General features: G+C 44.2%; 2 protein-coding genes across 5 annotated transcripts; one reads left to right on the top strand and one right to left on the bottom strand.

Annotated features, from left to right (window-relative positions):
* The first annotated feature begins 9,548 nt into the window (after positions 1 to 9,548).
* On the top strand, positions 9,549 to 38,322 carry GDI2 (GDP dissociation inhibitor 2). Its single transcript, XM_046011714.1, has 11 exons — positions 9,549 to 9,789; positions 17,964 to 18,071; positions 19,708 to 19,807; positions 23,113 to 23,247; positions 28,446 to 28,644; positions 28,881 to 29,012; positions 34,248 to 34,347; positions 35,653 to 35,824; positions 36,952 to 37,096; positions 37,254 to 37,308; positions 37,395 to 38,322. Exons 1-11 carry the CDS (start codon positions 9,745 to 9,747, stop codon positions 37,539 to 37,541), a joined length of 1,338 nt encoding a protein of 445 aa, XP_045867670.1. The 5' UTR covers positions 9,549 to 9,744; the 3' UTR covers positions 37,542 to 38,322.
* A 904-nt stretch (positions 38,323 to 39,226) lies between these two features.
* On the bottom strand, positions 39,227 to 116,459 carry TASOR2 (transcription activation suppressor family member 2). 4 transcript variants are annotated; one of them, XM_046011183.1, is made up of 23 exons: positions 116,270 to 116,459; positions 86,734 to 86,879; positions 86,353 to 86,448; positions 85,242 to 85,314; positions 81,789 to 81,880; positions 79,762 to 79,899; positions 79,490 to 79,614; positions 79,391 to 79,410; positions 79,201 to 79,300; positions 77,035 to 77,135; positions 76,259 to 76,362; positions 72,020 to 72,092; positions 71,863 to 71,925; positions 67,782 to 68,501; positions 63,446 to 63,688; positions 59,363 to 60,242; positions 57,148 to 57,577; positions 50,755 to 54,561; positions 44,838 to 44,963; positions 44,080 to 44,233; positions 43,221 to 43,326; positions 40,822 to 41,003; positions 39,227 to 40,404 (listed from the first exon to the last, which is right to left on the bottom strand). In XM_046011183.1, exons 1-23 carry the CDS (start codon positions 116,328 to 116,330, stop codon positions 40,286 to 40,288), a joined length of 7,959 nt encoding a protein of 2,652 aa, XP_045867139.1. In that variant the 5' UTR covers positions 116,331 to 116,459; the 3' UTR covers positions 39,227 to 40,285. The 4 variants fall into 4 exon arrangements, with proteins under 4 accessions (XP_045867139.1, XP_045867140.1, XP_045867142.1 ...); XM_046011184.1 differs by lacking the exon at positions 63,446 to 63,688; XM_046011186.1 differs by lacking the exon at positions 86,734 to 86,879 and having other exon boundaries at positions 116,270 to 116,300.
* Positions 116,460 to 135,050: the final 18,591 nt, after the last annotated feature.

Below are 135,050 nucleotides of genomic sequence, written 5' to 3' on the forward strand. Positions count from 1 at the left end.
AAGATCACATGCTGTACTGACGGAGCCAGCCAGGAGCCCCCCTTTTGGTTGTTTTTCTTTAAATTTACCCTATTTTTTCATTTTTTAAAAAAGATTTTAAAAATCTTTTAATCTGTTTTTTTATTTAGAGACAGAGCATGAGGGGGGAGGGGCGGAGGGCCAGAGAGGGAATCTGTAGCCGACTCTGCTGCGTGCGGAGCCCGATGCAGGGCTCGATCTCACGACCCCGAGACCATGACCTGAGCTGAATCCAAGAGTCACACGCTCAACCAACTGAGCCACCCAGGCGCCCCTAAAACATACTTTGTTTTTAAGAACAATTTTAGATTCACAGCGAAATCAAGTGAAGGTACAGAGATTTCCCTCTGCCCCCTGCTTCCCACACTGTCTGCTTGGGGACGGCGTGCTTTTTCTGCCCCGGCTCTTCTGACTCCACTGTCTGCAGTCAACCCCCGCCTTTCGCTGGGGACACGGGGGTGCCGGCAGGACGGGATCCAGGAACGCGCTGCTCCTTGTAGGCCCCTTCGACCGGCGCCGTCGTCACCGCACTTCCCCGCCTGGGCTCCAAGTCACCTGCCCCCTTAACTCCTGTGGTCTTTTCTGGAACCTTCTAGCTGGAGTACGTTTGCTTCTCAATGCCTTGCGTCTGCGACGGCTCAGCTTTCTCTGGGCTGTTAGGTCATGGACTCGACGGTCTGCTGTCCTCCAGCAGCCGACTCCCTTTCCGCTCTCTCTGAACGCAAAGCTTCAGACCCTTTTTCTTCCTTTTGTGCCATTTCAGCAGACCCTGGGACGGGAACCGTGGTACAGGCCGGTGCTCAGTCTGCACCATGCTGTCTCAAGTTCCGTCTTGTATTGTCGTCCCCAAGCCCCTACTCTCCGACCAATGCCGTGGCTGCCAGCCTCGCGCTCCGGCACGCGCACGAGTGTGCTTGAACGCCGTGTGACACTGTAGAAGTCTATACTCGTGGATGTGTTGGAAATCTCTCGTCTCAACTAGTTTCAACCTCCTCCCCTTGGCTACCTTGAGGCTGAATCCTTCTGATCGCTGCTGGAGCTTACCTCCCACTCTTGGCTCCCCTGTATTAGAATTTGATGAACATTTTAGCGCTGCTTTTTATATCCCAGAAAATGTCTTTTCCGTGCATCCCCAGGAATAGAGCTGGAACATGGGGTTTCGCAGATTTCTCTCCGTAATGACTATGGCAGTGGAAACGTCTCAGAAACCTTCCCGTCTCCACTGTGACTCTCCCAAAGGAGGACATAATGGGGAAAATCTCCCAAACTTACATGACCCTGGGACTCTTTCCTTGGAGAGAATCTGCAGGGAGATTTTGACAGACCACACAGAAACTGGGAGAGCAGCATGCAGGGTTGGGAACTGGGCGGAGAGCGAAAGCTGCAAACCTAGTTAATTTTTAACCTGACAGGGTCCTTCTAGATAACCTTCGTGCACAGTGAATTCTTATTTGCCAGCTAGCATAAGAACTTATTTTTCTGTTATCTGAGAAAAGACAAGATGTTCTTCCTAATACTTTGTTATTTATTTCTGGTACGAGTCAAGACTAACCTTGGAATTCTTTTTTTTGAGGGCCCTGGGCAACTGAGTTTCAGTGATCAAAACCGACTGTTCTAGTAACATATGGGCATGGGGTCATGAATAGCAAGACTAACAGTTCTGACAGGCAGATAACCCCACACTGAAGTAAAGAAGACAACTGATTTAAAAACTTTAAAATGAAAAATAATAATTAGATAGGGGTGCCTGCGTGGCTCAGTCAGTTAAGTGCCTGACTCTTGGTTTTAGCTCAGGTCACAATCCCAAGGTGACGGGATCGAGCCCCATGTGGGGGCTCCAGTTCAGCAGGGGGTCTGCTTAAAGATTCAGTCCTTCTGCCCTTCCCCCCTTCTCTCTCTAAAAATAAATAAAAAGGGGTGCCTGGGTGGCTCAGTGGGTTGGGCCTCTGCCTTTGGCTTAGGTCATGATCGCAGCGTCCTTGGATCGAGCCCCGCATTGGGCTCTCTGCTTGGGGGGAAGCCTGCTTCCCCCTCTCTTTCTGCCTGCCTCTCTGCCTACTTGTGATCTCTCTCTCTCTGTCTCTCTGTTAAATAAATAAATAAAATCTTAAAAAAAATAGTGATTAGATATCAAAGGTAAAAAGGCTTTGAAATGAAAAAGGGCTAACCCAAAGTGGGTTAGCCATCACAACCATTAAGTCACTCTGGAGGTAAAATGTGCAAACAGGACCCAATCTGCTTAGCTCACCACGGCCTAGCCCAGTTCCTGGCACAGGGGAGACACAGTAAATAATTGCTTAAGAAATAAATGAAACAAGCCAGGTATTTTTATTTCAAAAGCCTTATAGTGGAAGATCTGGAGTTAAAAATTTAAAGGTATGTACATACCACAAACCTCTCCCTGAGAAAGTGTCCCCCCCAAACCACGCATGAATAGAGTCCGTAGAGTCGGGCTAGAGTGCCTCACTTCTAGGGTGAAGGAAATGTCACGGACACCTACCAGAGCTCTTTTCCAGGACCCGGCCACCGCCCCAGTGGATGTGGACTCCTAGTAGCCATATTTCCACCACGCACTCTATGCCCCCCGCTTGAGTTAATCGGATCAAGTTGGACACAAGACCCCAAGCTCGCCCAACCCGACTCTCTGCCTGGACATCTGACATTGGTTATGGAAACCTGGGGAGTCCAGCCCAGGGGGTCTCAGCCCCTGCCTTGCCACTGAGATGCTGGTGATGTCTGGAGACATTTCGATGGTCACAGCTGGGGCCAGGAGAGGGTGGGTATTGGCATCTCATGGGAAGAGGTCCGGGGATGCTGCTACACACCCCACAGTGCCCGGGACTGGCCCCCCACCGAGGAGTGCTCTGGCCGGAAGTGTCGGTGTGAGGCTCAGGAACCCTATCGAGAGCATCTGGACAGACGGGGCGAAACTCAGTTGAAGTGGGCTGCCAGCCGTCACCACCCTCCACGTCTGAGGAAAGCAGTGTCAGGTCATAGAGAGAAAACAAAGAAGAAGCCGTACAGAGAGGAGCTGGGCTAAGAGACATTTTTCCAACTCCTGACTCCAGTTCCTTCCAGAAACCTGACTACACTTATGCCCCCTTCTCATAAATCCCCCTTTGTACGTGAGGTAGCCCCATATGGGTTTGGTTACTTGAAAGAGAAGTAACTTAAGCTAATACAAGAAACATTAAGGCTTGGGCAGCTTAGAGATCATTCTAGTCTAGGATGGAACGAATAAGCCATCATTTCAGCCAACTGTATTGCTTTTCCTTGACAGCCACGCTCTTTTCCCATCACTCCTCCACAGTTAGAGGTTAGATAGAGTAAGCTAAAGCTTTCTGAAAGGGGAAGGGATCCGGAACATGCTTGCCCTACACTTACGACGTTTTTGGAAATTGGCACGCCTGATTCATCCGCTTGGCCACCACATCTGAAACCCCACCCAGTTCGACTAACTCGTCGTTGTATTAAAAGCGTTCCACAGATCTCTTACTAATTGCCCTTGCAAATGGTTTATATTTTGCATATTATTTTGTATTTGTAGATACATCATCAGTCTTGCCACTGATTTTATTTCTCTGTATACGGAAATTCAATAAAAGTTGTAATGTAGGGTAAGCCACCGAAATGGTCTCTGATACTCCGTTTCTTCCTGGAAGTTGTATTTTTGTTTACCCAACTCTTGGGAATATTGTGAATTCATTCCTCATCCATACATAGAATTTCTTGATCATTTAGGAGTTGCAGAGCCCTTTGAGAATCTCATGGTGGGTCCTCTCTCTGGAAAAATATACATGTGCACTGCTTTCCATACAAATCTGAGGGTTCACAGACCATTTATAGGCCATCAAAATTATCGCTCAGGTTATGAACCCCTGCATTAAATATTTATTGAGTGATTTGTATGACCTAAGTGGTAAAGAAAAAAGGATGAAAAGGTAGAGTTCTGCCCTTGAAAGGAACACAACTCCATAGGACTAGCAAACACTAAGTGCCCAACCAGGTGCCATGTGCTAAGAGAAAGGTCGTAGAGAGTACACGCTAACCCAGAACAGAGGAATTTAATCCAGAGCGGGAAGTAAGGATAGATTTGTGGAAGAAAGTGACATCTTCCCTGAGAATTCTTACAAGCAGAAGAAAGCAGGTCCATAGAAGAACAGAGGAAGAATGCTCCCAACTGAGGGAAAGGATGTCTAGAAGGAAAAGAGCATGGCAAGTCCGTGGAACAGAAAATGTTTGGAGCAGCTCTGCTCCTCATCTGTCTGTCCGTCCTCAGCTCCATCCCTGCTTTCCTCTGGATTGCAGGGGCTGAGTCAGCAAACCACCCCTCCCAGAGCCCTCTGCCAACTGGCTTCTGGTGAGTTCTGCCAATGGAAAGTGCTAGGGGAAGACAGAAGGCAGGGGAAGCCACAGTCCCCTGCTGTTGGTTGTATCAGGAGCAGCCAGGAAGGGGACTCCTGGGCTCCAGCGGCCACAGAGACAGTCACGGCTCTAGGCCAGGCTGATGGGGATCAGGAAGGCCAGGTGGCACCATTTTCCCTCTTGCTCCAGAGTTTCAGGCAGTTCCTAACCTCTGGGGAACCTTCTCTGTTTCGCCTCTCCAGCCCTTTCAAGCTTTGAAACCAATTCCCTACATTATAGTGCCTCTACTTCAAATGCCTACAGTGGCTGGCATTCTTTCGGCTGGACACCGACTAATGTGGCGAGGAATGGGAAACTGGCGAGGCGTGGAGGAGGGCTGTGGTGCGGGTTATATTGACTGGGTCACTGAGGGCCAGATCACTGAAGCTCATCTTAGGAAATAATCTGTGTTTGGACTTGATCCTAAGAGTAGTGGAGGCCTAGGAAAGATTTTAAAGATGTGCTCAGCTCGGTCATTTTTGATTGTGATGAAGCTCACTTGGACTAGAATACAGAACAAGTTTGGAGGCTGAAGGCCAATTAAGAAAGCTTTTGCACTCATCTAGGAGAGAACTTGGCAGTGGTCTATACTAGTGTAGAGGTCATGAGGTTGGAGATTCTGGAGGGATTGGCAGGATTTTTTATGAGGTGGAACAGCCAGAATGTAATGGGGTATTGTGGCAAACGGAAGATGACTACACATTCATTGGCAAGTCTTTGCACTGATAGGTGGGCTTTACGGCTCCTCGTTTTGAGTCTGGGTGTGCTCTGTAACTGCTCTGACAAGTAGAAGATGATAGAAGAGACCCTGTGCCAGTCTGTGGGCCCAGGCCTTCAGAGCTCAGCAGCTTCCATTTCTTGTTTCTTGGAACTTATGCTCTTGGAACACATCTACCATATTTTGAGAAGCACAAGCCAAGTGGAGAGGACACACCCACATAGCTGCTCTTGTCGACAGCCCCAGCCAAGCTCCCAGCGGACAGCCAGCATCCGCTGTCAGTCATGGGGTGCGCCATGTTGGATGTCCAGTCTAGTCTGGTCTTCAGTCTTTCCACCCAACAGTTGACCCCAACTGCATTGTAGACCCAAGCAATTCCCACGCATCGGAGCCCATTCAACCCACAGAACTGTTAGAGATAAGTCACTACATTTGGGGGTGGTTGGTTATACAGCAAAGGAAAATAGGAATAGCTGTGGAAGAAGAGAAAGAAGACAGAATCAAGGATGATACCTAGAATTCTGGTTTGGACCCAGGGCGGAGCCAGTCTCTACTCAGATGGAGACTGTGAGCAGACGAGCACTTTGTGGGGCTGGGTGGGGGGTTAGGGGAGGGTGTTGTGTGGGTGGGTAAATGAATCTATCATAAACTAGGAAATATTTATTTTGGGGATATTTTAATATGTTTTCTCTTCAGCATTAGATTTCCATATGTTGAAAAGATTTATGTTTGATAGATCCCTATCTTTAAGACCCTCAAAAATAAATATCTTAGTATCTTCTGCAGTAAGAAAACTGCCTTCTCAAAAGTATCAAGAGGAACTGGTACCTGTTTCATCACATGTCGTCCTTGTTATCTAGGGATCAACTCCCAGGTCTCTTATTCATTCATCATATTTACTCATCACGTGCCAGGCTTTCAGCATTGTTCTAGAGCCATAATTCTGCACAAGACAGATACTGTCCCTGCCCTCATGGACTTTACATTTTGGTTGGCAGGCAGACAAAAAACAAGAATGTACCTGCCAATTTGATAAAAATCAATGAAAGAAATGAGCAGGGGGTGATCAGAGAATGAAAGTTGAGGGGAACCTACTTTAGATAATGTGGTCAGGGAAGGCTTTCTTTTCTTTTTCTTTCTCTCTCTCTAAGATTTTATTTGAGAGACAGAGTGAGCAAGAGAGAGAGCACATGAGCAAGGACAGGGGCAGAGGGAGAGGGAGAAACAAGCTCCCCACTGAGCGGGGAGCATGATGCAGGGCTCGATCCTAGGACCCTGGGATCATGACCTGAGCTGAGGGAGGACATTTAACGGACAGAGCCACCCAGGCGCCCCAAGGGAAGATTTTCACATGGAAACTTAGGGAAGTGGAAAGAGCCAGCTGTGAGAAGAGGTGTAGGAGGGGAAGTGAGGGTTAGTAGCTATGGAACCCACCAGGGTGCAGAGGCCCTTGGGTGGTTAAAAGCTTGACCAGATTCTAGGAACTGAAAGACTAGTGTGTTTGGGGTGCAGTGAGCCAGAAGTATACAAGATGAAGTTGGAGAGAGATGCAAAGGTTAGGGTCAGCAATACCTTTAGGCCATAGTAAGGGGTTTGAATTTTATTCTAAATGCAAAAGATAGGCAGAAGCATCTGATTCACATTTTAGGAAGATAACGGCCAGCTGAGACAGAAGGGTTGAAACTGGGTAAGAAACTATTGCAGTGGCTCCGGACTGAAGGACCGCCAGGACGAGGATTCATTCTGATTTTCTTTTCCTGGGACTCAGTGTCTCCCTCCATAAGGCGTGGGTGCGGGCTCGGTGCAAAGAGATCAGCAACGATTCCCAAGCACCCGCGTATACATAACACTCAAACTGGCCTCTTGCTTTGTACGCAGACTTGAAATATCTTTCAGAGGGATGGTATTTTCCATCCTTTCCACCGGTCACCCACTTCCCCCGAACCTCGGGTTTCACTCTGTTCGGAACTGAGGCCTCTACCGCACAGAACCGAGTGGCTTTCAAGCCGCTTTACCATAAACAGTATTTGTGCTGTCTGCCACGTTGAATAGATGATGAGGCTCCTAGAGCAGGTATAGAATTTTGGATGAAACCAGTTGGTTGTTTTCATTTTTTTGGTCCTTCCACAGGGCCACGGGACTTGTAAGGCCAGCAAAACTAAATTTCAGTGTAAGGGATCAGATTGAGGAGCCTCATTAGCCTTCAACTCAGATCCCTTTCCAATGCCTTAAAGTTTCTCATTAACTCCATCTGAATATTGACAAAATACCCTTCACTTTAAACATGGTAACAACTCAGCAGATATGCTTAAAAGCCTCAACATTCAGAGGTTGAAAAAAAAACATTCAGAGGTTGATGGCAATACATGAAAAAGGCTCTTTATTGTTACTGCCAGTTTTTAATTTAATTTTTTAAATTATTATTTTTAAAGTAGGCTCCACCCCCAATGTGGGGCTTAAACTCATGACCCTGAGATCAAGAGTCAAATATTCTACGGAGCCAGCCAGGCACCTGGAATATGTGTGTGTGTGTGTGTGTGTGTGTGTGTGTGTGTGTGTGTTTTAAAGTATTCTCAGTGACCAAGGTGGGGCTCAAACTCATAAACCCTAGATCAAGAGTCACATGGTCTATGACTGAGCCAGCCAGGCTCATTATTGTTAGTTTTAAAAAAATGGTCAATATTTCAAGTCAATTCAAGAATATAGGTAACATTGTAAAAGTAGCCCTGGAGATCCCTTTTCCCTTCAACTACTTGAGGACTAGTGAAGACAACTTGAACCAGGAAGCAGGTCCTCACCAGACACAACTTGATTTTGTACTTTGTAGCCCGCAGAACTGAGAGGTAAGTTTCTGTTGTTTACAGGTTTGTGCGTGTATGTATACGCGTACTTGGAGACAGACCTTCTTAAAGCATCATGTTTAGCCAACAGAAAAAGCAGTCACACCCACTGGTACGTAATGGGTTCAGTAGACAACTTGGCACTTGATTTTTGTCTACCCAGAAATTCATTTGGTCACTGATGTATACAAACCCAGTTAAGGTATGTAACCCCCACCCCCATCCCCCCAGGTTCAGGGTCCGATAGAACACACCTTCTTAAACTCTTTCTGGGGTGAAGAAACATTGTACAACACGGTAACATTATTTCCGGAATCTGAATGATTTAAATATGAAGGAAGTTCTGGCTACCGAGATTCACTTCGAATATTTCTTCTCCAGCTGTTTCAGAGTAACTCTAGAAGGAAACACCAACTCTGGTCTGAGCGCGGCGCACCTTGCAGGCGCCCAGGGCTTTGCGGGCACCCCTTGCCCAGACCGCCTCTACAGGGTCCCCTCGCTTTGGCTGAGAACACAAGCCTCTCCCTACATCCATCTCTTTTTACCCAAAGTGGAGATTCCAGTAGGAATCCTAAAAAGGTTGGGGGGGGAGGGTGGGAGCGGGCACGAGCAGGGGAGACGGAAGGCGCACGTTTCTTCCACCCGCGGGCCTGAGCGCACTCCTGCGGCCAGCTACGATCTCTAGAGCCGCCCGCGCTGCCGCTCTCAGAAGGCGCAGACCTGCTTCCAGATCAGATCTAGCCTTCCCCTCATTTGGGCTAAGGGTTAGTTTTTTAAAAGTTTTTTTTTTTTTTTTCTTCTTCTCATTAAATTCATTCGGGCCGCACAGGGGGCTAAGGCGACAAGAACGACCCAGGGCGGGAAATACGATAAAGCCTGCGACCTCCGGACGGCTTCGCGGGCGGCGGGGCTTCCTGCGTTCAGAAAAAGGAGGCCGGATGGGAGGAAACACAAAGCCAGCCGCCAACGGCAGGGACAGGCGCGGCCGCGCGGGCACGCCGGCCCCGGCCTGCACTGCGCTCGGGCCGCAGCCGGAGCCGGGCCATGAGAGGAGACCCGCGGTTGCGAGGCGCGGAGTGCGGGGCCCGAGACGGCCGCCCGCGTCCCCAGAGGACCCCGCGCCGGCGGCTCAGGCGCACGTGGCCGTCACGGGCTCAAAGTCCAAGGGCGGCGGGAGGTCTCGAGGTCCCGGGCGCGCTTCGGTCCCACACCAAGGCGGGAGGAACGAGGCTGACAGCCGTCCTCCGGCCACCCGCGCGCTCCCACCCCGAGGAAGGCCCTCGGGGGCCCGCGCCCGACCACCTCCTCCACCCCCAACCACGGTGGCAGCGAACCGGGCGGGGAACCGGAACCGCCAGAGGGACGGCCCGCCCTCCTCTCGCGAGAGGCGGGAGAGGATGCAGGTTGGTCGGGCGACGGTAGCGCAGCCAATGAGCGGGCGGAAAGGCTGTGATAGACGGCCCTCCGAGCGCCGTCTCTAAGCCCCGCCCCGGCTGCGGAGGCCCGGGTCGCCGCCCGCCTTTCCTAGCCCTCCCCGTCTTCCCTCCCCTCCCCTCCCCGCTCTTCTCTTCCCGTCTGAGGTGGCGGCCGGCCTCCCTCCTCTCCCGCTCCGTTCCAGCTCCAGCCCTGGCTCCCCGTTCCCGTCGGGCCCCGACACCCGCCTGAGCGCTTCCCCCGTGGCTCCAGGGCGGCCGTATCGCCGCTGGCCGCGCGAGTCCCCGCGCTTGTGCTCTCCCTGGGCCTCGGTCCTCGCCGTCCCCCGCCATGAATGAGGAGTACGACGTGATCGTGCTGGGCACCGGCCTGACGGTGAGTCCCCTCCCCCCGCAGCGCGCGCCGCGGGAGGCCTGGGCCGCCGCGCGGGGCCGCTCGGTGCCGGCCGGCGTCCCCGTGCGCGCGGGCGGGTGTCGTCGTGGGGGGGGGGTGCGCTGCGACTGGCGGGGGGCGCGACCCGGGGCGCCGGGGGCCTGCGGCGGAGCGGGGCCGGCGGCGCGGGCGGGGGCTGGGGGCCGCGGCTCGGCCCCGGACGTGCAAGGACAGACCCGGAGCCGGCGAGCCCGGTCCGGGGGGTGGCCTGATGCCGGGCGACGGGGAAGCAGAAGTGGGTGGGGAGCGAGGGCAGCAGCCCGCTGGGCGTGTGGGGCCCCTCCGCCGCCGCTGCGGGTTGACGGCCTCTCCCGGTTGGAAACGGAAAAGCACCCGGCGGGGTGGGGGAGGGCGGGAGCGCTCGCAGCTGCGTTTCCTACTTCGGCTGGAGCCGCGGCTCGTGGGTCTCGGCCTGCCGGAGCTGGGCGCGAGATTTTGTGACAAGTCATTGGAGAATCACCGTCCTGTAACTGCTGCAGTTCGGTGAACTTGGAGAAAATGAGCATTTACCCGCCCCCACCCAACTTCAGAGGAGCATTGCACATTCCTTGGAACACTCCCATCCCACTTCCTGAGCATCTGTAGAGAATTGGAAATGAGTGTTCTCAGAGCCTGCCGGTCCAGGCCTTCTCTGCTGACCATTGCCATCTTCTGTTCCCTGCGTCCATCGTCTCTCCTGGGGGCTTTCCCCTGAGAAGTGGACCGCTGATGGGTTGCTGGAGGCCGGGTGCCCTCCTACGGACCAGTCCGAAGCCGACCTGTGCCTGGCTAGGAAGTAGTACCGAAAGATGAGGTCACTTACCTAGAAAACTAGTCCTTTTGAGTGCGAGGGATTTGGTCGAATTTCTTTTTAGGTGGTGAGTTGGCATCCATTTAGGCTGGATGCCTAAATGAACAGGCCTACCAGCTGCGGGTCTGGTTTCCCTCAGTTAGTATTTTTAAGGTGTCTGATTGGGGTTCTGAGCTTAGTAGGCTGTGCAGAGTCGGGCAGGTTGAAATGGGCCCGGTTGCTGCCACGGTGTTGTAAGGGTCAGTTCTGTGTTTTCTACGGTTATTGCTGGTCTTTCAGATTTGCTCTTGCTTCGGTCAGTTGGACGTGGACAAAGGAGCACAGATCTGCCCTGCAGGTTTCTACATGGCTGGTACAGAAGCATCGCTTCGTGTGGAAGATAAGCCTGGTCTTGCTCTGTAACAACCAAGTGAAGATAATGCACTTTAAGTATTCGTTTGGGTTAATTGTGACCTTTTTGATGAGCCATAGGTACATAACTGGAAATCAGACCAATTTCTGCTCTCACTTTGCAGCTGTGATAACTTTAATCCCCATGAGCCTTCTCATAAAGGTGTTCTTTGAGAATTCTGTCCATGCAGAGCGTTCACATTCTTCCCATCATTGATAGGAGTAGTGATGGCAGGATTGGGTAGTGGTGAATGTGTACCCTCGTTTCTCGTGATGCAGACTGCTTACCGTTAAATAAGATCAGCAAAGTTAAAAACCCTCAAATCAGAATTGACGATTTCAAGTGAATATATTACTTCATTTTCTTAATTTTTGACTTACAAATACCTAGTGCCAGAGAGTCAAGAACCTAAAAACAGGCTCACTCCACCAGTTACGGGTGCAAACTCTTAGGCGGTGTCTGTGTGTCAGGTATTTTTAGTGCTGTTAACTTGTTACTCTCACAGAAGTGTAGTGTCAGAGTTGCTCTGTTGCTGACGTGGGCACTGTTCCGTACCAGTTGTTTCTTCTAAAATGAAGGTCATGGTGATCCACAAATGTTAATCTTAATTTTAATAAATAAGACATAAAACGTGTAACTTGGAACAAGATCATTCTCTATCCAGAAGAAATGGAATATTCTGTATAATTGAATTTTCTAAGGAATTGAGGATTATCACTTTAAAGAACCTCCAGTTTCTGGGGAAAAAAAAAAAACCCTTTCCTAATGACATCACAACTTCTTTAACAAACTAAGTAACATAATTTGCTTGATCAGTAAGATTACGCATCATAAGGAGTAGTTATTGTGTTGACGTTGTAACATAATGAACCCGCTGAGACACCTGGTAAGCCTTTGCTCCTTATTAAACACTCTCAGCCTGCGGCCTTTGAGTTCTTCCTTCTGCTCCTCATTTTCTCCTCCTCCTCTTGCTGTTAGGCTGGTGATTTTACTTTTCTTTGATTTCGGTGTAAACAGACAACATCTGACCACCTAATACGCTGCTTCTAATTGACCTGTAAAAAAAGGGTAACTAGTTCCACAGCTTATTTGTGGTTCCCAGGTATTTGTGTTGTTCTGTTCTACATAGTAATTCTGGTCTGGAATTACAAATAGAAACATGTACTTTAGTGAGAGTTAACCGGTATTCCCAGTATTAGATGTTTGGAAATTATTTTACATCCCAGACATAAAATTTTAGCCTTTTTCTGTATTAAAACTTTGTGATTTAAAAGAGTTTTCTATATCTGATTTAAACATCTTAAATTGCCTCTCAGATTTGCTCTTTGAAAATCCTGGCCATTGCTATGTTAGACTTTTGTAGATGAAGGACTTCCTATCCACCGCAGTAGTGATCATAGGGCCAATATGTACAGATGTCTTATTTTTGGAAGGTATAAATGTCTTGTAGGCAGTCTGTATTTTAAATCCATTTCAAGCATACTGGCCCCATAGGATAGAAGTAAAATCAGACACATTTTAGCATTTAGAAGTTGTAGTGAGATATTTGGTTTGAAAAACCACTAACTTAAATGTTTTGGCTCACATCCATGAAAATTAGCAATCCCCTCTATCTTCCTTCCCCTTATGCCTGATTAAAGGCTCTTCCTGGAGTACTGGCTTACCCAGTTTCAGTTATTTAAACCGTGACTGTTGTGATCAGTTACGGGCATTCCGTCTGCAAGGAGGATGGCGCTCGCGAGAGTTACCACGGGGAGGTACTAGGTGCCGGAGTAAGGCTGCCCGCATGAGAATTCAGACAGGCCAAGCAGGGAAACCTTCACAAAGAAGGTATGTAAGCTGGCTTTTAAAAATATTGGTAAGCTTTGAGCAGGAGGCATGATTTTCTAGGCAGAGTGAACAGGGTGGATTGGTATTGAGAACAGGATGTATATAATAGGGAGTTTGTGCCTGAAGCAGAAGGTATGAGGAGGCAGATTGGGAAATTGGGCTGGAGAGAGGGCTTTCACTAAGAATGTTGACTGTATTAGGCTAAGAAATTTGAACTTTATCTTTCAGGCAGTGGGAAAGGATTTTGAGCAGGAAAGATAGAATTAGACCCAATTTCAAGAAAAACGATCTTTTGACAGCATTTAATCACATGCACTCAAGGGACAGATACTTAAAGGAGGTTCTGCTGAAAACAGTTGTTTTTACTGTGTTGTTGCTGACATAGAAAACTGAGATTAACTGATTTAAAAATGTTCTAGTTAATGCATTTTCCCCATAGTTCTAGGTAAGTAGCTTTCAGAAGTCATTTTTCTTTAGTATTAGTGTTCAGGTACCTTGTTTTCTTTATCACATTTTTGTGGGCATTTATTTCCTGTTTGGGTTTTTTTGGTTGTTGTTGTCACTTATATTTTGTTTTTCCTTGTAACTTTGAAATTCAGTTGGATTTAGAGTTCTGGTGGGTGCTTAGTTTGGTCACTTGGAAGCTCTGTCAGAACATTGTACTCTGGCTCTGTTCTCTTCAATTCCTGCTCTCTAAGGAATCTCTGAGACCAGGGTAGTCTGTCGTACCACTGACCTGGGAAGTCCTGTGGAGGTTGATCACAGGTCACACACATACAGGAACACCATGCGGGCCACTTCGGGACATTAGAGGTCTCTTGCCTTAATGTATTTAGATGCTTTCCAAGTAAGCTTTGCTGATTATTGCAACTCTGGTGATACCTGCAGGGCGCTGAGGGAAGTGACCTTCACACCACTGATAGGGCCCTTCCCTCACTCCCACATGTCTATCCTTACTAGGACTTGGCGGCCACTGACCTTTAAACTGTGTGATCTGGTTACCTCTTTTTATGTTGGAGAACCTGAAAGGCCAGGTGAGTGGCAGATGCCATTAACAAAGAAGTTGGATTCTGAAGATGGTTTTATCAGTTATTCTGGGTTTGAGTTTGTGTGCTCTCCTGCTCAGGTCATTTGTGGGTGAGTTTGAATTCGATGTGGAGTACTCTCATCCGGTAGATTTAAAACTAAAATGTTGGTTAATATTCACTAATACATAGATTTTTTTTCTGGTAAAAGTTATCAGTATTGATATATGATGGGTGGACAGGGTTCTCTAGTGCAAAAAAAGGAAATTCATTTAGAGTATTTTTTTTCTGGCTTTAATGTGCTTTGCTAGTTATTCTTTATTCATCAGATAGGTAGCGGTACTGGATTTTAATTTTGAGTTAATTTTGTAAGATATTAAAATTTAAGGATCATTAATATGTACCCGATGCCCAGATATGATTGACAGATTTTATCAGCGAATTAGTCCATCCCATGCTTTAAAGCAAAATGGGAAGTATTACACTGTGCTACTATGTATTTTATTCTTTTGCAATGGAAAAGCAATCTTTTTTTTTTTTTAATATTTTATTTATTTGACAGAGAGAAATCACAACTAGGCAGAGAGGCAGGCAGAGAGAGAGGAGGAAGCAGGCTCCCTGCAGAGCAGAGAGCCCGATGCGGGGCTCGATCCCAGGACCCTGGGATCATGACCTGAGCCGAAGGCAGAGGCTTTAACCCACTGAGCCACCCAGGCCCCCCGGAAAAGCAATCTTTTATAGATGGCCTTAGGAGAATCCATGAACCTGCAGATTTCACTAGCTTTTCTCATCATTTGTTCTAAATGGTACCTCTAAAGGTGGTTTTGTTAGCAGCTCTTTGGACTTCAGTGAATCTTTAAATTTCTGAGCCTTTCTCTTTAGGCCTCCATCTTTATTAGCCTCCATCTTTATTACTTGCTTTAGAGCCGTGGTCCAGTGAGTGGATCGTGCTTATTTGCAGGGAAGCTTGGAAAGATATATATAGAAGATATGCAACACTCAGAGTTGCTTGCTGTGATTTTGCTTCCAAAAGTTGAGCTCTGGAGTCTGCCTTTGTTGGCTGGGCTGGACATAGGACTGTTTCATCTTTCTCTCTTTATGTCCTAATCTGTTTTTGTGAAGGCAGATTTTTTTTAAACCTTCGTGTAATATGTTGAACCATATATGTTGGTGCCTCTTTGGATTTTTTTTTTTTTTTTTTTTTTTTTTGGACAAGTGAATTGCTTTTGAAAAGGTTAGGGTTCATTTTTGTAATTATAAAATGCCTTCAGTTCTCTTCATCAAGACACCATTAAGAAAGTGACAGGCAAGCAAGCCACGGAATGGAAGAAATTTGCAGTGCACAGAACCAGTAAGGCACTTTTCTCCATCCAGAATATAAAAAGAACTTGAATATAGCTGTAAGCAAAAGAAACCCATTTTTTAAAAAGGGAAATAATTTGAATAGGCACTTATCAAAAGAAGATACCATAATTATCAGTAGACTATAAACTAAAAAAGTGCTCAGCCTCCTTAGTTGTCAGGAAATGCAAATTAAACCACATCCTAACTATAGAATGGCTAAAATTAAAAAGACAGAAGTGTTGGGCAAGGATTTGAAACAACAGGAACTTTCATACCCTTCTGTGACGAAAGTATAAATTAGTACAAGCCCTTTGGAAAGCAGTTTGGGAGTTACCTGCTGAAGTTGAACATAATGGTGCTTTCCTTGATATATATCCAACACATGCATGAGAAAAGCAGGTTGAGAATATTCATAGAGCATTGTTTATAAGAGTCAAAAACTGGCAACTGATCCAGATGTCCATTAATAGGAGGAGGAATAAATGATTGTGCGGTCATGTGGTATAGTCATTCAACTAAAGCCTCCACCACTTTGGTACACAAACTGTGGTTCTTGAATCAACTGCTTCGAAGCAACACCTGAGAACTTACTAGAACTGCAGAAAGTTAGGGCTCACGCTGAGTATACTGAATCAAAATCTGATCCCCAGTTTTTTGTTTTAAGTAGGCTCTGAGTTCAGCAGTGGGGCTTGAACTCGCATGATCCAGTGATCACGACTGCCATGCTCTACCGACTGAGCCAGCCATGCACCCCTAGCGTGACCCCCAGTTGATTCTTAGTAACGTTGGAGCAGCGCTGCTTTAGTAATGATTCTTGAAATTGGTCCTGGACCAGCCTCATTAACGTCACCTGGGAAGTGATGAGAAAAACAAATTCTCAGCCCCACCCCGGTTCTGTGGGTGGGAGTTCCACAGTCTGTTTTAAGGAGACCTCTGGGTGATGGCGATGTAGAGTGAAGTTTGAGAATCTGCTCAGAACTTACATTTCAGACACGCTCACAGGTGGTACTGAATTGGGAAGCACCATTTGAGATCCATCCACTGCTCACAGGGTTAGACAGACCTTCTGGAAAGGTCCATGTAAGAAATAGGTTATGCAGGTGGTACAGTCTCTGTCACAACTACCCTTCCACTGTAGTGCGGTGAAAACAAATGTAGACAATATATAAATGAATGGGGATGGGTGTTTACCAATAAAACTTTATTTGTGAAATTGCATGTCCACTGGACTTGGCTGGCCCCTGTGCTTTGGGGACCCCTGCTCTGTAGCAGTAAGATAAGTACATTTCAAGAATACACAAAACAATTTGGATGAGTCTTGTAAACATAATGTTGAATAAACGGTATATACAAAAAGGGTATAGTGCATGATGCCATTTATTCAGAGTTTAAAAACAGCAGATCTGCACTTTCAGAAATCATGAGGGGGGTGTGGGGGGGGGTGGCTAGAACTGGAACAGGGCATGAAGTGGCCTTCTGGCGCGCTCCTGGTGTTTGGTGTCTTGATCTAAATAAGAAATGACACATCTTCCTAGAGTAAAATTTGACGTTATACTCAAACGAATAGATACGTTTTGGAGTAAGATTTGAAATAATGAATTTTAAAAATAAAGGTATCGAAGTCAGACTTCTAGGGGAGTGAGATTGTTCTCTGCTACCTAGGGTCTTTGGGGTAAATTTGAAAACCCCTAAGGATTAATGAGGATACGTGGAATTTCCGTTTTCTTTTTAAAAACAATAAAGCCTTGATCACCAAAACCCTGGTTAAGGGTTTTGAATGAATGTGTATCCCATCTCTGTGATAATTCTCATTAATTCAATGCTCATATTCTTTTTTGATTTTCCTCCCTCTATCTTGATAGAATATATATTAGTATATTCATGTTTTATCTTTTTCCTGAGAGTGGGCATTTATAATCTATTTATGGTTGTCCTGGATGCTTCCTTTAGAGCTCTCGTTCTCAGACTCTTTGGCTTTGGGATATAGTCTTAAAAATTAAGGACCCTGAAGAGTTTTGTTTATAGGGTATATATATATATATCTATATATATATCTATATATATATCTATATATATCTCAATACTTATCATTAGATATCAACACTGAAAAATTTTTAAAAATTACTACTTCACTTAATGATGAATAAGCTTTACGAAGTGTAACTGTATTTTCCAAAACAAAAATATTGTGAGAAGAGTATCATTGTTTTATATTTTTAAAAAGATCTATTTATTTTTAAAGATTTTATTTAATTTAGAAAGTGGGCATGTGCAAGTGGGGGTGGGCAGAGGAGAAGGGAAGTCTTTTTTTTTTCCCCCTTAAAGATTTTATTTATTTGAGAGGGAGAGTGAAGGGGGGAGAGAGAGAGAACCCAAGCAGGAAGGAAGAGGGAGGAGCAGACTCCCCGCTGAGCAGGCAGCCTGACGTAGGGCTTGACCCCAGGATCATGAGATCCTGAGCCGAGCGGAAGGCAGATGCATAACCAACGGAGCCACCCAGGCGCCCCAAGGGAGAGTCTCAGTTAAGCAGACTCCTTGCTGAGCACGGACCACGCTGCAGAACTCTGCAGAACTCGATCTCACAGCCCTGAGATCACAACTTGAGCCAGAACCGAGAGTGTGATGCTGAAGGGACTGAGCCACCCAGGTGCCCTTAAGAGGGGCTTTAAAAGAGGATCTGTTTGAAACATGTGGTAACTCTTCACTTCTTTTGAAGATGCTTATGCTTTCCCTGTAGGAATGTATCCTGTCAGGTATAATGTCGGTGAACGGGAAGAAAGTTCTTCACATGGATAGAAACCCGTATTATGGAGGAGAAAGTGCATCTATAACACCTCTGGAGGATGTACGTATTCGAGCAACTTGGGGGCCTTTCATTCTTTGAAACTTTCACTTGTGAATCTCAACTCTGTTCCTTGTAGATAGGTTTAATTTTGTTTTATTAACTAGATTATCACTAGCATCCTATTTTTTCAGGGACTGTGGGTTTTAGGGCGTGTAGACATTTGAGTTGTGACGGGTACTGGGATCTGGAGCAATTACCTGCAATTACCTGTTATCTCTCGACGGGAAGGGTGTGGACTCGATGGAGCTCTAACACAGGCCGAGCACAGGGCCGGCGCTCTCCATCTGGTTTCGCTCAGTTACTCAGAGTTTTATCCCCATTTTTCAGATGATGAAATAATCTGTTATTAAAAACACAGGATTGTGAACCTAGGTTTGTAAGACTCTAGAGCTTTGGTTCTTTTTGCTCTGCTCCCTTGCTTCCTGCTTTTTTAGACTAGGCACACAAAGCATTTCCAGTATATCAATATTTATCATTTTGCTGTTTTGCTGAATATTTCTCTGAGGTTTGTTCAGCATCCAGGTGTGTGGCCACGAGCTATGCTGTTTTTTTTCGGAGATACAGGGGTATCGTCAATTGCTGTCCATCATGACTGATGAAATGGACTTCATCTTTTTTCCAAATTTTTTTTGTATTCAGGCCTATAGAAAAGCTGAAAGAATAATACCAGTGGGTCAACCTTCCATCTGGATTTAGCGGTTAACATTTTGCAATACTTGCTTTATGTCTTTTTTTGTTACTGGTTTGAATCCTTGAAAGTAACAGACATCATGATACTGGACCTAACTATTTCAGCATTCACTGGCTAAGAATAACATTCTCCTACGTGATCATAATATCATTTTTATCACATTTAAGGAAATTAACAGTAATATATCCAGACCACAGTCAAATTTCCCAGTGATGCCAAGAATGCCTTACATTGTCTGTGGTGGCAGTGTTTCTTTTCGTTTCTTTCCTTTTTTTTTTTTTTTAACTACTTTAAACATTGTCTTTGGTGTTTCTCTTTATTCTTTTAATCTACAGAAATCTCCCCACTTTTTTTTCTTTCGAAAAGTCCAAGTTAGCTTCTAGTAAGAAAGCATCGTTGTGTGGTTCATACTGCGTCACATCAGGAGGCATATTCCCAAATTTTAGACCATAAGCTGCTTTTGATCCAGACCTCCTACTCAATTCACATAAATTTTAAATTAGCTGGAGCTAACTTTGTTTTTTTTGATTTGAAGAATCCAGAATTTATTTTTGACTCCTTATATAATTACAGAAGCAAAAGTACTTGAGCTAGTAAAGTTAGCTTTTCACCCAGGAGAGAGTGAGTTTAAATGATTTCTACAAATGGTGTATCTGCAGAGTAGGGTATCAGTGACAAATTGTTAATATATTCTTGCTTATCTGTTAGCCAGAAATACTACCTCTGTAATACTTACTTTAGCATTCATTACTCTAGTAGTGTATTTAACTTAGCTGTATATTGGAATTTCTCTAAAAATTGTATCTAATAAAAAATGAAATGTCGCTTTACCTCATCTGCTGGCGGCCAGTTATTACACCGGCACCATGTCGTGGACGGATCGTTGCACAGCACAATGAAAAGTAGATTTTGTTACATTATGGGTAATTTTTGTTTTGGTTTTAGTTATACAAAAGATTTAAAATACCAGGAGCACCACCAGCATCGATGGGAAGAGGAAGAGACTGGAATGTGGACTTAATCCCCAAGTTCCTCATGGCCAACGGTAAAGCCTTCTCACGTTTATGGTGGTATACACTGAATCCGATTGAAAAGTAGACTCTAGCTCTTGACAGACTGTTATTCCAGGGATGTGAAAGTAGATTTTGTTGATGGCAACGGTTTGGTGAGTAGACAGTGGCCATTAGAGACGTCTGGAGTCAGTAGGAATGGAGGAGGGGTGCCTCCTTCCTCATTGGTTCTGGAGACACAAAGCTAGGACATGGCGCACAGTGCGGATGGAAACCAAAAACGTCTACAGCCCTCTTCTCTCGGGGCTTCCCTGACAGTCTCAGATATCTGGGTCTTTAGAAGCAGTGTTTTCCCTAGTTTGGAGGCTTTTAAATTTATTTTTTCACATTTTTCTCCTTTTTAATTAGGGGAGCTAAACTGCTGTGATATTAATGCCTTTTTCTGAAATTACATTAAAAATTAGGTTGTTGGTATGAAGTCTATTTATGTCCCATCGATTAAAGTATGAACTACCCTTTGCCGTTTGGGGGTTTTGTTTGTTTCTTGGTTTTGAGTTTATATTCTAGTTTCTTTTAGTGGAAAGATCTTATTTGCATTTTCTCTGAAATCCATTTATTTCAAAAGATTTTATTTATTTGAGAGAGAGAACACAAACGGGGAGCAGTAGGCCTAGGGAGAAGTGCACTCCATGCTGAGCAGGGAGCCTGATGTGGGACTGCATCCCAGGAACCTGGGATCATGACCTGAACCGAAGACAGATGCTTAACCGACTGAGCCACCCAGGCTAGGCTGTGTGTGTGTTGAATCTCACCATACACCCCTAGACATATTTTGAGGGGAGAGAGGCAATGATTTTTTAAGGCTTTATTTTCTGTTGCCTGATCTGACTCTTGCCAGTAGCCTGTGGGTCTGCCCCTTTCCCACTGCCTTTATTTACTAAATCTGAGTATTCTTCATTTTAATTAAAAAAAAAAAAATTATTTGAGAGAAAGAGGGTGCCTGCACACAAGTTGGGAGAGGGGCAGAGGAAGAGGAAGAGAGGATCTGAAGCAGACACCCCCCTCCCCTGCTGAGCCCAGAGCGGATTCAAGACTTGATCTCATGACTCTGGGATCATAACTTGAGCCAAAACCAAGAGTTGGATGCTTAACCTACTGAGGCACCCCGGCACCCCATCTTCATTTTAATTTTTGTCACTTTGCCATACCTGAAGCCAAATTAATGGATTGATTATTTTTAAGTCGGTTCCATGCTCAACATGGGGCTTGAACTCGTGACCCAAGATCAAGAGTTGCATGCTGCAAACGTTGAGCAAGCTAGGTGCCCCGTGGATTTCGTAAAAGTATCTATTTGTTAAAGAGAGAAATGATTGCTGGATGTTCATTGCCTTTCCTATTGGCCAGCCTTAGGCTTTGTACATTTTCCTTATCGATGTGAAAGAGTTCTTTATAAAGACCATGGAATAAATACTCTTAATGTATTTGAAGTCCTCTTTTCCAGTCTGCGATCGGCTTTATAAGTAGCTGTGCTGTATTTGTCTTCCCTGCATAAGCTTTTACTTTCCATGTAGCTATATAGATTGATTTTTCTTCTTTTTATTTTTGGTTTGGAAGGCTGTGCTTCATTTTCCTCTTACCTCAAGGTTATAAAAATACTAATATTTGCTGTTAATGGTTTTATAGTTTAATTTTTTCATTGTAAAAATAAATTCACCTGTTTTATTGTGTAAGTTGATTTATTTGTTATCCTGTCTGAGGCTAAATATCTTTAGTTTTTTTGTTTGTTTGTTTGTTTGTTGTTTTTTTAAAGATTTTATTTATTTAATAGAGATCACAAGTAGGCGGAGAGGCAGGCGGGGAGTGGGGGAGGTGGTGGTGGAGGGAAGTATACTTGGCTCTCACCTGAGCAGAGAGCCCAGTGCGGGGCTTGATCCCAGGACCCTGAGATCATGACCCGAGCCGAAGGCAGAGGCTTTAACCCACTGAGCCACCCAGGCGCCCCTGTTGCTGTTTTTAAAGTAATCTCTGCACCCAGCATGGGGCTCAAATTTAGGACCTGAGATCGAGAGTCACAAGCTCTTTCGACTGAGCCAGCCAGGTGCCCCCTTGTTAACCTGCTTGAGAAGTAGACATTGAGATTTAATTTTTCAGAATGGTTAATCAGTTGTCCCTCAACACCGTTTGTCTTTTCCCCACTTTGGTTTGAACTTTTATAATAAGTTCTTAGACATGGGTCTCTTTTTTTCCTACTAATTTAGTGATTAATCGGTATAACTGTACAATTTAGTACCTGGCTAGGTAAAGCGCTCTTCATTATTTATTTTTTGTTTTCAAAAAATTTTTTTAGAGGTGCCTGGGTGGCTCAGTCGATTAGATGTCTGACTTTAGCTGACGTCATGATCTCAGGGTCCTGGGACCAAGCCCCACATCTGAGTTTAGTGGGGAATCTGCTTGTCCTTCTCCCTCTGCCCCCCACCCACGTGCTTGTGTGTGCAGTTTCTCACTGTCAATAGATCAATCTTTAAAATATATATTTTTATTTTGCCCTAGTGTTTCTGTCCTTTCACATGAGCTTTAAAGTAATTTTGTTTAGTTTCTCAAAAAGTTTTCTATTTTAGTATACCAAATTTCTTTGGCTTATAGACAGGTAATATTTCTAATTATATGCCTGAAATTCATCTGAAATTAATGTTCATTTTATTATTTATTTATTTATTTGTTTGTTTGTTTGTTTGTTTTAGGGAGGGAGGGGGTGGAGGAGAGGGAAAGAGAGAATATCCTAAGCAGGCTCCATGCACAGCCTGGATCCCAGGGTGGGGCTTGATCTCATGACCCTGAGATCATGACCTGAGCTGAAATCAAGAAAGAGTCAGACGCTCAACTGAATGAGCCACCCAGGCGCCCATGAAATTAATATTCATTTTAATTAGTACAGATTGAATAATATAAACCGAATAGCACAAATTCTTTGAAAATTTTTGCCTATTGCTTCTCTTTACAATAGTAACTTAAACTCAAGCCCATTTTCAATAGTACTATAATTCTAAACTTCATACCTCTAATAATAATTAACATAGATTTTACAAAAGCAAGTTGATAAAGTTATTACTCTTGAAGTTGTAACTTTAAAAAAGTACTTCTAAAGCTGTTCCACAATAGGTGTGCATTCTGATTGTGCCATTTAGAACATGGCATTCAAGAGTTTTTGGAAGGGGTTGGACAATGTTAGAAAAAACTGGGAAGCAATTAGTACAAGCCAACAATGAAAGTACTTGTATTTCTGCTGGTTTTTGAAGATACTATGACTTAAGTTACAGTTTGGATTGTTGGACTTTTTTAGGTCAGCTTGTGAAGATGCTGCTTTATACAGAGGTCACTCGCTATCTGGATTTCAAAGTGACTGAAGGGAGCTTTGTTTATAAGGGTGGAAAGATCTACAAGGTTCCATCCACTGAAGCAGAAGCTCTGGCATCTAGTAAGTCATTTTCTTTTCTTTTCTTTTCTCAGAACCCTGAGATTTCATAATGGAAAGGAATCTTAGAGATCACATTTAATGTCGCTGTCCTGACAGCCGTCCGTCACTCAGCCAGTCAGCAGTATTTACTGAATGTCTGTTACTTGCCAGACACTGAGAGGACATCCGTGAAGAGAATGTTCAAAAACCCCTACCTCTGAAGCTCAGAGAGGCTTCAGGTGGCTTGTCTCCCCGCCATGGAACTTGGTGCTGGTGTGGGTCAGATAGTGCTCTTTTCGTACTAGGTAGTAAGAATTCGTGAGAGCTGTTGTTCGGCCGGGGGATGGGGGTTCCTGTGTGCTAGGCTCTGTGCAAAACACTTCACATTCATTGTCTTATTTGACTTTGCAAACAGCTTTACAGGGTAGGTTTCCATTTTATAGATGAGGGAGCTCAGACCTGAAGTCACGTAGGTAAGTGGCAGGATTGGAGTGGAAACTCTGGTATTACCACTGTAGCGCCTGTGGATGTAATCAGTGTGCTGAGCGGGCCACCGACCCAGCTTTGCCGTCCTGCCAAAGAAGAAACTCTGTTCTGGCAAAACCTTATCTTTTAATTGATGCTGTTGTCAGTGTCTGCGGTCTCTGATTGTAGGAATTTCTAGTGAGTATGGAGTGATTTTATTCTTTGCCCAAAAAGATTTCCTCTCTTGGCTCAACCTAAGGTTCCTGGTTAACGTTTTCTATTTCTACCTCTTTTTGAGAGCACACATCCCTGAAAAAGACCTTCTGTCCTTGAAGGTGTTTGAGTTATTGCGCAGAGCAGTTTGAGAAAGGGTGAATTCGGAGCGCTCACGGGTGGATGAGTTTTCTGCAGTTCGGCTCCAGGAGGAGCTTAGGAGAGGGAGCTGTTTGGATTGGGCGCAGAGAAGGGCCAGTAGAGTCTCAGGATTCTTTTGGCGGGAGAGTGGGAAAGTTCCCTCACCTTAAAACGTAATTCGAATTACTTTGGCAGCTTCTCTAACTGCATTTGTTTCCTTCTTGTTATGGGGAGAAAATGTTGAAGGCACTCTAGCCGGAAAGAAAGAAGTCAGCACAGAGATTGTGGCTAAGTTAGGATTAACAACCAGAAAGGGAATGGAATGGCTCATACTTAAATTGAGGGCATTAGAGGTATAATCGTGGGTTAGAAATGATTTTAAATGACAACATAAATTTTATTCCAAAGAAATAAGAGTTCAGCAGTTTGAAGACAATCTTTTACAACAGAGTTTGTGTTCTAAACTTTGGTTTACTCTCTGAGCTCTTAACCTATGTTAATAGCTTCACTTCCTGCCTCCATTAAACAAGAATTTAAGGATTTACCTCGTAGCAGTTTTATTTTCCCTTTCTGATTTAATTTTTTCCAAATATATGGAACATTTACATGACTGGAAAGTCAATCTCGTATCAAAAGATGCATTTATAGTCTTGTCCTCATTCTCCTTTCACGTGATTGTTTTTGTTTCTGGTTTATCCTTCTCATGGTCCCCCCACCCCCCAAATAAGCAAGTGTGTTTATGTATCTGTTTTTATGGTTAGGTTTATTGAGGTATAATTTAGATACAGTAGAATTTACCTGTTTTAGTACACAGTTGTATGAATCTTTACCAGATCCTTACCTTCTCAGCAACTGCCTTTCTGTTAATGAATAGGATCTTGAAGTCAGAACGGCAGGCGGAAAAGCCTCGGCAGAATGAACGGGATGAGGGAAAGTCGAGAAGTGGAGAAGTTCATGTGCAGCCTCAAGGTTCCAGAAAATATTTGTTGATTGGTCAAGTGTTACTTTAATCCAATCAGTGAGAAGTATCTTTGGCCTCTAAAGCCATGTTGAACATAGATATGTTCAGAAATGTTTCGAGAAGTTTTCATGAATAGCTTGGAAATGGGTCCAGCAAAATCTGTCTTAATTTAAATCTCTTGCTTGTGTATTTGTTCCGACTCTGAACTGCTGCGAGCCCCGTGTTCACATAGACCCCTTTGCCATCAGCGAGCGCATCCCCTTTCCTGGTACAGAGTGGCGTGACCTCCGGGCCGCAGCGGCCCAGAGCAGCCAGAGTGAGGTCGGTTGGGTGCACCGGCAGGCGGGGGTACCGCGTACTCTCCTTCAGGAGTGTCTTTGACATTGATCGCCACTCTCACTTTTTTTTTTTTTTTTTAAGATTTTATTTATTTGACAGACAGAGATCACAAGTAGGCAGAGAGAGAGAGGAGGAAGCAAGTTCCCTGCTGAGCAGAGCCTGATGCGGGGCTCGATCCCAGGACCCTGAGATCATGCCCTGTGCCAAAGGCAGAGGCTTAACCCACTGAACCACCCAGGCGCCTCGCACTTCTTCTTCTTTTTTTTTTTTTAATGCTGTGGTCAAAAGTTTGTTTTGTTTTGTTTTCCTTAATTGAAGCTTGGTTGACACACCCCGTTCCATTAGTTGTGGGTGTGTAACACGGTGATTCAGCAAGTCTCTGCCCTCCTCCCTGCCAAGTGGGGCTGCCGTCTGTCGCCTCCCAGCGCTGCTGCAGGCCTTCGACCATATCAGAGTCGTCCCTGTGGCGTAGTCGTGCCGTGACCGGAGGCCCGCACCTCCTGCTGCCCTTCACCCGTTTCCCCAGCCTCCATCCCTCCGCGCCGGCACCCGTCCGTTTGTGTTCTGTATCTGTGGGTCTGCTGCTGCTTTTACAGGTTTGTTCATCCGTTTATTCTGTTCTTATATTCTCCTCGTGAGTGAAATCCCATTTTCTTATTTCACGTAACATGATACCCTCTGGGTCCGTCCATGTCGTCTCAAATGGCAAGATCTCATTGCAGTTTTGATTTGTGCTTCCCTGGTAATGATGAGTGATTTGGGGCATCTTCCCTTGTGTCTGTCTGTCATCTGAAGCAGAAGTAGAAAAAGTTCTGTTGAGTTCCTCTGCCCATTTTTTTTTTTTTAAATTTTTTTTTTTTGTTTTTTTGTTTTTTTTTTCCTCTGCCCATTTTTGATCAGATTATTACTTTTGTGTGTGTGCCGAGTTGTGTAAGCTAAGTTCTTTATGTATTTTGTATTTTGGACTTAGCCCTTATCACATATATCATTGGCAAATATTTTCTCTCATTCCGTCGGCTGCCTTTTTGTTTCGTTAATGGTTTCCTTTCCTGGGCAGAAGCTGTCTGTGTTGGTGTGGTCCAACATGTAGAAGACTGTTGCTGTGGCCACTGTCCGAGAAATCCCTGCCTGTCTTTTCTTCTAGATGTTCTGTGGTTTCCTGTCTCCATTTAGATCTTTAGTCCATTGTGAGTTTATTTTTGTGTGTGGTGTGCATGTGGCCGTCCGGTGTTCCCAGAACCATTTGTGGAAGAGACTCTCTTTTCCCCACTGGATACCCTTGCCTCCTTTGTCACGGATTAATTGCTTGTACGGGTACGGCTTTATTTCAGGGCTCTCTGTGCGGATGTGCCGATCTGTGGGTGTCTTTGTGCCAGTCCCAGACTGTTTCAGTCATTACAGTTTTGTCATAAATCTTGAAATCTGGGATTGTGACAGTGTGAGCTTTCTTCTTTCTCAGGGTTGCTCTGGCTGTTCAGGGTCTTTGTGGTTCCATACCAGTTTTAGTATTTTATTCTAGCTCTGTGAAAAATGTGGTTGGTATTTTGATAGGGATCACATTGAACCTGTAGATTCTTTTGGGTAAGCATGGGCATTTTAACAATATTCTTCCCATTCTCTGTGGTCCGATCTTACACCTGTTGAAAGCTTTCATTTATTCTCTCCATGAAACTGCTCTGGATTTTGTCACTTTTAATGTTTTAAATGTCTTGACCTAAGGTTTTTGTTTGTAAATAAACCTCAGTGTGCAAGTGAAGGAAGGAAAGTAAAACATTTGAAATGATGTTAAGGTGCTACTCAGGAAACCAAGTAACTTGAAAAAAGATTTTTTTCTAACCCTTTGATGATATAGTTGAACATTTTTCTTTCCAAAGTGTATATCCAGTACATGAATAATTTACTTGCATCAGACAGTATGCGAGTTGAATACGGAGCACATGGTATGTGCCACGGACCCTTCTAGGTTTGGGGCAGGGCGGCTTCAACAGAAGGGGAAGGTAAACAACCAGCCTAAATCAGTGGGAGGCAGGCTATGAAAAAGGAAGAGTTCATCAGACGGTGATGATGCTGTGCGGACAGAGGGAGGAAGAGGGCACAGGTTCAAATAGGGTGATCAGGGAAGGCATCATCAGAGAGAAGCAGCTGACAATTGAGCTGTATGCTGTCGGCGATCTTATTTTTACCCTGACAACGAAATGTAAGTGGTGCTTGTGAGGTCATAGATTTTTCTTTTTTTTTTTTTTAGCCTTACACCATTACTGTGTATGCATTCTGTCCCATTTTTTTGTTTTTTTAATTTTTTAAAAATTATTTTTTCATCTAAAGTAAGCTCCATACCCAATGTGGGGCTTGAACTTAAGTCCCTGAGATCAAGAGTCCCAGGCTCTACCGACTGCACCCAGGGGCCCTGTCCCATTTTTAAAAACTAGGTTGTAAATACAGTTTAAACATGTTAAATGTAGTCAGCTGTCATTAATGGCCTCATGATCATTTTAATTTTCAGTTTCGTTGATTTCATCTGTCGTCTCGGGGGAAGTAATATCCAAAATAGCAGAACAGTACACCGTTCTGTGAGAGGGTTGTTTTTAAAGCCGTCATACGGTTTAGGGAAGGAGATCAAGCCAGAAGGTTTTTCCCTTTGGCCTTGTCTTCCTAGCAGCTGAACACTCCAGGAGGACTCCTGACTAGGAAGAGAACTGAGCGTTTATAAAGTAGTTTGTACCTGTCTCCTCAGCTTTTTTTAGCATAAAGAGCGGCTAACTGATCAACCAGAACTTTATTAAGTAAGCGGCTGGCAGCGTAACCCTTTCCTGCCATGCTGGAGTGAATGTTAGCATGCGGAGAAGGGAGCAGCGTTCAGAACTTAAGGTAGTTGGCGGGTTACAGATCAGGCCTGTCAGAAGAACGTCAGGTGGATGCCCTCGGGAATCAGCCTTCCAAGGTCACGTTCTCCTTGTGATCACGCGGTTGGTGTAGCAGCGCCCGCCCACGTGGCAGGGGAGGTGCCTTCGAGCCAGCCTGGCCTGTGGAACCCGGCCTCTCTCACTCTCTTTTCCTCAGTGTCCTAGTGTGAATGTTTGCTTTCTGACCAATTCTTTAGGCTTAATGGGACTGTTTGAAAAACGTCGCTTCAGAAAATTCCTAGTGTATGTTGCCAACTTTGATGAAAACGATCCCCGAACTTTTGAGGGCATCGATCCTAAGAAGACCGCCATGCGAGAGGTGTACAAGAAATTCGACTTGGGACAAGATGTCATAGACTTTACCGGCCACGCCCTGGCTCTCTACAGAACCGATGAGTAAGTCTTCTGCGGTGCAGACTTCTGTTTTTCTTGGGATTGTCGCTAAATTTCTTAGTTCTCTAAAATGGACGTTCTGGCAAAACGAGTAGATAACCATGTTATTATATTATGGAAGGTTCCAGCTGTAAATTAGCGTTAGAACCTTTTAGGTAAAATATGAAAGTAGTGAAATAAAATGATTTCAGAAAAACATTTAAGTATTTATTTTCTAATATTTATTTCCTTTATTTTAGCTATCTAGATCAGCCATGTTGTGAAACCATTAATAGGATTAAACTTTACAGTGAGTCTCTGGCAAGATATGGCAAAAGCCCGTACCTTTACCCGCTCTACGGCCTCGGAGAGCTGCCCCAGGGATTTGCAAGGTCAGTGCCCGTCGCTAATGTCCCTTCTTCTGCAGGAAGACAGGGCACGCGGTTGGGAGGGATGAGAGGTCTGTGAGCTGTGAGATGCTCTTTTTATTGGAATAAACTTTGTATATAACGAAAACACGGATGTACCGTAAAAAGTTCACTTTGAGTGTACAGACGTGTGTGACCGGCGCGACACTCGAGAAGAAAACGTTGAGTCTGGGAAGCTCCCTCATGTCCCCTCATGAGCCCCCCCCGGCAGCCGCTCCGTCTGTGACTTCTTTCTCCTCCGTCCCCACGTGTAGTTCTTCGGCACCATTGCTGAAAAGACTTCTCCAGTTGTGTTGGCGTCTCTGTGGCAAGTCAGTTGGCCGCAGATACGTACAGAGCTGTTTTGTCCCAGCAGTTTATTTTTCGTGTGCTGCTTCCATAGCATCCTGATTATTCCAGCTTTTCATTTTAGAAGACTCTTTAGAAGTTGTTGTTTTTTTTTTAAGGTTTTATTTAGCTGAGAGAGGGAGCACGAGCTCGGGGTGGGGGTGTAGGGTGTGGGGGGGCACTCGAGAGAGGGAGCTCACTGCTGAGCAGGGAGCCCGACACAGGGCTCGATCCCAGGACCTGAGCTGAATGATGGCAGATGCTTCACCCACCAAGCCACCCAGGTGCCCCTTGAAGACTTTATTCTTGAGTAGTCTCTACACCCAGCCTGGGGCTCAAACTCCAAACCCACAGATCAGGAGTCACCTGCTGCGCCGACGGAGCCAGTCAGGCTCCCCCTGATTATTCCGGTTTTACATTAAGTCGTGAAAGCAAGTAATCAAAGTCAGCTCCATTTTTTTCCCCCCAAAATTGTTTTGGCTCTTTTAGGTCCTTTGCATTTCCATATACATTTTAGGACAGCTTGTTAATTTCTAGGAAAACAATGCTGGGATTTTACTGGGATTGGATTTAAATGTACAGGCCAGCTGGGGCTGACGTAGCCCACTCCCGGTTTTCCAACCCCGGAAGGTGCCGCGCTCTCTGTGGACTTCGGTGTCATCTCAGCGGTGTTCTGAGGCTTTCGTTGTAGGGATCTAGCCCCTAGTTCACATTGGTTCACAAGTATTGTTATTTAGGTGCTGCTGTTAATGAAACTGTCTCAGTTTTATTGTAAAGTTGTTTGTTGTTGAGAGTGAACATTCTTGCTTTATTACTAAGTTTTGTTATAGGGTTTTTGTAGATGGCTTTGTCGGAATGAATTCCTTCTTGGCTGTTGGGTTTTCTTAGGAGTGGGTGTTGACATTAAGTTAATAATGCACATTTTCTTTATGCATTACTGTGGTGAACTGTAGATTGATTTTGGGATTTTAAACTGGCTTTGCATTCCCAGGGTAAATAACATTTACTCGTGATGTGTTTTCCTTTTATCGTTGGATGTGATTTGCATGTATGTGCGTACACACACATGAATTAGAAATCGGGCTACTCAGGTGTCCCATTTAGTTCATCTCTTGTGTTTTACAAGAAATTTGACCATTTCGGGGCACCAGGGTGTCTCAGTGGGTTAAGCCTCTGCCTTCAGCTCAGGGTCCTGGGATCAAGCCTCACATCGGATTCTCTGCTCAGCAGGGAGCTTGCTTCCCCCTCTCTCTCTGCCTGCCTCTTTGCCTACTTGTGATCTCTCTCTCTGTCAAATAAATAAAAAACCTTAAAAAAAAAAAAAAAAAGAAATTTGACTATTTCTCGTAAGTTCTTGAATTTTCTGTTGTCCATGATATATGTATATGTTTTAAAGATTTTATTTGAGAACAAGAGCACACAGGCAGGGGGAGCAGCAGAGACAGAGGGAGAAGAGCAGGCTTCCCACTTAGGAAGGAGCCTGACACCATGCCAGGCTCGATCCCACAACCCTGGAATCAGGACCTGAGCCGAAGACAGACATTTAACTGACGGAGCCACCCAGGCGCCCCAAAATATATTTTTTATTATCCTTTCAGTGTCTAGGATCTGTAGTGAAGTTCCCACCTTTCATTGTTGTGATTGGTCATTTGTATTTTTCTTTTTGGTAGGATTTTATCAGCTATTAATCCTTTCAAAGTACCAGATTCTTAGTTTTATTTATTTCCTCTGTAGCTTATTTTCTATTTTATTGTTGTTCTTTCTTAATTTCTTCTCCCTTCATGGGTTTAATTTTCTTCTAGCTTTCTGGAGTTGAAACGTCATTGATGCTTTGTCTCTAACGTGAGGATTTAAAAGGTTTAAAATTTCTCTCTAAATGTGTATCATTCATTATGGCACCCTGTTTCTTCTTTTTTTTTCTTTAATCCTTGGGTTTTTTGAAGGTGTGTTTAATTGCTAAACATTTGGAGATGTTTCTAAATATTGTATTGTTATGGACATCTAATTTAATTCCATGATGATCAGAGAAGAAACTTGTAAGATGTTAATTTTTGAAATTAAGGCATAATTTATGGTCAGATTTTTATTATTTTTTATTTTTTTAAAAGATTATTTTAGAGACTGTGTGCAGAGATGGGGGAAGGGCAGAGAGGGGATAGAGGGGATGCACGCAGACTCCCCGCTGAGTGTGGAGCCCACCGCAGGGCTCGCTCTTGCAACCCTCATAATCAGGGGCCCCAGAGTCGGCGGTCACATCAGCGACGTGTTTTGGGGAGTGAGTTAGCTGTTGCAGAGAACACGCAGCCCGCATGTGTTGCGCCACGCGCAGTAACGGGAGCCCGTGGAGCCGCTCCCGTGTGTCCGTGGTGATTGTGTGTCCGGCTGTTTCTGCGGGAGTGTCTCCCGCCGGAGTGTGGAGTTCCCGTTCCTCGGTGCAGGCCCGTCCGTTTGTACTTCATCCGGGCAAAGCTCTTTTACCAGCTGATACTCCTTTCCACTGTTCCACAGTAAATACCACCATACCCGTTTGCTTACTCCTTTTGTGGTTTTTGTCATTCTTTTACTTTCGGACGCTCGTCTATTTAAGTGAGTCTCTTGTAGAAGCAGATAGTTGAATATTGCTTTTCTACCCAGGGCGACAACTCTGGCCTTTCATGGGATTGGTTAGCTCATTTATGTTCAGTACAGTTACTGATGTGGTTGGGATTAGATCTGTTGTCTCGTTCGCTGTCTTTTTCTCCCCCCATTTCTGTTCCCCTTTCTTCGGATTCATCAGCTATTTTTTACGATTCCAGACTAACTCCTCTAGTGGCTTTGTGGCCTTGCCTTTTTATCTGCATAGTTCAGCGCTCTGCACACTATGGCGTGCATCCTCTGTCGGCTTCTTTGCAGTGAACGCTGTGCTCAACGCCGTACGCACAGTCGAAGCGGCTGTAGCCCTCTCCGCTTCTCGCTCTCCCCTGCGCTGTCGCGGCTGCTGTCGCGCCTACTGTCGCGGCTGTGGTCCGGTCTCCGCTCGGATCACCGGACAGCTCAGCCCTCAGCTCAGTGGTGCCGTTTCTGCCCTGACTGGTCAGTTAAAAGAAGGGATGAGGGAAGGAAAAGGAACCGTTCCCCCACATTACTGTGTTTGCTGCTCTTCTTTCTTACAAATCCTTGCTTCTGTCTCGTGACATTTCTCTTCAGCCTGCTGTGGCGTTCCTGGAGTCCAAGGGCTGGTGCCGGTTCCGTCACCTTCACTTCCGTGGGACTTTGGTTGGCTGGAGAGGTTTCCAGGCAGCACCTTCCAGCCACCACCCGTCACTTGCATCCTGCGCCGCCGTGCGTGGAGTCCATACGGCTTGCCCTCCGGCTGCTTTCCGAGAATCCCGTCGCTTTCGGGCGGTGTCCCGAGGGTCTGCCGCTGTGGTTTGGCTCAGGCCTTGCCTAGCTGCGCGGATGCGTGTGTTTGTGTCGATCGGGAATTTCAAAATCCGTTACCCGCTTCAGATGTTCCTGTTTTCTCTGTCCTCTCCCTCCGGGACGGTTTTGTCATGCTGGATGCGGGGTAGGATTCTGTTGTCCCTGCGGCGCCTTTTTCTTTTTTTTGTCTTTTGGTTTCTCCATGCTTCATATCGGATAAAGCCTGTTGATTAGTCTTCAAGTTCACGGACTCCTCTGTTTCCAAAAGACTATTAATCCCATTCAGTGAGTTTTAACTTTTTCTCTGGTACTGGACTGTCTACATGTAGAACCTCAAGTTTTTAAAACTGTTTTTGAGATTGTTTACTCACTTAGGCCCCAGTGAATATATTTGTGATAGCGTGTTCTTGAACGTGGTGCCTGTCCTTGAATAGCTGCCGTCAGTCCCCTTCGCATCACAGCAGCGGGAATCCGGGTACCGGTTGGTCTCGACAGCTTTTCCTGAATCTACTTCGAACCACGTTTCTTGCCTCCTCACTTGGCTAGTGTCGTGTGTGCACATGTGTGCACGGGGCCTGGTTTTCGGCACACTCCAGAGAGGCCGGGCTTGCTGGGGGAGGGGGGTGATTTTGCTGGAGTCGGCCACTCTCCTGGGACTTCGGGAGGTTTGACTTGACTGACCCCTTACTGGGTGGGGAAGGCAGTGTTTGTCCCAGCAGAATCCTCCGTGTCGTGCAGTGAGCTGTGCGGCTCCTGGGCGGGAGGGGACGCTCCTGGCGGGGACCGGCTGTCCGACGTGGCAGTGGGGACTTCTGAGCTGTTAGCGCCGCAGGCCCTCAGCTCGTCTCTGCTCAGCAATGGCCCGCTTAGCTGTTGCTTCTTGCTGCATTCCTTGCGGTCTCTCTCACATTCGAGCCCTTCTGTAGTTAGTTACGGATTTGAAGAGATTTTATAGATTTGGTTGCCCCCCTTTTTGTGGCACCCCCCCCCCCAACTTTCTCCTGTCCTGCGGCACCTTGAATCCGCAGGAGTGCGGCTTCCTGCTTCTGCTGGAGGCGCTCCTGCTACAGGGACTGGGGCAGTTCCTTTGGGGGAGGAGCCACAGACGCCACACCCCACTGCCCCTCTCCTTTGGTTTTCGTCTCCAGTGTCTGCTGCTTTTACTCCCTCTCCACGGACTCCACATTGGGTGTTATTTTATTATTTTATTTCTGTGCAGGAAGATAAGACCGACATGAGCTGTTTCCCCATCACTGGTCAGTGCTTTTTTTTGGACTGGGTATTCCGAACTGTGAATGGGAGACTTTGTTTCTGGTTCTCACTCTCTTTTGTAACTGTAGCTTTGGTGACTTTTAAATGAACCCCTTCTGGAAGGAAATTGAGCAAATATACATTGCTTGTAACTCAAGATCTAAGAAAAACTTTAGTAGTTGACACAGTTATAAGTTGTCATCTCTAACATTTTTTTAGGCTAAGTGCCATTTACGGTGGTACATACATGCTCAATAAACCCATTGAAGAAATCATCGTGCAGGATGGAAAAGTGATTGGTGTGAAATCTGAAGGAGAGGTAAGTAGCGTTTTCACAATTTAAAAAAATACTATGTTCTTGTGAAGAAAATGGGGCCTGATGTAATGTGGTATGGGCATCGATGCTGGATTTCACATTTTATGGTTTGTTATACTAAGGACGAACTAAAGATGTGGTTTTATTTTTTAAAAAAATTTACTACTTTCTATAATGTTATTATTGCTTACGACTGAGAAATACATTATGGATAAAGTCTTAGTGGTATGTGTTCTGTGTTTATGTAGTGTAGGTTGGTGCCTAGCTCCTGGATTTTCATTTAAATTTAGCTTTATTTATACCATTTAAAATTTATTGGTTCAATTTGGGGTTGGTGGTTACTGAGCATTTTATTATTATTATTATTTTTTTTTTTTTAAAGATTTATTTATTTGACAGATAGAGATTACAAGTAGGCAGAGAGGCAGGCAGAGAGAGAGAGGAGGAAGCAGGCTCCCAGCCAAGCAGAGAGCCCGATGCGGGGCTCGATCCCAGGACCCTGGGATCATGACCTGAGCTGAAGGCAGAGGCTTTAACCCGCTGAGCCACCCAGGCGCCCCCATTTTATTATTTAATAAGGGTTTTAGCTGTGGAGCTGGCCAGGTGGAGTTTCAAGTAGTGTTTCCCAGATTCGAAGTGAATATTGATGAACTAACAACTGTCAGATAGTTAGAGCTGCTCCAGAGCTACGGATAGAAAAATATTGGTGTCCCTGAACGGTATTCCACGGGTTAGGTCCACGTAATCTGTGCTCACTGGTTGGCCGTCTGAGCGAACCTTCATTACTGCAGATCTTTCGTGACTCCCGCGTGCGTCCCGCAGGATGGGTGTTAGAACAGGGACCGGTTGGGAGGAGTTCACCCGCGTCTGAGGCCTTTTCAGTGCAGTGCCGCCCCATTTTGTTTCCCACAGCTCCTCCTCTCAGGCGATCACAGAGTTTTTTTTACTGGGCGCAGTCACGTATGACAATGGCCCTTAAATACAGTATTTCACTGAATCCTAACAGTGACATTTGAGGTTAGGGACGGCCAGGATTTGAAAGCTGTCTGCCTGATGTGAAACCTGTAACTTCGTCACACTGTGCACAGTTCCCTCACCTGAGCAGGGGCTCCGAATCCATGGATCTTTCCCAGGAGAGTTTGTTGGGATTGTTGGCAGAACTAGTTTTAGGTTACCTGTAGTTCAAGAATAACTTGCGGTTAGCCTTATGAAGGTGACAGATGGCATTAAAGGGACAATGGCACTGGTATTCTGTCTAGAAACTTTGGACACTGATTATTGTCAATGGGACCTCAACGTTTCGGTCAGGTTGCTCGCTGTAAGCAGCTCATCTGTGACCCCAGCTACGTCAAAGACCGGGTCGAGAAGGTGGGCCAGGTGATCAGAGTCATCTGCCTCCTCAGCCACCCGATCAAGAACACCAACGATGCCAACTCCTGCCAGATCATCATTCCCCAGAACCAGGTCAATCGGAAGTCAGGTGAGTTACGAAGATCAGCAGACGTTTGTAGAAGTTTGTTAGAATTTGCTGCGTGTTTCATCCCGGATTTTTAGTTTTGTTATAGTGAAGAAACTTAGGTTACCCGTGGGGAAAACAGATGTGACGGATTTTGCTCAGAGAGATCCTAAGTCCTCACTGTGAAAGGCACACATTAGTCCTGGAGCCCTGCCTCGCCCTCCCTAGTCCCCCACCTTGGACCTCCAGTCTCTCGTTCTAGAAGGACAAACTGAGAGGCTGGACTAGATGAGTGGTCACGGTGTCTCCTGACTCGAATACTGGCCTTTGGGGGTTTCTTGCTTAGTACGTGACCCAACCCCACTGTGGTTTTGAGCCAGTGACCGTGCTTCTATGTCATTATTTGTCGAGCTCATACTGAAATTTGATTTTAGCAGTGTGTCGGAAAACAGCTTCCTCTGGTTAGGCTCGGGACTGACTTCTAAAACTGTAATTCCTCATCTCTTTGCGTTGAGCAAGTTATTTTCATCTCCTCTACTTTTCCCACCATTCTTTCAGGCAGAAGCCTAACTTTATTTCTGAAAATTCAACTTAAAAAGGGTTGTCAGCTTTTAAACAGCTATCTGTATTTATTTTTCCATGTAAGAAACCAGAATCACCTAAGATTAGGACTGCAACGAAGGGATGTTCGGGGGGTCCAGGCAGACCCCAGGGTTGAGGAGAAGCCTCGAGAGAGGAGAAGCTGGCGGCGACCTCACTGGGGAGTGAGGCACTTTCTGAGCGGCGCGCAGACAGGGAGAACCCGTGGGACGGAAGAACAGCTTGTGCCGATTTGCAGTTTGCTTGAGAAACTTGGTCCTTTATATAAATCCTTTCTTGGCTGTCGGAAAGCCTTTCCAGTCGCTGGCCTTGGGGAGGAAGACTCCAGCGCAGTCAGGTTTTGGGCGGTGTGTGGGTAGCGGTGCAGGCCCACCAGCTCCCGGCTTGGGAGAGCCGGGGCCGGCGGTCGGCGGGAAGTGGCTGATCTGGGCATACTTCCCGGAGGGCCCCGTCGGCCTCCGCGTAGCCCTGAAGCTGAAGGCGCAGCTCGCTGGGACCCGGGTGGGCCGGAGGCTGGGGCCAGGCGGTGAGGTGGCCTTCCTCGTCCGCAGATATCTACGTCTGCATGATCTCCTCCGCGCACAACGTGGCCGCGCAGGGCAAGTACATCGCCATAGTCAGCACCACCGTGGAGACCAAGGAGCCCGAGAAGGAAATCAGACCAGCTTTGGAGCTTTTGGAACCAATTGAACAGAAGTGAGTGACGTGTTCGTGGAGATGAGCTCCGAAGCAACACGAGTTCTGACTTGGCCGCAGCCTGAGCCCTGGGAGCTGCCGGGCCCGGGAATTGCAGGCGAGCGGAGAGGGTGGACTTGCGGTCGCCTCACCCGCCGCCTTCACTTTCTCCCTCCAGGTTTGTGAGCATCAGTGACCTCCTCGTACCGAAAGACCTGGGGACCGAGAGTCAGGTGAGTGCGCGGGCTCAGGCGGGTGCTGGGCGCGGCCGTCGGCAGGGACCGTTGTAGTCAAGCCCGTGTCTCTGATTTCCCTTCAGATCTTTATTTCCCGCGCCTACGACGCTACCACTCACTTCGAGACCACCTGCGATGACATCAAAGACATCTACAAGAGGATGACCGGGTCCGAGTTCGACTTTGAGGAAATGAAGCGCAAGAAAAACGACATCTACGGGGAAGACTAAGCAGCGCGCGCGCCCGTCTCGGACAGACGCAGCTGGCCCGGGCCGCGCGCCGTCCGGAGTCGCTGCTGTAACCCCCGCGGCGCCTGCGGAGCGCTGTCCCAGTCCGTACTCCTCCCCTTCCTCATATCATGTATTAACCCGTGCTCACGGTGGGGCTCCTCAGAACTGGCAGGTTACCACATTCTGTTCAGTTTAACCGATCTTGGCTTTTTTCCTTAGTGAAGGATCAGTCTGAAGACGACCCTGTGATCCTGACACAGAGCACCCGATACAGTATTTGTATCTTTTAATCAGTGTAGCCTCCGCGGCCGTGTGCTTCTGCCGCTTGAGAGCCGGAGCGGCACCATGCGTGCGCCACCTGTCCCATTGGCATTGAGATTCCCCCCGAATAGTCCATGACTTGGGACAGCATCCCCGCGTGGGCCCCATCCCTCTACATCTGTGTGTCCCGTCAGCTGTTAAGACGGGGCCCGCGGAATACAGCCACAGGTCGGGGTCGCGCGGACCCACAATTCTAACCCAACTCCAGACCCGAGCGTCATTCCGGAGGAAGCCTGTGTGCGGTGTTTTCACCTGGTAAAATGGATAAGAGCAAAGGGGAAAGAAATCTGTGGTACAGCAGGTAAACGTAGAAGCTTCTTTTGTACCGCAGGTGTGGCTTCCTCAAGGACCAAGCTGCGACGCAGTATTGATTTGACAGAGCCTCCGCTTCAGGGATGTCTGTCTCCAGTGGCTCCAGATGATTTCTGTACTGCAAAATAAAGCCAAACTCTGGAAACCACTTCCTTCTCGGGTGCTCTGTTTGCGTCCTGGCGTTAAGAACTAGTGAGTATCGTTCTGGTCCAGGCCCAGCGGCTCGCTGCCCCCCATCCCGCCCCGTGCGGCTGACACCGCATGGGGGGGCGCTGCGCTCCATCCCCGACCGCACGGGGAGGCGCAAGTCTAGATGGATCCGAACAACCCTGCCAGCTGTCTGGCTTCACTGTGAGTAGACCCCAAATGACGTTCTTGACACACAGCGGCCCCAGTGGAGAAACCACTGCTTTTACCGACAGGATCTAAAAGCCCGGCAAGCCTCTTTCCCTTAATCCTTCAAGCTGTCAGCTTGGGATGCAGGCAGAGGCGCACGCCGGGCTACAAGCACAGAGAAAAAATAGCAGGATCTCTCCAGTCTTCATTTCCCATGCGTCTTGAACACCTGTACTACTCAGGTACAAGGCCCGTGGGGAGCAGGGATGGCGAAGGCCGTCGGGAAGAGCGGACGGTGCAGAGAGCTACACTCCGTGGCATGGTTAGTGTAAAAGCTAGAAAAGGTGCTGTGGACACAGCCTTGGGGCTTGTTGGAGGGTCTTTGGCAAGAGGGAGAGTAGACCCGAGGTGCCATCAAAAGATGAGCCAGGGGCAGGTGCTTAAGTCACTTGTCTGTCATTTCTGGTTCAGCACGCCCCGTACCGTCACCGTCCTCTCATCAGATCAAGTGACTGGGCTTCCAAGCCAGAAACAATCACGTGGGCACCACTTGGCCAGCAGGTAGAGAGCCGGTGAAAGGCTTGCGAAAACCTGTGCATCCCGGCTCAGCGTTCCTGCTCCTGGAGGAAGCAGTCAGTTCTGTTAAATGGCCTACAGAGGGCCATAGCATTCCCCACAAACTCAAATTTTGCTTTAAAGGAATTCCAGAAAGTTGATTTTTTTAGTTGTCTTTATTTAAAAAAAATGAAACAAATTAGTTACAAAAATTTGTTCCAAATAGATACTATGTATCTACATTTTTTTGGCTTGGTTTTGAGTTCAAAGATTAGGGTAGAAATTATTTCTAATACCATAAATAAAAGATTTTCTTCCTCAGAGGGCTGATTTTTGTAGTACAATATTTACAAAACTTGAGTAAGTGGAAACTGACAAGTTTATAGATCTGAACATAACTTACTGTAGTGTTGCTAGAACACCCGCCTGTGCACCACGTGAGATCCTAGCTTGTCCGAGGGCGGTGAAGCCTGGAACACAAACTGTAACATGCACTACCTAGCCTTTCAGACAGGAACATGCAAAAACAAAGCTGTTAAAATACTTATTTTTGCTACAACTAAGTAAACGTGTTTGTAAAATTCTTTTTAACAGTGAGCTTAATTAATAGTTTCGAAGGCTCTCTGTAAAAAAGGAAGATAATTTAAACCAATGTGACCCTGCAGCCGAACGCTAGTGGACAGCTGGCGTCCCGCTGTGAACGAAGGCCGCGATTTTACAAGGTGGAAAGAAACGAAGGAAAACTCCCAAGTTGTAGAACAGTGATTTTTCAAATATGAGAAAACTGCTGTTTATCTAAAAAGTTTTCAAGTAAAAGGAAACGGAATTGTTTGGTGGAGGCGGCGTGGTCTAGGCCCGCTGATCACCTGCACAAACACAAAATTGATGATTTCATCTTTAAACAGAACAATCAAGAAAGGTTTTAGAAACAGGAGGCCGTCTCACGGGGACTTATGCATGTTCTCTTCCGTCTTGGGAACAAGGTGAACTGCAGGCGACGACTGGTGTCCTTCAGAGGAAACGGGCTACTCTGAAGCAGGTGGCCCCTTCCAAAATTCCCACTTAGGCCAAACCGACAGCAATTCCGCCCCTAACACAGACCGAAATTTTACAGCATGATGTGGGAGGTGAAGAGCAGTTTGCCAACAACAGCTTTCCTCAGACACAAATGTCAGTGTCTGTCATGCCCCGTAAACACAGGAGAGTTCTGGAAGGCATCGTTACCAATAGCTGCTCTTAAACGGAGCTGCTATTTTTGGTATATTTTCAATGAAGTTATTTACATCTGTAACAAGGATGCCACTATTTTCAAAGACTTCTCTGGAGACAGTTGGCTTTTCTGTAAAGAGAAGAAAAAAACACCTTTTTTGGTGAAAAATTCTTTGATGTATACTTTTGAAGCATCAGAACTTTTATTTAAAAAACAGTAACGAACTTTCATGGAACTGCACTGAATCCATGGAGGGAGGGGAGGGGAGGAGCGGCCCCGGGGAGGAAGGTGTGGGGCTTTGGGAGCAGCCGCCAGGGGCTGTGGAGGCTGAACAGCTGCCTTCCGGAGCTGAGAAGCTGGGTGACCCTCACCGGAAACCCGAACGTGCGTAGGGGGCGGTGCGCCGGGCCGCACCCACCGCAGCCCGGAGCTGGGCTGCCGCCTCTGCGAGAACACAGCAGGCAAACACCGGGTGGGCACGGATCCAGCCTCCGAGCTCCGTGCGCAGACGCTTCTAGAGTAGCCAGCCGAAGGCCATGCCTTTACCTGTTAGGAAGACTGCGAACCGGGCATGGACGTGCTGGATTTGCAGGTTTAGCAGGCATTTTAAATGTTCGGCCTTCGTGGGTGCTCGGGAGTCACACTGGTGGTAAGGAAGCGGTTCGATGAGATTCGCGCTCTGACAGGATTTCAGTATTAAGTTCTTCCTGCGTGCGACCGAGTCCACTCTGCAACAGACACGGAAACGCGAACCAAATTCAGGTTCGGTATGAACTTGCAGTTTACTTTATCCCGCATCTTAATTTTTAGCTGTTTTCCTCCTCCACTTCCTGCCTTCACCATACTTAACAGTTCGACTTCCGCTAAAGAACTCCTGCGCCGCTTCTAACCTCTGTTCCCCACGACACACTTGGCCTCGCAGACGTCACTGTCGCCCTGTCCGCTTCCCTCAAAACACTGTATGCTTGCTGACTCCCTCTGTCGATACAGGTTTTTACAGAGTACAAGCCTCGTGCCAAGCAAGAGGGACATGGACCTGTTCGCGCAGCCATGCCGCTCGGCCAGCCTTCGGCCAGTCCTAGTGGGCCTCTGGCTGCACACTTTACCCTACACCAATGCCTCCAAACCCCGTTCTGCGGTCACCACGCTCTTAGTCAGATCAACGGCTTCACTAAGGAAATTCCGGCTGCTACGTAATTGTCATTTCTCACTTCCCTTAAAATCTTTTAAGATTCTTTTTAGAGCACGTGCATGCATGCACCTGTGCAAGGGGCAGCAGGAGGGAGAGAGAAACTTGAACAGATTCTGTGCTCAGCACAGACTCCAAGGTGGGGCTCGATCTCCCGACCCTGAGGTCACGACCAGACCTGAAATCGAGTCAGACGTTTACCCGAATGAGCCGCGCAGCCCTATGACCTCCCTTAAAATCTTGCAACTACCTCTTTTCTTCCTCTTTTAGCGGAAAATATTTAACCTGTCAACGTCTCTCCATCTGCTCTCCTGTCCTCTGTCAGCCTCTCCTGCCCACTGAAGGAAAGCAAACTCCCCCAGGGCCCTGCACTCCAGGGACGAGCACCGTCTGTGTCACTGAGCTGCATTTTCCCCTGCGTGCACGTAGATTTATGTGACTGGCATCACACTGCACACTTCTATACGTATATTTTGCATTTGGTTTAAAATTATATACGTATGGAATCCATGTATCTGTCGTATTTGCCTAGAAATAGATCTGAGGTTGGTTTTGTAGTTACTGATAATCACCCATGGCTATAAACATCTTTTAGAAACAGCAGTTTCTAAGAGCTAGGGGTGTTTTTGGTTTTAAGTTTTAGATAAATGTCTCCAGAAGCCACAGGATACAATGTTTTCGGACGAGTTCCTACTACACCCGCTCTCAAAAGTGAGTCTGGCACCATCTGGAGGGCCTGTTAATGGGCCAGCAGCAAGCGTACCTACGCGTTTACCTACAGTCCTCTGAATGTGAAATTAATGGATGCTTGCCAGTTTCATGGGTGTACCGTAGTACCTCGGAGCTTTATTCGTGAACTTGAACCTTTCCTCTGAAGTGCTGGCTAGCCACCTCCTCAGAAACTTCCAGCTGGCCTCTGCCATCCTCCACACCACCCCCCACCTCAGCCCGGGCAAATCCCTCCCAGACGTGACCGCATCAGCTCTGAGGTCCACTCAGACCTCCTGGCTTGCTTTTCCTCCCACACTGGTTCTAGATATTGCCTCTCCCAGACCTCTTCTCTTGGCCACGTCCCTTTCGAGATCTCAGGGTCAGCCTCTGTTTGTCCTTGGGAGGGAGCAGCGGGGGCAGATAGGAGAGAGCAGTCATGTTAGAGGGGAACATTCTGGGCTCAGAACCCAGCGTCACAACTCCTTGTCTGACCTGGATCAGCTCTGTCGTCCCCATACTTCAACTTCCCCATCGTGACAGCGGGTTTTACTGTCCGTCTCCGCTGGGGGAGGCCAGGCTGGGCTGCCTGACGGGCTGCAGTCATTTCACGGGGGGCTTGTGGATCTCGCGGCCCCACACCGTGTCCACTCCCGCCCTGGCCTCCCTGCAGCCCGGGGCACCCACACAGCGCAGGTCTCTTCAGCCAGGCAACCGATTAAAAAATACTTAGGCAAGATCCAGCTGTACGTTGCTTACTTAGGGGTAAAACATTCTGATCTCCATGTTTCCATCCCTGTAACTGTGGCGGCTTGGTACCCGAACAAGCCAGCCCCCGCCCGCAGGAGTAGTGTTGCGTTCGCGCTGGCTCGGAGCTTCAGCAGACCGGCACTTCGGGACTCGGCAAGGGCCTCAGACTCACAGTGGTGGCTCCAGCCCGTGTGCCTTTCCTGTCAGCCCTGCGACAGCAAATGCTGGAACCCATCTGTGCACCTGCCCCGGGCCCCAGGGGGAAGCGCGAAGGCAGCCCCACGCCCTGGGGCCTCACCTGGCGTCTTCTCTTAGCTTCTTGTTTTCCCTGCGGTGAAGCAGCCACTTCCACCTCCCGTTCCCGTTCAGCTGCTCCAGGGTCCTGACCACGTCCTTCAGCTGAGCTGCAGACACAAGAGACGAGGTCTGGTTGGAGGCCGGGAACTGTGACTCGTGGGGAGACAGAACACGCCAGCCCTGCTGCCCGTCCGCCGCCCCAACCCCGGGACACCTGTCGTGTTCATGGGACCAGCGGGAAGTCCAGCGGCAACAGAAGACACCGGTCTAGCCTGCAAAACCTGTCAGCTCCGGTCTCCAAGCGCAACTCACACTTGGGTCCACACGCCTTCTCTGAGCCAGGAGCGGCGTGTGCAGTGAGCTGCACCGTGACATCAGCGTGGCAGGTGTTGGTCACCCCAAAATCAGCACCCGCCCAGGGCTGCGCTACCGTCCTTGCCGAACCGCTGCCCAGAGAGAAGGGAATTAGAGTGTTCGGCACATAACTGAGACTTTTAAGAACCTTGTATCTGATTTCCAGAACATCACCAAGACGGCAGCGGTGATGACGAGAGACGTGCAGCAGAGAGGGCTGCGGGGCAGGCGCACGAGCCGAGGGAGCGGGGCGGGCTGGGTGCCGCCGGTCATCACGTGCCACCCGGGAGGCTCAGGGCCCGCGCCTGGGCATGAGAACGACGCAATCCAGACGCGAACTGCTTAGCAGGGCACGTAGCAAAAATGAAGGCCTCTAAAGGTGTGGTTGATACTACTTTTGAGTTCATTTTTTTTCGAGATGAAGTAGTGTTTGGGCCGCTGGGTGAAGAGCTGCAGATGTACTAGATTTCAGAGGCAGAAACAAGGAAGGAAAATAAAAGACCGACCTAATGTCACGGTTTCTAGGATCTTGTCATCCGAGACCACAAAGCCGCCCGTCTGGAGGAGCTCCTGGTAGGTGTGCTTGAGCACATCCTCGGGGCCGTCCACTCCCGCGAAGAGGACGCTGGGGAAGTGCTTCAGCTTCAGCAGGAAGGGGATCTGCAAACACGACAGGATCCGCGGGGAGGAGAGGTGGGTGGGGTCCCGTTTAGCCAAGGGGTTCAAGATTCCGTTAACTCGGATGACTGCAAACTCTGCGGCCCCTGTCCAAAGCCCACAGCACCTCAGCACCTCACAAGGAACCTGGACTCCGCAAACTCCCCAGAACTCGTGCGTTACCAGTGGCCTCTCGAACCCAGGCTGGAGACCCGGAGTGAGGGCAGAGCGCCGCTCAGCTGCGGGGCCCGGGACGCGGTGAAGCAGGTGACAGGCTCCGCTCCCGCCTGGACGGCAACCCGGCCTGGGCCTCGGGGGAGGCGTCTCCTTTTATTCAACATAAATATCCTAACACCGACTTCAGAAAATGTTCACAAGCCCTTTTAAAGCAAGATTTACGACCGTGAGGCACGAAGAGCTGCAGGTTTATGTCTTGGCCGAGGAAATGTCCCCGGACTCCCCTCTTTGTGGCTCATCCCTAGCTCGGAGCCGTGACACGCCCCACAAATGCCTCACTATGTACACTGGCCTGCGGGACGCCCCCTCGGAACACCGCAGAAAATGCCGGGGACGCCCTTCTTTGTCAGAAACAGATGGCCGGACGTACCTGGTGCAGGCGCGACGCCGTATCCTCATTTCTGATGACGACCAGGAGCGTGTCGTTCTCTCTGTGGACGGCCTGGCAGAAATGCTGAGGTTCAATTTCCGTGTGGCCCCCTTTCCTCAGGACGCTCTGAAAGAGGTGCGGACGACGTTACTGCAGGACGGCGCTGGCTCCCAGTCCCTCCCAGTCCCTCCCAGTCCCCTCGGCACCTCGGCAAGCACATCCTGTTCGCTCAACGGTCCCAGTGGGCAGCGGCGGCAGCCAGTCCTGCTTCCAAGGGAGCTTTTACATGTCAACCACGTGGCTCCTGGGCACTGCCACCAGCTGACTGAGCGGTCGTTTCAAAGGCAAAGCACTTTGTGATCAACCCTGTATGCCCATGAAGTGGCCGAGGCGGACTCCCCAGTGCACAGACACGGGGCTCTCATCCGGCCTGCGGCAGCGACGTACCCTACGAATGCACATATTCACTCTAAAAATGCCACCTCCGGTCAAAAAGTTTCTAGAACTTTTGGAATCCAAGTGACAGCTCTGTGTCATGTGGAGTGCCATGAACAGCTGTGGCGCGAGCCCCCGGGGGCGGCGGGGAGAGGCGGCTGGCCGCCCACCTGTCGCCGGCCTGACTGGCGGCCTCAGCGCGTCTGCTGAGAGACAGACCTTCCCTCTGTCACCATTGCTTGTCTGAAGGCTTCTGGAGGTTTCCGCCGCACACCTTGATGTTCCTCCTTGCCCGGGGAACACGGTGTCAGACCACACTCGTCACTGCCTTTGTGGAAGTACGGTGTCCCCTCCCCTGGACTCAACACAACTCAAACTTGATTATTTCGCTTCTTTGCTCAAAACACATGGCCACGTATCTTCAAAGAAACTCCTCCAGATCTTTTAACAAAGAGCCCGCTGAAACATTTTAAATATAAATCTTCAGCTCTGACTTAATTTAGCAATAAACCATGTGAATGAACACATTTTCTGAGACGGTCAACACCCTCGCCACATGCCCGGGAGTCCGGGCTCGTCTGTCACCACCCTGCACGCCTGCAGTCACAGCGGACCTCGCCAGCGTCCTCATCCCACAGAGAGGTGGGGCCTGACTTCCCGTCTCCCCTGAGTGTCTCCCACCTCTCTGGGACGCAAAACTTCTTCAGGGTAGTTTTCAAAAACACCTTGCTCTAGACTACCTTGCTAGTACTTTATTCCGAAGCTGATTTTATACCGGGTCCCCTTCTCACTTGAAGATTACTTCTTTTTTTTTAAAGATTTTATTTATTTGACAGACAGAGATCACAAACAGGCAGAAAGAGGGGGAAGCAGGCTCCCCACTGAGCAGGGAGCCTGATGCGGTGCTCGATCCCAGGACCTGAGATCATGACCCGAGCTGAAGGCAGAGGCTTAACCCGAGCGCCCCCCCGAGGCGCCCCTTGAAGTGACTTTCACCTTTACACAAACTTTGTTATTTCCTGTCGTAAGCAGCAGACACAGGATAAACAGGGTCGTGAGGCACGTGCGCGCTGGAAGGCCGTGCGGCACGCCAGGTCCCGCCGCTGTGCGAACGGAGCCCAAGGACCCCGCTCCCTGTCCCGTGCGGGAGCCTGCACCCGCTCGCTCTGTCAGGGCATGAACGGCTCCGAAACACCGGGCGTTTCACTCGCTGTGGCTTTGATGCTGCAGTCAACCCCAGACGTATTTCAGCACCGGTCAAGGCACAGTACATGTCACCAGCCAAACAAAATTAACTTCAGTTCAAGGCAAAAAAACAAAAAACAAAAAACTAAAAAAAAAACCCCAATTCATTTCTAAGTTACTTTCAGAGGCCAAGCACCTAAAAACACGCTTCATTGTTTCCGACTCCATGGTGTACCACAGCGGCACGGAGACCGGACCAAAGATCAACCTTGGAAAACCGAAGGATCCTTGATGGGGAGTAAGAACTGACTTTAAATAATCTAAAATTATTTAAATGGCACAGAACAGGAGCCACGGGCCATCTCAGAGTAGACGACGTGTTTGACCGCAGCGTCCCGCGCCAGCTCGGCAGTCATCACGTTTCCAGTCCTTTCCCCACACTGCAGCCAGAGTTCGCTCTCCAGCACCAACAGGACGTTATTTTCCTGTAACAAGTATTGTTCAGGGCCTCTCCACCGACCTCAGGCGAGGCTCGGGGCCTCAGGACCTGCAGCCCGTGCACACCTCCAGACGCAGCTCTGGACAGCGGGCGTGATGCCCCCTGCACCGCCAGCCGCGCGCAACCTGCTGCCCCCCGCCTCCCCTGCAAAGGCCTGCAGGGCCACTGGGCAGGTCCCACCAGGTCGCCTTCCAGAGCCTCACACTCGCAGAACTGGCCTCCCCTACTGCGCCCTGCCACAGTGACGGTCACAAACACCTCCCGATGTTTACTGTTAGTAATTCAACAGCGAGGGTTCGCCAAGCGACACTTACAAGACAGATACTCCGGACTCCTTGGAGGTGCTCACCTAAGCGAACTCTGAAACAAATCTAAGCGAGTATTTAGAACGATGACACTTAGGAGTCTGGCTGTCCACACCTCGTACCAGAGGCCAGCATCGCCTCCTTAAGAAAAAGGCCCTGACCTTCCTGACTAGGCCTCTGCCCCCACATCAGCGTCCGAGCCCCTGCCCTGGCCGAGGCCCGTCCCGGCCTGCTGATCTGGTGCTGATCTGGCTGCTTCTATCGGTGTTTGGCAGTTTGCGTTAGTTTACACGACAGTTTACATTGGCCGCAAGGATCCCGACGGGAATGCACCGATTTCCCTCCCCTTCCACGCTGGGACTCGAGGGTGTGCACGAAGGACTGCCGTCCTTTGCACCAGCTTCTGCTGCGAGTGAGGAGGGCTGAGGGCTGGACGGCGGAGGTGGGGCAGCGGGGGGCGAGGTGCAGGTCAGCCGGGGCGTAGCCGCAGGGTGGCGGACGTGTCTGGCGTGACTGGAGCCTGCTTTCTGACCACGGGGGAGAGCTGCTCCTCCGGCAAAGGGAGCCAGGACAAGTCTCCGGGTGCCGGACTGGACGCGGGGATGCAGGTGCCCGCGTTTCAGTTTGATAAACACATCCACAGCTTTCCTGCTGCCGGGAGGCCCGAGAGGCAGTGACACCCAGTGCCACGGAGTTCACCCAGGGCCCAGCGACTGACTCCAAATGCTGTTCTTCCCTTCAAAGAATCCACACTCCGTAGGGAAGTGGCAGACTTTAAGGCTAGGGCAAGGAAGGCAGGAGGTCCATCTGAACATGGAGTTGTGCCACAAAGGAAGAAAGGATAAAGATCCAATTATGGGGACCTGCCTGAAGAACAGAAGCCCCGTGAAGGGCTCCCACTGGCTGGGTCTGGGGCAATCTGGGCATTACCGTAAGTAGTGAAGGACCCAAACAAATTCTGTCAAGATGTCCATACGCCCCGAAGCCATCTACACATTAATTCAATCCCTATCAAAATACCAACAGCATTGCTCCCAGAACTCCAACGAAGAGCCCATGGAGCCACAGAAGACCCGAACAGCCAAAATGGTCTTGAAAAGGAAAGACAAAGCTGGCGGCATCACAGGTCCAGATTTCAAGTCACTTTACAGAACAGCAGTGCTTAAAACCACACAGCACTGGCCCAAAAACAGACGAACAGACCAATGGACTAGAACAGAAAACCCAGAAATAAACCTACAACTATATAACCAATTAATCTTCGACGAAGCAGGAAAGAATATTTAGTGGGAAAAAGTCTCTTCAACAAATGGTGCTGGGAAAACTGGACAGCCAGACGCAGAAGAATGAACCGGACCACTTTCTTACACCACACACGAAAACACATTCCAAATGGATTAAAGACCTAAATGTGAGACCTCCTGAAACAGAAGAAAAAAAGAAAAAAAAAAAAAAAAAATCCTAGAAGCAAGCACAGGCAGTAACCTTTCACATCAGTCACAACAACTTCTTCATAGACACATCTCCTGAGTCACGGGAAACAAAAGCAAAAACAAACTATTTTGACCACATCAAGATAAAAGCTTCTGGACAATGAAAGAAACAATCAACAAAACTAAAAGGCAGCCTACTCAATGGGAAAAAATACTTGCAAATGACATCTCTGAAAAGGGTTAGCATCCAAAATATATAAAGAACTTATCAAACTCAACACTCCAAAAAAAACAAATAATCCAAGTATAAAATGGTCAGAAAGTACGAACAATGATTTCCCCAAAGACATACACACAGCCAGCAGACCCAGGAAAAGATGCTCAACATCACCCGCCATCAGGGAAAGGCAAATCAGAATGACAAGGAGATACCACCTCACCCGCGTCAGAATGGCTGAACTCAACAACACAAGAGGGGTGACTGGCTGGCTCAGCAGGAGGACCGTGCAACTCTTGACCTTGGGGTTGTCCATTTGAACCCCATATTGGGTGTTGAGATTAATTAAATTAATAATAATAAAAACCTTAAAAAATAACCCCACAAGAAAAAAGTGCTGGCGAGGATGTGGAGAACGGGGAGCCTTCGTGCCCCGCTGGTGGAACGCAAACTGGAGCAGCCACTCTGGAAGACAGTAAGGAGGCTCCGTAGAAAGTTCGAACTAGGACTGCCCTACAATCCAGCAACCTCACTACTAGGTATTAACCTACAGAACACAAAACCACTCAATCAAAGGGACACGTGCACCCTGTGTTTACTGTAGCGTTATCTCCAACAGCCAAATTATGAAGCAGCCCAAGCCTCCGGGGACGGGGGAACGGGTGAAGGGGTGTGTGGACGCATGTGCACACGGGGCGCGACTCCACCATGAAATCTCGCCACGGTCCACGACGCGGAGGAGCCTGAGGGTATTTCGCTGAGTGAAGTAAATCCGTCTGAGAAGGAGAAGTACCTCAGATCTCACTCATGTCTGGGGTTTAAGAAACAAACACGCAAAGGAAAAAAAGAGAGAAACAAACCAGGAAACAGACTCGGAGCTGCAGGGAACACACTCCTGGTCGCCGGCGGGGAAGGCTGGGAGGCGGGGTTAGGGAGCACACCTACGACACGTGCGACACCTGCATGAACACACACGAGGGCCTGGACGGTAACTCCGAGTAAACGAACACGGAGCGCGGGTCCACGGGGTATAAATAAGCAAGTGGGGGAGCCGGGCGAGCTCTGCCCTGCATTCCGCCCACTAATAAACGTGCGAGGAAGATGGACTTCGACCCCCCACCGTATGAGCAGCTGCTTTAGGCAAGAGTCGTCAGTGGATATCAACCCGGAGGAGTGCAAGTCCGATGAAGAACAGGGTATTTATACATATCCTGGTCTACCTCCCCACCCGCAAATAATCATTAATAATTACAAATAACAAACGATAAATTTATAATATTGTATCATTAACATATTATTATAAATAATAATTCCTTTATGATAACAACTTAGTTACGGTAAAGTTATTCACGAACTTTACACCGGAGGCGGAGGAACCCGGCGGAAGCCACCTTCCCACGACAGACGCCACTACCCCGCGGAGGGACAAGCCAGCGGCATGTGCCGCCTCCTGTGATGCACTGAGGAGAACGGCGGCCGTGGCTAATTTCACCTAAAATGCACGAATCCCGCGGACACGGCGCTGCACACGAACTGAAGCAGACTCTCACGCCACTGGCCTGCCCTCTTCCACTGTCCAGGTCAGCCAAGATCACAAATGGCAGAGAGCTCCTCCAGCCTGAGGGAAACGGAGACACACGACAAGCACAGGTGACACGGACCAACGCGGGGGCCGTGACCTCCGCGGCGGAGCAGCCAGTGCGCAGGTGAAGTCGGGGCTGTCAGACCCCAAGGCCCCTTCCTGTCACTTCTCTCTGGAGCCAAGACGGCCGCCCGCGTGAGCTCTGAGACCACGTCCGACGGCGACCGCGGTCGCGCGCGCTCGAGGAGGCGGGCACCGTACCTTTGTCCTCACGGAGAACGACGGGTCTTCGGTCTCCACGAGGTAGAAGAGGCAGGGGCTCCGACAGGCCTCCTTGACCACGCTCATCAGTCTGACGTGCAAGCTGGCGCACAGGTCCGTGACCAGGTCCTCGTAGCGGGCGGCGCGCGGCTGGCGGGGGGCGGCCTCCCCAGGGGCCCCGCCGCACTCCAGGTCCGCGAGAGCCGCGGCCTTGCTACCGGCCACCACCTTGGTGAACTGGGTGTACTCGCTGAGGATCAGTGAGACATCGCTCCGGGCTGCTTTTAAACTCGGGTTGTACCTCAGCCTGTTGAGGTGGAAGGAAGCCGTCTGGTTCCTCTGGGAATCCGCCCGCGCACTTCTACCGGGGCCACCGCTCTCCTTCCACAAGGAAGAGCCGTCCCAGCCGCCGTGCGCGGGGCCTCTCCCGGGCGGGCTCCGCTGCCGGGCGCCTGCGCGCACCACTGTCACCACGAGGGGACTCCGGCTCCGGGCCCCGAGCTGCAGAGCCGGGGGCTCGGGTCCTCGTGTCCGAGGGAAAGCTCCAGCACCAATCTGGAGAGGGGGCTCCTTGGCAAAGACATTGGTGGAGGAGGCAGAGGGCTGAGCATCTCCCTTCTTGACCGTTTGTTTGAGCTTATGTGCAAAACGCAGATACTCCAGATCCAAAGTGTTCTGGGTGAGGTCGTCTGCCACCTGCCAGGTGTTCGTCCAGGAGCTGAGCAAGCCACACTTCGCAGGGAAACTGGGGTGCCGCCCCAGGCTGTGCAAAGTTCTCCGGGTTTCTGTCAGCTCTTTAGTTATGGTGAAATTAGTGTAACTCCTGGGGATGCCGTGGAGGTCTCGGATCTGGATATGCGAGGGCGCGTACCTGTCTTCTTTCTTGAACCCAACGGGCCGGTGTCTGGGAGCAGTGCCCGTCTCCAGCCCTGGGGCAGGGGGAGAGTAGCCCCACTCTTCATTATCGCTGTTATTTAGACTCAGGAAAGAGTCATAATCGTCTTTTGAAGTATCTTCTTCTTTCTTGGTTTGACTACACCTCAAAGGGCAGGAACTCTCTACCTCTGATTTGGGATTTCTACAGCCCCCGCAAGAGTCCTGATCAGACTCTGCAGAAAGCGGCTCATACTGGATCTCAGAATTCACCCTGACATCCACGTCTCTACGCACGGTCCCCGAGTCCTCCTCGGCTCTGAGCCCCTCACCAGAGCCCTGACTTGCTGTCTGCTCTTCAGAGACTCCACAAACAAGAGGGCCACAAGTCGGGGGAACCACGGAAGCACAAGGCTCTCTACCGGTACTTTCACCAGTGATGGCTGTTTTATGGTGTGAATCCGCAGGTACACACGTGGGGAAAAGCCCAGCGTTCAGCAGATCTTTTGTTTCACACCCTGCCCTATCTTGCAGCACATGAATTGTGTCTGGTTTATCTTCTGGAGATGTGGCGCTTAACTGGGAGTCAACGCCTCCGAGATCTGTGGCTTCTTCATGGAACCTGGTCTCAGCATCACTGTTCTTAAGCAAACTGGCCATTTTGACCACTGAGATTTCCTGTGTCTGGACCCTGGTCTCTGTGTCCGTGGGTCTGGGACAGTGGGGTAAGGCAGCCCCATCTGAGGGAATAGCAAGTCTGGGGCTCTCTGAGTGCCCACGCGTCTGTGCATCAGCCCCGCCGGCTGAGCAAGAGCTCAAGGACCGAGCCTGCAGGTGAAGGCCTTCATCGGTCTTCACGCCACCGCTGAAGAGATTCCCGATACTTTCAGGGCTGGTGTGCTCTTTTAGTGCCACATTCACCGTACCACTCGGAGCAGTTGAAGAAACAAATGTGTCCGCCAAAGACTTATTTTCAATCACCCTTGTAGGACTGCATGGAGGCTCACTGGTCTCCAAGACAAGAGAACTGAAATTCCTGTTTTGAACGCTAAGTGGCTGCAGTGGGTTTCCTGATGGCACCAGTTTTTCTAGAGAAAGCTTGACATCCTCTCCGTATCTGGCAGCTGAGGCAGGCTGGCTCAGCTCCGCAGCACAGAACGGCAGCTTTTCTGAGAAAGAGAAACCCTCGCCATGCTCCCCTGGGCCCATCTCCTCAGTTAGCTCACCAGGCAGGGTCAGACAGCCGTCTCTTCTTTCTGGATGCTTACTTCCTCCGACTGGCATCTCAGCACAGAGCTGCATCTGTTGCACTCCCCGTAAGTTACCTTGTCCCACCGGGTGAGTAGGACCAACAAAAGAACGTTCATTCTCCGTCGAGGCCAAGTCTACCGACTCGATGCGGGCGAATCGGTCATTTCCCTCAGCCAGTGTACTGGCCAGCTGCAGACCACACAGAGACAAGGCCCGAGGTGGATGTACGGCTTCGACTGGATCTTGGCGGTCAGGACTGGAAGCTGGTGACACCTCTTCAATTAAAGCAGCAAAAGGAAAGTCTGAGGTGACATTCACTTCCTCTGCGATCTCAAGGGCGCAAGTTTCTTTAGCAAGTATTAAGGTAACGGTTTGTAAATTATCCCCTTTTCTCTCCTTACTTTCTAACGACTTCTCAGGCATCGTAGGGAACATGGAGGTATAATTCGCAGAATCCACCTCTGGGTTTTCTCGGAGAGTCACCTCTTCTGGCCCAACGATCTCTTCAGTCGCATCCTGAAGTTCCAAACTTGCCATGGGGGCCTCCCCCCGTCCCCCTGCCGGCACCTGTTCTCTGGGGCTGGTGGGCGGCGATATCGTGAGAGTGAGGTCGATGTCGGAATCCTCCTCTGAGAACTCCAGGCTGGCCTCCTCTCTGCTCCCCGGGAGGCTGGTTTGTTTGGTAAAAGCGGTATGAAAGGATTCGAAGTTCCTCTGCTCGCTCTTCGGCCCACGCCCGTCAAGCACCGGCTCCGAGGAGCCGTCTATGGCGCCACCCGCCGGCGGAGCGCGGTCACCCGAGGAACCGTGTCCCAAGGCGGCAGAGGCGGCCGGCGAGACGGCGTCTTCCACCTGGGACGGCTCTATGATCTCCTCCGCAGATATGCCAAGGAGACTCGGGGTGTGCAGGAAAAGCTCTCGGGAGGGCTTCGTCTCTTCTCCGGGTGACGGATAGTTCGCACTTCGATCGGTCGCCTCCACGACCACCGAGCTGCCGGATGGAACGGGAATCTCTTTTCGCAGCGAACACATTTCTTCTGCAGGTGCCTCTCCGCTCAGTGAGGAGGCACAAAGGTACTTAGTACCTTTCTGCTTGGACACTGTGGGAGAGGGACCGTCCCTAAGGCCTGGTGTTTGTGCCTTTTCAAAAGCAGACGCAGGACGCGTCAGACTCCCAGCAGGTGGCCCTGGGGTAAGCCACGCGGCATGCAAGGCCGTCGGTTCGCCGCCTCTACTGACGACGCCCATCTGTACTGGGACGTAGGTATTTTGTTCAAAAGTGAAGGTAACTGGTTCCAGATTAATCATCACATACTCTGGATCATCCTTCCTCTCAGGCTGACAGTCTCCGATCAGGGGGCCGCTCTGCCGGATAAGGCCCTGGAGAGAACCAGGTTCTGTTTGCACCGCGGCATGGAAGACATCCCCGGCGCTGTCAAGGGCGCCGCACGCAGGTTTCTGACAGATCGCCGGCGGACCGCTGAGCCCGCCGTAAGTCCTGCTGAACGTGGTCTGTGTGACAGTGTCGTCGTAAGTCGCTCCTGTGCTATTAAGCGGCTCAAAGGTTTTGTCTTCGCCGGGAATGGCAGGTCCATTAGCTTGGGTACTTCCAATACCAGCAAGAACGAGATCGGAAGTCTCTAGCTTATCTGAGGGGCCTCGTGCAGCTTCTTCCCCCATGACCTGAAATGACAAAAAGAAAAATCAAGAGTCAGACTTTTTTCACGTTTACGTGTGGAGAAGAACAGAGTGGATGAGAATCAGTGTCAGTTTGTTCTTTCGAATCTTCTCATTTTCAAGACTATCACAGGGTAGAAATCAAGCAAATTGCTCTCTTTTTAGATATTTACAACAGCCCCGATAGGAATTTTTCTCTAAATAAATATACACACAAATGAGAGCTTCAAACCTTCAACTGCATAGGCTTTTTTTTTTCTTTTTTTTTAATTGCCTTTTGGGAAGAAAAGCGGCCGGACCAGTGACAGTACAAAGACCTGAAAGTGCGGCCTGTTTGCTAACCGGCACCGCCTGATGCGGAAATGCAGTACTAGAGAAAAAAGGACTCAGTTTTAAGTGCTTTTTTTTTTTTTAAGATTAAAAGATAGTTTTTAAAGCCAAGAACAACTTAAACACCAGCTTTCAATCAGAATAAAACGCACTGCCATCTGGAACTTTCCCATGAGGACAGAGTAAATTCGGATCCCTTGTATGAAGGAGGACTGATCGGCAGCTCTTCCAAGGTGTCAGCCTCCGTTCTGGTAAATAAAGATCTACTCCTTAGCCATCTCCTTTGCTTGTAACTGGAGGTCAGGTCTCGTTTCAGTGCCTCGTACTCAACAGAACAACAGAAAACAGTGCAGCCTGCATTGCCAACCAAACCACAAGGACTGCAGGAAGGATTTAGGTTAAACTTTAGCAGAAAATCTCTGGACACTCCGATGACCTCATGAACAGGCTGTTTTAAGGCTGAAGCATGGTCTTGTCCAGAATATGGTAAAATGGACTGATCATCACTGACCATACACCTGTAATTTTTGGAACATTATTGCTCACAGATTTCCTGCCACGTCTTCAGGCGATCATGCTGAAAGTCAAGACCTGGGCTTCAAGTCTGTTAAAAAGACCTTCTGTCTTACAGAAAGGCACTGACCCACATACATGGCAGGGTAGAGCGAAGACTCCGTTTTAAGAGGAACTGACTGACCAGACACAAAGCATAGAAAGAAGTCTTGATGGTAAGAGTCATTCTGAAACCTTCCCGTGACCCTTCAATCACAACCTGGCTGCCAATCTCACCGTGCCTGCGGACTTAGTGAAATGCAAATTGTCACCAGCTTCCTGTGTGTGTATGGACACTTTTCTAAAAAGATTTTATTTATTTACTTGACAGAGATCACAAGGAGGCAGAGAGGCAGGCAGAGAGGGAGAGGAGGAAGCAGACTCCCTGTTGAGCAGAGAGCCCGATGCAGGGCTCAATCCCAGGACCCTGAGATCATGACCTGAGCCGAAGGCAGAGGCTTAACCCACTGAGCCACCCAGGCGCCCCGATACTTCCTTTTTTTTAACTATTGGTGAAGTATAAAGTGTTTAAACACAAAGAACTTTTTATTTGGTTCTTTCTATTCGCACACAAAATCAAACACATGACTAAGAGCAACATGTCAGTGGTTTCTCATGCCTGTGGTGCTGAAGTGCTCTTCACACCCAGTACGCCCATATGGGGAAGGTGGCGGGACAGTGCCTGTGCTGTCTTCGCTTCCACAAAGACCAGCACGGCTCTCGGAGGCTTGCCCCTGGACCCGCAGTGCCCCCAAGTCATCCCAAGTCTAGAAATGCTGTCGACTCAATGTTACACCAAACCGCGTCGAAAGTATTCTGGAAGAGAGGGATGCTGAAACCTTAAAGAGGCCCGTGTTTTGTCAGTCTGTTTCCTTACAGACTTTTGATACAACTCTTTTATCTGCTCCAGTTAAAATGTGATGATCTGCTGTTGCTGAACATGAGCTGAGAACCACGGAGGAAACAAAATATATTTTCCGTATTTATAAATGGTTACTAACGGACCTAGGGGAGCCTGGCATTGTACTTTCTGTTCCAGCATGTGTTTTCACAAATAATTTTTAAATATTCCGTTTTAGTTTGAGGTTTATCAAAGACATTAGAAAATGTTTATTATTGCATTTGATCCTTAAAAACTATTTTACGGTGTCTGAGTGGCTCAGTTGGTGAAGCGTCTGCCGCCTTTGGCTCGGGTTATGATGTCACGATGTCGCGGTCCTGGGATTGAGCCCTGGGTCAGGCTCCCTGCTCAGTAGGGAGTCTGCTTCTCCCTCTCTCTCTGCACCCCCCACCCTGCTCCTGCTCTCTCTCTCAAATAAAAAACAAACAAAAAAACTATTCTAAGTAACAACAGGTATTATTTACCTCTTTTAAAGGATAAGACAGTATGCTCAGAGAGAACAAGTAATCTGCCCCAAATTATACAGCTAAGAAGTGATACCACTGTGGCTGGACCCAGACCCATCTGACCCTACGGTTTGTTTCTACGTCTGCTTCTTCAGTCAGGATGGAGAAAATCTCCACCTGCAGACAATCCAGAGCAACATTTATGGAAACTAAGTTTTTGGTATTATTTATCCTTTACATAGATATAGAGAATCCACCTTCCTAAAAGAAACCAATGACACGTTTTGAATGTGATTTTACATCAAGGAAGAAAGAGAAATTTCTTCAAAAATGTCAGCACGTAGAGTGTTGGGTTTTACTTACCTCGTTATGACAAGAATAAATGAAATTCTGGCTTTCTGGGGGATCTGGATGACCTTCTCTGGCAAACATGTCTTTCTGTTCATTCTGTACCCAGAACTCCAAGCCTCCTGCGGGTGGTGGTTTCACGAAGGGACGCAAGGAGTCTGTGTCGGGGAAGGACACATCGGCAGCATGACTTCTGGGAGTTGCGCTGGTCTCCAACAGAGGGTCTATGGAACATCTTCCCACGCTGGAGGACTCCTCGATTTCACTGAATTCAAAAGATTCTAATGTGCTATTTATAGACACGTATTTTGCCGGGTTGCTGTGTTCTACCACTTTTCGGGACGACCGCAGGACTTTGTTTTGATTGCTGTAAAACAGAGCTACCCACATGTGAAGTAGAAGCTTCACTTCTTCCACATTATCAGGCAAGTCAGTGTTCCAGGGCCTGAGATTTTAAAGAGAAAACATGCAAAAAAATCACTGAAACTGGTGATTTTAATCTTAGTTTTAAAGTGTTCATTTTTATACTAAAAATACATGAACATGAAACAATGAATGAGATAAAAATGAGGTTAATGTAACAAATAATGACAGTGAATCTAATCCCCTCATTTAATAGAGGCAGAAGAGGGAACTGGAAATCAGAGCTTTGAAAGGTAACTTCTTTTAGATCATAAAACCCTTACACAGTAGAGCCACGAATGGAACACAGGTCTCCGGGGTCCTGGTCTAGGATTTTTCTTTTACTCCACTCTAGCCCTGTCTGGACACAATACTCCTATTATGTGAATAATGGCTCCAGCAACCACCCAAATCCTCATTTCTGCCAAGCCTGGCCAACTCATTTCTTTTCTATTTGTGTGTGTCTCTTCTAATAACTGGAAAGTCTAAAAATTAAAATATCTCTGTAGGCAATTCAGCAGAACTACACTATTTTCTCATGATAGTCCCGGAAAGTCTCCTGAAAACATCTCCGGCCACTGGCCCGGGAAAAGTGTTAGCAGAGAGCGGCAACAAGAAGAGTCAAGAGGGCCGCAGAGCTGGGCTTCAGTTAAGCAGGATGAAGGTTAAGGAATGACCCCGAGTAGATGGGAACGTTAAGTGTGTGCTCCCTTGAGTGTGAGCTGGTAACCAGCGCGTGGAGAGAAGTCTGATATGACTTAGTCGCGCCTCGGGAACACGCCACAGAGAGGTAACCGAGTGCCATTCCCAGCCGCGAGGCTCCTCGCCAACAGTAATGGCTAGCACCTACTAGCGGGTGCCAGTCAGTGCGCAAAACCCTCAGGCACACAACAGCCTGACCTGTAGCTATTACTAACCCAGAGCACTCCCCACGGACGGCCATCCTCCACTGGCATCCCCTGGAAATGTTAGAAATGCAGACTCGCAGGCCCCGTCCCAAACAGACTTGAGTCACAATCTGCACCTCAGTGAGATCCCTAGCTAAGCTGCACCCACAGTCAAGACCGAGCAGCACAGGAACCTCTTCCAGGCCACAGAAGCCGGGTGAGTGGGAGAACTCACGCTAACCCCCGCGTCAGCCCACACGCCAAAGCCCGTGCTTCCAGCCCCTCTGCTGTCCTGGCCCTGGCCCCTTAAGGCTTTACAGAACAACTCCATGTAAACCTGCTCACTCAGAACAACCTGACCAGCTTAACCAGAAGTAAATCTTGAAAGGTTTCTTGCAGAATTCAGTCTGTAAAGCATTATTTCTCTATCTCACGATTTTACATTAAGATCTCACTTAAGGGGCACCTGGGTGGCTCAGTGGGTTAAAGCCTCTGCCTTCGGCTCAGGTCAGATCTCAGGGTTCTGGGATCGAGCCCCACATTGGGCTCTGCTCAGCAGGGAGCCTTCTTCCCCCTCTCTCTCTGTCTGCCTCTCTGCCTACTTGTGATCTCTCTCTCTGTGTGTGTCAAATAAATTTAAAAAAAAAAAAAAAAAAAAGATCTCACTTAAATACTGGAATTCAAAGACCACAAAGGCTTATGCAGGAACATCTCAAAATGGAAAGCTGTTCACAGGGCCCATGTCAGCTTGCAAAAGGTCTCCTTGGGACCACTGACAGCGGCAAAACCAGCGTCAGTAGCCACGCCTGCCTGATACCACTAAGTTACCGGATTCACTACAGTACTTCTCTTTCCCCAACGTCTGACGCAAGGGCTCCTCACCACAGTGCTCATCTCAACCCCAACGTCATGTCCACTTCATGGCGCGTCCTCCTACTTACCCATGCAGTGCTCTGATGACGGTCTTCTCCAGGGGGTTGTTGGTATACTTGCTGTCCAAGCTGAATACATATTCCGTGTCACATTTGAAAGTGACCTTATAGGAGCCGTCACAGCTGAACACGGTATGAGAGCAACGGGAGTCTCTCAGGCTGGAGGACAGCAGCCTAGCCCTGCGCTTGAGTGCCGGGTCCTCGCACAGCTTCTGCAGCGGGGAGGTGCTCTGCTGGTGCCGAAACGGCATCACTTTCCCCACTGGGGTTCCCGCTTCAGGGCCTTTGGGGCCGTTCTTGGCGAAGGCAGGGCTGGGGATCCCTCTCTGCTGCACATGTCTCTTCGAATGCTCCGCAAGGAGCAGGGCATAGGAATGTTCCACGGCAACAAAAGAGCTTTGGCTTGCATCATGAGTTTCTAGTGTCTCCTCGGGAAGGGCTGATGGGACCGCCACGGGGGCCGGACTGGCGGGAGCCAAGCTCTCCTCCTTTTGGCTGACGGGGCAGTCGGACGCCGGACTACTCTTCTTCTCAGAGGTGGGCTTAGGTAACAGTCCCCCTTTTTGATTTTTAACTCCTCTGTGATATTCATGGTCAGATGTACCACGTACAGAATGTTCTTTAGAAAGCAAAGCATCGTTTGGCGGTGATTCAGAGGAGCAGGGCAAGTGTCTGGGCTCAGACGGCGGCGCGGCAGAAGTAGCAGCACTCAGTGCTAGGTCAGCTAGCATATTCAGGGCTCGGGAGTCACAGGTGACCATGGAGTTCTCAGGCAGATCTCTCGGAGCCACCGAGCTGTCTTCCGTCGGAGCTGCCTCGGTGCTAATACCATCCTCCTGGCCAACCGACGAGATTTCGGATGGAAGCTGTGAGCCAGCTTCTCCTTTTGCTTCAGTATAAAAGGAAGAGACATGTAACATTTGATGGCCGTATATTTTCTCTGCTACATTACTACTATGGCTTAGCGAATATCAGGGTTAAGTCAATATATTCAAGAAGAACCTCTGGATAGGTTACACAGATTATATGTTGAGATTTTACTATCAGACAGGTTTCTTCCAACTGCCAGTTCTAATGTAATGTATTTATCACGAGAACAAATCTTAAGGACTATGCATATTGATTTAAAAAGAAATCATCTTCCGAAAGGCAGGTGCTGAACTACATACAAGGTACACTGCTCAGCTAGAGAAATATACAGAGGGGGGAAAAGAAAGAATACAAAACAAGAGGCCTGTTCTTAGAGAACTTACAAAGTAATGAGAACATAAGAATTTCTAAGTTTGAACTGTATAATATCGTATGTTAAAACACTTTCAGAAAGCGTGCCCCTTAACAAGTGCTTTGTTAGAGAAATCACCTAAGTTCAAACTAGAAACAACTTTTCACCATACTGGTGTTTCACTAGAGCATGTAATGACACAAATAAAAAAATCAGAAGAGTCGTAAGATCATTCATTCAGAATCACCAATTTCATCACCTAAAACTTTAATTTCTGTACTGAAAATATTTAAAATATTTCCTCTCCTCTGTCTGCAAATAGCAAATCTTGTCTATCGATAATTCTCCTTCCTGCAGGTGATCCAATCTGCCCACCTGCCTTTGAGCAGAAAGCCAACCTTCTACGGTGGCCTACTTGCATTCTCAGGAAGTCAGTCCAGCCTCCCTGAGACGCTGCTATCATGAAGGACAAAGTTCACAACACCACCAGGCATCGTTCCCTGCAGTACGTGCATGGACAGAAAAACCAACAGTGTTCTTCTTTATAACATCGGCAGCAGGTCTGAAATGAATTATTAACCTGCCTGCAAAGGCCAATGACTAATCCATTTAAAGAGAAAACCCTGGCCTGTGAGGTCATAAAGCAGAATGGGAAGGTGTGTGCGTGTAGTGGGAAGGATACAAGTAATCAACCACTGTCTGCTTATGTAAAACAGCAAAACTCAACGGGATTAAGTAGAAAAGAATGACCCAAAGCAGAGAATCACTTCACCAGCCCCATGGATCTACTGGAAACATGAAATCCATTTTGTGATCTGATGTGTTTATTCACACTAATTACATTTCACTGTCGTTAGTATTATGGCTCTTGCATGGGGTATCATGTATGAGTAAACTGAAGAAAAAGGCTTCATTTTAACAAATATGTGTCTCTGGTCAATCACTAAATTACTGACTTCTTAGAAGTTCTCAATCAGTTAAAAACAGAATACTGATCATCTCTTTTAAAAAATACAAGACAACACCAAATAAAATATATAAAAAATATAGAATTCAATGAAGAAGAGCTATGCTGAAAACTTTAAAAAAGGGCAGAAAACCATTCATTTCAGTAACAAAAATGAGCTTTCTCTAAATTCTGTACTTGAAGTATCAGAAATGAAACAGATTAGTACAGGTGACTAAGAAATAAAAGAAAAATTAAGATATTTAAAAACTGGCAATCTTAACATTTTAACTCGGAATGTGGCTGCACAATAAATACAGACGTTTATAATCCAAACCAGTCTGATTCGGAACACATATTTTAAAAACTTCATTTTCTGGGTGCACCTTTCTGCCAATACACAACTGCATTTCTCCCATGAATTCATTAGTATACAAATATCTACAAATATTTGTACCAATTCAGTACAAATAATTCAAATGACACAGCTAAGCACACAGGCATTTATGAGTATCTTTGCTCATAATGTTTACAATTTCATTTGTAATCAAATTACAAATTCAATTGGAAAGACAGGACCAAGACACATCAAACGATTAGGGAGGAGTATGGATTTGGTTCCACAGTGTTCTCAAAAACCCAGAAGGAATGAAAGAAACAGAGAGCTGAGTGAAGATCAGAAAATCGGGAAAGGAGGCAGGACCTCGCTGTGCAGAATGTGGTGGAGGGCAAGTGCACAGAGGAGAAATCGGGCGACACGTGTGGGGAAGTGCAGAGGACGTGGCAGGGCAGGGGGGGACAGGGAAGGGCGGGGACACACCGAATGAGGGAGAAACAGCAGGAGGGAGGAGGGGAGTTGTGGGCAAGGCCTCCTTATGAAGGGCCCAAGAGATGAGTTTGCATTTGGTAGGTGTGTGTCTCAAAACCGCAACACTGGGTTTTCAAATCACAGGACAAGCTCTTAAAAAAAACTGTCACTCATTGAAAAACAAACAAAACGCACAAAAAATCCTTCTGTCATAAAACAATATGAAAGAAACTGAGAAAAAACCAGTTATCCATAATACCATACCCCAGCAAAACAATGTTTTCTAAATTCCCACTAACCGTGAGTTTGTTTTTTTTAAATCTAAAAACAGGTGAGGGAGAAAGCAGAATTGGACAGAAAATTGATAGGTATACAAAGGTATGAGGACATTACATTTTGTTAAAACAAGAAAAACCACACACATGCACCCAGCAGGCCTCAATACGGAGGATGCAGCAGAGTCAGAGACGCCGCAGGCCAGAAGCAACACACTGCACCTGAGGCGCATGCGCACACAGACGCGGGGAGACCGGACCGGACGCCGCGCGCATCTGCGTGGGAGCTGACATCTACAGGGACAGCGGGGCTTTCTGTCTGGCAGTTGAAAATACGGAACTGGAGCAGTTGGGCATTTATTCATACAACTAAACTTCACTGAAGCAAAACTAGGAAAGTAAAACTGCTTTTAAAATTAATCTAATGCCTTTTAAAACCAAACACAGGATTCTGGATCACTGTCTTCAATAATCTCTAACTCCCTTTGGACACATAAACTCATCACCTTCTACTTTTTTAAGTGATTATGGCCCAGAAAAATACTGTCAGCTACTGTCTGTGTTCCAAGAAAGCCTCTCCACCCTGACACTCTCGTAGACCGCTCACATTCAGGCTTCATGCAAGCTGAAAAGCAGGGTCTATTTTGTGAAGGCCTGAACCTGCACGGGACAGATTTGTTTACAACAGGCGCACCTACTTAGCCCGTTTAGCGTCCGAACTCAAGAGAATAGCAGGAACTGTTCGCAAATTTCAGCTGTTCTTAGATTATGTCAATACACTATCTTGCGATCTCAATCAGTCCGCATTGCGGTGTTTAAGTGAAGGAAGAGTGTTTCTTACCAGGTTGTGGCTGCTTCCTGATTCTGGGATTCTGATTGCCTTTTACTAGATTTACCCTCTGCTTTTGTGGAGATTTCTTCACGGGTGGCTTAGGCCTTGGAACAGTTTTGACTGGAGATTTCTCTGGTTTCCTTGCCCTTTTAGCATTCACAGCCACTGGAGCAGCATTAGCAATGGGAGCATCTTGGTTTTTCCTATCCAGTCTGCTTGTCTGTACAAAGTGTGCAGCCAGCACGTCAGCACCTTATGTAGAAAACACACCGTGTTTTAAGGGGTAGGGGGCTCCAATGTTAATCAGCAACAGCTTCTCCTTTGACTCCTTTTGTTTTCATGGGGGGGGGGTACGGGTAACTTTAGCAATAGAGAAGAAAATATAAATTTGAGGTATTTCATTAAAATTTTTTTTTAACAAAGCATGAGTTAAAAGATCTCAGATAAATGTAAAAATAGGATTTTTCTAAGCATCGGACTATAGCCTGTGAGGTGAAGAAGAATGTCAGAGTATTAATTTTATAAAAACAAGGCATGACTTAACTAAAGCAAAAAAAGTTCTCCATAATCTTTCCCGACTGATGAGGCAGGTGAAGGCTGAAGAAGGTAGTTCACTGCACTGGGGAGCGGAGAATTCAATTTATGGAAAACAACACAGCTCCCACGAGGTAACGTAGATGAAACCGCAACTGCACTGCAGAGAAGAGACTATATATTCATAAAGAACCAGCTTCCAGACTTCACTGGACTATTCCTAAATACCCAAGTCTTAGCACCACTGGAAAAATCATCTTTGAAGAGCGGACAGAGGAAGGTCCACTGAAGAAGTCTTCACCTGATTTAACTCCCTACAAGTCTCTTATGATGGCTCATCTCTCTTAACAAGGTGCTTCGCTTTGCTTCTCACACGGAAGGGAACAGCTAGGAGGCAAGTATGAAGAAAAAACCTCGTAACTACCCTGCTAATTTAACAAAGAAAGTGTTTCAACCTTTTAAGAGTTAAAAAAAAAAAGGTAATAAATGTTCCCTTACTTTCAGCTGTTGCCACCAAAAAATTTAGTCCCAAAGGTATCAATAAAAGTATCACATGAGTGTTGGTAAATATTTTAAAATTACATTGTACAGAAAACACTACAGTTGACCCTTGAACGACAAGGTTTGAATGGATTCCTTTTTTTTTTTTTTTTTAAAGATTTTATTTATTTATTTGACAGAGAGAAATCACAAGAGAGGCAGGCAGAGAGAGAGGAAGGGAAGCAGGCTCTCCGCTGAGCGGAGAGCCCGATGTGGGACTCGATCCCAGGATCCTGAGATCATGACCTGAGCTGAAGGCAGCGGCCTAACCCACTGAGCCACCCAGGCGCCCGAATGGATTCCTTTTTAATAAATCTAAGTACACTGCTGTAAATGTATTATCTTCCTTATGATTTTCTTTTTAAAGATGTATTATTTGAGAGAGCGCACACACATGTGTGGAGGGATGGGAGGTAGAGGGGAAAGGGAGAGAGTCTTTTTTCCCAGGACCCTGGGACCATGACCCGAGCCGAAGGCAGAGGCCTTAATCCGCTGAGCCACCCAGGCGCCAAAGGAAGAGAGTCTTAAGCAGACTCCACACTAAGTACAGAGCCCACTGTGGGGCTCAATCCCATGACCACGATCATGACCTGAGCCGAAATCAAGGGTCACATGCTTAACCGACTGCACCATCCAGGTGCCCCCCCCTTTATGATTTTTTTTTTTTTTTGAAGATTTTATTTATTTATTTGAGAGACAGAGAGTGCAAGTGAGAGCAAGGGGGCGTGGTGAGGAAGGAGAGAGAGAATCTCAAGCGGACTCCCCTGCTAAGTGGGGCTTGATCTCCGGACCCTGAGATCATGACCTAAGTTGAAATCAAGAGTTGGATCCTTAGGGGAGCCTGGGTGGCTCAGTGGGTTAAGCCTCTGCCTTCGGCTCAGGTCATGATCCCATGGTCCTGGGATCAAGCCCCGCATCAGGCTCTCTGCTCAGCAGGGAGCCTGCTTCCCCCTCTCTCTCTGCCTGCCTCTCTGCCTACTTGTGATCTGTCAAATAAACAAATAAAATCTAAAAAAAAAAAAAAAAAAAAGAGAGAGTTGGATGCTTAACTGGCTGAGCCATCCAAGGGGCCACCCGTCTTAGGATTTTCTTATAGCACTTTCTTTTTTCCAGTTTACATAATTGTAAGAATACAATGTATAATACATAAGACATACAGAGTACGTGTCAACCAGTGACTTGTATCATCAGTGAGCTCCTGGTCAACAGGAGGTCATCAGGAATTAAGTTTGGGGACACAAAAGCTATAGAGATCTTTCCACTGCATGGGGGGTTGGTTGGTGCCCCTGAAGCCCATGTTGTTCAAGGATCAACTGTATTTCTAATTGAGAAAAGGGAACATGATACTAGTTTAGTAAGGTGTGATGACTGTTAGTGAAATGTACAAAAGAGACCAATTTCCTTTCATTCCTTTGGGAATTTGAGAAAGGAGTGTTAAAAAAAAGCTCACACATCTCTTAATGTGGTATGCTCCCCCGAGTCTAATTCCCGTCCTCCCTACTCAACGACTACAAGTAAAAAAGCAACATGTGTTCCGTTTTCAAGACTTCTCGTTCTATTCCAACTATTTCCTAAAATTTTTAGCAGAGAAAAGGCAAAATATAAATCAAGTAGGGAAACAGTTCAGACTAAATTGAGAAGAGAAAGAAAATAAGATGAGAGGACCAAGAGCTAAGGGAGGCTCCCAGCAGCTGCACAGACGGGAACACCACACACAACCCAGGTCTGGGAGGGAAAGAGAAACACGGAATGAGGTGACCCTACAGGGACCATTTGCATTAGTCAATGCCATGTTTCTCAAACTTGCAGGCCCAATTCATTGGTGGACTATAAGATACGTTTAATGGGTTGCAAGCAGAAATCTTTCTTAAATGAAACAGAAGAGAAAATGCTAGATTGCACTATGCACAGGTGGGGTAAATGTTCTTTGAAACTTTTGTTTCAGTGAATCATGTACGTATTTGCACGCACTAGACTATATGACATAAAACACTTCTTACAGGGAAGAAATTAAAAACACTAGAGAGACAGTGACAACACGTACGCTGAACAGACTATCTGGCAGCTCGGAGGAAACTGGCTCGTGCGCAGCAGAAACCCAGCACGGCGGGCCGTGAGCGCGCTCGGAAGCAGCTGTACAGTCGAGTCACTGCTTTATGCCGCCGTGCCTGCCGACGACCTCACACGCGTGTGCGAGTGCAACACACACGTCTCATCGCTCAAGCTACAGTAAGCCAGAAGTAACTGTCTGTTAAAGCACAGGGCACAGCCTGGATTATGTAGAATCCTGAGGATCTACATCGCCCTGGTGCTTCCCTCTTCAGACAGCAACATTTCTAAATCCAAACATGGCGCACCGGGTCAGCGCGCCTTCTTTGCGGACGGCTGCCGGAGCGCACTTTCAGCTTCGGTCGCACTCACAGCTGCTCGCGCCTGCCAGCAGGCGTGCGGGGGCCAGAGACAACAGGTAAACGCTTGGGGGGCCCCGTGCCACAGCGCGTCGACCCCTTCTGTAAGGGGCCATGAAGCATGTGGTTCCCTGCCTTCAAGCAAACTACACGACACGGAGCTAAGACGACTCTAAGCCAGAATCACGTGGTTTGCTGCGCTGTGTTTGCCTCGGCACATCTGACTAGACACGAAGTGGCTCGAGACTCTGGTTCTCGCTCGACTGACGGGGGCAATAAGCCATTTGTAGAACTGTGTCAACATACAGGTCTCTAGGCCTGTTTCAATAGGTCTACGGCAGGATCCGGGTGACTATTTTTAAAAGTCTGACACACAACACACAAAGGGCAGGAAATCTTGCCCCAGACTGCTTTAGGTTTGGAGAGTCCAGATTCAATTTCCCTCTTACACAAGCGCACACTGCTGGTCATCACTTCCCGCCGCGCTTGGGGAGCCTGGTCTTTGAAGACCCTCCTCTTCTACCCTTACCCTTCTTCCCAGGACAGCTCGGACACTGAACCACCACGGCCTAGAATGCAGCGTCAACAAGTGAATGAAGGCTGGAACCACTTTACAAATGCAACAGCCTTCGGAGAGGGGGCTTTCGAGGTGTCTTACAGTTCTTCCTATTTCTTGATCCTCATCTGCCATCCAGACGGGTGCTTCTCAAGTACACAAATACCCCGGAGAGAAATGTTGGTGTTTCCAACACACTTCTGCCCGATACTGCGCAGCTGGGGGCACGCCATCAGACAGGACCCGTGCTGAGAGCACCACAGCTACTACTAATGCTCATTTCATAGCCCTCAGAAATCGTACTTACCTCTTTTTCTTCTCGGAAGCAACGGTCCTTTAACTAACTTGAGAGTTGTTGGAGAGTTCGAACCCTTGCTCGCTGCGGCGGGATTTCTTTTGGGGAAGGGACGGCACAAGTTCACCCTTTTGCTCTGCACAGCAGGCGGCGTGCTTGCCTTTCTCTTAGGCTGAACTCTCAGGTTTGATGTTGCACTTAATGGAACCAGAGCTCCCCGCCTGGCTTTAAACATTTCTTCAGGATTCTTTTTGGTTTCAGTTTCTTTTCTTACTTCCACCTCGGAGTCAAGAAATTCAGGATCTGGAGTCATAACTAAAGAAAACCCGGCATCACAAACTCCATCTGAGATATAAGGGGACTGAGGACGCTCTGCCCAGAAATCTAACACAGCAGACACTTCCAAAACGTACCCACTGGGATCTGAAAAATAAGACTTCAACTGAGTTACAGACTGTAAAGGGCACTTTTCTGCTGGAGGAACCAAGTCAAAGCCACTGGACAGTTGGCCAAAGAATGCTGTCTCTTGAATTCCATCTTGGGAAGCAGCAGTCAACGGAGGGCCTTTGTCTGCCTTGCACAGTTCTTGGAAACTATGCTTTACTAATGTGTTTGGACAGACTCCTTCTTCGGTTAATGACTTCTTTGCTTCTAGCAGGGCACAATTAAGGGCAGGTATAACAGGTGTCACCTTCGATGAGATGTCATCTTCACCTTTCAATTCTTTCAGCCCTAAAACATATACACATACATTCAAACCTCAAGTTTTATCTTGGTTTTTTTTTCCAGTTTTACAAAAGCATGCAGCAAGAAGATGCTTTAGGTTACAAGACTATGGGATGGTTAAATATGGTAGTGGTTCAGATGGGAACTTAACTGGCAATTAACAGAAGACCCATGGGTACATTTAATGAATATATGTATCTATTTACATGAAATCACTCTCACACACACACGCATGCTCGCGAACCAAAAATGAGTGATTCCAGTGCGACCACTGGGTTAGCGTGAGGAAGGCAGCTCCATCTCATCTGACGAGGAGCCCAGCGTGAGCTCAGGGGCCATCACAGATTTGCTTTAAAGTATTTTCAATGCTCATTTCCTGCCTGTAAAATCGGTCTTATTTTATCTGTACCTTATTTAACTTATTTCAAATTCTTTTTAAAAAGTTACAATGCAAACTTACTGACCTGCAGAAAGTAAAATCTTTAAGTAACCCCCAAATTTCATGGTTACTATTGGCATTAAAATGAAATAAGCATTTTTTAAAAAGTAAGTTATCTAAACTGACTAGTCTTGTGTTCCACTCTTTCCTTGGCTCACTCTGACTGAAATGTTACTTTTTCAGCAAATCAATAACCTAAAGGAAAATAGTAAGAGGGGGAAAAAAGGGAAAAGGTCAGGTCACTGAGAAATGGCTTATAAAGTCCTAGAAAAGGTAAGACATCAGTAACTCTTAGATTAAACAAACAAACAAAAAAAGAGATGGGGCGCCTGGGTGGCTCAGTCAGTTAAGCGTCTGCCTTCGGCTCAGGTCATGATCCCAGGGTCCTGGCATGGAGTCCAGCATTGGCTCCCTGCTGAGCAAGAGTGCCTGCTTCTTCCTCGGCTGCCACTCTGCCTACTGTGCTCTTTGTCTCTGTCAAATAAATAAAATCTTTTTTTTGTTTAATTTTATTTATTTATTTGTCAGAGAGAGAGAGACAGAGAGAGAGAGATCACAAGTAGGCAGAAAGGTAGGCAGAGGCAGAGGGAGAAGCAGGCCCCCTGCCGAGCAAGGAGCCCGATATGGGACTTGATCCCAGGACGCTGGGATCATGACCTGAGCCGAAGGCAGCCGCTTAACCAACTGAGCCACTCAGGCGTCCCTCAAATAAATAAAATCTTAAGGGAAAAAAAAAAAACAAAAAACCCACAGACGACAAAGGCCTCATGTCTACTGAATTAAACTGAGTCATGCCACTCTTTTTAAAAAAGTAACTGCAAAATTAAGAAACACCAAGTTAGTCCTAGCTGAATACACTTGACCTTGAGCCTGTATTATGAAAAGGAAGAGAAAATAAGAATAAACAGGAAAATGTAGCTAGACATTCAAATAAAAATCCCTTTGAGTAGTTCATCATTTAAAAAGTAACAAGTGAAGGAAACATATAAAAAAGGTCTTATATAGAACAGTTCAAAATCAAGTAGTATTTTTCTAGACAACTTAATTATTTCAAGAAGGTATTTCAAGAAGGAAACAGAGTAATTTGTAATAAACTTAACAAATCTACAAAAAGGAACTTTTAAAGTCTGCTAGGCAAAGTGTGCATTTAAAACCACCACAGGGGCCGCCTGGGTGGCTCAGTCATTGAGCATCTGCTTTCAGCTTGGGTCATGATCCTGAGGTCCTGGAATCGAGCCCCGCCTCAGGCTCCCTGATCAGCGGGAAGCCTGCTTCTCCCTCTCCCTCTGCAACTCCTCTTGCTTGTGTTCCCTCTCTCGCTGTGTCTCTGTCAAATAAATAAATAAAATCTTAAAAAAAAAATTAAAAAAAATAAATAAAAATAAGGATGAAGTCCGAGCTCTCGCAGGAGAGGGGGACAGTGTAGGATCGGGGCTGGAAGGCAGCTCAGGAGACTGCTGTCTGATCATGGGAAAAGGCAAGCTTCAGTCCGTCTGCTCTGCGCAGCCCCGATGCGCAGCCCTGCTGTCAGAGGCACTGAGCCAGCCAGCCCTGGAATAACGGCAGACACGGCAGAGCCTGAGAAGGGTGCGGAGCTACTGCCGCTACGTTCTTACACCTGGTAAAGTCGGTCTTTGGCCGAACTGATGCCCAGGACAGTACAGTTCTCTTCTTTGAGTAACTGAACACAGTTTCTAACAAATCAACTTTAAAAACATTTTGTATTGGTTGTAGCTTTATAAATGCTACATAGAACTTTGTGTTTAAAGATATACAATGTGGGGGCATCTGGGGGGCTCAGTGGGTTGAGTCTCTGCCTTCAGCTCAGGTCATGATCTCAGAGTCCTGGGATCGAGCCCCGAATTGGGCTCTCTGCTCAGCGGGGAGCCTGCTTCCCCTAATCGCCAACCCCCTGCCTCTCTGCCTACTTGTGATCTGTCAAATAAATAAATAAAACCTTAAAAAAAAAGATACACAGTGTGATTATAAAATATGAAGGAAATATCCTCATAGGACAAAAAGAAGTGACTCATTTATTTTCACTTATTTGTTCAGCAAACGTGTGTTTTTTTTTAAGCTTATTTACTTTTTTTTTAGTACTCTGTACACCCAACACGGGGCTTGAACTCACAACCCTGAGATCAAGAGTCCTATGCACTTCCGACCGGGTCAGAAGAGCCCCGACATTTGCTATTTTTCAGCTGCCTGGCACCAGTAGGTGATAGGGATGCAGTAAACTACAAGAAAGGCGAGCATTAAATAATTATGCAAAGATATACTGAAATGATACTACTGATAAGCCCGGAGGTCGCACTGAGGAAAGAGTGGTGGCAGGAAGCAAGGGTGCGATATTAAGGGGACCTGACAGACAGAGTAACAGGCTCAAGGGGTGCTTCTCTGATTTTAGTCCTCATCTGCCCCTGCCGCAGAGCCCTTTCAGACTTGGTTTCCTGATCGCCCTCTGAAATTTCAATGCCGCTGTTACACCTATTTCTATACTGCAGGAGTAACATTTTTTGGCCCCTATGAGCCAATCCATGGTCCCACAGGGCTCAACTTCAGCTGACGAAGGGGAAGGAGAGGAGCCGTCTGGACAGAGGGAGCTGTGTCTGCGCAGGTCCCATCTGCTAGGTCGATGGTGATGACCAAATCCCCCAGCTTCTGCTGTTAACTCGCACAGGGAGTTCCACTCAGGGCGTGCTGAATTTGAGGATCACTGAGACATCTAAGTGAACATGTCAACAGGCACCTGAGTTTGGGCATGTGAAGCTCAGAGGAAAGGCTAGGTGTGCAGAGGAGATAAAGAGGGATCACCCAGGGAGGTTAAAGGAGAGTGGCTTCAGAGCAGAAAACAGTTAGCAGGGTCAAGTGCTGCTAAGAAGTCACGATGAAGACTGAAAAACATCCCCCAGACGTGTGTGTCCTTACCTGCTGGAGGGGATGGATGGAATAAATGTAACCCACGCAGACCCATCTGCTCATCTCTAAAATCTACACAGAACGATCATAAGAAAGTTAGGCTGTTGATCTTATAAAACAAAAATGAACATACTGAAAAATAGTTTTTCAAAAAAGTTGTCCTTACTTGTTTCTGGTATTAAGGCTGATGAGGTAAACAAGATGAAAAGCCCTCGATCTTCTAAGCACTTGATGATTGCCTTAAACATTGGGAAAAAAAAAAAAAAAAGTGAAAAAGGTTCAGTCCCTCTCTCCTTCTCCCTCTACCACACTCTGCAAAACAATTCTTAAAATGTTAGTATTTGTGACAATCAGGAGAAATTTTGTCCCCAGTAACAGAAACTGCAAATTTCTTACTGCTCAAATAATCTTGGCCTTGTGAGACCTACATATAAGAACCGGAACATCAAGGCTGGTTTTAGCACAGTGTTCACCTATGTAACAAATCAATTAGAAACGACACTTCAGTTTTTTCATTAAGATGCTTGACGTTGGGGTGCCCGGGGGGCTCAGTGAGTTAAGCCTCTACCTTCGACTCAGGTCATGATCTCAGGGTCCTGGGATGGAGCCCCGCATCAGGCTCTCTGCTCAGCAGGGAGCCTGCTTCCCCCCTCTCTCTGCCTCTCTACCTACTTGTGGTCTCTGTTGTCAAATAAAGAAATAAAATCTTAAAAAAGAAAAAGATGCTTGACATTTCATACTGCAGTCCAAGTAGTCAATCTGTTACATTCAGCCACTACAAGTTCAAGGTCACTCAGACCTGGGATTAGCGATTTAAGCTCATGTTTACACAAAAAATATCACAGAATCCTGGAACTCAAGACTGGAAGACACCATCCAATAAAATAATCCTTTCTACTACATCATAAGAGAAGAAAAGAATACAAAACAACATCATTAGGTCCTATGGCAACACGAGATGCAGATAAAAATAAATTCTTCTTGTTTACCTCTACAACAGTCTTCAGAGGAATCTGGAGTTCGAGGGGAAAAAATAATCCTGAAATTTTCATGTTTCCAGTAACTCTGGAAATTTTCCCCCAGATAATGGGGAAGCTACCTAAAATCTGCCATTGTAAATCATAAAGATAACAGCTTTTCCATTCATCACCATCTCAAAAGTATGTCCATAACAAAGAGAAAATCCAATATCCATATAGTAATTTTCCAGCTAAAAAAGAAACCTAAACAAAATACACCACTTTTTTTTTTTTTTAAGAATACAGTGAGAAAACATTCTATTTCAAAGACTGATAGGTCATAAAGCCTACAAATATGGGGAATCAACACATTACTCAATAACAAAGTACGAAAAAAAGATTTCCGATGATTACATCCACAGGAACAATCACTTCACAGGCTTCTGTGATAGCCCCTGGGCACCTGACAGTTTCTGTTTTGTTTCCTCTAGTCTTATACATTCTTTGATGGCAGGGACTGTATTTGTATCTGTGCTTCTGATGCACAGAAGGGACTAAAGAAAGAATTACTGAATAAATACACCAGTAGTTATATATACATAGAGCTTTGGTACCTAGTAAATTGCAGGTATAATTCTGGCTTCATTTTCTACTACTGTAAAAAGTGATAAGGGAGTTAGCTCTACATTGTTCTGCATTTTAGTTTTGGGATACAGATGAATTGTGCAAATAAAACAGAAGTATGTATCTTGGGGCGCCTGGGTGGTTCAGTGGGTTAAGCCTCTGCCTTCGGCTCAGGTCATGATCCCAGGGTCCTGGGATCGAGCCCCGCATCGGGCTCTCTGCTCAGCAGGGAGCCTGCTTCCTCCTCTCTCTCTGCCTGCCTCTCTGCCTACTTGTGGTCTCTGTCTGTCAAATAAATAAATAAAATCTTAAAAAAAAAAAAAAAGAAGTATGTATCTTATTCGTCTCTCAGAATATGTACTCTAAGGGCTAAAGTTCCTATTTTAACCTTTGTGGGGAGAAATCATACAATCTTTTACATATCTACTGGCCTCTTCCATTTACACACAGAAAAATACAGCCATACATGTCCTTACCACCCCGTTAAAAAGAGACCTAGGTCTGTACCGTTCTTGAAGGTCAGTGTTCCAGGTACAAGCCCACATATACTTTATTTAAGGGACATCTGTTGCTTACCCTATATACACATCTATTGCTATACCCTCTAAACGGAACTGCCCTTAAGAAACTCTCAGTGGGAGGCCAGATATGTAAAAATTATTCATACAGTGATGAGGCAAGAAAAAAAAGCATGGGAGCTAGAGACTATAATGCTAAGTGAAGTAAGTCAGAGAAAGACAAACACCTTATGATTTCACCCAACGTGTAGAATTTAAGAAACAAAACAAGTAAGCAAAGGGGAAAGAGACAGAAACAAAACAAGACAAGAAACGGACTCTTAACTCTAGAGAACACAGTGCTGGCTATGGTGAGGGGGAGGGGAAATCGGTGACGGGGATGAAGGAGCGCACCTTAACCAGCACCGGGTGTTGTATGGAAGGGCTGAGTCACTATATTGTACACCTGAAACTAATATTACACTGTACGTTAACCAGCTGAAATTAAAATAAAAACTTAAAAAATATTAAAAGAAGAAGAAGAAGAAAAAGAAAAAGCATAAAAGCATAGACACTGAGGAGGAAGGACCTGATGTGACTGATCTGTGATTTGTGCATCAGGTCGCTGCTACTCTGGATATCATCCGCACTAAGAAAGTCACTTCATGAATGTTCTGAAAATATCCCGGGACTCTTCCGTTTAATTTCCAAACAGAAAACGGACTGTGCTACTGCAGAACAACACAGCCTCCGTCCCCCAGCAGACACTCGACGGCCACTGACTCAGCATCGGCTGCACCCAGCCGGTTCCTCTGCGCTAAGGGGCAGTGCCACAGACTCTGTAGGACCGACCCCGGACCCCAGACCCCGTGCTGGCAGGTGGGCTCGGATGCCCAGGCAGGTCAGGGCACCCCGCTCCCTGTCAACTACTGGATGAGGGACATGCAGATGGCACACACAGGCCATGAAACTGAAGTGAAGGTGAGGAGGGGCTCCCGTGCGTCTCCAGATGCACAGAGGAAGCACGTGACCCTGAGCAGCAGCTGCAGGACAAACTAACGTAAGAGCAGGGGGAGGCGAAACCCAGGGGCCTGAGCCAACCATGCTTGAACTGGCCTTACCGCCTAGAACTGAAAAGAAGCCTGTTCAGTCCTGTTACTGTTGAAGCCAGCTTGCGTCTCCCTCACAAGTAACTCCAAGTATCTGAACTGGCTGAGCCCAAGACCCTTTCTCTTCACAGCTTGTCCACAGGTCCTAGTCACTTTTTTTTTTTTTAGGATTTTATTTATTTGACAGACAGAGATCACAGGTAGGCAGAGAGGCAGGCAGAGAGAGAGAGAGGAGGAAGCGGACTCCCTGCTGAGCAGAGAGCCCGATGCGGGGCTTGATCCCAGGACCCTGAGATCATGACCTGAGCCGAAGGCAGAGGCTTAACCCACTGAGCCACCCAGGTGCCCCTCCTTGTCACTTCTGATTTCTTGCTATCTACTCCGGGGACAGTCCAGCCTGCCACTAATGGGCTCACATGTTTAGATCGCCATCCCACACTCACATCGTCTTCCCTAGGATGCTGAGGTCTCACTCATAAAAGGTCAGCATCTACTCATTCCCCACACTGAGGAGGCCTGGTTGACAAAAGGGACAGAAATCTCTGGATTGTTACATACGTCTGACTAGCATGTTACTTTCTACAATATGGAAACGGTGGGAGCAGCAGCGTTTGATTTCTCTTTTTTCCTTACATACCTATAGATCAACACAGGTCACTTTTAAGATTTTATTTATTTATTTGACAGATAGAGATCACAAGTAGGCAGAGAGGCAGACAGAGAGAGAGGAGGAAGCAGGCTCCCCGCTGAGCAGAGAGCCAAATGTGGGGCTCGATCCCAGAGTCCTGGGATCATGACCTGAGCCAAAGGCAGAGGCTTTAACCCACTGAGCCACCCAGGCGCCCCAACACAGGTCACTTTTAAAGAAGCATCTCACAAGTGGTCCTTTGATTAATTCAGAAACGCCAGGGATCTACTCAATTCTTCTATCATAAAACAACAACAACAACAGCAACAAAGGATTTGGGGAAAACTATCCTTTTATTCTTAAAATCAGGAGTACAAATTGACCAGCGAGACACGAAAGTAAACTGAGACACAAAGGGGGATGAAAATATTAGACAATAAATGTTAAGAATATATCACATACTGAATGATGAAAATCCTTTCAGCAAACTAAAATAAGTCACGCCAGGTATAGTCAACTAATAATGAGATAGCAATTTCTTCATTCAAGGAAAAAATAATAATTATATTTTAAATCGCTGATTCTTACCAATTGCTTATTTTTGATGTACTCTGTTAGTTTATCTATTTTTTCCCCTCGTTTGTTCGCCAGCTCCACCTCATACATCCTGAAGCACAAATCTCGGCAAGAGGCTATGGAGCAAATCAAAAAAACGGAATATTTCTTACTTTAAAATGCTATTATGCTTTTTAATAACCAAGCTTTTTATTTTATATGTTAAAAAGATGAAAGAACTAGAAATACTCCTTAAAGAACATTTAACATTCAATGGTCTTTGTTACAAAACTCCTCAATAAGAAGTTACCGTGTCAAGTATGTGAAACAATGCTTCCAATAACATGGACTCTACTGTACGTATTAACAGGACAGAGATATACTATATAAATAATATAAACATCAAAGTTCCATGAATTAATCTAAATGAAGGAAATTTTCTTTGCATGTTTTCTGCTTTTTTTCTTCAGTTAGAAGTACATAAATAAATAAACACCATCACCACAAAACCTCTGTTCTCCTTCAAAGGCTTTGTTATGAGCTTCCAACTGTTTTAAGCATTTCTCTGCTGAACTCCCTCAGGGTCCCATAGTAAAGCTAGTCTCTGCCACCTTAGATGAAACTGCCTTTTGGTTTCTAGTTAGCCTCCAAGGAACTAAATCACGGCAACCCTACAATTCTAACGAAAGGCCCTTCTGCAAATCACTGAGGGCAAAACCACAATAGAGTGTGTGTGCATGTGCACGTGACCTATGAAAAAAAACGAACAAAGCCCAGGGTGTACAGTGGATCACTACATGTAAACAGACCTTTTGGCTCCAGGTAATTCTGCTTTCTAAAGGCAGCTTCTGGCAGTTTTTTCTTCAAAGATGACACCTTCATTACATACTTAAAATCTAGCTCGTGTGGCCTAAGACAAAACAATACCATGCAATTGAATGAACACTTAAACTACAGCTTCACAATGTTTTACTTTCTAATATAAATGCAAACAAAAATGTAAGAAAGTCTTTAAATTGATAAAATCTGAATCAAATGTGAATATTTATAAGTATTATATATTTTCAAATATATGACCCCACAGATCAGAGTCTTCAAATATGTTCGCATTTTTTGAATACGTCTATTTTGAGATTAACAAAATATCTAGATGAATCAAAAATTATGCATACTAGAATGAGAATTTTCAAAAAATTATGCTATGTAAGAGCCGACAACTTTTGACAATAGTGGACTACTTACCATGCCGTACCACTGAATGAACCGCATCCAGACTTTTGTACCACTTCCCCTGACTTTTCTTTGAAAACTCACTTTCAAATACTTGTAGACTTATAAATGCCCTCCCTTGCCCTTAACTACGTCTCTGTGTCTTTAAAAAAGGACATTGCTTATGTAACCACAGAAGAATTAATGAAATCAAGAAACTAGTGATATGGTTCCATTAATTAACTTACAGACCTAATTCAAATTTTGCCAACTATCTCACTAAGGGGCTTTATAACAAAAGAAAACGAATTTTATTCTGTTTTACCATCCAGTCCAGGATTACACACTGCATTTAGTTAGGTCTTTTTAATCACCTTCAATCTGGACAGTCTTTTGATCTTTATCTTTAAAGACCTTGGTATTTTTGAAGAATAGACCATGTATTTTGCAGAATGTCCCTCAATCTGGGTGTGTCTGATGTTTCCTGCTGATTGGATTGGCAGGAGTACCACAATGACACTGTGTCCTTCTCGATGCATACTGTTAGGAAACACATGACATTTATTCCACTGCTGCCGATGTTAACCATTTAGTTAATGGTTCTAGCCACTTCTCCCTACACTCATTAGCTGTACTCCGCAGAGACAATGAACTTTCCCAGCTCTCCCATTTATTTATTTACAGAATTCCTTTGTTTGTTTGTTTTGTTTTGTTTTGTTTTGAGGGAGAGCGTGGGCAGGTGCAGGAGGTGGAGAGTGGCAGTCATGGTCAGAGGGAGAGGGAGAGAATCTTAAGCAGGCTCCATGCCCAGCACAGAGTCCAATGCAGGGCTCAATCTCACAGCCCTGACATCATGACCTGAGCCAAAATCAAGAATCGGTCAGCCAACTGAGCCACCCCGGTACCCCAATTCATAGAATTCTTACTTTACTCTCTGGATTGTAATAATCTTCAATCCTCCCTCTTAAAACAGGTCAGTCAACAGAAAGAAAATGAATTCTGACAGCACACCTGTTTTCAGCTTGTATTTCAACAAAACAGGTCTATCTTTCAATAGTTTGGGGTGCAAACTAAGAACAGACTAAATAAATAGATTTCATAAGATGCCCTTCACAGTGCCCCAGAAGCAGATAATTCATTAAAATGCAAATATAGGGGCGCCTGGGTGGCTCAGTGGTTTAAGCCTCTGCCTTTGGCTCGGGTCATGTCTCAGGGTTCTGGGATCGAGCCCCGCATCGGGCTCTCTGCTCAGTGAGGAGCCTGTTTCTCCCTCTCTCTCTGCCTGCCTCTCTGCCTACTTGTGACCTCTCTGTCAAATAAATAAATAAAATATTTTTAAAAAAAATGCAAATATATGTAACAGCGACTCTACTTAATAGTGGTCTAGGAAAATCCGCTCTTGCAACTCTTAATAAAGAGCCAATAATTGGGCCTATCCGTGGCATCTGCTATCCAGGCAAATCCAATCTGTGTCTCTAGCATCGATTCAGTTCTGTCTGTGAGGTCATAGTCTCATGAGTGGATTAAGACACTAAAACTTCCAAAGTGACTTGTCAAAGATTATAAAACTAACTATTTCAAAGCCAAGGTCAGAATTTGGACCTGAATTTAAGTTTCCTGTGCTCTATACATCAACCCCAAAGTACTCTAATCAAAAACCAAGTACAACTGCTTTGTTTCACACCAGTACCAACAAGTAAGACTTCAAAATGAGAATTAAAAAAAAAAAAAAAAAAAAAAAAATCAAACATGGACTCAATACTTACAGTTGTGCTGGAACAGCTGTACTGTCAGAGGACCAAAGAGTTATATCGCACAGCAGACAGCCTTGAACAATTAATTTGCCTTGCCACGAAGAGGACAGAGCTTTAAGAAATGAGGAAGAAAGAAACTGATTATTCATGAGCAAAACATTTACTTAAAAAACGTAAAAGAACCAATTAAACAATGTCTTACCATTTTCACCGAGTTCAAATCTAGGGAAAAAGGAAAGGCATGTTTAAAAGAGCAAACAGGACAGATCCAGTAAAACAAAGTATGTGCATAATTACTTACATGCTTCTATGGGCTGATGCTGCCATCCTTTTAGGCTCCCTGTACTGGAAGGCTACAATAATATAAGGACAGACCTGCCTGGGTCGCTCAATAACAGAGCTGCCTGAAACTTCATAGAGGTAATACTGAAAGAAAAGAAATACGGATTATCAGAGTAGCACTGTGGAACGCCATCAGTACCAAGTTTCTCTCTCAACTCCACCCAGTCCTGACATTTAATACATTAGATTCAGAAATTAACTCCGGAATGATTTATTCCCAGGTGACTATACCTGACTCAGTTCAAATGCGCGAAAATGACTCGTCTTGTGAGAAACCTTGTTAGTATTTGCAGCCACGTGGCAGTCATAGCCAGAAGACGGACTAGTATAGTTAGTGGTATAATTCTCAGACACAAACTTGACTCTTCCCTAGAAAAAAAATATTAAGACTAATCAGATGGCTTCAAAAGGCAATAATCTTACTCTAGGATTTATTTAAAAGTAGCCTAATAAGTAAGGATGTGGATGTGGTTCAAACAAATTGTGTTAACAACTATGGTTCTGAGAGAATTGTCTTAAGGCCAACAATAGTTTTAACTACCCATTAGCCTCCTAATATTGCATTTAAAAATTTGGTATGTATGGGCATCTTTCTGAGGTAAATGATCACAGCTTTTATCACTTCATGAAAGGAGTACATGAATCACCCCAAATTTAAGAGAACCATTTCAGTAAAAGAAAAATTATAGAGCCCACCAACTGAACAGATTAGCTTAGTCAATGACTGTAATGTAAAAGGTGACAAATGAAATCTACAATTTCACAAGATGAGCTTTCAAACTGAAGTTATTAAGATACCAATTGTAATTTTTAGATAAAGATATTTCTATCATGTCAGGACCCAGTAAATCAGCAAGGAGCAAATACACAGTAAAGTGCTTAGCCGTACCCGATTACTGAACAGTCGATAGTACTTCCAATTACAGATTTCTCTTCATCAAGAGTTACGTGTCTTTTGGAGCGAAGGAGGGGAAGGCAGTCAAGGTTTCCATACAATTAAATAACATACAATGATTTTAAAAGCTGTTGTGAGTACTATAATGACGTGGCAAAGTACACAAAATATATACCAAAATGAGGTAAAGTTATAGGGAACTTTTATCTTTATAGGAAGAATCTAATTTGGGGGTGGAGGGGTGTTAAGGTCGTGCTTCTTCATTCATAGGACCACCAGGGGCAATAAATATAATGATACCAGAAGCCAAAGAATATAAATGGTAGTTCTCAGTGAGCAATCACAACCTTGATCTTCACCCTCTCCAACGTTTTATGATGTCGGCATGTGGGGCATGGCTGGTTTTTGAGCAGTAAAGTAAGAAGAACTGAGAGCACGTAGGTAAAAACTGCCCAGCAGTAGCCACCAGACAGGGGGTTACAGGGCCAAGCATGAAGCACAATCTGACAGAGGCAAGACACCGAACGAGAATTATGGGAGCCGGCGGCCCATCTACTCCACTAGCTCGCCTGCGGGAGGACAGAGGGAGCAGGAGCAGGGATCCCCTGCCAGTGTGATGCTACCGTCCCTCCAGTTCTCGGGAACAAACTTTAGAATGTGAACAGTTCACATTCAAAAAAACACATCAGTAGTATTGGTTTATAATCAGAGAACTCAGGACAGTAAAAAAGCTAAAAATGAAGCAAAAAACAAAATGAGACCAAAGCGTATGTTCTCACAAAGCCCACCACTTTCTAAGGTCAGAGTTTTCCTAGGAACTACTAGAGCAAAAACTATTAAATTGTGCAATTCACTCATCCTAAACTATTTGAGGGTATTTAAGAATTTCTGAGATCAGCAGTTATAGACGCCACATAAAACTGTGAACAGGTCTGGATACTGTAGGGATAAAGGAAATAAGGTTCTCTTACATCAACAATTTAAACCAGAAAACGAAAAGTTGCTTTCTAAATTCCTCTTATAACTGTAATCACATGGTTTTTACAGGTTGCAACTTATGTTATTTAACATTTAAAAAGTGGCCATCCTAGGCCAGGACGAAGAGGAGAGGAATGCTTTTTACTGATTACCTTATGTATTATTTTGAAAGTTGTTTTGTTTTTTAAAGACATATTCATAGATCATCTATCAAGTGAACAAAAAAGCTTTATCTTTAAAGGAAAGCAAGAACAGCAGTTATCTTTTTTTAATTGATAGCTGTCTTTGTGACTATGATGCAAACGATCTGCAAAGAACATTACCACAGACTGATAACCTTTAGTTTTTAAAAGAAAAATTACATAGAAGCGCATCTGGGCTTTACCTTAATTAGGTTAAAAATTACAACATAACCAGACTTCCCATGATACCATGGTCTTGCATGAAGATAGTCTGAGTACTTGGAAATATACACACCTATAAAAGTATAAGATAAAGATTAATTCACACTTTAAAAGGACTGTTTACTCATGTACATTTCACACGTAGGGCTACTTGTAACTAAACAAGACAACACAGAAGGCAAAGAAAAGTCAACAGTAAATTGTTTTGAAACTGCTTACCTTTTAAAAACTGTTCAAGAAAAAAAAAAACTGTTCAAGATATTCTAAAGGTATGGAAACAGTAGAGCTAAGACAAGACAGGATGTTATCTGATGGACAACCAATGCTCTAGTTGGGTACAATAGCTAAAAAGGGATACAAGTAACACAATTCTTGGTAAATTCTAAGTTGTGTTTTTTTTAAGGCAATCATTCGACGAAAAGTCCTAACTATAGCACTCTGATTCTCAAGCTATTTTTTGCAAAGAATCTCTTACAAGTACTCTTCTCTAATAATAAGCGCTAAGGCCTGCCACCTGGCAGGTATGTGCTGGGCAGCGGTGGCACCGAAGTAAAGAGAACAAGGTCCTGCCTTGACGAAGCTTATGCCACTAATCTGTGGAATTTCCGGTTCCGGCGATAATCACATGTGTTCTGTTCTCCACTGCAGCCACACCGCAGCCCAGCATGTAGTCGGTGCTTAACTATCCGTCAGACACATGTAACGGAGGACCCAAAGAAATGGAAATAAGCGATTATATTTGCTTAGAACAGGAGCTCTGGAAACAGAGGAACGAAGTTCTCAGAGAACAGAGTAGCACAGTACAGAAGCGTAAACGATTATCAACTGTGCAGGAGGGTGGGCTGCAGGTGGGGAGCAGGGGAGAAGCACGGGAAACTGAGGCTGAAGGGGAAGCATGGAACTGAGCGGTGAGGATCTTTGTAGGCCTTGCTCGTCAGGGGAGACCTCGCCCCGCCGGCAGCAGAGACCCGCAGCGGTTTTCAGCGCAGACTGCCGCTTCCACGACACTGAGGTCTCAAGAGGGGAGAGAGGCTAGAAACACCTCCAAATGGGAAGCTACTGTCAGCTGAGAGAGCAGAGGGTCCCCAGGTGGCAGCAGCAGGGGAAGGGCGAGGGAAGAGCACTTCCCACAGAGATTCCTAAACTGAGGCAGCTCTCGAAATACGAGACAAAAGTGAGAGCACTTGGATAGCCTGGAGAGATCAATGAACCCAGGTCAGAAGCCTGGGTTCCAGCACCAAGTCATTCACTTCCTACTAATAACCATGCGACTGAGGAGCAGGTAACCTGAGGGGGGGGGGGGGTGGTGGCTTGGACACCTAAGCCACAGGGTCCTCAAGAAGATTTAAAAGATCCATAAACTTTTAAAGCTATAAGACACTACATTCATATAAAATATTACCATGATACGCAGAACTAACCATTTCTACTAGAGCCCAAAACTATAAAATACACGTGTGCAGTATTGCTATTTTCTTACCCACCCCAGTACGTGGTTAAGAAGAAATAACAGTACGTGTATTTGCTAGGAATAATTCGGTTTCTACTCCGGCACCCCACTGAAGCTAGCCTCTTAAACATCAACCATATAATCAGGGATTGGAGTCATGTAGAACAAGGGCCTTATATTTTAGAGATGAAAGCTAAAGTATTTACTTGTAATTTACTTTCCCATTCTTCAACAACAAAATTTTGTTAGCCAAATGGAGGGAATAATGCAAACCAGATCTGTTAAACCTAGGGGATCGGTACACTACACCATCCTCTCTTCCTGCGTTAGTTATGTTTGACAATGAAAAGGAGGAGGGAGAAGAAAAGGTTTTATGGAAGATGTCAGCAGGGTTATGAATGTATTCCCTGTCACGGCCTTTAGAAGATGTGAATATACATTTTAAAGCATTTTTGTGTCACACAAGGTGACCCCAAAACCCAGCAAGCCCACTGCTACGTCTAGACCTAAAGGCGGCCATACACGCGTCTCCACACAAGCCTGTACACGAAGGCACACAACTGCACCTCCCTAACGGCCAACAAGCGCCAACCAGCAAATGCCCCTCAAGCGCTGAAAGAGTAAAGGAAACGCGGTAAAACCACGCAACGGGGTATCGTCCAGCCAAAGGGCGGGTGAAGTACGGGTGCGAACTGCAGCGTGGAGAGCCCTGAACACACTGAACCGGGAAAAGGAGTCACAGAGCAGCACGGAGGAGTCCGTTCACGCGGAACGTCTGAATGAGGCGGACCCAGAGAGCTGGAGAGCAGGCGAGCGGCTGCCTTGGCCGGTCGTGGCGGGGAATGCGTGTCACTGCGAGCAGGCGCAGACTTCTTTTTGGGGGACGAGAAGAGTCTGTGCTAACAGTTGCACTGCTCTACGAATACATTAAGAAAAGCTGACCTGTACACCTGAAATGAGTGAATTACAGGCTGCGTGAATTTTATCTCGACAGAGCTGTGAAAAAGTCAGCAGGAAGCGAGCCACTCCTGACCTCCACGCTGGTAGCACCCAACCGTGCTAAATGCCCGTGCTCCCCCCCAGTTCTTCCTCCCCTGGACTTTCTCCTTACCCCCTGGCCCCCAGATCCCCCAGCCGCCCACAGTCCTGTTCTCTTCCTTCAACACTGTCTCACACAACAGTACCTTTGGCTTCAACCCACACCTAGTCCTGCCACTTGGAGCCCCCATCTCCAGTTCTAATGCTTTTTTCCAGCCTTTTTTTTTTTTTTTTTTAACCATCAGCAGGGTACCTCCCAGAACACCTAGGAAAATCTACTATTTCTCAAATTTCACTCACGGAAGTAGCAGCGTCCATTTACCGGGAGCTAAGTGCTTCCCGCAGCCTCCCACACCCTCCCAGCAGATCTCAAAGACAGTTTTATCTATTTCACAGATGAGGAACTTGAAGCTTAAAGAAAGTTAGTGCTAATCCACATTCTTAGCCGTAAGATCACCTTCCCCTTTTAACGCCTCAGCTTCCCTGCCGATCTCCTTTCCTTCTGTGTCTCTTCTCCACTGACAACATCACCGCAGTGTGAGCTGACAAGCTTATGCCTGATTACTCCTGCTCTCACTCCTCACATTCCACAGTTGCCGAGTCTGGCCAGTTCCATCGATTCTCTATTCCTGCTGCCATTATGATAGCTCAGAAGATGTCCTCATTCGCCCGGGATGAGCGCACTAGTCTCTTGGTACCGAAAGCTATTTTTAGTATCTCTTCTAGGCCAACCAACCTTTAAGAAAAAGTTCTGATCATGTACTCCTACTGGAAAATCTTGGGTCTTAGACTTGAAGCTCATTTCTATGTTTAAAGCACTGATTCTAAAGATTATGATTTATCACTAATGAAGCTGGCTTTTAATATAAGTATCCCATGAAATGAACCACACTTCACTTCAGCTCGTGAAAGAAGAGATTAGATTCACTTTTCCGCACAGACTTACCTTTGGCTGGGTCACCAAGCGTGGTAAGAGCACTGCAGCCCACACAGAGTCCGCGCTGACATACTGACTTTGCCTTTAAATAAAAGACGGTACTTTGCTTATCATGACAGTCTTAGGAGAGACAATGAAATAACACTATAATCTACAAGCTTTCAAATAAACACAGAATCTGTACACGGTATCTATGTATGGCACAAAGCAAGTTCGTGTGAGGCAACTGTGTTTGGTTAATAGTTCACGAAATTTTAATCATTTAACAAAACGTCATCAGCAAAACCAAATTAAACAAGCTCCCAGATTAAGTCCTCTCTTGAAGATCTCGATTATAGCTTTGGAATCATTAAATTTGAAAATGTCCTATCCATTAGTGCCTTTTTTTAGTATGAATCCATAATGTATTCTATTTGTTAAGTAGATGATTAAATAAATGAACTCTTCTGGTATTACTATATAATCCTTATGTTATATGCTAACGTTAAGTATTCTGTAAGTCAGTCTACCCTTGTTCTTTAAAAATCATGAACCCAATCAAAATATTAAATTATTTAAGTTGAATTATAAATTCTGGTATTGTTAAAACTGTACCTAGCAAGCCACACACATCTCTGGGGACACGGTCCACCCAGCAGTTTCCTTCTCTCACAATCTGAGTACAAGCAACAGTACAGAAGCTCCAGTTTCAAGTACGTCAACTGCTGGAAGTTTTCTCCTTAGCCCCAAAAACCATGTAACTGAAACTTGAAAAACCTCCACAAGAAACAAAGTATCTATGTGCACAATGATCCAGAATGAAGAAATACTCATTTACTCCATTAAAAGGCATTACCAATACTTAGGAAATCTGCGTTAATTCAAATCTCACCCTGAGCTGACAAATTTATTTACAATGAAACTACAGAGGGCCTGTGAAAAGGCGCAGGAATCCAATCACTTTCAGGACTAGCTGTCACAATCATTCCCCCTGTCACCAGACTCAGCAACAAAAAAGACTGGAGAACTGGTAATTTTACAGATCTTAGAGAAGTGAAATGCCAATATTTAAGTTTAATGAGATCATTAATTTTGTATATTAATATTACAAAATTAATGTTCTGTGACCTAATTCCCTTACCTGATTTTCAGTTTCAAACAGAAGAAACCCGTAAGTCTCTTGAAGTTCTTCCTGAGTATAATTACTTGCTTTTTTTTCTTGGTGAAAAGTTTTGTACTGTATAAAAGAGAGAATAATCAAGTGCTATAAACATTATTTTGCCTTGCAAATTAATTTTTAAAAATGCATCATCTGAATTCCTCCTGTTAAAGGACTACCAAAACTTATTATTCTTCTATTTCCTAGAATATATTCTTAATTACCTTCCAAGGATTTCTCATTTCATCTGAAAGTGACAGCTGAGAAGAACTAGATAGGCTTTTATACCAAAAATGATGGGTCTATTTCTTTAGAACTAAAATAAAAGTAACACACAGACACAGTGTGTACCAAGCACCTCACCTCATTTAAGAAAATGTCATTTTTCACCAAAGTCACTTGACTGTACTGAAAACCATGCTCAGATGCAGAGTCCAAGTAAGAAGTATGAAGAATTGAAACTGCCCTCTGGAAGAGAGAGTCTGAACTCAAGGACACTGTCTCAAAAACTGTAAAACACAAACAAAAATAATGCAACTGTTTAAGATAACCAAAGGATGGGGTTAAAAGCGGCATACTAAATATAAACATCACTGAATACTTCATCTATTTCCTTCCCGTAAAACTTAGACACGTTGTGTTTTGGCTCCATTCCATGTACTATCTTAAAAGACCTCTCATGGGAAGAACATGATCTACGGGAGGTGAGTTACTGAGGGTGAATCACTTTCAATACAGGAGTAAAATAAACCCTGCCAGATGCCTTGGGCCTTTTGGTTGAAAGCCGTGCGTTGTAAGCACAGTGGGGACAAGCAGATCAAATATGGCAGCATCAAGGTAGTGGTCAGCGATCACTCAGAACAACGTTCCCTGTCTACACTTACGCCACATTTTGATAAACTTACCCTTCCTGTCTTCTTATCAACTCCCCAAAGTAAGCCCATTAGGTTTCCTTTTAAGGGGCCTACTATTGCACACGCAACACTCAAACACATTAAAATTCTTCTGTCTTTGGGGTTTCCTCGGGCCTAGACACATCTGTTGGACTTTACCTTGTATGGGTTATATTATGAAATCATTACTTTTTTTATTCCACAAAAATAAAACTTTATTATTTTTAGAAAGTGCCTTTTTCAAACCCTACCCACATGCTATCCCAGAAATTCTGAGGTGACCCTCCGGAGAGGCATGTTTCCTATTTGAGAATTACTGACTCGACCCAATAATTCTCTTGATTGAGGTTTTGTGCCTTTTGTTTTACAAATTTTTACTTTAGCAAGACTTGAGCCTAATGAATTCTTGTAATATTTAAATTTGATTTGGTTACCCCCTTATATTTGTGTCTTCTCTATGCTCTTTAACCAGGTCAAGACAGTGAGGGAACAAACTATTTATAAATAATAAAGAGAATGGACTAATATATAAGCACTGGAAGTTCTGGTGATCTAATATAAATAAATAAAAACATTAACATGGCTTCCTGCTTTTACCAGAACTCTGCCAATTACATTAAAGTTCAAAAGCTAAAGGAAAGACAAGCATTTTAATTAAAATTAACTTATGAACAACAGTAAAAAACTAAACTATCATAGAAAAGAAAACAAACATTTCAGTGAAGTTAATTTGGACGAAACTGTCCTAACACTTCAATTATCCAAGTAATTTAAACGTGCTTTAATAAACTGCCTAGTATCAAAAGTCAAAGACTTAAGTAGCAAGGAAGGAAAGAAAAGAGGATGAAACATTTAAGAATATCCTGGAGTTCCTACATCTGCTCCATATCGATTTTTTTTTCTCAGTTTCACTTTTTCCTTCAAAATCAGTGTATGAACGCTATTAAAAATATGGATATTCTAAAGAGGTTCAAATAGCAAAACAACAGGGAGGATAATTAAAATGATGCCTTTTTAGCTACGGTACCTTCTTTAGCTACACTGGCTCAAGACAAACTAGGAGGCCTATGCATTTGGGACTCCGTCTTTAAAATAAGCTGCGCCGCCAGCCCAAATGCAAGTCGGGAGTCCTCTAAAACTCCTAATATGGGAAACCTTGTATTTAATATTTGTAAAAAGGCAAAATAATATTTAAAAATCTAAGTAAACTCTGAGGCTCAATATTTGAGAAATAGGTTGCTTACAGAGAAAGATAAAAGTTGTCAGAGTTTTGGAAATGACCATTCTATGGCTATCAACTCTTAAATTCCACACAATGTTAATACAAAGACACAGGTTTTAACTTCTGAAAGTACCAAATACGACATACATCCACATTTTTGATGGCCAATGCACAGTAATAAATGAAAAACTTTGAAAAATAATGTACTCTGAAAAGCAAACAAAAACAGCCCATCTAACACCGTGTCTGCCAAATACAGGTGGTCAGAGAACATTTTATTGACCAGTATGAGGAATACTGTTCTCATAAAGCTATGACCAGAGATGACAGCCTAAAATAAACATAGGAAATGATTTTGTGCTAACATATTTTTATTCCTAAAACTATTGATAGTTAAAAATGCTTCCCCTTTAGGTCAACATTCTCCAAACAGTAATATATTTATACAAGTAACTATTTTACAGTTAGCAGAAGGAAAAGCATGTCCAAAGAGAAAACAGATAGAAATCCACGGTAAATCTGGACTCTTTCATGATTTTGTAATAGAATGATGTCAGTTACACTCAAGAAAGCATAAGTTTCCTGCTATATAACTAAGCAGATAAGTGAACATTTTACCAAGATATTATCTCTTCTTACACAATGCTCTCATTTAAGAGTCAAACTAGTATACAGAACAGTATGGGCACTAAATTAATGGGTGCCTGCATTTTTGCTAAGCAATACACATGCTTCACTTAGACATTCAAGGTTGTCAGAGTATTAAGAGAATGAGGAGGGGGCTATTCTACAGAGAAATACTAAAACAACTTGAAAAGTACCTATCTGTAAAGGGTAAGAGTGTCCCTTAGGGCTTAAGACACCAAGAGAGAACAAGTGGGTAAAATTCAAGTTCAATAACAACACTTCTAGAAACTGAGTTAATATTCTGTCCTTTAGCATCTAGCTTTAGGCATATTTCTCTGCTGTTTGTGGATTCAGTCTTTAAAAGTTAAGTCCAGCTTGACATAAGCTGGATTCTGTTCAAAGGGCCCTGAGATAATCTCCCTCTTTCTCAAAATCCATCAGTGATATGTAGTGTCTGCTTTTGGGCACTTGTTTCTCTACTTAACTTCTCTACTTCTGACTTCTTCTAATAAGAGGTAAACTGATCTCTGATGCTATGGCACATGTATGTGTTTTCCACTATCTAAGCATCTGGTCTGAAAGAAAATAATGAGATGAACTAATGCCAACAACTTAGGTGTCACAATAATTCTAACAAAAATTTGCCACTTCTACATCTCCCTAGGACTTTCACGACCACTTCTCCTTTTTGTACATTATACAGTAGCACTCATCAAAGACAGAAACACTCAAAAAAAAAAAAAAAAAAAAAAAAAGACAAACACTCAGAACCCAACAGTATCTGCCATTACAGGCCCTCACTAGTTTTTCCTACAGACGGACTGCAACCTACCTCCATTAACACTGTCGATGCCTACGTATTTGGCCTAGTCTAAATAGGTCCTTTGATAGTTGTTAAAGAGCCCATTCCTTAATCATCTAATCCCAAAATGTATTGCCTTTATTTTTAAGACATTGAGGGATTGCCAGTTTAAGGTTAAATACAACTTTTTTACAGCACAACTTGGAAGACCTAACAAAAACTTAAATGTGCGTACAATAACCTTTCCGTTTCTGGGAATCTATTCCTTAGGAATATTAGCATGAGTACACAGGAGATACAGAAAAGGCTACTCCACGCACTGGCATCTATAAGAGCAAAAACACTTGGGATAACCCAAACTGACATCAATAAGGAAACACCTTACAACTACTACATAAATACCAAGTGAATCTATATACACTGACATATAAAGATATCTACTCTACCACTGAGTAAATAACACACATCATATAATGTCATTTTGGTAAAAAAAACCCAACCAACCAAACAAACAAAAAAACCATAGAAAATTATGTTTGAAAGTTTACAGGAAAAGATCCAGAAAGATAAGAAACCAAATTGTTAACAGTGTCTAAACCAATGATTATTCAAATGGAAGTGGATAAAAGTGAACTTAAACTTTTTACCTTATATGTATTATTTCCTACACAGTATGTATTACTTCTAGAATTTAAAATATCTCAACTCAAAATCAAGTAAAATGAATCATAATTTCAAAAAAATACAAATAGAGAAATGTGACAATGTCCCCTGAACCCTTTCTGATGGAATTTGAAAATTTAATCACCTCTTAGTTTTGGATCAATGAAATCTGTAGTCACTAGAAACTGTAAATTTTTTAAAAATGTCCTTTCATTTTACATGATCTAAATTAAAATTTTTTAAATTGTACTGCTCTACTCGAATTCATTAGTAATAACTCATAGCATTTAGTTTAATACCCACTCTTTTCTGATATGAACCCTGGCTCGGTCTTCTCTAAGAGAGAATGTAGCTGGGAGGGTGGTCTTAATTCATTTTCACCACGTATACCCCCAGAATTCTTGACATAGTCCTGTTCTCTGTTAATGTCATAAATGCTAAAATGAGAAAAGAAAAAATTAAATCATAAAGTGAATAGTTCTAGTTACAGTATATTTACCACACAAATGTCTACTGAACATCTAATTTACATTAAGTACAATTCTATGTTTACCTCCTTTGACAAGTCTCCAGAGCTAAGGCTAAACTTATTTTATAAGCAGTAACACATAAAATGAAATGCTTTTCCTTCGATATTTAAGTTAGAAAGAAAATCTGTTCACAGAAATAAGATATGCTTATAGGAATCACTTTTGCCTCAAAATAAAAAACAGAGAACCACATTCATGTTCTACTGGTTGAAAATAACAAAATCAAATAGAACACAAATAAAATCTCTCCCCACCCCCAAATTAGCATATAACCCATCCATTTTTTTTTTTAAGATTTATTTAGTTTAGAGAAAGAGATGGGGGAGGAACAGAGGGAGAGAGAGAGAACCTCCAACAGACTCCGGGCGGAGCGTGGAGCCTGATGTGCATTCAATCCTACAATCCGGAGATAAAACCCAAGCTGGAGGCAAGAGTCAGTTCAACTGACTGAGCCACAAGTGCCCCCACCCATTCATTCTTAAAAACAAACAAACAAACAAACAAAAAAACCAAAAAACTATTAGCGGTGCCTATTACATATACAGTACCATGCTATACCCTGGATTCATCAAGACAAATGAGAAACCATCTCTACAACAGAGGCTGAGACTAGAAAAGGAAGACAAACCTATACAGAAACCAGTACTATAAATGCGGTGGGGATCTAGAACATGATGCAGTGGACGCAGAATAGGGATTTCATTAAGACAGGGAAATGTCGAGAAGTTTCAGAGGCATCGTACTTGAAATCTGAGTAGATATTCAAATAATGAAGGAGCCAAAAAAGGGGCCAGCCCACATGTTCTCTAGGCAACAGAAACAGTAGAAGCAGAGGTAGAAACATTATACATATAAGGAACCGCAAGTACTTTATTTGAAGAATTCAAGATGCTTCACATAAAAAATTAGCATGTCTACTTTTGTAATAGTATATCTCTTTTCAAAAAGGATTTGAGGCAGAATTATATGGATATATTCAAAATTCTAGAGAAAAAGTAGCAATGTTGCTAATATTCATTTGTTAAGCACATAGGTTATTTATGTCAAGAGGGGAAAATGAAACTGGGATCGGGAGACCAGGAGTCTCGTGTAGGTCCACCACTACCTTGTTCTGAGACATTAGTGTGAGGACACTGTGGACTGCCTTCCTAATAATCAAGCTCCATTTTCTTTTCATCCCCCGTAATTTTGTTTAGGTACTGGGTGATCCCATGCTTTAGGAGAGGCCTAGGAAAGGGGTGTGGGTGTGGGTGTGGGTGTGTGTGTGTGTGTGAGAGAGAGAGAGAGAGAGAGAGAGAGAGAATTTAAGTTCATTATGGTTTCTGGCCCACATGATGTGAAAGGACGTCAGCAGAGAGAACTCTGGGAAAGCTTTCTTACAAAAGCACTGGACAAAAAGATTTTATTTATTTATTTATTTATTTGACAGCGAGAGAGAGAGAGATCACAATTAGGCAGAGAGGCAGGCAGAGAGACAGAGAGAAGCAGGCTCCCTGCTGAGCAGAGAGCCCGATGTGGGACTCGATCCCAGGACCCCTGAGATCGTGACCTGAGCCGAAGGCAGCAGGCCAACCCACTGAGCCACCCAGGCGCCCTGGCCTTGTCTTTTTTTTAATTCAAAGATTTTATTTATTTGAGAGAGAGAGTGCGCGCACATGAAGTAGGGGGGACAGAGTGAGAGGGAGAAAGAGACTTCCCACCAAGCAGGGAGCCGGACACGGGGCTCGATCCCAGGACTCCAGGATCGTGACCGGAGCTAAAGGCAGCTGCTTAACCAAGTGAGCCACGGAGGTGCCTGTGGCCTTGTCTTGTATGTGTTGCCTGGAATTCCTCGTAATCAAGAGGGGACTGACCAGCCGACATACTGAAAGTGCAAAAAAACAGAAGATCCATCGCTGATGAAGTCCCTGAACCGCTGAACAAATAAATGCACCTGGAGTGGCCCTGCCTCTGAGTCTCCCGAGATATGAAATACTTTTTTTTTTTTACATTTTATTTATTTGACAGAGAGAAAAAGATCACAAGTAGGCAGAGAGACAGGCAGAGGGAGAGGAGGAAGCAGGCTCCCCACTGAACAGAGACACCCCGATACGGGGCTCGATCCCAGGACCCTGAGATCATGACCTGAGCCGAAGGCAGAGGCTTAACCCACTGAGCCACCCAGGCGCCCCTGTTTAAACCACTTTGTTGGCAAAGGAAAACACACTATGAACTCTGTTACATTATTTACTCCAAGGCCTCATGTAGTTGGAATTCTCTAAGACTCCTTTCAGTTCGAACACTGTGACTTTTCAGACTGCCTTCCTTAAGGCCTCTTATGTATAAGGCATTATGCATGGCACTAGATAATTTATCAAGTTCCTCTCTTATCTGCTACCATGCATGGAGACATTTATCCTAGTATTTATTGGTAAGAAATCACAAAAGCTTATATAACTGCTGTGAAAACTCGAAACCTAAAATATAAGGATATTTAAAGCCTCTGATTCCCACCTACTCAATCAAGTCTATCTCCCTCCCACACACAAAGGAAAAATGCCCAACTCAGAGCACTCCTGGTATAATTTCCCTCATTAGTTCCATAAAATCTGATATTCACACTCCTCCCCCACTTCATGCCTAAATTGTCATGTTTAAAGCCTCCCCCCAAATCTAGCTGTTCTGATGACTTAAGATTTCTCCACCCTGCATTTGTCATTCTTCACCTGTGTCCCGCAGTTATTTACTGTAGTCCTGTTATATGTATGGCTCTGGGCTAGAGCTAGGGAATACAGGAAAGTAAAACAAAACAAAAAACAAACAAACAAACAAACAAAACCAGGAGACCATGTGTCTATCTGAAAGAGTAGTCTTTAACACTGAGGTCATAATTTCAGAATTGTGTGTGAAACAGTTATGTTCAGGACAAGGGTTTCTTCAGACTCAAAGAAGGGAGTAGAACGAGTGGTCAAGGGAATAGACTTTGTAAACGGAAGGACTTGGCAAGCCAGTACTTTGAGAAAGCTATTTGATCTTTATTCCCCTTATTTTTTTTTTTTTTTTAGATTTTATTTATTTATTTGACAGAGATCACAAGTAGGCAGAGAGGCAGGCAGAGAGAGTGAGAGGGAAGCAGGCTCCCCGCCGAGCAGAGAGCCCAATGCGGGACTCGATCCCAGGACCCGAGATCATGACCTGAGCCGAAGGCAGCGGCCTAAACCACTGAGCCACCCAGGCGCCCCTATTCCCCTTATTTTTTAAAATAAATTTCAACAAAGCATAGACACAAAATAAAAAGCCAAAGACCACTAGGCTTATCAATCACTGTCCCCACCCTCCCAGAGAGCCCCTATTTCCATCCCTCTTAGGTGACCACTTTCAACTTTGGCTATATCTTCTGGTATATAACTCCATGTTTCTAAATAAAATGCCATATAAACTCGTATCACTAATTTTGCTATATCAGTATTCAATGTTTCACTAAATTGTATGCACTAATCACAGCTGGGCCACACTGGGTAATTTCCTTTCTTTTTTTTTTTAAAGATTTTATTTATTTGACACAGAGAGATCACAAGTAGACAGAGAGAGAGAGAGAGAGAGAGAGAGACTGGAGAAGGAAGCAGGCTCCCTGCCGAGCAGAGAGCCCGATGCGGGGCTCGATCCCAGGACCTAGGATCATGACCTGGGCCGAAGGCAGAGGCGGTAATTTCCTTTCTTACAGGATGTTTTGTTTTATTCAATTTCAAATTGTCTCTGCTTTATTTTCAGTTACCAATCATTAATTCAGCCTAGAATTCTAGAGAACCAAAAATCTCCTCTGAATAGATAGAAACATCAAGTGTTTTTGGAGACATCCTTTGTGGAGCATGGTATTATCCAGCTTCAGTCTGAAGTTGTGCTCTCCAATAACTTGGGAGAGCTTTGTGACCTTGCTGGGACATGCTGAGATATGACATTGAAGCATAAATGTTCCCCATATTCCCAATCTGCAGAAATTGATGACCTGATTCTAAAACTTGCAATCAAAGGATATAGAACAGCCAGAACAATTTTAGAAAAGAACAAAGTTAAAAGACTCACCACTTGATTTCAAGAATTACTACAAAGAGAAACACAGTCTAGATTGTGGTGTTGATGTAAAGATAATATATACAGATCAGTGGAACAGCATGACAGTTCATTTTTGGCAACACTGCCAATGTAATTCAAAGGGAAAGAATATTTTTACAACAGATGGTTCTATAACAACCCAAACAGAAAAAAACCATGAACTTCAACCCCTACCTCAAACCATAAAATTCAACTGGAAATGAATTACAGACATAAACCTAAGAGCTAAAACTGTAAGATTTCTAGAAAAAGATCACAGGGAAAAAATCCAGACCATGAGGCAGATGATGATTGCTTAGGGTACAAAAATCAGTTGCCATAAAAGAAAAACTGATACACTGGAATTTATGAAAATTAAAACCTTCTGAACTTCAAAAGGCATCATTAAGAAAAATATCTGCAAAGCACTTATGTCCAGAATATACAAAGGACTCTTAAACACACCACAAAGGACAAACTAATGGCAAGTAAGTAAATAGGAACATACTCAATGTTATTAGTTATTAGGAAGGTGATGCTTGCCCACTAGAATGGCTAACATTAAAAAGACAGAAAATACTAAGTTGGCAAGGATGAGGAACTCTCCTAGATTCCTGGTAGGAATATAAAGCTAGAGAGTCAAGCGGGAAAAGTTTTGTCGGCTTCTTATAAAGTCAAACATACACTTAGTTCACAGCCAAGCAGTTCTACTTTTAGAGATCTACCCAAGAAAAATGAAACATTATGTCCACAAAAGGATTTGTACATGAACCTTCAGGGCAGCATTATTCTCAGTAAGCTCAAACTAGAAACCCACATGTTCATGATAGGTGAATGGATAAACAAACTGTGGCCTATTCATGTAACATACTACTCAGCAATAAAAAAGGAAAACTGCTGAGGCATGCATGAAACTCAAAAATGTAACTTGGACAAAAGAAAGCAGACATTAAAAAAGTACACACGGGGCGCCTGGGTGGCTCAGTGGTTTAAGCCGCTGCCTTCGGCTCAGGTCATGATCTCAGGGTCCTGGGATCGAGTCCCGCATCGGGCTCTCTGCTCGGCAGGGAGCCTGCTTTTCTCTCACTCTCTCTGCCTGCCTCTCTATCTACTTGTGATCTCTCTCTGTCAAATAAAGAAATAAAATTAAACAAAAAAAAAAAAAAAAAAAAAGTACACACTATAGGATTCCATATATGTTCAATTTATGTGTGTGTGTGCACGCGTACACACACACACACACACATATATAAAGTTCTAGAATTGGCAAAACTAATCTATAGTGATAAAGATCCCATCAGTGGTTGCTAGGGTGGGAATAAGAAAACTGTAAGTGAAGTAGGCACAAAGGAACTTTCTGGGGTGACAGAGTCTATTTTTATTGGTGTGCTGGTTACAGGGTACACAGATTTACCAAAATTCCCTGAACTATATATTTAAATTGTGTTTGGCACCAAATACTGATACAGTATAGAACACAATTTCTGACCAAGATCTAGTAAAATTATAATGTGACCACAGAAAAATTAATCTCAAGAGCCCTGTGTTAAAAAAAAACAAAACCTACTTATATATGACTCACAAGTTAAATTGTAATGAAATCTAAAATGGCTGAATGACAATGAAAGCACCATCTAAATTTAGATACATGTAAAATGTCTATAAGAAAAAAAATCTACAAAAAAGCCCCCATTAATTTAAAATGTAAATACTAAAGAAAAACGCCGGAAAATCAGTGAATTAAAGTCAATTCAAGAACTCAGAAAACATACGAAGAGTAAATTCATAAGAGAATAAGGACAGGAAATAAATGATACAGATCAGAAGTTAAACAGAAGAAAAAAGAACCACAGAGCAGGGAAAAATAAAGATTACTTCTTTGGAAAAAAAAATATCGGGGTGCCTGGGTGGTTCAACTGGTTACATGCCGACTCTTGATTCAGCTCAAGTCTTGATCTCAGGGTTAGTTCAAGCCCTGAGCCTGCTGTTTGCTGGCACTGCTTCTGTTCTGCCACCAAGCTGATTTTCTTTCCTTTGAGATCTCTTGTCAGTCCCCAATTCTTTACCAGAGTATGTCTCAGGGCTGGGCCAGTTTTCCTTGGAATACATGGTGCATCCTTTCAAAAGGTACATTCAAAAAATAAATTATTTCTTTTTACGGAAATATTTGAATTATACTTTAAGTACTTTAACTGTACTGTTTTGATTTTCTTCTTTGAGGGCTCCAGGTTTGCAAGTATATTTTGGATCTCTTTTGGCGGTCTTCTATATTACTGTCTCAGTATTTTCTTTTTAGAGAGATTTATTTGTTTGCTTTTATTCACTTTTCTCATGTTATCTTTGGTTCTGTTTTACACAGTAAAAATCATGGTAAAATAAACATAACATTTCACATCTAATCTTTAGATTCGCCATGGTACCTAGTCTCCCATGCACCTCCTATTTTACTCTGTTTCTGAAACAGTTTAATCTTTTTCTTCCATTTCGTTTCTGTTCTGCTAGTGCCCATTTCACATCCTCCTATGGTCTGGCTATCTCCTCCTCAAATTCTTTTTTTTTTTTTTTTTTTAAAGGTTTTATTTATTTATTTGACAGAGAGAAACCACAACTAGGCAGAGAAGCAGGCAGAGACAGAGGAAGGGAAGCAGGCTCCCTGATGAGCAGAGAGTCCAATGAGGGGCTCGATCCCAGGAGCCTGGGATCATGACCCGAGAGGAAGGCAGAGGCTTTAACCCACTAAGCCACCCAGGTGCCCCTCTTCCTCAAATTCTTATAATTCTGCTTTGTGGTCTTCATTTTTCGTGTTCTTCATTTTTTTTTAATACTTTATTGATACAGCTCACGGCATACAATTTACCCACTTAAAATGTACAATTCAATGGCTTTTGTCTATTCAGACCTGTGCAAACATCACTACTATCAATTTTAGACCATCTTGTCACTCCAAAAAGTTGTGTACCCCTCAGCCACTACCCTCACCCTTCAGTGCTTCCTATCCCCAGGCCCAGGCAACCATTAATTTACTTTCTGTCTGTATAGATTTGCCTATATGGACCATTTTATGTAAACGGAATCCCACAATAAGTGGTCCTTTGTGCCTGGCTTCCTTCACGCAGCATCGTGTTTTCAGGGTTCACCCATATGGGAGCATGTACTTCACTCACATTTCATTTTCACTGGCTCATTTAGAGCAAAATGGTACTTTACAGATATACCATATTTTCTTTTATCCAATCATCAACTGATGGACATTTGGGATGTTTCAACTTTGGGGGTATTAAGTACAATACTATGAATGTTAATGTACGTTTTTGAGTGGACATTTTTTCATTTCTCCTGAATATACACCTAAGAGAATGGCTGAATCATGACAAATCTATGTTTAACCATTTGGAGAACTGCTATTCTGTTTTCCAAAGTGACTGCGCCATTTTACCTTCTCATTAGCAGTGCATGGAAAGTTCTACCTTCTCCACATCATTGCTGACACTTGTTACTATCCTTCTGATTACAGCCATCCGAGTAAGTGCGGACCTTACTTTTAGGTTTATGTTGGGATTTTAGGTCACTTTTCATCTACTTCAAGAGGTCCACAAGCATTCTCATAAAGGGCCAGACAGTAAATACTTTAGGATTGTGAGCATACAGTCTCTGTTACAAAGACTCAGTTCTGCTGGTGAAGCATAAAAGCAGCCACAGACAATGTGTAAATGAATGGAAATGACTAGGTTCTAATAAAACTTTATTAAAAAAAAAAAAAGCGGTCACTTGCCTGGCCCTGATCTACACTGTATCAGTATTTGGGGGCTTTTCTTGTCATCTGTAGAAAACTGTGATGCACATCCTCCCACCTTAGCCTTTTCTTATACATTTCTATCAGGTAACTACTGCTTAGTAACAAACCATCTCAAAATTCAGTAGCTTATAGCCACAATCACTTACTACTGCTCACACTTCTACAATGTTGGCTGAATTAGGCTTAGCTCAGCTGGGGCAGCCCTGATCCATGTGTCTCCTATTTCCTTCAACCAACAAGCTAGGGAGGCATGTTTTTCTCATGGAAATGGCAGAGGTACAGAGAACAAATGGAGAATACCCAAGTCCTTTCAAGGTTTATTAGGCCTGAAACTAATATACTGTCACGTCTACCTGATATTATTGCCCAAAGCAAGTCACATGGCCAAACTCAAAGTCAAGGGGGAGTGAAAAAATCCCTGGGGTTCATAATGCAATTGATCGTGGTAATGATTGTACACCTTGTGAATATACTAAAAACCAATGAATTCTACCTCAATATTAAAAATGTTACAAAAAAACAAAAACAAACCAACAAAGAAATGCAGTTGTCACTGTATTTTGCTATGAGGATGCTGGGCAGATTCTTTGGTTTGTTTGTTTGTTTTTTTTTTGTATTTGAACAAGAAGATTCAGGGTGTAGGGAGGGATCAGAGAAGTTTTTAGGTCTATTAATGTAAGAGTTTCCTCTTCTCTGTTCCTGCATCCAAGGATTTTTGAAAAGATAATACGGTGCTCTTGTTGCCAATCCTCTTGTAACCTGCAAGTGTAATCTGGTTCAGGAGGGCCTATAACTCCAGCTCAGTTTTCCTCTTCAAGACTACTACAAGAGGCACATCCCTTGCTTTCCAAGGTCATATACTCACTTCTAGGGGTATTTTGCTAGCTCATCCTAAGATCTCTGGGCCACTCAGACACTTTCCAATTTCTTTCTGCTTTCCTTAACGGACACCGTCAGCTGTTCAGTCTTAGCCTGGTACACAGCAATTCTCTCTTAGGACGGGACTGTTTCTGGACTAAACAGCTGCTGGTCATTTCTGAGCTACGCTCCCCCTGCACAACTCTGCCTTTCTCACAGAACTGTTGGGGATTCCCAACAGTACTTACATATAATTCAAGTTTACAGGGTTTCTTTTTTTTTTTTTTTTTTAAGATTTTATTTATTTGACAGAGAGAAATCACAAGAGAGGCAGGCAGAGAGAGAGGAAGGGAAGCAGGCTCTCCGCTGAGCAGAAAGCCCGATGCGGGACTCAATCCCAGGATCCTGAGATCATGACCTGAGCCGAAGGCAGCGGCTTAACCCACTGAGCCACCCAGGCGCCCCTACAGGGTTTCTTTTATTCCTGCCCTTGTTCAAAGTGTAGTTTGGGCACTGCACCTCCCCTCCTCCCCATTCTTTTTTCTAGAAGTATGATGATGAAGAACTAATCTGGTCTTCTTCCTTCTGGAACTAAAGGTTCAGTCTGGTGATTTGATTTGGTTTTGTTCTCCTGCTTTCTTCTTCAGGACACCACACAGAAGACCCATTCAACCAGAAGCTCACCTCTTCCAGTTCTGGGACTTAAATAATGCTTTCCTCCCACTGTATAAGACAAAAGACCTCTTTGGTTCTCCATTTTTATTTACTCACTCTTATTTTCTAATTCTTGTGGCTATTTTATTTTGGGGGAGAATTCTTCAGCTTTATTATCCAATCATTATTTATTTTTTCCTGCTCTCACAGAGATCTTTTCTATTTCCTGAATAATTTCGCTTTTTTAAAAAATAGAACCTCTTCTTTCACAGATGTCATTTCTTTTCTCTCTAAAGGAACCATAGTTTTATTTGGTTCAAGTTTCTTCTGTTACCCGCAGTAAATCTATTTCTACCAAGATCCTTTTATTTCCTACTTGTTTATTCCTGTTTGGTTTCTTTCTTTCTTTTTATTTATTTGTTTGAGAGAGAGAGTGAGTACCAGCAGGGGGAGGGGCAGAGGGAGAAGCAAACTCCCCACTGAGCAGGAAGCCCTACTCAGGCTCAATCAGGGACCCTGGGATCATGACCTGAGCCAAAGACAGAGGCTTAACCGACTGAGCCACCCAGGCACCCCTTCTGTTTGGTTTCTTTTATGTTAGAGAATCCCACCAAATGGCTGGTGATCCTTCGCTGTCCACATGTGAGGCACTTACAGCTGACTACGAGGCCGGCACATAAACAATGTCTCTGACCAGCAGCTCTCTCGCACTCTCTCTCTTTCTCCCTCTCCTGTGATCTGATGGTGATGCAGCTATTTAATAGGGCGAACTCCCAAAGTCTGTATCCGCTAAATATTTTACCAGGGTTGATGTTTCCCCAGAAACGAATCCTTTAATATCTTATGGGGGGGGGGGAGGGCTTGACTCTTGGCTCTGAAGAGTCACGCAGCCAGCCAGCTCTGGCTTCCCTGCTCAGTAAGGGACTTCCACTTAACCCTCATCCTGGTTTCGGTGCTCTGCTCCAACCCAGCTGCCTCGGCCTCCTGAATGTGATCATCTCCCGCAGGTGAGCCGTCAGTGCCCTGTCTGGGTAGAAGACAGTTGCCCTAAGCAACTATCTAGAGGCGAGAAGCAGGGAAGGGAATCTAGAGCATCAAAACTACCAAAATCACCACTTAATCGTTCTACTTCTGTGCCACCCTATAATCTTGCCTTGAGAAATACTTTTAAATTCCAAATCCTGAGCTGGTGCCAGACTGCTGGGAGTTGGCTGGCTTCTTGCCGGCTGACTGCTCTTCGGCTTTCGGCAGTCCCTACTCCATAAAGCCACACAGGACTCGCCATCTTCGTGCTAGTTCCCCAAAGGTGGTTGCACCTGGCATCTACTTTTCCATTCTTTTTGTCAATTTATATCTTTATTCTTTTACTGCCACCTCAGTGGGATTTCCAGAGGGTGTATACAATTGGACAAGTTAAACTAGAAGTGTCTACTTAAACTAAGTCTTAATTTCTTCATTTAAAAAATGTGGAATATACCCTCTAACTCTGGTAGCTATGACTACCAGTATTTTGTATTTTAACTTCTACAATAATGAAGACTTCATTTTATTTACCACATACCAAAGTGCACATCAAATCTTCAATAAATGTTTCATTTAAAAAGAATTACCTTTTAATGCATATGTACTCAATAAGCATGTCCTCAAATACAGAAAAAGTACAATCTTCAAGAGTCCTTCAATGATATTTCTTTCAAAAGCACTCTGTTCCTTTCTGAGTACTTGTCATGATTTATAACAACATATTCATAACTACTTCATTAATGGCTAATTCCCTAATAAACCAAACCCTATAAGGGCAGAAACCATTTCTGTTTTGTTTACCTCTGATTACTCAGCAACCAGCCCAGTGCCTGGCATAGAGTAAACATGTATTTGGTTACTCAATGAAAAAATAAATAACATTTATGCTACTTAATCTGTACCAAAACTCAGTAAAAGGAATAAAGCTTCCCATTTTTTAATAAAGCAGCTAAATGCTTTATTATTGGGTACTAAATGCAGTGCCCAAATCTGACAAAACATAAAAAAGGAAATTAAAGACTTATTTCTAGTATGAATATTAATACTAAAATCCTAAAATATATGCAGTGGCAAAGAGAATCTATCAGGAGATTAAAATAACAGAGATCAATTCAGATTCATCATAGGACTGTTAAGAATTGGTTCAATAAAAAGGAAATCCATAAATTTAACTAACCACATTAACAGATGAAAGTAAAACAATCACAGAGGGGCTGCTGGTTGTGGGATAAGGTAGGAGAGCCAAATGTCACTGTCAAAACAAAGTTACTATATACATATTTATATTATGATGCCTTATAATGTGTACATTTTTGTTGCTGCAGACTATTTTTAAAATTTATGCATTTTTTGCCATACTTAATCTAAAAAACAAATTAAGATGCTCCCAAATAAAAGCTGTTGATTTAGTAACATAGAAAAATATCCTACCACACCAAAAGCTAGAGTAGCCAAATTTATATGGGACAAAATTAGATTTTAAACCCAAGACTGTAACAAGAGATGAAGAAGGGCCCATCAAGAAGCTATATCAACTGTAAGTATTTATACACCCAACTTGGGAGCACCCAGATATATCAATCAATCAATAACAAACATAAAGAAACTCACTGATAATAACACTGGGAAATTAAAGAAAAACTAAAAAAATACATGGAAGCAAATGGAGATGAAAAGATGACAGTCGAAAACCCTTGGCATGCAGCAAAGGCAGTCCCTAAGAAGGAAGTATATTGCAATACAGGCCTACCTCAAGAAGGGTTTACAGGGAACCACAAAGGACCTCGAATAGCCAAAGTAATCCTGAAAAAGAAGAGCAAAGCTGGAGGCATCATGATTCTGGACTTAAAGCTACATTACAAAGCTCGAGTCATCAAGACGGGTGGTACTGGCACAAAAGCAGACACACAGATCAGTGGAACAGAACAGAGAGCCCAGAAATGGACCCTCAACTCTACGGTCAACTGATCGTGCACAAAGCAGGGAAGAACATCTACTGGGAAAATGGCCGTCTCTTCAACAACGCTGCTGGGAAAACTGCACAGCCACATACACGCAGAAGAATAAAACCGGACCATTTTCTTTCACCATACACAAAAATTCACAACGGATTAAAGTTCTAAATGTGAGACAGGAAACCATCAAAATCCAAGAGAACACAGACACCAACCTTTCTGACCTCGGCTGGAGCAACTTCTTACTAGACACATCACGGGAGGCAGGGAAAACAAAAGCAAAAGTAAACTATTGGCACATTGAGATAAAACGCTGCATAGCGAAGGAAATAATCAACAAAATTAAAACGCGGTCTATGGAAAGAAAGAATGGAAATGACATATCTGATAAAGGGTTCGTATCCAAAATCTATAAGAAACATATCACACTCAGCACCCAAGAAACAAATAACCCCATTAAGAAATAGAAGACATGAATAAACACTTTTCCAAAGAAGCCATCCAGATGGCTAACAGACATAAAAAGATGCTCAAATTACTCATTAGCAGGGAAATACAAACCAAAACCACCACAAGAGGGGTGCCTGTGGGGGCTCAACCAATCGGCTGCCTTTAGCTCGGGTCATGATCTCGGGGTCCTGGGATCAAACCCCGTGTCGGGCTCCCTGTTCAGCAGAATCTGCTTCTCCCTCTCCCTCTCCTGCTTCTGTTCCCTCTCCCTCCCTCTCTCTCAAATAAATAAAACCTTAACAAAACAAAAACAAAAACGATGAGATACCACCTCACACCTATCAGAATGGCTAAAGTTAACAAAACAGGGCAACAGATGTTGGCGAGAATGTGGAGAAAGGGGAACCCTCCTACACCGCTGGTGGGAATGCAAGCTGGTGCAGCCACTCTGGAGAACAGTATGGAGGTTCCTCAAAAAGTTAAAAATAGAGCTACCCTACAACCCAGCAATTGTACTGCTAGGTATTTACCCAAAGGATACAAAAACACAGATTTGGAGGGGCACATGTTTATAACAGCATTATCAACAGCCAAATTATGGAAATTATGGAAAGAGACCCGTGTCCACCGACTGATGAATGGATAAAGAAGTTGTGGTATATATTTGCAATGGAATATTACTAAGCTATCAAAAAGAATGAAATCTTGCCATTTGCAATGATGTAGATGAAGCTAGTTTATATTATGCTAAGCAAAATAAGTCAGAGAAAGACAAATACCATATGACTTCACTCATATGTGGAATTTAGGAAACAAAACAGATGAACATACCAGAAGGGGGAAAAAAGGAGAGAGAGAGGGAGAGGGAAGCAAACCGTAAGAGACTGTTAAGAATAAAAAACAGGGGTGCCTGGGTGGCTCAGTGGGTTAAGCCTCTGCCTTTGGCTCAGGTCATGATCCCAGGGTCCTGGGATCGAGCCCCGCACTAGGCTCTCTCTGCTCAGTTGGGAGCCTGCTTCCCCCTCTCCCTCTGCCTGCCTCTCTGCCTACTTGTGATCTCTTTCTCTGTCAAATAAATAAAATCTTTAAAAAAAACCACTATAGAATAAGATTTTCATAAAAAATTTTGAAGATATAAATAAGTTTGCCATGTACAAAAGTTTAAATGTTTTCTAACGCCCAGATAATCATACACACAAGAAATAAAAACCAAATGACCTTAGCTATAAGGGCAAAATACGCGTACTCACTGTTTTACATTTCAAAAGATGACCTAGAATACTGTAAATCTATACCCCCAGCAGAGCTGTAAGGAGGGATGCCCTCTCTCTGGAAGTTCTGCAAGGCTTTCCTCACTCGGGCACTCAGAGAATCCAGTGAGGAGTTGGGAGCAAAGGAGTTGGGTAAACCTGTCAGTACCATCCAACCCGTCCTGGCGGCCCCACCGAAGTTCCACTCCGAAGGTCAAACACCTGGTCTGTCTCCCTCCCGGTCTCCTCTGCACCCAGCTCTAAGGGAAGACGGCCCGCTGGCAGCAGCGGGGCGGGGGGGGGGGGGGGGGGGGGGGGGGGCGCCGAGCTGCGGGTGACGCCCAGCTCCTCCCTCCTCACCTCATGGTGCGTGGGGGAGGGGGCTGCACCTCTGCCCAGCCTGCCTGTCGGCCCCCTCCCACCAGCGAAGTCCAGTGCGGTGGCCGGGGCGGCGCGGGGCCGCACCTTTTAAAAGTCAACGAGGGCCGCGACCGCGAGCCCGCGGAAGGCAGGCGCACACCCCAGAACCTCAGCCACAGAACCGGGCAGGGGGTTCGTGGGAGCTGCAATCTAGTTCGAGGGCTGGTCGAACAAGCAGACTGCCCTTGGTCTTCCTTCCTCTGAGGTTTCCCAACGCCCGGGCCTCCCAGGTGTTTGTTATTTTATGGTGTGTGCTCCCAGCTTCACTTTCTTCAAGGATCTTGCCCACAGGCTCTCAGGAATGATGCTGTAATGATGACGGATTGCAAGTCCCGGACCTAATCTGAAACCCACATCTGTTCACTACAGCGATCCCCAATTATTCTAAATCAGTGCCCCTATAAGCCGTTCCCATTATCGTCTATATAAAACCACCAGCTACAGTTTCATGGGGCTTTGCTGTACAATTTACAAAAACAGAAGGTCTACTGAATGATTTTGAGCGCTCCACAGATCCCGGGAGATGCTGGCATCAGCACTGGTGATCAGGATGCGGGGGCTCACCCACTAAGCCAACCAGCCCCAACAAAACCCACAAAAAATAAAACTTTGGGGGCCATGAAGTATTTGGCCTGACCTAAGGACATCTTTACTTTTGGCTCATGCTTTAACAAAGTTACTGAAGACGTGCACCTGCATTTCCTGACCATATCTGCATTTGCTAGAGGAAAATCTGTTCAGGAGATCCTAGAAAACCATTACCACCATTGTGTTGGACACATAGAAAACATACAGGAAAACCTTAACTCACAAAATTCACTTAAATTCATAAAGAATCATGTAGACTGACTATGTACTATTTCAAATAGCAAACACACTTTGAGTAGTATATCCAAAGGGAGAGAAATCGTTTTTGGAAACACATTTTGGAGGATTATATCCATTGTGTAAAATGAGGCATACTCATGTACTATGACTTTCTCATTTAAGTGTGGCATACTTACTTTTGGACATAATATTCACATTTCGAAGGTTGTTTTAACAATCCTCAGAATCCAACCTCACAGTAAAAAGTATTTTTATATAGCAAATAGATGCTTATAATCTTATATCTACCAGGTTTTCTCTCTTGCTATGCTATGTAAATTCTTTAGAGACCATACTTTCCACATTCAAGTTACGCACCTTTCATTGGAACTATTTCAAAGTTTATATGGTGTCATTTTTAGACGTCGTATAAAGTAACTGACCTTTTTCTGGCTCCTTATCAAACTGGATTTACTAATTTGTGCTTTATTTTTTTAAAAAAGGTTTTATTTATTTCTTTATTTGAGGCGGGGAGCACAAGCTGGGGGAGAGGCAGAGAGAAAGGGAGAAGCGTCTGCTTCCCCACCAAGCAGGGAGCCTGACATGGGACTTGATCCCAGGACCCTGAGATCATGACCTGAGCCCAAGGCAGACACTCAACTGAATAAGCCACGCAGGCGCTCCTAATCTGTGCTTTAAACTATCAGCTTGCAGTGAGATGGCTGCATTAAACACGCTACTGTATTTTATTACAAGGACACTGTTAAGTAATTTTGTACCTCTTCTTAAAAAATATTTTATTTATTCAGACAGAGACACACAGACACACAGAGAGACAGAGAGAGACACAGCGAGAGAGGAACATAAGCAGGGGGAGTAGGAGAGGGAGAAGCAGGCTTCCCACTAAGCAGGGAGCCCGACTGGGGACTCCATCCCAGGACCCCGGGATCATGACCAGAGCCGAAGGCAGATGCTTAACCAGGCGCGCCAGTTTTGTGCCTCTTAAAAGAAAATCCTAACGATAAATTTTTCTCAGGGACAATTACATTTTAAAACCTGCTTTGGATTCTTTTGATTACAGATGATGAAAGAGAAAGTGACCTAATCCATGCCGTAACAGGGTGACTTTTTTTTGCAGCTCACACCCCTAGAAACATCCCGTCCTGAAAGTCCTGGGCAAAGAATAGGCCTGTTCACTGACAGTGGCTCACCGAGAAGTAGGGGATCACCACAGGCTAAAGCAACCAGTCACACTGGTCAAACTAAATCCCAGAAGTTGGGGCCTCGAGCATTCTTCTAACCAGGCAGGGAGCAGGTGTGTATTCAAAGGTTCTAAACAGGGTCTATTTCACCATGCCAAGGAAGGTAGTGAGTCTTTACACCGAATATAAGCAAGGGATTTAATTCTCCAATTCTCCTTCCCTTGCTAAGGGAAAGCAAAGTATGCTCCAGACACATTTCTTATGCTAAAAGCAGTAATGTTAAAAAGAAAAGCTAAATTTAAAACAAAAACAAAAGGCCAACTGAGTTAACCAATAAAAATAAAAACTGTTACTTTTAGAATAAATGAAATAATCTCTTAGCAAATATATTCAAAAAAGAAAAATTAAAAAACAGAACAAAAAAGAGACTATTACCACAAATACAAGGAAAGCATTTCTGAAATTATGTCATACACAATTTATACTAATTAATTTGAAAACTATAAAAATATAATTTGCCAACACTGATCTAAACAGAAGAAACAGCTAAATAAACCAATTATGATGCAAAAACTGAAAAAGGAGTCATAGTCCTACCCCTTCCCCAAAAGACTAGGTACAGAGTTTTATTGTCAGATTTTACTTCTCACTTACTGGATTATCAGATATCTACAAGTCTGGCAATGCATTCTGTTGGTGGAACTGTGGGAAACAAAGTGAAGAGAAAAGCAAAAGGACAGGAAAAAATACATACTATGTAGATGGAAAAAGACTGATTTATACTTTTAGATGGACAGATCAACAGAAATGGAAATTCACAGTTCAGGATTTATGAATAGCTAATAAACACATTTCAAAATACCTCCCGTTTACAGATTTAAGAAGCCAAACAATCCCCAGCAAGGTAAAGATACGCTGCATTGAAATAGCACAGCGCTAAAGACAAAGAGAAAAATACCAAAGCAGCCAGAGAAAAAAGAACTGAGACACAGCTGACCTCTCAGGGGCAATAATGGAAAAGACAAAGAAATGAGGGCTGAGATGCGCAAATGTGCTCAACACCCGCCAACCTGAACTGCTTTACTTAGCAGAAACATCTTCCGCAAATGACAGCGAAACAAAGATACTTTCAGGTAAACAAAAGTGGAAAGAGTTCATCACCAAGCAATCCTTCAACAACAACAAAAAAGCCATCCCAAAGAACATGCTTTGAGCAGAAGGAAAATGGCCCCAGACTGATGTTCTAAAAGACAAAAGAAGCAACAGAGAAAAGCAGTAAAAGTGTGGGAAATGTAATAAGCACTGACTGTAAAACACAACAATAATTCTAAACAGACCCCTTCTATCCAGTGAGAATCGTACTTAAAAATATTAAAACATATGATAACATATAAGCCATGCAGGGACTGAAGGAAGTCAAACTTCTACGGTTCTGGTACCATCTAAGAGTAAGGTAAAACTATTGTTTTTTTGCTTTGTTTGGGATTTTTTGTTTTTGTTTTTGATTTTTTAGATTTTTGAAAAGTCAAGGATGCATGATATTTCTAAGAGAATTATAAAAACCAAAAAAGAGAGCCGATTTTCCAAACTAGTACATGGGGAAAATGGAATGCTAGAGATATTAAATCAATATTTAAAAAATAGCAGAAGGGGGGGCACCTGGGTGACTGAGTCAGTTAAGCGTCTATCTTGGGCTCAGATCGTGATCCCAGGGTTCTGGGATCAAGTCCCACATCGGGATCCTTGCTCAGTAGGGAGCCTGCTTCTCCCTCTGCCTGCTGCTCCCTTTGCTTGTGTACTCTTTCTCTGACAAAAAATTTTTTTTTAAAAATTCAAAAACAAAGAAATTTCAAAAAAAAAAAAAAAAACAGGAGAAAGAAATATAGACTAGCCAGGGCAAACAGAAAGCAGAAAATAAGAGTAATTACAGTGAGTGTAAATCGGCTAAATGTCCCAGCCGAAATGCTTTAAAACTGCATTTTAAAATTGCAACAGATACTCTTTAAAAGAGACATCTAAAACATACAAGTGCACGAGTCTACAGCTATTTCAAAATAAATGAATTTTAAAAACACAGAAAGAAATGCATTAAAGAGAAAATCACAAAGCGCAAGTGATGAACTACAAGCAAGATGAATTAACAGTACAGAAGGGAGAAATATTCAATATCAAAATTGAAAAAAGGAGCCATAATTACACATGCTTCACATATTAAAGATAGCAAGAGCACACTGTTAACAACCATAAATATTAAAAATTCAGACAAAACAGAGACCTAAAAAATCTAAGCAATTGTAACAATTTTTTTTCAAATCTTGAGTAAACCATGTAACCACTAAAAAAAATAAATCACTAGTCAAAAATTTGCCACCAAAAAAACTTCAGACCTAAGTGGATTCAATGGTAAATTCTACCACAACTGGTTATCTATCTGAGAATAAAGTTAAATTTTATTTATACTCCTATCTACCCACAATTAACAATTCCAAATAAATAGACACAAAATGAAAATCTTTAAAATTAACTTCTATCCATCAAAAAACATCACAGAGAGGGGCGCCTGGGTGGCTCAGTGGTTTAAGCCTCTCTGCCTTCGGCTCAGGTCATGATCTCAGGGTCCTGGGATGGAGCCCCGCATCGGGCTCTCTGCTCCGCAGGGAGCCTGCTTCCTCCTCTCTCTCTGCCTGCCTCTCTGCCTACTTGTGATCTCTCTCTCTGTCAAATGAATGAATAAAATCTTTAAAAAAAAAAAAAAACAAAAAAAAAAGCAACATCACAGAGAGAAAAGGTATTTGCAACCCATTTTACTACCTAAGGATTAGTACCCAGAGCAAGTAAAAAAAAAAAGTCCAGGGATACCGGGTGGCTCAGTCCATTAACCATCTGCTTTTGGTTCAGGTCGTAATCCCAGGGTCCTGGGATCAAGTCCTGCATTGGGCTCCTTGCTCAGCAGGGAGTCTGCTTCTCCCTCTGCCTGCTGATCCCCCTGCTTATTCTCTCTCTCTGACAAATAAATAAATAAAATGTTTGAAAAAAATGTCCTATAGTCCAACGACCCAATAAAGAATAGAAATGGAGGTGCCTAGGTGGTTCAGAGGGTGAAGCATCTGCCTTCAGCTCGGGTCATGATCCCAGGGTTCTGGGACTGAGCCCCACATCAGGCTCCCTGCTCTGCAGGAGGCCTGCTTCTCCCTCTCCCTCTCCCTGCGCATGTTCCCTCTCTTGCTGTGTCTCTCTCTGTCAAATAAATAAATAAAATCTTAAAAAAAAAAAAAGAATAGAAATGGACAAGGGACATGAACAGTACACAGAGGGGGGAAAAAGCCTCTAAACATATGAAAAGATGCTCAAACTCAGTCATAATTATCTGTAAACTGATTTATCAAACTACCAAAGAACACAAGTTGAACAAGGCATCCTGTGAGGGATTTTAGGAAAAGAGTCATTGCAATACACTGCAGGTAAACATGCAAAATCCCAAGAAAAAGCAGTTTGGCAGTATTTCTCAAAATTTCAAAGGCATTTAACCTTTAACCCATACCACCATTCTGGAAATTAATAGTACAGAAATAGCTGCTCACATACAAAATGACAACTCTACAAAATTTCTCCATGCACCACTGTTTTTTTTTAAGATTTTATTTATTTGATATATAGAGAGAGATCACAAGTAGATAGAGAGGCAAGCAGAGAGAGAGGGAGAAGCAGGCTCCCTGCTGAGCAGAGAGCCCGATGTAGGGCTCGATCCCAGGACCCTGAGATCACGACCCGAGCTGAAGGCAGAGGCTTAACCCACTGAGCCACCCAGGCGCCCCTGCACCACTGTTTTTAGCAGCAAAAGACCAGAAACTGATTATCTACTACAGACTAGTTAAATAAACTGGTACAGCCACACAATGAGAAATTGTTTTCCTATGCTGTAGAATAAGCATGCTACCTATATACTGCTTTGTGAAGATTTCCAAGATACACTGATAAATAGAGGGGAAAAAATGTAGCATAGAACAAATTAGGTTAAGAGAAATATAAAAACAAACACTGGGGAATAAGTTGGATAGGTACAGGAAAGAAAAGATTTTTCTTTGTATGATCTTTATGTATTTTCTAATTGTTAAAATGAATTATTCCAGTAATTTTTTAAGCAACAGGAAGCGCTCAACTTGCATATATAACAGATGTTTTAAAAATTCATACATATTAATAAAACAATTACCCAATAGAAAAAGTGGCAAAAACATGAATAAACATTACACAGAAGAAAACAAACATTTAACTGTTTTCTGTAATCTCAGAAATGCAGTTGAAAGCCACAATAATATTTTCATTTCCATGAGACCAGCAAAAAGTAAAAAGCTGGACAATGCCATACACGGAGAGAATGGGAAGTAGTGGCAAGTCTCATTCAAAATTAGTGGTGTATAAATCAGAAGTACTATTTGGGAAAAGTTAGACATTATCTAAATGAAACTGAACATGCACATACCCTCCAACGGATCCAGCAATTCCACTACTAACATGCCCAAGTATCGTACATATGCACTTGAGGATGAACAAGAACATTTACGGCAGCACTAATTATAATAGCCCCATGTTGGAAATAACCATTACGTTCATAAAGAATAAAAGAGCTAAGTACATAATCCGTTTACAATATGTTTTTAGAGTAGACCATGGTACTTCAATGAAAACTGATGAATTGTAGCAGTGGTTCCCAAAGTGGTGATGATATTTGGGTGGGTTTTCTGACCTCTATTGAAATGTGTCATCATCTGAGAGATCTACAGAACTCAAAGAACTCGTATCTACCATATGACCAATGTGTGGATGAAAGATCCCTTCAAAATGCAAGACAGACCAATGGGTTTTCATGTCACAGAGTTTGAGAAGTTCACTGACATGGCTTCAAATTTTACACTGCAGCTAACTTTTATAGAAACTGTTAGTTTTATTTTTATCTGATATTTGCTGAAACCTATCTTATAAGTTTATGAAAACATTCCTCCCTTTTCTAAATACACAAAAGAGTCTGGATTTTCTTCATATACTTTCAACCATAACAACATATTACAACAGACTGAATGCAGAAGCAGACATGAAACTGAATCATTAAAAATATTTGTGAAAATAGGGGCTCCTGGGTGGCTCAGTGGGTTAAGCCGCTGCCTTCAGCTCAGGTCATAGGCTCAGGGTCCTGGGATCAAGCCCTGCATTGGGCTCCCTGCTCAGTGAAGAGTCTGCTTGTCCCTCTCCTTCTGTCTCTCCCCCTGCTGGTGCTCCCCTTCCTTCTCCCTCATTCTCTCTCTCAAATAATAAATAAAGTCTTTATTTAAGGGCACCTGGGTGGCTCAGTGGGTTGGTTGGGCCTCTGCCTTCGGCTCAGGTCATGATCTTGGGTCCTGGGATCGACCCCTGCATTGGGCTCTCTGCTCAGCAGGGAGCCTGCTTCCCCCCGCCCCCCGCCTGCCTCTCTGCTTACTTGTCATCTCTGTCAAATAAATAAATAAAATCTTTAAAAAATATATATTTGTGAAAATGTTAGAACAATGCCACTCATCACTAATTTTTTTGGATAAGTTTTTTCATTAAAATATTATTTATATTAAGATATAACAGGTGTGTTATTTTCTAAGAGGTACCAATAAATACACCAATATATGACATATCTACCATATTTAAGATCAGTTTTAGTATCTAATTATATAACCACCATAAATGAAAGATCTTTAGGGTTCTCAATAAAATCATAAAGGGAGTCGTAAGACCAAAAAGCCTCTGAACTGCTGAACTACAGACATATGCTTCAGCAATGATGAATCTCAAAAACATAATGTTTATGTAATTCACAGATAAAGCTCAAAAACAGGGGAAAGAAAACAAACAGCTTGATTAAAAAAAAAATATGTGAAAAAACTACAGAAAGGCCAGGGAATAACTAACACAAAATTGAGGATGACCAGTGTGACGGCAGCAGCAATACACTGCTTCTGGGGAGAGGTACACACCAAAGCTTCTAAGGCACTTAGATATCCTTTTAAGCTGGGTACACAGATATACTTAAACAAACAAACAAACACCAGTACATATAAATGGCATACTTCACAACAAAAATTTTAATAGAAGAAACAAAGGGACATACCTACTATCCTAGAAGGAAAAACTCAAAGAATGCCTCTTCTCAAATTAATCTATAAATTCAATGCAATCACAAACAATATTCCAACAAGATTTTCTACAGAACTTGAAAAAATGGTTCTAAACATCATCTGGAAGAAAAATGCAAAGAATGCCCAAAGCTTTTTTCAAAAGAAAGTAGCAAGATCAGGCTCTCTGCTTAGCGCAGAACCTGCTTCCTCCTCTCTCTCTCTCTGCCTGCCTCTCTGCCTACTTGTAATCTCTATCTGTCAAATAAATAAATCTTAAAAAAAAAAAAAAAAAGAAAGTAGCAAGATATATTACAAAAGTACAATAATTAAAACAGTGTGGGAATAGGTAAATGGGTCAAAGAAGAGTTCAGAATGCAATTAAAAAAAAAAAAAAAAGATATGACCCAGTCAAGATTTCTTTTTTATCACCCAAAGAAGATAAAAATTAAAATGAGAAGTTACTTCCGGTTATTAGAAAAATTAGTAAGATGTTAAAGAAATACTGTTACCATTCGTGCTGGCTAGCAGGGAGCTACCTTTTGAGAGTGGATTTTATTAAAGAGTAGGATATTTGAGGGGCACCTGGGTGGCTCAGTGGGTTGAGCCGCTGCCTTCGGCTCGGGTCATGATCTCAGGGTCCTGGGATCGAGTCCCGCATCGGGCTCTCTGCTCAGCGGGGAGCCTGCTTCCTCCTCTCTCTCTGCCTGCCTCTCTGCCTACTTGTGATCTCTCTCTGTCAAATAATAAATAAAAATCTTTAAAAAAAAAAAAGAGTAGGATATTTGAGAACAATTCCATATTCTCATAGGAATGAACTCTACAGAAATACTATCGTTAGTTATGGAGGAAAACTTGACAATAAATATCCAGCAAAAATTAAAGACTGGTTTGATAAAGATACCATGCCTACTTTATTATACTAAGCAGATATCAAAACTACATTTGTTAGAGGCGCCTGAGTGGCTCAGTGGGTTAAAGCCTCTGCCTTCGGCTCAGGTCATGATCCCAGGGTCCTGGGATGGAGCCTCACATCGAGCCTCACATCGGGCTCTCCGATCGGCAGGGAGCCTGCTTCCTCCTCTCTCTCTGCCTGCCTCTCTGCCTGCTTGTGATCTGTCTGTCAAATAAGGAAAATCTTTAGTTAAAAAAAACAAACAAACTACACTTGTTAAACACTATGTCTCAGGCAAGTTTTTAGGCACTTTGGGGATTTTAATTCATTCAAGCATCCATGTCTGGAGTACAGGAGATGCTTCTAATAGGGTTCTTTTCAAAGAGAACTGGTTACATTTGGGTCAACGTCCTGAAAACCCCAAATTTCAAACACTGTTCCTGGTCTTTCTTAGAATTGTGTACACCCTGTCACTTTCTCCTCCTCTCTGCCGTGGGTTCTTGACCGCTGTGCCCAACACATCACTGGGCGCTCTCAGCTCTGGAAGGCAGTTTTTCAACAGAAAACATTCTTGGGCTGTCCAAGAGTATCTGCTTTGTCATAAAACTCCGGGGCAGGCTGACGACCCATCTCAGAGCCTACACATTCGCGTGTCACACCCTTTTCCCTTCCGGAGCTTCCTCAGGAGAACCCCGCGGGCTGCCGCCACCAGTTACTACGGCAACGCTCGCCCAACACTGAAGTCCACCGCGTCCTTCCCTAACCCGCCGTTCTGCCTGACCCGGGAAAAGCCGGGGAGGACAGGCGCGCCTAAATTTCGGGGTTTCAAACAGACAAGTACTAAGCGAAACCAGAGGGTTTCCCATGTGTCTGCCTCAAGGTCTGAGGTTAACCTGCCGCGCTCCTCTGCCACGTGCTGCTTGGTGGCGCTTGGGCTAGACCGCGGGGGAGCGCGGACCACCGGAACGACGACCGCCTGTGCACTCCTTGAGCTTCCTGCTACACGACCCCCGCCCCCGGGACAGACCCTTCCTTCCTTCCAGAACGACTCTGGAAGAGAAACGGTCCCGCGCCGCCGCGGGTCCACGACCGCGCCAGCCCAGAAACGCGGACTCCGAGGGCAGCCTTCACCGCCCGGCCGGTCCACAGCGCCCGGGCACAGCCCCACTACGCGCTTGCCGCGGCGCGCACGGGGACGAGTCCTCCGACAGGCGACTCAGCCGCACGGCTTCGGCGGTTCTGGACGCCCTGCCTCCAGGGGAAGGACGGGTTCCCGCCGCGCGAAATTCGGACGAAGCAGAGTCAAGCCCGGGTGGAAGCGTGAGCGACACCGGGAACCGCCACGGGGTGTTACGAAGTCCGGCTCATCCCGTCCGCCGCTCCGCCAAGACCGCGCTGAAAGCCGACGCCCCCTCCCGCCGCGTCACCCTGAGAACAGCGCGAACCGGCAAGACAGCGGCACCAAGGAAAGCACGCCGCGTCCCTCGCAACTTGGACGGTCTGTGCAAGGCAGCAGCGAGGCCCCCGGCCGACCACCACGGAAGCCCACGCGGCTAGCCGAGCACTGCGCCCTGCAGGCGGGGGCCGCTGTGCCCCCCACCCGGTGCACCAGCAGCAGCGGCCCCGGCGGCGAAGGCTTACCTGCCCCCCGCGCGGCCGCCGCCCCCGAGGATCTGACGTTGCTGCCCAGTCTCTCCCCCATGCTCCCGGCGTCCGCGTCTCCACGCGTGCACGTCCCCTCTCGGTCCCCCGCGGCCAAACGTGACAGGCGCGTCCGCACTCCAGCAGGCACCGGCCGCGCTCCGCCCGCTCCCTGACCCGGAGCGACTCTCCGCCCGCGGGCTCTCCAGCGGCCGCCCTCGGCGCTGTCTGCACCGGCGCTTCAGGGGCGCGCAGGACCCTCCACGTCGCGGCCCGGGCTTCCCCTCCGCCCCAGAGCCGGCTGCGCGGCCCCGGGAGCGCCCGGCGTCACTGAGACGCCACCGCGGGGCACGCGGGCCTGGAGACCAGGCTCCCAGCCCGCAGGCACCACCGCGCTCGTCAGCCAGACGTCGTTCTTCTCCCGCACGGTCCTAGGAAGGAACGCTCCCCGAGACGCGCCGCCGCCTGAGAGAACATGCCGATTATCCCAGACAGCGCTGCAGAAAACCGGAAGTGAAACCTCTGGCCTCGGAAAACCGGAGGTGGGGGGAGAGGGGGAGAAAAAAAAAGAGAAAGTGAAAACTAAACCGTGGCAGACGGCGGGAGCCAATCACTGAGGAGAAGCCAATGCGCAGGCGCGGACTGAGGCCGGCGTCCACGCGGCGCTCGCCTCTCTCCGGTACGCAGGCGCGAGGCTGCAGCGCGCCCTGGGATTGGAGAACCGAGTCTGGCGTGGGCAGCTGGGGGCGGGACGAAGCAGGCCCTGGTGTCTCCTGGAGTTGGTGCGTGGCCGGATGCGGAAGACGTAGAGGAGAAGACCTGTTTGCGTGGGTTCCAGCAGCCGGTTCCCTGGGGGCTGTGGTGTTGGGCCCCCCATTGTGTCTTCTAAGGGTGCAGTGGTGAGGATTGTCTTGACCGAAAGTGACATTAGTAAAATCTTTTAATTTAGGAACTCAAGAATAACCCTGAAAGAGTGTTAACCTTAAAAGTAGAGGCGACTAGAGGGCGCCTGGGTGGCTCAGTGGGTTAAGCCGCTGCCTTCGGCTCAGGTCATGATCTCAGGGTCCTGGGATCGAGTCCCGCGTCGGGCTCCCTGCTCAGCAGCGAGCCTGCTTCCCTCCCTCTCTCTCTGCCTGCCTCTCTGTCTACTTGTGATCTCTCTCTGTCAAATAAATAAATAAAATCTTTAAAAAAAAAAAAAAGTAGAGGCGACTAGAGATTATGCTGAAATAAGTCAAGCAGAGAAAGTCAATGATATAGTTTCACTTACTTGTGGAGCATAAGGAATAACACGGAGGACATTAGGAGAAGGAAAGGAAAAGTGAGTTGGGGGAAATCGGAGGGGGAGGCGAACCGTGAGGGACTGTGGACTCTGAGAAACAAACAGGGTTTTGGAGGGAAGAGGAGTGGAGGGTTGGTGAGCCTGGTGGTGGGTATTAAGGACGGTACCCACTGCATGGAGCACTGGGTGTGGTGCATAAACAATGAATCTTAGAACCCTGAAAAAATTGGATTAAAAAAAATAGAACTGCCAGTAATGTTAACCAGACTTGCTTATAAACAGAGGAACTGTAGTCCCAGATATGCAAAGTATATCGAAAATAGGCGAACCCAAATGAAAAAGGGGGAAGTTGGGAGAGGTTGTTGTGACAGTTGATTGGAGGAGAGCCAGAGTTTAGGGTTGTGGTGGCTTCTTGTTGGCTAAGTTGTGGCACTTTCTCATTGGCTGGGTTGTTGTCAGCAAGGAGAAAATCTTTCTGGTGGGGTAAGCTAGCTTCCAGGAGTGGTGCTTACTGAGCACCCTTCATTGCTTCTGACTCCATTTTGAATTTGGTCTCTCCCCATTTTCACACATGTAACGTTTAAGTGCTCATTCCCTAGGAAAACAGCTCTAGAAGTTGATGATCCGTGCAGAGAGAGCTAAGGGACCACATATGGCATTAATTCTCCAAATGGGAGAGATTAAGTATTGCAGACACTTACCATGAGCCAGGCATATACCACATGCTGGAGAGAGGGCTTTATTAATTCAGTAGCAGCCTTTACTATTTACTCTGGCCAGCTACCACGTAAGCACTAAGATTACAGTTGTGAACAAGCCAGACAAGCACCCGGCACATAACAGAATTTACTGTAGAAGTAGGTAACAAAAATTAACAAGTAAACCACCCCCAGAACAAAAATAGGATTTCATTTAACAGTACACCTGTGAAAGCAAGCTGAAAATGCTGGAGAATGGGGTTAGAGGCTGGAGGCCATGAGCAGAAGAGACAGAACTGCCAGATCTCACTGCATAAGGGACATTTGAAGTCAAACCTCAGGAGTAAAAGCAGACCAAACCAGTCCTTGGAAAATGTGGAGGAAGAGCTTTCCAAGCAAAGCTTGTGCAAGGTGCAAGTGCAGAGTCACTAAAAGTGAAACTAGGGTGTGTTCATAAACTGAAGAGGTTGGGTGTAGAAACTAAACAATACAACTTATAAGTACACAAAACCAAAATGTACAACTCCCTGATTTATCGCAAAGCAAATACTCTTGAAATGACCACCATGGTCAAGAAATAGAACATTGCCAAAACTCCAGAAGCTCCATATGGCTTTTTCAACTCCAATCATTCCCTACCATGATCCCTAACCACAAATCTAACTTCCATGGTAATCTCTACCTTACCTTTCTTATTAGGTTTGTTGCCTAAACATACATACCTAAACTTCGACATTTAGTTTTGTCTGTGGTTTGAACTTCATATAAATTGAATAGTCTTGTGCCTAGTTTCTTTGGAGTAACATTGTTAGTCAGACATGTTTTCACGGGTACTTATTCTTTTGTTTTCATTGCTATATATGTAGATGTAGCTATAGTACGTTTTCTTTATCCATTTTACTGTGGGTGTTTTGTTTTTGTTTTTATTTTATTTATTTATTTTTAATGTAGGTACCATGCCTAACGTGGGCCTTGAACTCACGACCCTGACATTAAGAGTTGCATGATCAGGGTGCCTGGGTAGCTCAGTTGGTTAAGTGTCTGCCTTTGGCTCAGGTCAGTCCCAGGGTCCTGAGATCTAGCCCTGTGTTGGGCTTCATGCTCAGCAGAGAGTCTGCTTCTCCCTCTCCCTCTACCCCTCCCCCCTCAAATGAATAAATAAAATCTTTTAAAAGAAAAAAGAGTTGCATGCTCTTCAAACTGAGCCAGCCAGGCACCCATCCGTTGTACTGTTGATAGACATTTGGATTGTTGCCAGTTCTTGGCTACTATGAAAATTCTACCTAAACAGTACACATGTGCATCATTTCTGTTGGGTGTATACCACACTGGACATGATAATTTGGAATTGTTTCAGCAAGTATTCATTCTCTCCCCCTTCTGCTGTTGACCAAATTGACTTCTCTACTCCACTGTTACTGCTCTTGGCCATATGAGTATTTTTGGCTGATAGAATATTAGCAGACACGATAGGAGCAGTAACCTTAAGTATTCATATGTAGTTTATTTAACTCTTGAGTTCTGGTAATGTGCACAAGGAGACCGTGTCTCAAATAGCTGTGCCCCTTAAGCTTGGGCCTATAGAACAAACATGTGGAGCAGATGTGAATCCAACCTGTGGCATAAACCCACCTTAGAGTCACAGAATGTTAGACCTCCTGAAGATTGATGAGCATGACAGTTAATGCTGTTGTCCTAAGCCACTGAATTCGAGGTGGTTTATTATGCACCATTATTGTGGCAATAAAAGAAAGACCTAAGTTCAACTTCAATAGACAATACCAACTTTTTTGCAAATTGGTTTTACCAAGTTACATTCCCACAAGCAACATTTGAGGAGTCCAGTTGCCCTACATTTTTGGCAACACTTTTTTAGTTACTCTGGAGGGCGTGGTATGGCTTCAATTTGCATGAATAAGTTTGTTCTTTTTCATATATGTTTTCAGTATTCTAAGTCTTCTGAATTTTCACATAAATTTTAGAATTAAATTATTTTCTGTTTAAAAAATGCTACTATTTGGTTTGTGCTTGTATTGAAAATATAGATCAATTTGGGATATCTTAATATTCCATCTTCAAATTCATGAACATGATATCTCTACTTAAGTCTTTTAAATTTTCTCCAGGCAATATTTAACACTTAAAATATTCAGGTGTTATGCACATTGTCATATTTAGCTCTTTACATTTTTGATGGTATTTAAAAATACGTTACAATGGCTTGTTGCTGGTACATGGAAATACAATTGATATTTTCATATTAGCTTTTTACCTGCAACTTGCTGAACTCACTTATTAGATCTGATAGCTATTAGTGTGCATATGTATATTTTTTAAATTTTCTAAGACCTACATACTGACTGCAAATAATAATATTTAAAAAAAAATAATAATAATAATATTTTTCTTTGTTTTAATCTGTAATATCCTTGTTACATTAAGGCCTCTAATGCAATGAGGAATAGAAGAGATAAGAACAAACATCTTTATATATCACTGATCTTAGAGGAAAGGCATTCAGTTTTTGGCCATTAAGCATAATGTTGGCTTTGGTGTTTTGTATCCTTCTTTAGGTTGAGAATTTTCCCTTTTATTCCTATGTTTTAAGAGCTTTTATCATAAATAAGTGCTGAGTTTTGTCTGCCTCTATTGGAGGTTATATAGTTTTCTTTTTTAGTCTATTAATTTGGTGAATTACAGTAACTGATTTTCAAATGTTAAGCCAACCTTGAATTCCTGGGATAAACCCAATTTAATTAGGATGCCTCATCCTCTTTTTATATTACTGGATATGAATTGCAGATATTTTGTTAAGAATTTTGTCATTTACATTCATGAGGGATATTGGTCTATAGATTTTACTTTTCTTGTAATATCTTAGTTTTGTTATCGGGTAACTCTAGCCTCACAGAATTACTTGATAAGTATTCCTTTTTTAATTTCCAAAATACTTTGATTAAAATTGCTAATATTTCTTACAAAAATGTTTACTAGAATTAACCAGTGAAGTCATCAGGGTCTGTTTTTTCTTTATGGAAAGGTTTTTAAGTATAATTTTTTACTATTAATATATTAATATACCAATAATATGATTACTATATATAGTATGTTAATATACTAATAGATATTAAGAATATGTATTTCAGAGGAAGATAGCTTTACCGATATGGCTGTCATAACAGGAGGACTATTGGCACACCCAAAGATATGCCTCCCTGAGAAGGAATAACAGAAGCTTCACACTTTGTGTGTGGGGAAATAGGTATCACTAAAATAATCCAGCAAGTCACTAAACAAATAAGCAAATAATAGTAACAAGACCCAAAGGGAGGAGGAAAGACCAATACACAGAATTGAGGAAACGTACTATGTAAAAGGTAGTAGTTTTCAACCAAAAATTATGAGGTATGAAAAGAAACAGGAAAGTATGACCTAGACACACACACAAAAAAAAACAAGCAACAAAACTACTATGAGAGTGACTAATGTTGGATTTAACAGAGACTACAAGTAGCCATTACAAATATGTCCAACAAACTAAAGGAAAATATGATAAAAGAAATAGATATGATGACAGTGTCACATCAATAGAGAATATCAATAAAAATAAATTATCTTAAAAGAGTCAAATGGAGAATGTGGAGTTGACAAGTACAATACTGATATAAAAAAACACTAGAGGGGCTCAAAACATATTTGAACTGGAGAAAGAATTAGCAAATTTGAAGATAGGTCAATAGACACTATGTAAGCAAAAAAAAAAAAAAACCAGAAAAAAAGAATGGAGAAAAATTTTAAACCTCACACAACTTTGGGAAAACATTAAGTACACCAATACATATGTGATGGGAGGACCAGGAGAAAGAAGAAAAAATATTTGAAGAAAGAATGGCTGAAAACTCTCCCAAATGTATTTTAAAAAATGATATACATATCCAGGAAGCTCAATGGACTCCAAGTGGGATGAATTCAAAGAGTTTTGCAAACATACGCATCATAGTAACAATGCTGAAAGTCAAAGACAAGGACAAAATTTTGAAAGCAGCAATAGAAAAAAAACTTGCCACTTACAAGTGACACCCAATAAGATTAAAAGCTTACTTAGCAGAAATAATGGAATCGAGAAGACAGTGGGATGACATATTCAAAGTGCTCAAAGGGAAAAAACTGTCAACCAAGAATCTTATATACAGCACATCTATCAGAATGAAGATGAATAAAAGACTGTCCCAGATAAACAAAACTGAAATATGTTGTACGCAGATCTGCCTTACAAAAAATATAATGAAGTTATTCTGATTGAAACCAAGTGACCCTTGATGGTAATATGAATCCATGTGAAAAAACAGAGAACACTGGTAAAGTTAATTATGTAATGATACAAAAAAGTATAAGTGCATATTTTCTCCTTTATTCTAATTAATTTTAAAAGCTGTGAAATACCATGTATATAATATTGGATTTACTGGGTTTGTAACATACAGAAATATAATATATGTATACTGTATCTGCTAAAAAAAAAAAACAAAGGTAGGTGGGAACAAAGCTCTATTTGGCTAAAGAAATAACAGCAGATAGTAAAGTAATAACTATAATAATAGATTGTTGGGCTTTAACATTAATAACAATAATACCACAAAAGAGGGGAGAAAGGATTAGAGCTATATAGGAGCAGAATTTCTATTCATCATTGGAATTAAGCTAGTATAATTTTGATCTGATTCTAATAGAGATGTATATGGGAAACGCTAGAGCAGCCATTGAAAAAACAAGTAAAATTAAAGAAATAAAAATGATAAAATAGAAAATGTTCACTTAATGCAAATGAAAGCACTAAAGGAGGAATAGAAGAACTTATAAGACATGAGACATAGAAAACAAAAAATAAAATGTGAGCCATATGTCCAGCTATGTCAAAAATAACCTGAGAATGGATTTAACAATCCATGCCTGGGTGGCTCAGTGGGTTAAGCCTTTGCCTTCGGCTCGGGTCATGATCTCGGGGTCCTGGGTTCGAGCCCCGCGACGGGCTCTCTGCTCGGTGGGGAGCCTGCTTCATCCTCTCTCTCTGCCTGCCTCTCTGCCTACTTGTGATCTCTCTCTCTGTGTCAAATAAATAAAATCTTAAAAAAAAAATGATCCAACTATAAATGATCCAACTGCAGATCCAATGATCTGCAGAAGATGCACTTGGATTTAAAGACATAAATATATTGAGTAAAAGGATTCAGATATATCATGAAGATAGCATCCATAAGAAAGCTGAAATGACTGTATTAAGATAATATACTTTAAAACCAAAAAAAGTTACTAGAACTAAAGAGGAAATTTTTATGATGATAAAAAGGTCAACCTCTAAGGAAAATCAAAAATAGATATGCACCTAATAACAGAACTATAAAATACAGGAAGCCCAAATTATGGAAATGAAGGGAGAAATAGACAATAATAGTTGGAGGCCTCAATACTCCACTTTTGATAATGGACAGAGTAAATAAAGACAACAGTAGAAGACTTGAACTATATAACAAGCCAACTAGACCTAACAGACTTTTGTAGAACACTCAACGGCAGCATATAAATTCTTCTCAAGTGCATTTGGAGCATTCTATTGAATAGACTATTGGGTCATAAAACAAACCTTATTAAATTTAATATATTTCTCTGAGCAGAGTGGAATGAAATTTGCAATCAATATCCAGAAAAAATAATTAGGAAACATAAAAATGTGGAAATTAATACACTCCTAAGTAGGCAATGGATTTAAGGATAAATTGAAAGGGAATTAAAAGACATATTTTGAGTTGAGTGAAAATTAAGACACTAGATGCCAAAACCTGTGGGATGCAGTTAAAGAAATACTTATAGGGAAATTTATACCTGTAAATGCCTATATTAAGAAATAAAAAAATCAATAATCTAACATCCACCTTAAGAGACTCATAAAATTAGAGCAAACTAAACCTAAAACAGTAAGATAGGAATAATAAAAATTCACACAGAAATTAAGGAAATAGTGTGTATATAACTTTTTTTTACACTGCTCTCAGGTCCCAGACTGTCAAAAGGAAATGGAAAATCTGGTCACATTCAGCACTTTTCTGATGTAAAGGTATACACACATGAATATATATAAATATGAATATATACATATACAATACATGATATACATAATAGTATCATAGATTTACACACAAATATAAATGTATGTGTGTGTATAAACTAACATTTGTATTATTCATAGCTCAAAACCTCTAAGAACAGTAGCACTAAAAAAACACCAGTAGCACTAAAAAACATCATAAAGTAAAAACAATGAAAGTTAGCACTTACTTGCAGAAAGAATAATATTAGATTTTTTTTCTAAGATTTATTTTGGGGGCACTTGTGTGGCTCAGTTAAGTGTCTGCCTTTGGCCTGAACTGTTGCCTGAGAATCCTTATATTAAAAACCTTCCTTATCTTTTTTCACAGTTGTTCGACTTACAGCTACATCTGTAGGTTCTCTCTGCCTATCCCTGTGCTCACCTCATTTATCCTTTATGGAGTTTTCCCTCATCTCTTGAACATTGTCCCATCTTGGTATCCACTTCCCAGAGGACCCATACTAGAACACTCTTCAAGAAGCTTTTTAGACTCCTAACCCTAACTAATTTTAGCATCTGCTTCCCAGAGAACACAACCAGCACACTTGTGGAGCTTACTGAAAAGGCAAATGCTGCTGGGCACCTTGGTAGCTCTGTCAGTGAAGCAACTGACTCTTGGTTTCAGGCCAGCTCTTGATCTCAGGGTTCTGGGATCCTGGGATCAAGCCGTGCATTGGGCTTAGCATGGAGTCTGCTGGAGATTATCTCCCTCTGCTCCTCCCCCTGCTTGCTTGCCCTGTCTCTAAAATAAATAAATAAAATCTTTTTAAAAATGAGAGAAAGAAAAGCAATTGCTGGACCTCAACTCTGGGGTACTTATTTTTAACTAGGTAAGAGTCAGGAACTGATCTTTCTTGCTGACATTTCAGGTGCTTCTGTTGCAGTTGAGATTCAATGAGACACTCCCTTGTCATCAATAGGAGTCACTCCAAAGGGTCCCTCAAGCCCATTTAAAAGCACTAAAACTGATTTTTATTGACAATAGCAATATGAAAGCAATTAAAGCCAAAAGAGCATACTCTCTAATATCAAAAGAAAGGATAAACTTTTAAGGGCTAAAGATGAAATGAGAACATTAACAGCATTTATAAAGAGTAGAATTACTGGGCGCCTGGGGGGCTCAGTGGATTAAGCCCTGCCTTCAGCTCAGGTCATGATCTCAGGGTCCTGGGATCAAGCCCCACATTGGGCTCTTTGCTCAGCAGGGGGCCTTCTTTCCCCTCTCTGCCTGCTGTTCTGCCTACTTGTGGGATGTCTCTCTCTCTCTCTCTCTTTCTCTCTCTCTGTTAAATAAATAAATAAATAAATAATCTTAAAAAAAAAGAGTAGAGTTACTGCCATAAAGTGGGCGTTGGCAAACTAAGCCCATATCTTGCTACCTTCTAAAATAAAGTTTTGGCTCAGTCATTAAGCATCTGACTTCAGCTCAGGTGATGATCCTAGTATCCTGGGATCAAGCCCCATATCAGGCTCCCTGCTCAGAGGGGAGCCTGCTTCTCCCTCTTCAGCTCCACCATGCTATGTTCCCTCTCTTTCCCTCTCTCTGTTATAAATAAATAAAATCTTTAAAATAAAATAAAGTTTTCTTGGGACTCTATTACACGTTTGTTTTTGTATCGAGTATGGATGCTGTTGTACTTCAAGAGCAAGGTTGAGTTTTGCAATGGTGATTGTTGTACAAAGCCTAAAGTATTTACCATCTGACTTTTTACACAAAAATTGTGTCAAACTTTGCCATAAAGTAAAGACTTTGTGAGAATGAAGTAAAACTAGTGAATCTGGGAAAGCTCTGTAGACAGACTCGCTAAGTTCAAGTTTCAATTCTGGCACTTACCAGCTGAGCAGATAGTTTAAGCTCTCTATGCTTAAGTATTCTTATTTATAAAATGGAGCTAGTAAGAGAGCCTACTTCATAGGATTAATATAATAATCAAATATGATTGTGTATATAATTTCTTAGCATATGAGTTGGTATGCAGTAAAGAATTGTGGGTGGGGGGGACGGAGTTATTTTAATGAATGGATCAGGCTGACAACTCCTAGGCCAACTAATCTAATTAATTATCATGCAAAGAGGAAAATGCAGTTATCAGAAACTTCCTGGCTTAATACAAGAGGAATTTTACAATCTTTGAAGCATTCTTACCAAAAGGCCCTGATCTAATGAAACATCTGAATTATAGATCCAGCTTTCAGTGTACAAGAACTACAAGGAACAGAGGAACACGTTAAATGACACCACAGAGATGTAAGCAGCAATATCTAGAATGTGGAAAATTCTATAATTGGAATGCCTAGTTCCTTTTAAAAATACATTACAAGGGGTGCCTGGGTGGCTCAGTGGGTTAAAACCTCTGCCTTTGGCTCAGGTCATGATCCCAGTTGTGAAGTACTTCAAACATAAAAAAATACAAATAATAGATATTTAGGTACTTACCATGAAGATTAAACAGATGTAATATTTTGTCATATTTGAGATATAATAAAATCCTTCTTTCTTGGGACTAAAATTTTACAAAGTACTCCCCCACCTTGGGGGTGAGGACAGTATCTTGAGATGGAGGGTTATCATTCTTCTGCATATTCCTGTTCTTGGGGGGGGGACATGAAAGTGCGGTTTTATACAATGGTATCATATTGCAAATATTCTCTTGCCCCTTCTTTTTTACTCAAAATTTAAAAGCAGTTTTGGGGTCTATGGCTGGCTCAGTCAGGAAAGCCTGCACCTCCTGATCTCAGCCTTGTGAGGTTCATGTTGAGTGTAGAGATTAAAAATTTTTAAGACATTTTTGTTATATACTCAGATTGATACACGTAAATGTAGTTTGTTTCATTAAGAAAATATTAAGAATGATTGATTCCCTTACAATTACATGGTTCTGTATTTTCTCTCGACAACAGTGCACACGAAGATTGCTGCACATCTCTTAAGCTTGCTTGGGTGTATATAGAATGACCGTATAATTTATTGTGTGGCCCCAAAACACTTGGGAGGTGAAAGGAAGTCACTGTGATAATTATGCTGGGACAAGAGGCTGAAACCATGAGTTTCCCAAATAAGTCTTAGGTATGTGCATCGAATTTACTTCGAATTTACTCAGCTTGGTTCAAGTGGTGAGGTCATTTTGCCCTCCGACTCGCTGTATGTAAGGGTTCATATTTCATCACATCATCACCAACCCTCTTATTGTCAGACTTCATACTTTCTGCCAATCTAATGGGTATAAAATGGCATCTCACTGGCATATCAAAGCTTTTATTTCCTTCCTCTATTCCGTCCATATACTTTGCTTCATTTTTTTCCATTGGTTTATCTTTTTCTCACACATTTGTAGAACATCACATCATACCAGAGATCAATCTTTGGTTGACCACGTGGATTGCAACTATATTCTTTCTGTCTGTGGTTTATCTTCTCAGTTTGTTTATGGGGTCTTCTGTCATACAAAAGCTTTTTATTTTAGTGTAAATTGACCCATATTTTCCTTTATGCTTTGTCTTTTTCGTGTCTTAAGAAATTCTTCCCTATCCTAGTGTCATGACAGATTTGTTCTATGTCATAGTTATATTTTTGTTTTTTACACTGGGATCTTTAAATCCATTTGGAATTAATTTTTGTGTGTGATGTGAGGCAGGACATAAATTTTATTTTATTTTTTAAAATATTTTATTTATTTATTTGACAGAGGGAGAGGTCACAAGTAGGCAGAGAGGCAGGCAGAGGGAGAGGAGGAAGCAGGCTTCCCGCTGAGCAGAGAGCCCGATGCGGGGCTCGATCCCAGGACCCTGGGATCATGACCTGAGCCCAAGGCAGAGGCTTTAACCCCCTGAGCCACCCAGGTGCCCTCAGGACGTAAATTTTAATAATCTTTCTTCACATATACATTTGACTCAATACAATTTATTAATTGGGTTCCTCTTTCCCATGGATACTTCTTCTATTGAGCACCGGGTTCCCTCATGTAAGTGAATCTGTTTCTGGAGAGTTCTCTTACATTCCATATTATCATGCTATTTTATTTACTGATTTAATTGCCAACTCACAGAAAGTTACCTGGCAGACAATCTAACTCCTTAAGACCTCTCAGTTCATGATTTGTGGGAGTCCCGAATACACTGTTTTCCAAATAGCTGTCTTATCAGATTAAAAAAAATAAAGTTATAATCTTATAAAATGACATTTACTTTTAAAATGTAACAGTTAGTTTAGGGGCGCCTGGGTGGTTCAATGGGTTAAAGCCTCTGCCTTCAGCTCAGGTCATGATCTCAGGGTCCTGGGATCGAGCCCTGCATTGGACTCTCTGCTCAGCGGGGGGCCTGCTTCCTCCTCTCTCTCTGCCTGCCTCTCTGCCTACTTGCTATCTCTCTCTTTCTGTCAAATAAATAAATAAAATCTTAAAAAAGAAGAAGAAGAAAGAAAATGTAACAGTTAGTTTAAAAATGGCCTACCTCTGGGACGCCTGGGTGGCTCAGTTGGTTAAGCGGCTGCCTTTGGCCCGGGTCATGATCCCGGCGTTCTGGGATCGAGTCCCACATCCGACTCCTTGCTTGGCAGGGAGCCTGCTTCTCTCTGTCTCTGCCTGCCACTCTGTCTGCATGTGCTTGCTGTTTCTCTCTCTCTGACAAATAGATAAATAAAATCTTTAAAAAAAATAAAATAAAATAAAAATGGCCTACCTTAAATTAGGTAATCAGTAACTATTTGCTAAGTAGAACTTTTAATTAATATCATAGATAAGTCTTACAATGGATTTGAATGATAATTGTAAACCTGTAACGGAGTGAGTATAGAGGGAACACACCTCAACATGATGAAGGCCGTATGTGACAAGCCTACAGCTGCCATATGTGACAAGCCTACAGCCAACATCACACCCAACAGTGAAAAACTGAAAGCTTTTTCTCTAAGATGAGAAACAAGATAAGGATGTCTACTCTCGCCACTTTTATTCTGCATAGTATTGAAATTTCTAGCTAGAACAATCAGGCAAGAAAAATAAAAGGTATCCAAATTGGAAAGGAGAGAAAACTGTCACTATTTGCAGATGACATATTATATCCTAAAGATTCCACCAAAAAAACCAACCAACCAACCAACCAAACAAACAAACAAAAAACTGTTCAGAATAAATTCAGTGGAGTTACAAGATACAAAATCAATACACAAAGATCTATTGCATTTCTCTGCACTAATAACAAACTATCAGAAAAAGAATGTAAGAAAACAATTCCATTTACAACCCCATCAAAAAGAATAAAATGCCAAGGAATAAATTGAAGAGGCGTTTCACACTCATGGATTGAAGAATTAATGTCATTAAAATGCAAATGCAGTCTATAGCTTCAACGCAATTCCTATCAAAATTCCAATGGCATTGTTTCACAGAGTTAGAACAAGTCTAAAATTTGTATGAAACCGAAAAAGACCCTGAATAGCCAATGCAATCTCGAGAAACAACTACAAACCTGGAGATCTCACACTTCTTGATTTCAAACTCTATTACAAGGCCATGGTCATTAAAACACGATGGCATTAGCATGAAAACAGACATGTAGAAGGATTGCAGGGAAGCCAGCAGAGCGGGAGGTCCCTAAGCTCACCTTGTTTCAGGGATACAACTAGACAACACTCACATTAGTGTTCATTACCCAGAAAATGACCTGCAGGCCAGCAAAACAAACTCCACAACGAAATGTAGAGAAGAGGCCACATCAAAGAGGGTGGGAAGGGCTGAGACACAGTGGGGAACTAAACAGATCCGAGGGACTATCCGTGGGAGGGGGGGACCTGCAGGTGTGCAGAGGGGAGAGAAATACATGATCGTGGGGAAGATGAATCCCCATCACATTTGTCTTTAAAAAACAGATGGGCTGAATTTCATGAGTTCTTAAAACCAGGAGGGCTTAAAAAAACCTGGAATTTTTTTAAAAAGTACTTAAGGAGATCCCAGAAGGCAAGAGGCAACTGAGTCCCTGCCCTTAAAGAGACAGCACGGGGAACACCCACAGAGCTGCAGCCTAGAAGCTGCCTTTGGAAAAATGCCTGGGACCCACAGGAGGGAGAGCTACTTACTAAACTCAGAGCAGGTCCCAGAGAGGCACAGATCCTAGAAGGCTTGTTCAGGAACAAAGGAGCTGTCGGGAACTCTTTCCCTCCCCCACCTCCCCCCATAAATACACAGCACCCGTGGGAACCAGTAGCACCTGACGCTTACCACCTAATTTGCTCACACTGTCCCCAGTGCATGCTTTGGCAGATCCAACCCTGCCTCCTCCCCCGCCCCCAGCCAGGTTGGCCTCAGTCCTGCTGCTGTGGGGCCTCTCCCCCAGGGGACCAGCCGCAAAAAAACCCACCCCTTGCCCCGCCCTGCACCAGGCTGCCTAGCCAGCCCATGTCTATTGAAGACCTGCGGCTCCAAAACACTCTTGGCCAGAGCTCGTCCAGGGTGGTGCCACAGGCAAGTGGCCCCAACGTGGGCCAGTGCCATGGCCCAGTGGTTCCTGCCCCAGGGAGAGGGAAAGAGAACCACACACAACAATCAGACTGGGACCAGCAATGGAATCATGGCAGACCACTGGTCTGACACAGGCCCCGCACTCCAGCAGAAGCTTCTCTGGGGAAACACACCCTACAGTTTAATGCCTCGGCAGCTCTGGCAAATGCCTGGTTGGACTCAGCTCGAGCCCAAGGGAGCCCCAGACTGGCTCTCTAACACCACTGGGACCAAACCCTGCTCACCACAGGAAGAGAGAGCCACTGCCGACCGCAGCAGGGCGCACACAACACACACAGGTATCGCGTGTGAAGTGCCAGGCACTGGTATGGGGGACACTACACCCCAGGGCACTATAGGACCTCTTTCTCTTAAGGCTGTTACTTGCAAAAATTCAGATGTGACTGAATTTCCTCACACACAGAAGCAGACATAGGGAGGCAGAGAGACAGAGGAATATGCCCCAAATGAAAGAAGAAGGCAAAAATCACAGCAAGATATTTAAGAGAAATGGAGACAAGTAAGATGCCTGATAGAGAATTTGAAGTAATGGTCAGAAAGATAGTCGCTGGACTTGAGAGAAGAGTAGAGGTCATCAAATAAGACCTTTGGCAAAGAGATGAAAAAGAACAACTTAGAGATGAAGAACACAATAGGTGAAATTAAAATACACTAGAGAGAATAAATAGTAGTCTAGAGGAAACAGAGGAATGAATCAGCGACCTCATGGACAGAGCAATGGAGAATAATGAAGCTGAGCAGGTGAGAGAAAAAAGGGGCAAAATGACAACAGATTTAGGGAGCTCAGTGACGCCATCAAACATAATTCACATTATAGGGATCCCAGAGGGAGAAGAGAGGGAAAAGAGGGCAGAAAATGTATTTGATGAAATAATAGTTGAAAACTTTCCTAATCTGGGGAGTGAAACAAAAATTCAGATGACAGTACATACAAGGGAAACCCCGTCAACTCTCAGTGGATTTTTCAGCAGAAACTTTGCAGGCCAGAAGTGAGTGAGACAGTCAAAGCACTGAAAAGGGAAAATCTGCAGCTGAGAATGATGTATCCAAAGGCTATCATTCAGAATAAAGGAAGAGAAAAAGATTTTCCCAAAGAAAAGTTTAAAGGAATTCATCACCACTAAACCAGCTCTACAAGAAATGTTAAAGGGGACTCTTTGAGTGGAAAGGAAAGAGCATAAGCGGGAGTAAGAAAAGTAGGAAGGATAAAGGCAGTAGAAATAAGTGTATCTGTAAAAAATCAGTCAAGAGACTCACAAAATAAAAGAATGTCAAGTGTGACACTATATACCTAAAACACGGTTGGGGGGGGTGCTGGTAGGGAGAGGAGAAAAGAATGGATTCTCTTGGATCGAGCCCCACATCAGGCTCTCTGTTCTGCAGAGAGCCTGCTTCCTCCTCTCTCTCTCTGCCTGCCTCTCTGCCTACTTGTGATCTCTGTCTGTCAAATAAATAAATAAAATCTTAAAAAAAAAAAAGAATGGATTCTCTTTTCTGTCAGTTGTACCAAAACATGCACTTAACTTGTTTCATGTGTACTGTTCCTTCAAATAAAGGAATTTGGGAAGAATGGCTTCAAACTTAATTGACTACTGACTTAATATAGACTGCTATGCAGAAGATGCTAAATACATACCTAGTGGTACCCACAAATCAAAACCCAGAAAAAGATATATATATATATATATATATATATGAAATAAAGAGAAAAGGATCCAATTATATCACTAAAGAAAGACAATCTATCATGAAACAAGAGCGTAAGGGAAGAAAGGAACAGAGAAGAACTACAGAAACAACCATAAAACAAATAACAAAATGGATGGGGTGCCTGGGTGACTCAGTCCTGCCTCCAGCTCAGGTCATGATCCCAGGGTCCTGGGATGGAGCCCTGCATCTCCCTGCTCAGCTGAGAGCCTGCTTCTCCCTCTCCCCCTGCCCACATCCCCTACTTGTGTTCCCTCTCCTGCTGTGTCTCTCTCTGTCAAATAAATAAATAAAATCTTAAAAAAAATAACAAAATGGCAATAAATACATACCTGTCAATAATTATTTTGAATGTAAATGGATTAAATGCTCCAATCAAAAGACATGGGGCAATGGAATAGATAAAAAGCAAGACCCATTTTTATGCTGCCTACGAGAGACTCATTTCAGACCTAAAGACACATGCAGATCGAAAGGGAAGGGATGGAGAAGAGTTTATCATGTAAATGGATGTGAAAAGAAATACGAGGCAACAATACTTACATCAGACAAAATAGACTTTAAAACAGAGAAAGACAATTGTCATATGATCTCACTGATATGTGGAATTTAAGAAACAAAACAGAGGATCATAGGAGAAGAGAGGAAAAAAAAAACCAGAATGAAACCAGAGGGGGTGACAAACCATAAGAGACTCTCAAACATAAGAAACAAACTGAGGGTTGCTGGAGGGGAGGTGGGCGGGAGGATGGGGTCACTGGGTGACAGGCATTAAGGAGGACACTTGCTGTAATGAGCACTGGGTGTTATCTAAGACCAATTATAGATGTGGAATCACAGACCTGTCCCTCTGAAACCAATAATACATTATATGTTAATTAATTGAATTTAACTTTTAAAAAGTTTATAAAAAAAGAAATAAAAGACTTTTGCAAGAAACAAAAAGGGACACTTTATAATCATAAAGGGAAAAACCCAACAAGAAAATATAACAATTATAAATAAAAAATAAACAATTATAAATAAAAAATAAAGTTATAAATATTATAAATATTTATGCACCCAACACGAGAGCACCCAAATATAGAAAGCAGCTAATAACAAACTTAAAGGAACTAATCGATAGTAATACCATAATAGTAAGAGACTGCTAAGCCCTCCTTACATCAATGAACAGATTATTCAAACAAAATCAACCAGGAAACAGTGACTCTGGAGGACACATGGCGTCAGATGGATCTAATAGCTATATTCAGAACACACCATCCCAAAACAGCAGAATATACATTCTTTTCAAGTGCACATGAACATTCTCCAGAGTAGATCACATGTTAGGCCACAATATAAGTCTCAACAAATTAAAAAAGTCCAAAGTCAAATGATGCATTTTTTCTGACCATAATGCTATGAAACTGGAAATCAAATAGAAGGAAAAAATCTGGAAAGAGCACAAATACATGGATATTAAACACCATGCTACTAAACAATAAGTGAGCAAACAAAAATCAAAGAGGAAATTTCAAAATACCTGGAAACAAATGAAAATGAAAACACAACAGTCCAAAGCTTTTGGGATGCAGCAAAAGTGTTTCTAAGAGGGAAGTTTATAGCAACACAGGCCTATCTCAAGAGAAATCACAAACAACTTAACCTTATACTTAAAAGAGCTAGAAAAAGAACAAAATGCAAAACTGACAGGAAGAAGAAAATAATAAGGATTAGAGCAGACATACATGAAGTGGAAACTAAAAAGACAGAACAGATTAATGAAACCACAAGCTGGTTCTTTGAAAAGATCAGCAAAATTGATAAAATTTTCACCAGACTCATAAAAAAAAAAGGAAAGAAGACTCAAATACTCAAATATACAATATCAAAAATGGAAGAGGAGAAATAACAATAAACACCACAGAAATATAAAGGATTATAAAAGAGTATCATGAAAAACTATATGCCAACAAGTTGCACAACCTCGATGAAATGGATAAATGCCTAGAAACATAACCTACCAAAGCTGAAACAGGAATACAATTTGAACAGACCGATTATCAGCAATGACATTGAATCAGTAATGAAAAAACTCCCAACAAACAAAAGTCCAGGAGGAGACAGCTTCACAGTTGAATTCTACCAAACATTTAAAGAAGAGTTAATACCTATTCTTCTTAAACTATTCTGAAAAATTGAAGAGATAGGAAAACTTCCAAATTTATTCTGAGACCAGGATTATCTTGATACCAAAACCAGATAAAGACACCACCACAAAAGAGAAGTACAGGCCATTATCCCTGATGAATATAGATGCAAAAATCCTGAACAAAATACTAGCAAACTGAATCCAACAATTAAAAAAAAAAATCGGGGCACCTGGGTGGCTCAGTGGGTTAAGCCGCTGCCTTCGGCTCAGGTCATGATCTCAGGTCCTGGGATCGAG

Source organism: Meles meles, chromosome 7 (assembly GCF_922984935.1).
Source record: "Meles meles chromosome 7, mMelMel3.1 paternal haplotype, whole genome shotgun sequence".
In the NCBI taxonomy this organism is placed as follows: Eukaryota; Metazoa; Chordata; class Mammalia; order Carnivora; family Mustelidae; genus Meles; species Meles meles.

What these genes read in the sequence shown, in the direction of transcription:
- GDI2 (XM_046011714.1), top strand. Translation starts at nt 9,745, where the DNA reads ATGAATGAGGAGTACGACGTGATCGTGCTGGGCACCGGCCTGACG. An exon ending in TGCTGGGCACCGGCCTGACG is followed by an intron (nt 9,790 to 17,963) that starts GTGAGTCCCCTC and finishes CTTTCCCTGTAG; the next exon opens with GAATGTATCCTGTCAGGTAT. An exon ending in GTGTGAAATCTGAAGGAGAG is followed by an intron (nt 34,348 to 35,652) that starts GTAAGTAGCGTT and finishes CGTTTCGGTCAG; the next exon opens with GTTGCTCGCTGTAAGCAGCT.
- TASOR2 (XM_046011183.1), bottom strand. Translation starts at nt 116,330, where the DNA reads ATGGGGGAGAGACTGGGCAGCAACGTCAGATCCTCGGGGGCGGCGGCC. An exon ending in GAATTACCTGGAGCCAAAAG is followed by an intron (nt 76,363 to 77,034) that starts GTCTGTTTACAT and finishes TTTGCTCCATAG; the next exon opens with CCTCTTGCCGAGATTTGTGC. An exon ending in TTTATTCTTGTCATAACGAG is followed by an intron (nt 54,562 to 57,147) that starts GTAAGTAAAACC and finishes TTGTCATTTCAG; the next exon opens with GTCATGGGGGAAGAAGCTGC.